The 130692-nt window shown below is 42.7% G+C and overlaps 4 protein-coding genes across 5 annotated transcripts; 3 read left to right on the top strand and 1 right to left on the bottom strand.

Annotated features, from left to right (window-relative positions):
- The first annotated feature begins 30426 nt into the window (after positions 1–30426).
- On the top strand, positions 30427–31267 carry LOC119817464 (60S ribosomal protein L7-like). Its single transcript, XM_038334708.1, has one exon. The coding sequence runs from the start codon at positions 30427–30429 to the stop codon at positions 31240–31242; it is 816 nt and encodes a 271-aa protein (XP_038190636.1). The 3' UTR covers positions 31243–31267.
- A 7087-nt stretch (positions 31268–38354) lies between these two features.
- Positions 38355–80175, top strand: Efcab14 (EF-hand calcium binding domain 14). Of its 2 annotated transcripts, XM_038333824.2 has the most exons (10): positions 38355–39454; positions 41195–41343; positions 48056–48201; positions 55644–55742; positions 59584–59694; positions 60793–60879; positions 61857–62048; positions 69616–69727; positions 71114–71224; positions 76713–80175. In XM_038333824.2, exons 1-10 carry the CDS (start codon positions 39270–39272, stop codon positions 76889–76891), a joined length of 1371 nt encoding a protein of 456 aa, XP_038189752.1. In that variant the 5' UTR covers positions 38355–39269; the 3' UTR covers positions 76892–80175. The 2 variants fall into 2 exon arrangements, with proteins under 2 accessions (XP_038189752.1, XP_038189753.1); XM_038333825.2 differs by lacking the exon at positions 61857–62048.
- A 2818-nt stretch (positions 80176–82993) lies between these two features.
- Positions 82994–84210, bottom strand: Tex38 (testis expressed 38). The gene is made up of 2 exons (XM_038335281.1): positions 83929–84210; positions 82994–83598 (listed from the first exon to the last, which is right to left on the bottom strand). The coding sequence occupies exons 1-2, from the start codon at positions 84050–84052 to the stop codon at positions 82994–82996; spliced, it is 729 nt and encodes a 242-aa protein (XP_038191209.1). The 5' UTR covers positions 84053–84210.
- Positions 84211–88031: 3821 nt separating this feature from the next.
- Atpaf1 (ATP synthase mitochondrial F1 complex assembly factor 1) lies at positions 88032–113347 on the top strand. The gene is made up of 9 exons (XM_038335150.2): positions 88032–88492; positions 90991–91099; positions 93154–93204; positions 93816–93878; positions 97929–97979; positions 99154–99201; positions 100620–100715; positions 107623–107730; positions 112488–113347. Exons 1-9 carry the CDS (start codon positions 88170–88172, stop codon positions 112680–112682), a joined length of 1044 nt encoding a protein of 347 aa, XP_038191078.1. The 5' UTR covers positions 88032–88169; the 3' UTR covers positions 112683–113347.
- The last annotated feature ends 17345 nt before the right edge of the window (positions 113348–130692 follow it).

Below are 130692 nucleotides of genomic sequence, written 5' to 3'. Positions count from 1 at the left end.
CTTGGTAATATGTAAGAACCTCCCACATGTTACTGTTTTGGTGGCAGGCACACACATATGTATAATTAAAATAATAAAAATATTTTAAAATATATTTTGGTGTGGGATACTTTTTATCTTTTGAGTTGAGGGAAAGTCCTGAAAAGTTTACTTTTTTATTTTTTATTTTACTTATTTATTTGTTTATTCCATTTTTATAAAACATAATTTTCTTTTTATAAGTGATTCTCATTCTTCTTTTTTTCTCTTTCTGAAATATTATTCTCTTTACATGCCCCATTTTTAAAATAAAATTTTTAAAGAAATGTCTTTATAATAAAATGTAGCTTTGCTAAAATTTCTGGTCTTGTACCTCCACTTCTGGTGAGGTTTCTTTGGTTATGGTGTTTGATAAATTCTGATAATCCCATCATAAATGTTGTTGTTATTAAAAGTTAGTCGTTTTCATACAATTTGTTTAAAAAGAGTCAACCCACAATACATGCAGAGACGGAACTGATACAGTCCAAGCTAAGGAATGCCTGGGGCCACTAGAAACTGAGAGAGGGGTATGGAGCCCATTGTCTCCTCCAAACTTCTAGAAGGACCCAGTCCTGCCTGTACCTTGATTTCAGATTCTTACCTCCAGAACTTCAAAGAAATAAGTGTCAAGAAGTGGGAAGGATGAAGGAAAAGGGAAAGAGAGGAGAGGAGGGGAGGGGAGGGGAGAGATTAAAGTCTTTGGAGATCTCAAGTTAATATTACAGGAGTTGTCATCAGAGCTCAGAGCCTGGAAGGTTAGCACTGCTAACACCAGGTTGGTAAAGTCTTCTAGCAAGCTTTGCATCTTAGGGGGCTTATGTACAAAAGGAATGAACACAAATTTTAAAAGGCAATAGTGAGTAGCATCATTGGACAGAACAACATAGAAGCCTACTAAGTAACAAGTAAAGAGATTTGCTGCACAAGCCTGTTGACCTAGGTTCTATCCCCAGAACCCAGGTAAGGGTGGCAGGAGAGGACCAACTCCACAGAGCTATCCACAGACCTTTACATGTACCCTGACACATCTGTGCACACATACACACACGTGCACACAAATATAACAACAATAAACTCAGCTTCTACTTCTTAAAAATCGTGTGTATGCGTGTATGTGTGTGCGCGTGTGTTGTGTACAGGCTACATGTGTGAAGGTGCCCATGGAGGCCAAAAACAGGCACTAGATACCCTGGAGCTAGAGTCACAGACAGCTGTAAGCTGTCCAAAGTAGGTGCTGGGAACCAAAACCAGGTACTCTGGAAGAGCAGCAAGCATTCTTAACAACCAAGTTACTCTCCAGTCTTCAGCTTCTACTTTCATTTCAATAGGATAAGAGCTCTGATGGGAACACAATGATAAGGGCACAGCAAATTACATAAGAACATGTTTGTATTTTATTCTATAAAAAGAGATCTATAAGGTCACACAGTTAATGGTTTGTTTGCTCTTCCTTAATCTAGATGGCATTCAAATGACTGACATGAGAAGAATTCAAGACTCAATGGCCTTGGCATTTGTGAACCTTCCCCTGCTCTGGGGAGATGATAAGGAAAAGTATCAACACAGATCTCAGAAATAAGACCAAGCACCTAACCACAGAGGTGACCAAACTCTGGGATGATTAATTAACTGTTTCTGCTTCCCCTTCCTTTAAAATTTGCTGGCTAAAGTTGACATGGGAGACAGATCTTTTGGACCATAACCCACTATCTTCTCAGATTCCTGGCTGTCTGGGTAAAATACCACTTAAAGATTCAACTTCTGATTTGTACGTGTGATGGGCAGAATGGGTTGCCATTACATATCTACACACTAACACAATCATGAGTTTAGACTTCTTACAAGGAATAGTACAATGATGTAGGATTACCCTCTGTATGCTGTGAATACCATTGGTTAATAAAGAACTGTCTGGGCCTATGATAGGGCAAAAGAGTAGAGCTAGACAGGGAAAACTAAACTGAATGCTGGGAGGAAGGAGGCAGAGTCAGGGAGAAGCCATGGAGCCACCGCCAGAGACAGGCACAATGAAACCTTGCTGGTAGGCCACAAGCCTCATAGTAATACGAATAATGCAGTTGGGTTAATTCTAGATGTAAGGGCCAGATAACAATATGCTTAAGTAATTGGCCAAGCAGTGATTTAATTAATACAGTTTCTGTGGGGTTATTTCAGGAGTTTGGGCAGCCAGGAAACAAACAAGCAGCCTCCCTACAACAGTACAAGTAACCACAAACTGACTTATTTTCTGATATACAAGTGTATCTCATATATACAATAACAAAATATTAATTTTCTCAAGGAAAAATTATATGGATGACAGTTTTAGATAGCAGGACTGATGTGGGATGTCCTTCCGTCTATGTGTTGTTTTTATTGGTTAATGAATAAAGCAGCTTTGGCCTATGGCAGTGCAGAATATAGCCAGGCTGGAAGAGATAGAGAGAGAGAATAGGCAGAGTCAGAGAGATACCATATAGTTGCCGAAGGAGAAGGACTCGCTGGAACATTAATGGTAGGCCACAGCCTCGTGGAGATGTACAGATTAATTGAAATGGGTTCATTTAAGATTAAGAGTTAGCTAATAAGAAGCCTGAGCTACACCAGGTGATGGTGGTACACACCTTTAATCCCAGTACTTGGGAGGCAGAGATACACAGATTAATAGAAATGGGTTAATTTAAGATATAAGAGTTAGTTAACAAGAAGCCTGAACTAAACGAGGCAGTGGTGGCAAGCACCTTTAATCCCAGCACTTGGGAGGTAGAGGCAGGCAGATCTCTGTGAGTTTGAGGCCAGCCTGGTCTAAAGGAGCTAGTTTCCATGACAGACTCCAAAGCTACAGAGAAACCATCTCAAAAAAAAAAAAAAAAAAAAAAAAAAAACAAGCAAACAAACAAAAAGGAAGCCTGAGCTAATAGGCCAAGCAGTCTTATAATTAATATAGTTTCTGTGTGATTATTTGGGTTGAGCAGCTGGGAAACAAACAAACAGTCTCTATTTACATGGGGCCACATAAGTGACAGAATGGTTATTTGTTTCCTTTATTTATTTTTGTCCCTTCATTTGCTTGTTTGTTTGTTTTTGACTGAGTGGTAGAGATTAAAATAGAAGAAATACCAAAAAAATTCAACAGCCATTTTAGATAGATGTAAACAGTCAAGATACAATCAGTAAAACAGTTGTCCATTTTATACGTATCAGAATTATGTGTCTTTAACTGCAAGCTTTTGCATACTACACAAAGTTCAGACACACAGCTATACATCTTTCTGTATGGGTACAAAAGGTATTAAATGTGCTAAAATAAATTTAAATGGTTTCTTATAAAGTTGTCATTTAAAAGAATTTAACATAAACTGAAATGAACTTTGACATTGTTAAGATAGGGTCATAAGTAGTCAAAAGCACCTAAACATAAGCAATTATCTTAGTAAGACATAAAATCTTGATAATTCTTTAGACTTTTTTTCCCTTTTTCATTCTTTGTTGGTTTTACATCATATATCCTGATCCCATTCATCTCCCTGTCCCTTCAAATTCATCCTCTACCCTTGCAACCTCTCCCCCCACAAAAAAATAAAACAAAATGTAAAAGAAAAGCCAGAAAAATAAAAACAAACATAATTCCCCTCTGTATGCTGTGAATATGTTTTATTACCATTGGTTAATAAAGAAGCTTCTTTCAGCCAGTGCCTTAACAGAATATAGCCAGGTTGGAAAAGACATATAGAGAAAGTAGGCAGAGTCAAACAAAAACCATGGAGCTGCCAGAGGAGAAAGATACGAGCTGCCAACTGGAACCTTGCCAGTAGGCCACAAGCCTTGTGGTAAAATATAAAATAATAGGAATGGGTTAATTTAACATATAAGAGCTAGCTAGCAATATGCTTAAGTGATTCAGCCAAACAGTGACTTAATTAATAAAGTTTATGAGTGATTATTTCTGGTCAGGGCAGCTGGTAAATGAACTAACAGCCTCCAACAACACAAACAAATGAAGAACAAAAACAAAGAACAGAAAAATCTTGGCACGGACTCTGTAGTATGGCCCGGTGAGACACACAGTATACCATTTAGTCCATAAACCTTTACTTTTAAGTGTTTGTTGCAATGAGTCATTGGTCTGATTTGAGGCCTCTGGCTTCCACTATCCTGTCAAAACTGGGCCCTTACTGGGGCTCCTATTGGATATCCTGTTGTTGCCTTGTGTCATAGAGATCCTGAAGCTTTGGATCTACAGGTCTGGCCCCTTCACATGCCCAGCAGATGAGGTGGATATTGGGGTGAGCCATTTCATAGCCCTGGTTCTGGGCCTGGGTGGTAGTCAGGATGGTCAGCCTGCCAGCTTTCTCTCATCAACATCACCAGGGTTTGCTCTCAAACATTGCCCCAGCTAACTTATCCACTGCAAAAGGCAGCAAGGAGAAGGGCCAGCTCACCCGCACCCATAACACCAGGGTCAGCTCTACTGTTTCGCCCAGGTGAATTCAGGGCCCACTCTCCTGAGTGCTGCAGTTGGTGAGGTAAAGGGCCAGCTCTCCCACTCTCATGCCCCCAAGGCCAACTTTCCCACCCATGCCACCCCACAGCAGACAAGGTGGGGGCCACAGGATCAGCTCTCCTGCTCTCATGCCCTCAGAATCAGCTCACCTGCCTTCTGCCCCCCCACACCAACAGGGTCAGCTCTAGTGTGTTGCCCAAGTGAGATGCAAGGTCTACTCTGTGTACTGCAACCAGTGACGGATAGGACCAGTTCTTCTACTCTCATGACCTCAAGGCCAGCTCTCCCACCAGCCACAGTAGGCAACGGGTTGGGAGCATCTTTCCCTCACCCATCAACCATATGGCAGATGAGGGGTGGGGCCAGATCTTGTAGTAAAATGAGTGGCAGGCCGTTTCCCACAGCCCAGCTCCCAGCTACCTGGCTAACTAGCTTATACACCAAAATAACAACACACAAATTGTATTCCTTTAAACACTGCATGGTCCATTATATCTAGCCTCCTCTTGGCTAACTCTCACATCTTAGTTAACCCATTTCTATTAAATCTGTGTGTCACCACATGACTGTGGCTTACTGGGATGAGTCTAACCTACATCTGTCTCAGAGAGGAGAGCCAAGGTGACTGCCAAACTGCCTTCTTCATCCCAGAATTCTGTGCTCTCTACTCCACCCACCTAAGGGCTGGCCTATCAAAAGGCCAAGGCAGCTTCTTTATTTAACCAATGAAAGTAACACATAGACAGAAGACTCTCCTACAAGATCTCTCCCACACGTTCCTGGAGCCAAATCACCTGAACCCCCATTAACAGGGTAAGATCAATGTGTTCTCCAGGCAAGGCGCAAGTTCCACTCTCCCAAGTGTGAAGAAGGACGCTTAAAAGAAATCCCACACTAGCTCGGAATTGGGAATAATAAAGGGTTATTTATTTAGGGGTAGACTCACAAGTCACAATCCTCTGCTGGAATGAAGAACAGCAATCGAATCCCACAGCCAGAAAAGAGGCCAGACAGGCATTTTACATCACCATAAATAGTATAAGAGACAATGCTGAAGTGGCAGGCATTGGCTACTGGCTACTTGCTGTAGGAATTCCTACAGCACCTCCCCCTTTTGTTTAAATAAAAGAGTTCTAAGCCTAATACAAAATTATAGACAACAAGAACAAAGATATAAAGCAAGAAACATGTGATAAATGTTCCAATAATTATCCTATCCTAATGAGTTTAAGTCTTGTATAATAAATAACTTGGACAAGTCATGAGAGGAAAGTAACTACAACTATCTAGTCTTCAACCCTATCGAAGATTCAAGAGAAATAATATTACTTGAGTAAACAGGAAGTACAATCAAGCAACTTCCAAAAACGTACAACAAATGACAGAGACAACTGGCTACCTAGACAATCATCCAAAGTCTCATTTGCGGTGTTGAAGCAACCCACTTTGGCTAAGGCCTAGTGTAACTGACAGACCATTTTCAGAGGCAGGAAATTTTTGAAAAACCATCTTACTCTGTCTTGGCAAGATTTAACAGTCTTTTTCCTTGTGTCCTGCTTACCTATTTTCTTTTCTCCAACTCATTATTTACTTCACTTTTTACTGCTACTTTTACCTTTGTTAATTTTTAACTTCATGGTTTATGTTATAATCACTTTTTTCATTGTTATTAGTAGTGTGGAAGTTGTCTTTAATTCATTTTAATTGTGTTTCTGTAGCTAATTTTTTTATGTTGCTGCTGTTATGGTAGTTTTCTACTCTTTTTGGTTTTTTGAGATGGAGTTTCTGTGTGTAGCTTTGGAACCTGTCTTGGGACTCAATATGTAGACCAGGCTAGTCTCAAACTCAAAGAGATCCACCTGCTTCCGCCTCCCCAGTGCTGCTGGGGTTAAAGGTGTGCGCCACCACCACCCACCTTAGTTTTCTACTTGAATTGAGCTCTGAAGGGTGGGCTGAAAACTAGGAATAACCTGCATAAAATGGAAGAGATTTACATCCCAATAGGTGTGCCAATTGCAACATAGAAATAAGAAAAAAGCCTGGACTGGTAGCATTTGCCTGTAATCCCAGCATTAAGGAGCTAAGGTAGGCAAATCACAAGTTTGGAGCCAGCCTCGGCTATATTGTAAAACTATATCTCAAAATAACTAAAAAAAAAAAAATCTGTAAGAAATGTAAAAAAGAAAGGAAACACGGATCCTTTCAAAAGTTCATAACTCTCTAATAGCTAAATATAGAGACATTAAAATGATTGGAATTCTAGATAGGGAATTAAAAGGTCTATGTTAAGATGATTAATAACATCAATGTGTATCCAAATAAACATGTGAAAGAAAAAGTCAAGTGAAAGTTTTGTCAAGAAAATCAACAACTTACACCAGAAATTAGGCAAAAAGATAGAGATTTTGAGACAAAAACAAAAAGCAGAAATCAAAAAGGGAGTAGAGTTGCCATTAGTTTCCTGGTCATTCATTGCCAGTATTTGGCTAATTTTCTATAAAATATAATTTAAATTTTCAGGTTGCATTGTTCCTCTAAGATCAAGTTAACTTCCTTCTATCTAAGCTTTAGGAATCAAGTTAGTCACACTTATGAAAGATATGTTTGAAAGAGTGTTACCTTCCAGAAGAGAGAGAATTCATCCTCCCGTTTGTTCACCTGCCATTCACACCTTCAGCCTCCTCCACACCTCACCTCTACAGCTTGCCTCAACTCTGCGCCTGCAACCTGGCTCAGTGACAGCAGCCACAGCGTCCCTACCTTGTGTTCATTAGCTTAGTCCCATATAGACTGTGCATTCCTGTGAGCTTCTGCTCTAGGTGTCTTGGAAACTAAATAGTCACGTGGTAGGGCATCCAAGCCCCGTGGACCCATCCAGAAGCTCCTCCAGCTCCTCCTTCTTGCTTTTTTTAGTTATCTCCTCAATAGGAACACCACCCACCTGAAACTGCCTGGAGCTTGGGTTGAGACTATCATGTTGATCAAGCGGTATAGCTGGATTTTGCTGTCGACAGATTCCCATCTTTATGAGGAACTGCCATGCTGATTTCCATAGTGGCTGTACAAGTTTGCATTCCCTCAAGCAATAGATGAATGTTCCCCCTACTCCATATCCTTGCCAGCATGAGTTACCAATTGTTTTGTTGATCTTATCCATTCTGATGGGTGTAAAATGAAATCTCAAAATAGTTTTGATTTTCATTTTTCTGACAGCTAAAAATGTTGAACATTTCTTAAAGTGTTTCTCAGCCATTTGAGTTCTCTTTTGAGAATTCTCTGTTTATATATGTACCCCATTTTTAATTGGATTTTTTTCTTCATATCTCATTTGTTGAGTTCCTTATATGTATTAGATATTAGCATTCTGTCAGATGTGTAGATAAAAATCTTTTCCCATTCTCAAGGCTTCTGCTGTGTCTGAATGATGGTGTCCTTTCTGTTCAGAAGCTTCTCAGTTTCATGAGGTCCCATTTATGAATTGTTCATCCTAATACCAGTGATAATGGTGTTCTGTTCAGAAATTCTTCTCCTGTGCCAATGAGTTCAAGGATATTCCCCACTTTCTCTTCTGTCAAGTTAAGTAATTTTATCTGGATTAAGGTAGACATCATTGATCCATTTGGAGTTAAGTTTGTGCAGGGTAATAAGTATGGATCTATTTGGATTCTTCTACATGCAGTATTGTATTAAATCAAGAGAAAAATGCCAACCAGGTAGTGGTGGTGAACACCTTTAATCCCAGCACTTTGGAGGCAGAGACAGGTAGATCTCTGTGAGTTCGAGGCCAGCCTGGCCTACAGAGTAAGCTCCAGGACATCCAGGACTGTTACACAGAGAAACCCTGTCTCAAAAAATCAAAGAGAGAAAGAAAAAAATACCTAGGAAATGTGTTATCAGAAGTGGTAGTGGTAGCCCATTGCTAATGAATCTTTATCTCAGGGATAAATGCTAGAAAAACTGATTGGCCTTAACCTGTCAAAATTGCAAAACATCTGCACATGATTGCAACTTAAGCCCTGTGGATTCTCAAAAATCCATTTGCTCCTTAAAGAAGGAAACCTAATTCTCATCTTTCCAGACACTGTGGTACAGACAGGTTAATACATGGAGAAATATGACAAGTCCCTAAGGAAATGTCTTGGTGTCGCAAAGACAGCATTTCTCCCTAAATAATCTATAATTTCAACTCCATTCCAACTAAATCCCAACAAGAAAATGGGACTCAATGAGTTGATCCCCAGCCTTCATAGAAGAATCAAGGGCTAAGTATAGACAGAAGAGGAGAAGGAGAAGAAGAAAAAGGAGAAGGAGGAAGAGGAGGAGGAGGAGGAGGAAGAGGAGGAGGAGGAGGAGAAAGAGAAGAAGGAGGAGGAGGAGGAGGAGGAGGAGGAGGAGGAGGAGAAGGAGAAGAAGAAGAAGAAGAAGAAGAAGAAGAAGAAGAAGAAGAAGAAGAAGAAGAAGAAGAAGAAGAAGAAGAAGAAGAAGAAGAAGAAGAAGAGAAGAAAAAGAAGAACCAATAACTACAAATAAATCAACATCTATTGATTGTCCACATAAAAACAGGGAAAGCTAGATCTTTGTCTCATATAATATACAAAATGCAAATAAATTTTTAAATCTTTAAAACTTGTAGAAGAATGTGAAACCATAAAGGGAAAAGCAGATGTTAAGAATTGCTTAGTATGATTGGGCATCTCTTGGGTATATTCCCAAGAGTGGTATTACTGATCCTGAGGTAGGTTGACTCCCAATTTTCTGAGAAACTGCCATACTGATTTCCAAAGTGGTTGCACAAGTTTGCATTCCCACCAGCAATGGATGAGTGTTCCCCTTACTCCACATCCTCTCCAGCATAGGTTAGCATTGGTGGTTTTTTTTTTTATTTTAGCCATTCTGACAGGTGTAAGATGGTATCTCAAAGTTGTTTTGATTTGCATTTCCCTAATAGCTAAGGAAGTTGAACATGTTCTTAAGCATCTTTTGGCCATTTGAAATTCTTCTATTGAGAATTCTCTGTTCAGTTCAGTGCCCCATTTTTAATTGGGTTATTTAGAATTTTAATGTCTAGTTTCTTGAGTTCTTTATATATTTTGGAGATCAGACCTTTGTCTGATGTGGGGTGGTGAAAACCTTCTCCCATTCAGTAGGTTGCCTTTTTGTCTTAATGATGGTGTCCTTTGCTTTACAGAAGTTTCTCAGTTTCAGGAGGTTCCATTTATTCATTGTTGCTCTTATTGTCTAAGCTACTAGGGTTGTACATAAGAAGTAGTCTCCTAGGCTGGGCAGTGGTGGCACATGCCTTTAATCCCAGCACTCGGGAGGCAGAGGCAGCAGATCTCTGAGTTCGAGGCCAGCCTGGTCTACAAGAGCTAGTTCCAGGACAGGCACCAAAGCTACAGAGAAACCCTGTCTTGAAAAATACCAAAAAAAAAAAAGAAGAAGTAGTCTCCTGTTTATAGCAGCATTATTTGTAATAGCCAGAACCTGGAAACGACCTAGATGCCCCTCAATGGAAGAATGGTTAAAGTAAATGTGGCACATCTACACATTAGAGTACTACTCAGTGGTTTAAAAAAATGGCATCTTAAATTTTTGCATGCAAATGGATAGAAATAGAAAACACTATCCTGAGTGAGATAACACAGACCCAAAAATATAAATATGGTATGTACTCACTCATTAGTGGATTCTAGCCATAACCAAAGGATATTGAGCCCATAATTCATAATCCTAGAGAAGCTAAATAATAAGGTGAACTCAAAGAAAAACATACATAGATCCTTCTGGAAATTGGCAGCAGACAAGATAGCCAGGCAAAAGTTGGGACCATGGGGGTGAGGGTGTGGGGAGAAGGGGAGATGGGGAGAGAGAAGGGAGAAGGGGAGGACTGGGGAGAGCTTGGGGGAATGGGATGGTTGAGATGGAGGAAGGACGGATATGAGAGCAGGGAAGAAGATATCTTAATTAAGGGAGCCATTTTTTGGGTTGGCAAGAGGCTTGACTCTAGAGGGGTTCCCAGGTGTCCACGGGGATGTCCCCAGCTAGGACCCTGGGCAGTGGAGGAAAGGGTGCCTGAACTGGCCTTGTTCAGTAGTCAGACTGATGACTATCTTGAATATCACCATAGAACTTTCGTCTGGTGACAGATGGAGATAGAGACAGAGACCCACATCGGAGCACTGGACTGAGCTCCCAAGGTCCAGTGGAAGAACAGAAGGAGGGAGAAGATGAGCAAGGAAGTCAGGACTGCAAGGGGTTGGTCCACCCACTGAGACGGTGTGCCTGAGCTAATGGGAGCTCACCAAATCCAGTTGGACTGTGACTGAACGAGCATGGGATCAAACTCTGAATGTGGCTGAAAATTGAGGCAAACTGAAAAGCCAATGATAATGGCACTGGGATTTGTCTCTACTGCATGTACTGGCTTTTTGGGATCCTATTCTATTTGGATGCACACCTTCCTAAGCCTGGATGGAGTGAAGAGGGCTTTGGACTTCCCACAGGGCAGAGTACCCTGCCCTCTCTTAGGACTGGAAGGGGAGAGGGAGGGTATGTGGGGGAGTGGGAGAGAAGTGGGAGGAGGGGAGGAAGTGGAAATTTTGAATGGTGTTATTTATAAAGTAATAAAAAATATTAGAAAAAAGAAAGAAAAATATATGCCTCACTAACACAGTAGGTAGTGAAACAGACTCATAAATTATATCAGTATCATTCCCTATCCTACCTCCAACTCCTAATGTTTCTGAATACCAACATATTTGAAACACCCAAATTTTGAAGGACACCCTATCTTTAGTTCATAGCTTGCTAGGATGGGGTTCTTCTGAATTCCACTGAGAATAAAAATCATCTACCTTCCATTCTCTCAATGGACCTCTGTCATCCTCAGAAGTATCCCAATAACAGTCCTGAGGACTTGCCTTAGTTACTTTTCTATTCTTGTGAAGAAACATCTTGACCAATACAACTTGTAAAAGAAAACCATTTAATTGGGGCCTTGCTCACAGTTTCTGGGAGTTGGTATATGTCCATCATTACAGGGAGCATGGTAGCACCATGGTGCTGGAGCAGTAGCTGAGACTTATATCCTAATCAGCAAGGAGCAGGCATAGAAACAGAGACAGAAAAACCTGTTGTGGATTTTTGAGATATTCAAATCCATCCCAATGACATACTGTAAGGGCTAAAGTTAGCTTGTATGCCACATTTGCCAAAGGACAGATACTTCCCAAGATGTCAGAGGTTCATATAACTAGCTACATGTTTCCACTTCCCTAAATAAATTTGTTTGGCCCAACTTCGCCAGATGTGCTCAGACATACTTAGGCAGGAAGTATGTCAGGATGTATGCATGCTCTCAACAGGAAGAAGGTAGGAAGTACAGAAGAAGGTAGGAAGTACATCACTGTCTCAATTTGGTCCTCATAGGCACCTTGCAAACATAGCTTGTAGCCATGTGCTGGGTATCCCAGGAATATACCTGTCCACTTTTCTGGCCAGTATTAAATAAAGCTTGCTCTAATTGGAAAAAAAAAGAATTGCTTAGTCAGGCAGTGGTGGTGCACACCTTTAATCCCAGCACTTGGAAGACAGAGGCAGGTGGATCTTTGTGGATTCAAGGACATCCTGGTTTACATAGCGAGTTCCAGAACAGTCAGAGCTACATAGTGAGAACCTTTCTCAAAAATAAAACAAAACAAAGACAAATGGGAATAGTTTATTTCAGATGTATTGCTGGTAAAGATTTCCTCACACTTTCTATTTGTTTGATGTTCACACTGTGATTCAATTTAATTCATAAGCAGTAATTCAAAGACCAAGAGAGGGGATGGTGCAGTTCCAGCCCCTCAACCAAGGCGCTCAAGAGCAGCTCAAAACCAAAGGCAGAGGGAAAGGCTCAATTCCTAGTCTGTTTTACTTCAACCAACTGACTCACCACCCTGCTTTATTGCGTCTCCTGATTCAAATGTTAATCTCACCTAGAAATACCCTCACTGACATACCCAAAATAAACTCTGGCCCAGTTTCTGGACTGCTCAAGCTCCTGTCAAGTTGATTTACAGTATTAACCATTATGTAACCTCTCCTCCAGAAGCAGCAGGCAGTCATCCTACCTCTCTTGCTATTCCTTTTAGTTTGCTCCCTGGTCTCTTTCTTGGAAGTAATCTGTGACTGTATAACACATTGTCCTCAAACCCAACAACTAGAAATAAACAAAAAAATGGACACAATTTCTGAGAGTCAGGATTAGGGCAGTTAAAGTGAAGTTTAGCTTGAGGTCTCTAACAAAGCTGTCAACGCGTCGTTGGCTGAGTGTACCACTCTCTGAAAGGACTGAAGGATCTACTTCCAATCTCTGTACAATGAAGCCATCAGCAGGAGACTTCATGAAGTTTCCTAACTTCTGGCATCCTCTTTAGGGATCTTCACAGCATAGTCGCAGACTAGAGATGGTCCAAGAGGGGGGGGATAAAAATCACAAGAAAGAACAACCAAGAGAAAGCCACGATGTCTTTGTTTGTCTCCGATGTGGCATATCACCATTTCTGATGTATTCTGTCAGACAGACACCTATGAACCTGGTACTGTGTTGCATAAACTAAACAAGTATATTGATTCCTAGAGACAATAATGATTGAGGGCCATCATAAAGAATAACCCTTTCCGGAAAAAAAAAGAGGATGACCCTTCAAGGTCATTAAATATTGGTAGTCTCAAGGTTTGATCTCATAATCCCTGCCCTTTCCCTCTGCCTTCTATCTAGAGGCAATTCCTCATTCCCATTAGTATTCCAGTAATTGTCAAGTTTATCTCTCCCACCTAAGCCACTCTTCCAAACTCTATGCATGCACACTCCCCAGCAATATCACAAAGTCCACTTGTCAACATACTTTCCCCCAACCAAATTTCATGTAAACTTGTCCACCACATCTCAGGAAATGTCCTGTCTTAGTTACAGTTTATGCTGCTGTGGTAAAACACCATGGCCATGAGCAACTTGGGGAGGAAAAGTGGTCTGTTTCCATTTCCAACCCTTGGATCATACCCTATCACTGAGTGAAGTCAGGGCAGGAACTTAAGCAGAGCAGGAACCTGGAGGCAGACGCTGATGAAGAGGCCATGGAAGAGTGCAGTTTACTGACTTGCTCAGCCTACATTCTTATAGTACCCAAGACCATCCTCCAACTGGTGGTACTGCCCAAAGTGAGCTATGCCCTCCCACAAAAATCATCAATCGAGAAAATGTGCCACCAGCTTTCCCACAGATTCCTGTGGGGCCATTTTGTCAACTGAGGTTTCTTCTGTAGAAGGAGAGGCCACTGGTTCTTCCCGGCTGCCCGGCTAGTTTAGACCCAAAATAATCACACAGAAACTGTATTAATTAAATCGCTGCTTGGCCTATTAGCTCTAGCTTCTTATTGGCTAACTCTTACATCTTAATTTAACCCATTTCTACATATATATATACATATACATACATACATATACATACATATATATATATATATATATATATATATATATATATATATAATCACCACGAGGTCATGGCCTACCAACAAAGTTTCAGCACATCTCCAGTGGCAGATCCATGGTATCTTTCTTAGTCTGCCCTTCTTTCTCCCAGCATTCAGTCCAGTCCTCCCCGCTTACCAAAGTTCTGCCCTATCAACAGGCCAAGGAAGTTTCTTTATTCATTAATGGTAATCACAGCACACAGAGGGGACTCCCGCATCACCTTCTTCTTCCAAAATAACTCTAGCTTGTGTCAAATTGACATAAAACTAGCCAGCACATGGTCCTGTTCTCCAATCGTTTCCTCGGAGTAGAGTGTAGATTTTCTCTAAATCCGGTGTTAACACAGTCCATACATTGGGCTTCCCATAGAGCTCGCAAAACCATTCCCTTCTTTCTAAGTGCACACATGTCCTATTTGCAGAACTCCTGCAGTGGTCTTTCTAATGGGTCCTTCCAAATCCATGGGTCCTTCCAAATCCACGCTTGCCTCCCTCAGAGACGTTGTCCATACTTTACCCAACAGTGTTTCCAGAAAGCTGGTTAATCGTATCACTTCTCTGTTTCTGAGCATTGAGGACAAGGAGTGGTAGCCTCATGCTCTGCTCCCCCTCAGCCTCATCTGCCCACTCCACTCTCCCAGCACATGTGAAGGGTTTTTCTCAAACAGGAACAGGGACACCTTGATCTGAAATTGGGGGGAAGGAGCTTAGAACAGGTTTGTGGTAATGCATAAAGGATTTTGAGAAAGTATATACTAAATATTAGGGGGAAAGAAACAGTTGGTTTTAATGATAAACTAAAAGCAAAATACAAAAAAGGATTAGGAGTGTTTTCAAAATTATTAATTTAAGGGCAGTTCACGTCTTTAATCCCAGCCCTCGGAAGACAGAAGCAAATGGATATCTATGAGTTTCAGACCAGTTTGGGCCAGCCAGGGCTACAAAGGGAAACCCTGCCTCAAAATAAAATTATTAACTAGAGCACCTGAGATTGCATCACAAAATATTCTTCTGTGAAGTTCTTCCCCAGCCCAGGGATGTGGTTTTGTCCGTTTCCCAAAATGCCAGGTGCCTTTCCATTTCTAGCAACTAATGAGCATCCCAGGGGACACAAGGTCCCCTTTGGGTACTTCACTCCCTTCACAGCTCTATCCACATGGGTGGCCAATCTTCAGATCACTTAAATCCACATGGCTTAGTCTAAATCACGCTAGTTGGGGAAAGCAGGCATATCCACTTGAGGAAGGCACAACTCTTACAGTCAGAGCTTTATGGAAAGATGAATCTCCCACTCTAGAGCTAAAGAAAGAGAAAGGGGATTCACTGGGAGACAGAATAACTTTGTCTCTTGACTGTTGTCATTTGTCACTTGCTTCTTCTTTTCTGCTCTCAAGTATTTCCCAAGATTAACAAATAAATTTGTGGTATCCACACCCAATACATTGCCCCTGTTTGAGATCTAGCAGGCAGCTAAGTTGCTATGTGTGTAATCACCTGTGAGTCCTGACCCTGTCCTCTGGCTTCCAGGTAAATGAGCAAGACTAAGGCTTAGCCAAGTTTCCAAAAGCTTCAAGAGCTTTCTGAGCAACTCTGTTTCCTTGCTTCATTTACAGTCCTGTCTCAGGAAATGTCACCTGACTCAGATCTGGTGAAACTTTTCAAAAGTAAAAGACAATAAATAAAATCTGTGGCTAGAGAGGTGGCCCAATGGTTAAGGTTACTTGCTGCTCTTGCAGAGGACCTGGCTTTAGTTCCCAGCATCCCCAGGCAGCTCTCAACCACCTGAAATTGCAGCATCAGGGAATCTGAAGCCTCTTCTGACCTCTGCGGGCTCCTGCACTCTGGTACACACACATACACACACACACACACACACACACACACACACAAAGTACATATTTAAACAATAATAATTAATAAAATAATTAATAAATATTAATTTAAAAATTAATGAAATAATAATTAATAAAACCCAAAGCAGAATGGGGGGTGAGATGAAAAGGATCCAAACATCCATGTGGTGTGTGAGCTACAGTGCAACGCTGGCTATGTCCAGGTGAAGTAGCGGTGTGAGAGCTCAGCAGAGGTGAAGCTTGTTCTGAGGGGACAGAGGGGACACTAGAACCTTCTCTGAGAAGGTGACAAGCCTTGGGCAGTGGGGAAGCTGTCCTGATGAGAGAGATGAAAGCAGGGTAACCTAGAAGCAGTCACAGAAAACACCAGGAACCAGGAACTGAGACAACAGTTTTGAGCAGATCAAAAGCCTCTGAGCTCTCCAGTAGAAAACCAGGGTTCAAAAGAAGAGGGGGAGCTTGTCAAAACCACACAGCATAGGATAGTTCTCAGGTCGTCTGACTCTGAGACAGAAACTATGCCTTTAGAAGTTAGAATGAAGCTTGCATCCCTCCCAGAGTCCATGCCTTCACTTGTAACTGTCTAATTATATACATGCTAATCTTATTACATTACGCATGTCCTGAACCTTGAGTTGGAAATCCACTTCAGGGCCCAGGGACTACCAACTCCACCCACCTGCTCACAGCAATCAAGCCAAGGAGCAGCTAAACCACCATCCCCGGCAGGTTTGGTTTAGGGAATTAAGCCTGCAATTCAAAGGTCTGTCTGGGGACACTAGAGACAGGATAGGGAAGCATGCATGGAAGCACAAAGAGAAAGAATGTTGTGGTTCAGCCTGTGGATTGATTTGGGGACAGGGCTACAGAATGGAAACCTGCAAAAGTAGTGAGAGATAGCCAGAAGGGGGAAGGCAGCAGGAAGATGCTCCCTCCCAAGAAAGGGGACAGACAGCAAGGATGAAGGCTCAGGGGTAAAAAAGAGAAAAAAAGTATTTGAGAGCCTGCAAGTTTGGGGTGGTCGTAGTGAAAATACAGAGCAATACATGGGTAGCAAGAGAGGAGACTGAGGGCTAGGCCCAGCAAAGCCAGAAATCCTTCCCATCTAAGGAAGAAAAGTAGGCACTTCATGTGAGGAGAATGGAATGAACAAATACCTGGAGAGGGAACCAGGCAAATTACCCAGCCTAGAATTTTCTGATGGGCTCACACCTCATGCCCTTGGGATAAGAGCCAAGCCCTTTGCTTCTCAGGCCTGCCACAGGCTGATTCCTGAGGGCCGACTTGGTGCCCTCCCTCTTCTCCTGTACCCTGTAAATCCTTTTCACCTGGAGAAGACCCAGGATAGCCTGAAACTAGAACACTCTCCCCACCTAAGACAGCTGTCCCATCAAGACGCCTTCTACTACCCATGCTCCTAACCAGCCTCTCTACAGTCCCTGTTCTAACATTCCTAAGGGTTTGTGTACACCATGGTTCTGATTGCATAGCTTAGTAAATACATAGCAGAAAGGAAAATGGTATTCTAATCTGCAATCTTATCCAGCTGGCTTAGGAAGACAATGGGCTTGTTCTTAAGATGAGAACATTCTTTCAGTTAGAGAACAAAATAAGAGAAAAAATTCAGAGATGAAATTACATTGGCCACAGATTAGCTGAGAACCAAGCAAACAATGAGCTGTGGTGTTTACTTCCCTCTTCTCCATCACAGCCCCTCCCTGGGGGCTCATCCTGCAGGTCTTTGCCATCAAAGTGGATGAAGTTCTTGATTTGAGGATTCAAAAGTCTACACCTGAAGATTTGGAGCATAAGCCCAAATATCAGATTTAGAGAAATACACGGAACAGTGAAAGCACTTTCCCACAGGAAAGACCAGGACAGAACTTAATACACGCAAGAAGAGAGGAAAAGGAAGGAAGACACAAAAACCATTAAGTTCAAAAGAAACATTCTTTACATCACCTTTACATTCTTTAGCAGAGAAGTCACAGTGTGCTCCGTGCTCCCACGTGGATTCTAGGGTAGCTGGGAGAGAGTCAGATTGGGAGGGTCCTCGTGCTTGGAACTGAGCAATGAAGAAACAGCCACCTCCATAAACTGACAGCTAAGGATGAAATAGAACCATGTACAGTTTGATGATCCCTGACAGACACTTGAATCCCAGTTTCAGTGCTGAGACTCTTAGAAGTTGACTCGAGTCATATAACTTACTGTTTGTGTTTTCCAAATTCATAGGTTGAAACCTTGTCAGCAATGTGATAGTATTCAGATTTGGGGCTTTGGGGGTGGGATAACGACACAGAAGCCTTTATGAAAGGAAGCTCAGAGAGCTCCCTCAACCTTCCCACCATGTAAGAACTCACCAGATGCTGAACTTGATAATGTCTCTATCTTGAGCTTCTAACCATCTGGAACTATGAAAAATAAATTTCTGTTTTTTAAAAATACCCTAGTCTGGGGGCTAAGGGTATAGCTCAGTTGGCAGGGTGCTTGCTTAGCAATCATGAAGCCCTGGGTTCCATCTCCAGAACTACACAAACCAGGGGTGATTGTGCACCTCCCTAGTCTCATCAAGAGTATCCTTGACTATATAATAAATTAGTGGCCAGCATGAGGTACAGGGTCAGACAGTGACCCAGTCTCAAAAAAAAAAAAGGAAAGAAAGTCGCTAAGTCTGTAATGTTGAACTCAAGCTTCTCTCATGGGTTACAACACCTGGCAAGAAGTATGGAGACCTTGGATAGTTTGCAGTTTGTTTCTGCTTCGAGTTATGAAGAGAAAGTCTGTTTGAATGTGGAGAAATCTCACTTTCTGACTTGTAGCCAGAGTTGATGGGTAAGAATCTAACCTTTTATGGCTCTATACATTAAAATTAAGAATAAATACAACTAAATGTAAGGCAGGGTAGGAAGAGAAGCCCAAGACACTACCCAAAGCACCCGAGACAAGACCTATAAGGAATTCCCCATGGTATGGCTTGTCTGTAAATTCTTATGCAGATGAGTTAAAGTTCCCATCTGTTCTGGTCTTTGCTGTAACCCTATTCCATGGTTCCAAATCCCCTACTGCTGACCACACACTTACCTAGTATTGGAAATGTTTTGTCAGACTAAAGGGGAACAATAACTCCTCTCTGTCTCTCTCTCTCTGTCTCTCTCTGTCTCTGTCTCTCTCTGTCTCTCTGTCTCTCTCTCTCATCTTTCCCTCTTTTCCTCTCTCTCTCTCTTCTCTCTCTCTCTCTCTCTCTCTCTCTCTCTCTCTCTCTCTCTCTCTCTCTCTCCATGTATGTGTTGTTGCTGTTATTGCTGCTGCTGCTGTTGTTGTTGTTGAGCAACAGAAGAAGACAGCAGTCCCAGGCCATAGAGAAATGGCAGTTAGAAGGTGGCTGGGAATAGAGTCCCCTGAAAGGTTTGCTCACTCATACATCACTGTATACATGTCCCCCTGAGACCTCTGCTGCAGGAGGACCTATACCTGTCTTCCTCATCACATGGCAACTAGACAAAAAAAAAAAAAAAAAAAAAAACAAGTATCCAATGAAAGAGACCTACTGCCCTTCATGGCAGCATAGTCTCCTAATCCAGCTGTGGCATTTGTGCTTTCTTTGTGTTTACTGCAAATTCCAAAGAGTATCTCAAACCCAAAGAGGTGCAGAACTGAATTCAGCACTTTTTAAAATCAAATTATTTCATATATGAGAGTTTTGCCTTTATGTATTTATGTGCACTGTGTGAATGCCTGGTGTCCTTGGAGGTCAGATTACAATGTCAGATCTCCTGGACCTGGAGTTCCAGATGGCTTGTGAGCCACCATGTGGATGCTGGAACTGAAACCAGGTCTCTGGAAGCATAGCCAGTGCTCTAAAGCTCTGGGCCATTGCTCTAGCCCTGGACCTCAACTCTTGGTAGAAGGAGTGCTGAAAAAGATAGAGGCGGAGAGATGGGTGCTGATTTTCCCCTACCGTACACTGGAACAGACCTCAGGTGACTGTCTTTGAGAACCAAAGGGCACAGTGACCTCAGAACAAGAAGCCTTGAAGAAACCCTGTCATGAATGTTGCTTTGCTTGCCTGACACCACTTAGACAGTGACTTTCTGCCCTGGTGCCATGAATGATGATCCCAGGGCATCAGACTCTGCAGGTTTTGGTTTCTACTGGTGCACAGATATTTACTCTAAATCTACAAATGTGTATGATGCCCCAGAGTTCATCCCTGCAGAAGCAGGCAGGCAACTTACAGACTTAGAATGTTCTCTAGAACTGACTTGAAAACTGGTTGGAGTTCTGCCAAACAGACCCAGGATGAATAATGGTTTCTCCAATGATCAAAACTCCTGAACCACTTTTTTGTAGTGCCTCCTAGGTGATCTGCTATGTCAAGATAAGCGGAATATCTCCTTCCCAGCCACCAGCCATCAGAAACACATTCAAGTGGATGACGAAGAGCAAACTTTGTACTTTCTATAAGTGCATGGCCACAGGAGTAGCTGCTGATTCTCTGGATGAAGGGTGATATGGCTGTGTGGTCTGAATCCATGGGAAGGACATACAAGGTTTTCCCATGAAGCAAGGTGAGCCTGCTGTTGTTTTTTGTTGCAGACCAAGAAAACTGGAGAGAGGACACCAAGTCTGTTCGTGGATGTATGGCTGATGCTGATTTTAGTGTTCTTAACTCTGTGTGTGTGTGTGTGTGTGTGTGTGTGTGTGCGTGCGTGTGTGTGCGTGCGTGTGTGTGCATGTGTGTGCATGCATGTGTGCGTGCGTGCATGTACGTGTGTGTGTGTGCGTGTGCGTGTGTGTGTGTGTGCGTGTGTGCATGAGTGTGCGTGCATGTGTGTGTGCGTGCGTGCGTGTGCATGTGTGTGCGTGCGTGTGTGTGCGTGTGTGTGCATGCATGTGTGCGTGCGTGTACGTGTATGTGTGTGTGCGTGTGTGTGTGTGCGTGCATGCGTGCGTGTGTGTGTGTGTGTGTGTGTGTGTGTAATATATGTGTATGGAGGATATTGCTAGACTGACAAATACTGCTCTATCTCAGCAGCTGGAGATCAGAAGAGCTAGAAGAATCCTAAATATTTTCAATCTCTCTAAAGAAAAAGATGTCTACCAATATATTTCAGAAAGCCTTAAAAAAAAAAGGTGAGAAGCCCAGGATCAAAGTCCCCAGGATCCAGCATCTTGTGATTCTACAGATTCTGCAACACAAATGCTAATGTGTTGCTCTGAAGAAATATACACTAAGAAAAACAAGAAGAAAGCCACTGAATATGTTAAACTTTTGGCAAAGGGAATGACGAAAGAAAGAAAAAATGCCAGGAACAGATTGTGGGGAGACATAGGCTGTCCTCCCTGGGAGCTTCTACTTCTAAGTCGGAGTCCAGTCAAGAAAAGTCTCTAAGAATGAGAGACTTTGGGAAACTCTGATGAATGGATATCTTCATTAAATCTCTCGTCTAAGGGCTGAAGAATCTATGCAGAAGAGGCAGAAAGATTGTAGGAGCCAGAGATGATGGATAACTCCTGGAAACATTGTCTTCCACACACAACACAACTGATACACATGAATCCATAGATCCTGCGGCAGCACACACAGGACCTGCACAGTTCAGGCCAGAGAAGGTCCCAGCACTGAGAGCGAGAAGCAGATTAGGATCCCAAGTCTAACCAAGTAGATATCTGCAACTGATACTCAAAGGCAAAGGGAAGATATCAGTTTTCCCCAGGGGAGTCTCCCTGGCTGTACTAACCGTACTTCACAGTAGGCCTCATGCCCAGCAGTGATGAGCAACATAAGACAAACTCAACAGTATCTTTGGAGACTTTGTCTCATTTTGTTTTCTTTGGGCATATTTTTATCTTACTGATTTTTGGTTCGTATATTTTTGTTTCTGTTTTTATATTTCTGCCATGGGGGGGGTTCTTATTTGTATTTGGTTGCTTTTGTTTGTTTTTTAGAGGGCGGCATGGAGTTGAGTAGGGAGGTAGGAAGGATCTGGGAGGAGTTGGGGAAGGGCAAAAGCATGGTCATAATATATTTTAAGAAAAATTTTTCAATAAAAAATACATTTTTAAAAGTAACTAATAAGCAGTCAGATCTAAAAACAAAGCTAAAACAAAACAAAATTCCTGAACTATGATGTCCTAAACTGGGCCAAAACCTCTTGGCTGAGGAAGTCATATGACCTACTGGGGAAGCAATAGCTGTCGTTTGGCTAAATGGACAGGATGTGCCTACCAGCTTCTAAGTAACTGTGTTATTCATGTCTGTGGAGGAATGCAGCTGTCAGCTTTTGTCAGAGAGCTTCTTCTTGCAGTCTTCGGGGTGATTGCAGAGACTCATAACAAAGTACAGAGAACAAATTCCTATTGAATGAATACTGAGCCATGAAGGAAACATCTATATCAACCTCCACCCGTCCAAGGATCAGGAAACAGCGCAGAAGAAAAATATAATAGGCAAAGAATCAATGTGGAACACTGAGTTCTGGTCCTGACCTCACAGCAGCTGTGACTGCATAAACAACAACTGCGTAAGACTGGGCCTATCAACACAGGGCTTGGAAGGGAAAGGAATTCACGGTGTCCTGTCCCTCCCTGGGGATTTGTATGTAATTAACGCTTGATGTGGGAAGAGATTTTCTTCAGCTGTTGGTAAGGTACCCATGCTCCTGTAAGCAATCTTTCAGCCTTGGTCCTGTTATCAACACTGATGAAACTCACTGGGTCATGAAATTTTTAAAAATTAAAGATATGAATGAATTACAATTTTTGTTCTAAGGAAGTGAAGGCTGCAGATCTCAGGCTAATCATATACTAACTTCAAAGTTACAGGCAACTGGTACTCTCTAAAACACCCTTCCAGGCAAAGCTGTTGAAGGTTTGAACTGATACATATAATTATGACTTGAATACACTGTGTTCAGTAAATGGGTTATTTATGACCTGCCTAAAACTCTGCTGAAGTTCTGCTCACATCCAGTAAGGAGGAACCTAAACCGGGCTATGTGTGATACGTGTGATTATGACTCAGATACACTGTGTTCAGTAAATGTGTCATTTGTTACCTGCCTTAAAACTCTGCTGGAGTTCTGCTCACATTCAGTAAGGAGGAATTTAAACAAGGCTACACTAGAAGTTTCTACATTTCAGTGCTTCCACCTGCTGACCGAAAGGAGTAGGAACCACTGGGGAAAGATTTGCAAGATGCTAAAGCCAGGCTTCTCTCTGCTGGCTACCCAAATCCCCCAATGAGGTAGATGTGGTGTAGCCCATGTAGCTCCAGCTACCCAGCAGCAGTATAAAGTTCCATGCAGCCCTTCGCCTCTCTGAGCCTGTCTGCTTAGCAGACAGATGGAATAACAATTCCAGAGATGTTGTGACTCCCAAATGACGATGCCTATGGGACACTTTAGAAATCCTAAGCTAACCTCAAATACTCGAGGTCAAGTACTTTTGATGCTCCTTCTCCCACCATTCTGAATACTGTATGTGAAAGTTCAGGAAGATCTGACAACTTGGCCCTGCACTTGAGTAGCTCCAATCCAGGGGAAGAGGAGAGTCACACTTCACGAAGGCACTAGGGCAGAATGGGGACTATGTGTGCCCAGAGAAGTCTAGGAAAGCTCTTCTGTTTTGTTGGGGAATGTTATTTTAAGGTGTGTTGCTTTTTAATGCGGCATTTGTTTAACTATGTGAAACTGTGATTCTTTGCCTGTCTAAAACACCTCATGGTCTCATAAAGAGCTGAATGGTCAAGAGCAAAGCAAGAGCAAGGATAGGTGGGGCTGCCAGACAGAGGGGATAAATAGATGGAGAAATGAGGAAGAGAAAATGAGCAAGAGAACAAGGAGAGGAGGCCATCAGGAGCCAGTCACCCAGCTACACAGAAAGTCATGAAGAAAGAAGTAAAGTAAATTAAGCAGAGATAGAGAAAGATAAAAGTCCAGAGGCAAAAGGTAGTCGGGATAATTTAAGAAAAACTGTCAAAAACAAAAAACAAGCCAAGCTAAGGCTGGACATTCATAACAACTAAAAATAAGCCTCTGTGTGGTTTATTTGGGAGCTGGGTGGTGGGCCCCTCTAAAGTCAAAAGAATAAAACATCAACCAGCACTGTTTACCATCCTGTTTCAGGGCTCCCAGGTTTTCAGCCCCTCAAAGGCAAAGGCCACATACAGGAAGACCTGCACTGCACCTCTTATCATAACCCTTCTCTCTGCTCTGCAAGCCCATCACTTCCAGCAAGGACACAGAGTTAAACCCAGGTCCAAATCCAAATCTGTAGCTGGGGTCTGTGGGAGAATAGATCCCTGGAGAATCAGAGCTGCCTGTCACTCCTGAAACCAGGAAATATCTTAACTCACACCTCCCAAGCTGCCTGAAATGGGAAGACTTTCCTAGGACTGACATCCCTGTGGTCATTAGCTGGACTCTGAATACCTAGCAGCATACTTACTGTTTTCAAAAACAGAATGCAAAATGGTACCTTAGTTTGCATGGCAACTAGGAGGACTTCCTGAGATATCCAGAACTGGTAACCTTGTGCTCAAATATCTCTGGAAATGAGAGACCCTAGGAGATCTTCCTAAAGGTCTTAGAGGTGGCCCGCACTTCCTCCCATCTGTCCACTCATTAACTCACTGCGGAAGCAGTGACAAATACTGCACTAGTTTAAATGAGACGGTCCCATGCAGGCCCTTGTGTTTGAATACTTGGTCCCCACTAGGTGGTGCTGTTTGAGAGGCTATGGAACCCTTAGGAGGCACAGCCTTGCTGGAGAAAGGCATCACAGCAAGAGAAAAGACATTAATACAGAGAAAAATATCTACTGAGTGACCCCTCCAGCCCCCAATAATATCTTTTTAAAAGCACAGGCTAGCTGTTTTTAAAAACAAGTCCTTCAATTTGAATTTCAGATGTTTGGGAGAGTGACGTCCTTCTAATGTAGATCACATCCTGGATTGTGTTGTGTGGTTTGATGTTCTCTGTTGATAGCAGGGAGTGGCAGTAAGCTCCAGCTCCTGTCAGTTATGAGATCACAAGTGTTAAGAACCAAGTCTGTGGTGTACTTTATTGCTAGACCAGGACACTCAGTAGGCTAGGTGTGTTGTGCATTTTAGACTGCTCACACTTTCTGCCTGTGACGGTTTTAGTTGTGGAGATGTAAGAACATTTTGAGTTGGGGGGTGACAGTAATTGACTTCCTGCTACAGATAGCCTCTTTTAGATATTATTCCCTGCTGCTTTCCCTATTTTTTCTTTTAATTTTAATATTTTATGAGTGTATTTTCATTTTACACCATGTTGAATTTTATACAGACAATTTCTTCCAAGTATATAACATACTTTGGCTGTATTCATCCCTTTCCCATTCTTCCCTTTAAATCTCCCTGCCCTATCTCTGATCGTCTCCTCCCTTCCCCTAATCTCCCTCTGCTTTCATTCCATATATATATATATATATATATATATATATATATATATGACAAATAGGATGCATGAAATTAAATAGATTTTGTATGGCAAAGGAAACAGTTGAGTGGAGAGACAGTACACAGAATGGGAGGAAATATGTCTTCCTTCTCTCCCTCCCATTCTCCCTTTCTTCCTATCACCTCTGTCCCTTCCTCCCTTCCTTTATTTTGACAGGATCTTACTACATAGCCAAGTCTGGTCTGGAGCTCATAATTTTTTTCCTTACTCTCCCTAGCACGGGGATTGTGGGCTTTGCCACAGTACCTGACTTAAATACTACTTTCGGTAGTAAGATTTTGTTGCTGATATATAGAAATACAATGATGTTTGTCTATTAACCTTATATCTACATTACACTGCTATACTCTGCTAATAATTTTAATAATCTTTATATAGGTTTTTGTTTTATTTCACTTTATGTAGGCAAAAATTGTGTGCACAAACTTACAACTTCTTTTTTCTCATTATAATAATCTATTTCTGAACATTTCTTCACCTATTGGGGCTAAAATCTCTCTTTTCTGCTCTCCAACCCTTACACTTCCCTCATAGCACTGCTGATACTGTACGGCTCTTGTCTGGCTACTGTCGGTCTTTTTTAGTAGCCCACGAGTTCTTTGAAAACACAGACTAACTTCCTCTAAGTCTATGGTATGCAGTAAATCTTGGCCCAGAGTGAACATCTGAGAATAATAAGAAGTACCTATTGAACACTGCTGTGCACTTTGCATGGGTTGTTTCACTTAGTTCTCTTCCTAACACAAGATAGATACAACCATTGTTTTCTTTGTAAATGAGATTAAGCAACTTACCAAATGTTACATAGCCAGGAAGAAAGGGAGCTTGGATTTGAACTCAGACTTAATCTTTTATATTTTTCTCTGTATTAAAGTCTTTTCTCTTGCTGTGATGAAATACCAGGACCAAAAGCAACGTATAAAAGATACAGTTTGTTTTGTCTTAAGGTTACAGAGGAAGAGTCCACAACGCTGGGGGAGTCACGGCAGCAGACAGCCAGAGCAGGAAGCTGAGAGATCACATCTTCCACTGCAGAAAGGAAGCAGTGACAGCAAGCAGGAAATGGGATGATGCTATAGCCCCCCAAAACCACCTCAGTGATGCCCTTTCTCCAGCAAGACTGTACCTCCTAAAGGTTCCATATCCTCTCAGAGTGGCACCGATCAGGAAGTTTCCTCACGGCTAGCTAGCATTCATAGTATCAGAAGTGCTATGTAGGCTACCAGGAGAGAAAAGTCGCCAGTATTTTCAGCCAGCTGTAATCCCTGTGTGCTACAGTAAGAACTGGCCTGGCAAGACATGCCCATAGGTGCAATAGTGGCATGAATGTAATAGGAATAACTCTCTGTTTGGATTTAAGACCCACTCTACAAGAGGGAATGAACGCCTGGTACTGTAAACATGTCCAAGAGTTGGAAGCTCATAGACACGAGGAGTGAACCTGCTACTGTTAATTGCTAAATGGACATTGTTTCATGCTCCGGTTTGTATCTCCATACTCATAGATTAGTGGAGTTCTCAGACATCACCAGAGAAGCTTCTGTAGTGGAGGCTGGTTAATGTAGGAATGCAACAAAAGGACAGGAGTACATACCTAGGGCATGCTCAGTCACAAGGAAGACAGCTGTACCACACTCTCTACCACCAAGGCTCAGGAAACATCATATTAAAGGGGGCAGAAAGATTGCAAAAGCCAGAGTTCAAGAATAACTAGGATGAAAGAGGATTTAGAGACATGACAGGACCAACGACCTCATTAACTCACAAAAGTTGTGGTTGCCTGTGTAAGGTCTGTACAAGATCAAGTCAGTCAGCATTCCAGCATGGAGGCAGGAGGGTTCATGAGCCCTGGCTCCTACTGAGGAACTATTGGTAGCTGATGGCTTTTAGGGGATGAAGGGTCTGTCTTTTTTAAAAAGTTTAAGGGATTCGTGAAGTTGAAAGGCAGGTGGATGGTAAGGGATAGATCCAAGAGGAGTTAGAGAAAGGAATACATTGTATGTATGCATAAAATTCTCAAAGAATTAATAAAATCATACATTCTTAAAGGATATGTATACCAGGGAGCATTACAATCATGCTTTAGCTGGTCTACTTATAGTAACAAAGTAGTGACGACAGCGTCATCAGTGTCCATTGACAAGAAAATAGTGATACGTTTACATAAAAGAATACTATCTACATTTCAGAAAAAGTGAATGAACATAACAACTTAATCAATATTGCTAACATTCTGAAATAAAAATGTGAGTCACAGAATACTGCATACAACAAGATGACCTTTTAATAAACATCAATAGCATCTAAAACTCAAAAAATACTAGGTATATATTTTTAAATGAAAGAAATTGCAGATGCAAACTTTAGGATGGTGTTCGCCATAGGGAAAGGTACTGAATACTCAAACATAAATTATGGTTGATAGTAATTGTTGGGTTGAAGTGGTGTGTGTGTGTGGTGTGTGTGTGTGTGTGTTTGGGGGTGAAGAGGAGGAAAAGGAAAGGAAAGGAAGAGACAGGAGAAAGGAAGGGGAACAGAGGGGAGGGAGGTCAAAGGAAGAGATCTATGTAAGGACCAGTGGAGACAACTTCAAGAGCCAAGACTAAAGATTAGCTAGTTTTGTTCATAGTGTCAATTAGAGGAAATAAGAAAAGACACCTAATCAACCTTGGAGGATCTAAGGAAGGCATTCCAAAAGCAAATGCTCACATACAATGACAAAATGTCAGTTTGAGCCTATGGGTGGCTGAGAATCACTGCTGATCTGAATGGGAACTAAGTATCATGAGAAATAAGACTAAGTAATCACCCATAGTGATAGTTGGAGCCTAGAAAAGTGACTACATCTGAGCCCTCCCTTCCCCACCCCCCGTCCCCTTTCTCAGTCCTTTGGACTAGCTGGACTCCATCCAAATAACTATGAGTGGGGAATATGCAAAGAAGTGAGGTCACTACAAACCTCCCAAGTCTCTAAACCATGTTACCAGGTCCTAAAGTCTCTGGGCAACTGGTCATCATCAGTAGGGAATGCAGGATTGTTGATTCTTTGCCAATCCTGAGATGGAAGACACAATTGCCGGTTTATACATCAGCACCAAGGACAGATCCCTCTGCTTTGCCTCTGGAGGAGCCCTGGGAATAGGGAACATTCCAGATCAGAAACACTTTTACCTTACCTAACCTACAATATGCTTTCTCTTGCTTCTTCCTTGACCTCCTGGCCTGTCTGCAGGCCCCCCCATACTCTAATCTATTGCTGTCTTGGGGGTCAGCCTCCAGCAGCACAGGGCTCAAACGGAATCCATGGTGTTGGTGTATACTAAGATTTTTCTATCTGAGGGGATTAGGGAAAAAGACACTCACACACTCTCTTGATGGTTTCCTTATTATTCTTTGATATCCTCCATTCTATATTCTTATCCCTATCCAGAAATATCCCTTGTGCCTTTCTTGATGTTTTCCTTCTAATCCATTTTAACTCCATCTTTATTTTTTCCTTTTCAGTTTATATACCCCAGGGAAATCTTTCAGGCAATATAAAAATCACAATGTGGTTACGTTCTGTTTTTCAAGTGAATAATTACTACTGATACAAAACAAACCATTAAAAAAACAGCATGTTTTCCATATCCCTTACATGAGCAACATATTATGTATTTCAGATGAAAAACAAATTATCGCAAAAACTCATGTACATTCATATGCAAGCAACTTGTTAAAGATCAACTGTGTGGGTAAACAAAGTATTCTTGGCCAGGTCTTTTACTAGCTGGCCGGACTTTGCAGTTACAAAGAAAAGGCCAGTTACTTTATTACTTATCTTGAAAGATAATCTCATAAGGAATTTTAAAGGAATCACAAACCTAAACTTTTATATATGAAAAAGAATCGGTCAGCTCTACTTTAAATCTTTAGGGTACATACCAGTCACTCATCAATAGCTTTTTTCTATCTGGAGATTGGGGGCAAAAATGGGTACAAGGAATTAATCATCACCTCTTGTCATCAACTAATCCTATCAAGAAAAGCATATCAGCTAGTAATAATTGAAAATCTGACCCCAATTCTGTCATTAGAAACTTGTTCACAATGTCACTAGCTTGATAGCTGTGGTGGTTTGAAAGAAAATGGCACCCAAGTGGAATGGCACTATTAGGAGGTGTGGCTTTGTTGGAGTAGGTGTGGCCTTGTTGGAGGAAGTGTGTCACTGTGGGGGTGGGCTTTGAGGTCTCCTTTGCTCAAGCTTCACTTGGTTTAACACTCAGACCACTTTCTGATGCCTGCAAGATATAGAACACTTGGCTACTTCTTCAGCACTACATCTGCCTGCACTGCCATGCTCCCCACCAAGATGATAATGGACTGAATCTATGAAACTGTAAGCTGCCGCCTCAATTAAATATTTTCTTTTATAAAAGTTGTCATGGTCTAACTAAGGCAGAAGTGAAGGCCCATTAGGACACCCCCTCCCTTATTTCCAACATTATAGATAGCTTCTGTTCATACATAGTTTTGTCCAGGGCAAAGCTTTCCCCAAGAGAGAAAAATCATGCTATCATGCCCAGCTATTTGCATGGATGCTGGGGATCTGAACTCAGTTCCTCCTCGTGTTTGCACGGTAAGCACTTTACCCTTGATCTCTATTTCTGTGGCATGATTTTTCTCTCTTGGGGAATATTGCTTTAAGGTGTATGACTTTTGTTTATGCTGCATTTGTTTAACTCTGTGAAGCTGTGATTGTCTGTCTAAAACATTGGATGGTCTTACTAAAGAGCTGAATGGCCAATAGCAAGACAGGAGAAAGGATAGGCAGGTCTTGGCAGGCAGAGAGAATATTTAGAAGGAGGAGTGAGGTAGGAGGAGGCACAAGAGAGCAAGAAGAGGAGGGCATCAGGGACCAGGCTTCCAGCTGCACAGCAAATCATGGAGAAAGAAGTAAAGAAAGGTGTATAGAAATGGAGAAAGATAAAAGCCCAGAGGCAAAAGGCAGGCTGGATAACTTAAGAAAAACTGGCAAGTTCCTCTTTTTTCTGCCTGGAACCATGGAGGCTGTGCCGGAGAAAAAAAAGGTTCCTGCTGCACCGGGAACCCAGAAGAAAAAGAAGGTTCCTGCTGCACCAGGAACCCTGAAGAAAAAGAAGGTTCCTTCTGTGCCAGAAACGCTGAAGAAAAAGCGAAGGAATTTCGCAGAGTTGAAGGTGAAGCGCCTTCGGAAGAAGATTGCCCTGAAGTCGCTGCGAAGGGTCCAGAAGAAGCTCATCTATGAGAAGGCAAAGCACTATCACAAGGAGTACAGGCAGATGTACCGGACGGAGATTCGCATGGCCAGGATGGCAAGGAAAGCTGGAAACTTCTACGTGCCCGCAGAACCGAAGCTGGCCTTCGTCATCAGAATCCGAGGTATCAATGGTGTGAGCCCAAAGGTGCGCAAGGTGTTGCAGCTTCTCCGTCTTCGGCAGATCTTCAACGGCACCTTTGTCAAGCTCAACAAGGCTTCAATTAACATGCTGAGGATTGTGGAACCATACATTGCATGGGGGTACCCCAATCTGAAGTCAGTAAATGAGCTCATCTACAAACGCGGCTATGGCAAAATTCATAAGAAGAGAATTGCCTTGACAGATAATTCCTTGATTGCTCGATCTCTTGGTAAATATGGCATCATCTACATGGAGGATCTAATTCATGAGATCTATACAGTTGGAAAACGCTTCAAGGAAGCGAATAACTTCCTGTGGCCCTTCAAATTATCTTCTCCACGAGGTGGAATGAAGAAGAAGACAACTCATTTTGTGGAAGGTGGAGATGCTGGCAATAGGGAAGACCAGATAAACAGGCTTATTAGACGGATGAACTAAGGTGTTGCCCATGGTATTTTTGTAATCTGGTTAATAAAACAGTCACAGCTTGGCAAAAAAAAAAAAGAAAAGAAAAGCTGGCAAGAAATAAGCCAAGCTAAGGCTGGACATTCATGACTAAGAATAAGCTTCTGTGTGTGACTTATTGGGGAGCTGGGTGGTGATCCCCTCAAAAGGCCAAAAAAGTAAAACATCACACAACATTTCTCAGAACTGTAGGTTATGTCTTCCATATTCCTTAGAGTTCACGTTACCGTTTTATTGGACACTGAGCATTGAATGAGCACACAGCTCTTACCATGTTTACTTCATTCTCCTCCCTTGGATACCACACTCCTATGCTAACTCTTATCCATTGTCTAGGTGGATGTTTGGTATGTTTTCCAGTTATTTCTACTTATTTTTGCAAGACTGAAAGCCCTGTACCTGTTGTTCAATAGTGTCAGAAGCTAAGCTTCCTCTCCCTTGGATCTTGATTCAAATGTTGCCTCAAGCTTTGCAGTCTCCCTAGCAATACTCACTGTCCTCCTTTTCTGCTTTGTTTCTCTCTACTTCTCATCATCTACCACTTACGTATTTATCCATCTCATTTAACAATTATTTTTCTTTGTTGGAATATATGCACCACATAGGCAAGGATCTTGTGTGACTTTTCTCTTTGTAGATCAGAAGATTAGAATTCAGAATATATAAAGTGATGAATAAAGATTAAAAGTTATCATTTGAAAATTTTTCTGACGCTATCCCTATCTTTCTGTATTTTATATCACAGTGTTGTTCATACCTCTGTTGTTGGTGAATGTGTCTCTTTCACACATGCGCGCGCGCACACACACACACACACACACACACACACACACGCCGCCGCCGCCGCCACCGCCATCACCACCACCACCCGACACTGTACCGCACCGCACCAGGAGCCTTAAGTAGCAGGAGCCTTTTCCCATGTGGTAGACCCACTGAGAGAGTTTTCACTGCATGTGGGTGGGAATTATTTCAATCGGAGATGTGCAGTTGCCTAGACGAGCAGCAGAGGGCAGCAGAGGACTGCATTCCTGCCTCCCTGACTCCAGTCTCCTCAAGTCAAGAGAGGATGTTATTTATGACAGAGAACTGGGGCTTAGACTCCCAGAATCAATGCAGTTCCCTCAGAAAAGAACACAGGAGCCCAGGTGGTCCCCCACCATTCACTGTCACACACGCACAAACATACACAGTGTCAGGACCTTCCTCAGTTAAAAGAGCCCTCCCTTTCTACCTACTCCCCTTTTCTCTAGCTGTGCCAAGTTCCCTGGTTCAAATGAGATTCCACAGAAGTCTGCCTCCCTCCTTCCCAGATCACTAACTGTAGCTAGCAAACCCCCCCTCAATGGGGGAGGGCTTTCATGCCTACCATTTCAATTAAATTCTTGCCACAGACACTACCAGGAAAGGAACTTTGCTTGTTCCAACTCACAGATGAGATAACAGGCTCTAAGCGGAAGATGAAAGTGCCTAAGGTCATTGAGATGAGCACCCAGTGCTGCTTGCCATCTGTAGTCCCAAGTCCCAAGTCCCAGGGAACAAGCCAGGTGTGAAGGCCAGGCAGGCTGGATGGATGCCTTGATACAGGTTATTTTCTCCCAGAACTATTATACTCATCCTAAAGTAAGCCTAGCTGTGACAGGTTTGCTATCCACAAACACACTCTCTAAACCTTCCTGCAGCATGCACCCTGAGGCTGTGAGGCTGGACCTTACGTGCTTCCTTAGAGCACATGCAGGGCACCAGTGTCTTCGGGGCAGCTCCTAAGACCATGCAAACAAGAAGCAGCTCACTCGGAGTAAGACGTTTGGGTCCACAGGACAATGGGACACCTGGACATTCTTTAGTCTTACCTACTCCAGTTTCTCACTTCAGCAAGGAGCCCCCTGGGCTCCACTCTAGATGCCAAAGACACAGTTCAGAGATGGGGAGACCCTAGCTAATGCTGAACAGAGGCCCGGAAGCTTGCAGCAATTCAAACAAAGCTGTACCTAGAATAGGGCAGTCCTCCTGCCAGCCCACAATAATGCTGGGAACCAGCTGCTGCTTCCAGCTGCCTGGGGTCCATGGGAGAAGCCTTTGTTTAGCTTGGTGCTTGGTCACTTTTCTGCCATTCAGCCCTTCCTCTTCCCATTGTCCTCAAGCCCATCTTCTGGGCAGAGGATGCAGCTGTTGGCACAGGAGGGGGAAAATGATGAGAGGGGGTTGAGGCCATCCTGGGGAGGTAAGAAGCTTCAGCTGCTGGTATATTTTTAGATGAGCTGCCAGGCAACAATCTCTGCTGTACCAGGTGCAAAAAGTCAGGCTTCAGAGGCAACCACTGATTTGTTGTGTGCCCCCCCCACACACACACAAGTCTTATTTGCATCGTAGATCAAAGATAAGATGCTTATCTATGGAAGATTCACTTACTGTGAGGACTAATACCTAAACTTAAACATGTTCCTCTCTATTGCTTCCTCCCACTACATCCATAGCAAAGCATCAGGAAAGATAATGCCAACAGGGATTCTGCAGCTATAGGCAGTTTCTCTTTATGTTAGGTAAACAGAGATGTATCCCCACAATGTAAGTGTCATCAAAATCACATTTGATGAATGGACAATATATTTAATAATTTATATTCACATTAATGGAGCAGCTGATGTTTGTGGACATTTATAATGTACCAGACACATGACTTTTGGCATAGCTACCCTGTGGGCTAGGCACAGTCAAGACCCGCTTGACGGGTGTGTGACCAGCACAGGCACACAGAGGACCTTACCTTTGGGACTTAGTGTTCTGTGTCACCATCTAGGAATTATTGTATCCCTGAGTGTGCTTTGTATGTGCACAGGGTTATTCAAAGCCTTGGCTCGCACAAAGAGCTGACTTTTATCACTTCTAAACTTCTACCCCTGAGGTAGACCTTCCCTGCTCCCCAGACACTCCTTCCTTCTACTCCTGTGGGGCCTCGGTGTAGGGAGAGGGAGAGAAAGGGAAGGTGTGTCTGCCGAGGTACAGGACAGAGTCCGATAACTGTCCACACTCTGCGCCCAAGTCACATCACCAGGGCGACAGCACTAAACAGAGAGCAATAAACAGCTTGACAGCGTGAGAAAAACTACAGGAAGAGGAAAGTTTGTCTCCATTTTTTTAAACTAAAACCTGGAAAAAAAAAACGCTTTATTCCTCATAACTTATGTTGCCAATAGTGAGCATTATTAATTAAAACCACTTGACAGAAATAGATACTGAAGCTCAGAGAGGCTTAGAGATTTGTCTAAGATCACACAGCTGCCAGTGGCAGCATTCGGACGAAGACTTTGGTCCTGGCAAGAGGATTCTAAGATCTTGAAGAGCTTCAGCCCAGAAATCAGGAGACCTGCATCCAACTTGTGGCCAGAATCCTGGGCATGCTGTTCACTCTCATCTTTCCCAAATGAAAAAGATTCCCTCTGAGGAGTCTTCCAAGGTAGCATGGCTCTCAGGTGTGGATGGATTCACCACTTGCACAGGCTGTGATTTTGGTCACAATGATCTTGCCCCTCGTCCCCCAGCCCAGAACTGCCAGAAACATGTGGCAGATAACAGTCACCCACCCTACATGACACATCATGGCATATAAAGCATTTTTATGCTGCTGCTTCATCAAGAGAGCACTAAGCTGAAGACTGGAAAAGAAATATTAGTGATCCCATTTTACAGACAAGAACGTTGAGGCCTCAGAACAGCAGTGGCACCATCGCCACCACCACACACATGGCTTTTCAGACAAGTTTTAAATCAGCCAACAGGGATCCAGAGGATTGGGGGGACAGAATGAGCATCCCTAAAGGAGAAACGGTCACTGCCTTTTAACTCCTAGTGTAGTGAAGCAGGGCAGCATGGGCCACTCAGGACAGGAGCCCTGGTTCTGAGGTTGTTGGTTTGATCCCTGGACATGAGGGTCCCATCTCTGAGGAAAGTGACCAAAGAAGTAGCCCAGTGCTCCAGAAAAAAAAAAAAGAACTATCAGGCATGCAGTTTTTAGATGGTGACTCAGGATCCTGGGGGATGTTTGCCCAACAGAGGCGTGGACTCCAGAACAGAGATAGACAAAAGAGCAAACAGGAAGAGAAACCAAAAGCAGACTCAGCAGAAGGACCGGCTCCACCGGAACATCCTTGGCTCTGTCCCATTGTCCTGAGATCCTCAGTCGCAGTTCCCTCAGTAAGGAGGTAACATCTTACATCTAAGGATGTAAGCCCCCCACCCTGAAGAGGTACCTCGCTTACCTCTGGTGACTATAGGTAGGATGTGTCTACGAAACGGTTCATGAAGTTGGTAAGCCCATCTGTCCATTTCCAGTCTATCAGGGAATCACCAGGGAAGAACTGGCCCATAAAACTATTTATGATGGTAGAATGAGATGAGCCTGTGCTTCCCTATAGCCAGTGGCCACATACGGCTACTAGACAGTGAGCCGGTGATGCCAAGGAACAAATGGAGCATTTCATTTCATTTTAAGAGGACTAAAGCATCCATTTGCCTGTACCTTTGGCATATATGGATACTAGCTGCTATATTTGGTCAGAGCAGCTCTAGAAACAAGAAGGAACAATAAAAATGGAGCGTCCGTGCCACAAAAGCATCACCACAGTTACGTCTCTTGCCAACTACCCTGTGAAGTCGATGCTTATTTTAGGTACAGAGTGCGGGTACAGCCCAGGAAAGCCAAGCAGCCGCCATCTGGACAGAGCTGGTATTACAGGCGGGATTTTACTCCAGATTGCATGATCACAAAGCTCTGGCCCCAGATCTGTGCAACCCTGTTCACTTATGTAAACTTGCCATCACATATCTATTGGGTGGTTTTAATTAGGTGCATATCGCTGTGTTAAACAATTAAAGACAAATCAAGACACACATCTAAGCTGTAGGCGAGAATCTTCAGGCAAGGGTAGTACGATTGCCATTTTCTTCCAGGTAGCTCAAAGCACTATGTCATAAATATCATTGATGTCTGATGAGTTTCTAGCTCATATTTCAGGCCACAGTTCCTGCCCAGAATTCCCTATGGAAAAATCAAGCAGTCTACTGGATTCCAAATGTGGATATCAGCTTGACTTCTTGAGTTTGTCCCAAACCTTCTCCCTCTCAACAAATGACAAGGCTCTTCCCATTGCACTATAGCAAGCTTCCAGAGTCACCCATGGCTCTTCCCATTGCACCATAGCAAGCTTCCAGAGTCACCCATGGCTCCTCCCACCCATTTTTTAATCCCTTTCATCTAATCCACCAAAAAATATCCTAGCTGTGTCTTCAAGAAGCATACAGAATACTAGCCATCCCCACTGCTGCCAACCTCCAAACCTCCCACCCTCCCCACTCCTCACCCTCCCCACTCCCCAGCCTCCCCACTCCCCCATCTCCCCCACCCCCATCTAATCTCTTCATCTCTAGCCAAGCTGGAGAAACTCTCTCCAGCTGGGTCCTTCTCTTTCTCCTCCTGCCCATCTGCTGCTGCTCTGCCTCCTCCTCCTCCTCCTCCTCCTCCTCCTCCTCCTCCTCCTCCTCCTCTTCCTCCTCCTCCTCCTCTTCCTCCTCCTCCTCCTCCCCCTCCTCCTCCCCCTCCTCCTCCTCTCCCTCCTCCTCCCCCTCCTCCTCCTCCTCTTCCTCCTCCTCCTCTTCCTCCTCCTCCATTTTTCCACACAGTAGCCAGAGCCATCTTTTATAAACTGAAAAATCAGAGTATGTTCCTCAATGGTTTCTCAAACTCCCGTAAGACCATGCAAGGTCTAACCCTGATGTCTCTCTAACTTCATTTCCTATCACTCTTTTTGCCAAACCATATCTTTCTGTTTGTTTGGTTTTTTGTTTTGTTTTGTTTTTGTTTTTTTCAAGACAGGGTTTCTCTGTAGCTTTGGAGCCTGTCCTGGAACTAGCTCTTGTAGACCAGGCTGGCCTCGAACCATATCTTTCTGATCGTGCCTTCCTGAAACCGCTGTTTTGCTCACTCTCTCACTTCCTAAGGACCTCTGCCCAAAGAGCCCTTCATTTAAAAAAATAAAAAGCACTCCTTTTCCGTTTCCCTCATCACACTCGTCGACTTCTAACATGTAATGTGCGTGCCCACTGTTGTTTCATGCTGGAATACAAGCTGGAGTGAATAGGCAGATAAAATATTGAACTTGAATTTCAGATAAATACATAAATAAATAAAAAAGAATTGCTTATTGATTTTTTTTTTCGAGACAGGGTTTCTCTATGTTAGTCCTGGCTGTCCCGGAACTCACTCTGTAGACCAGGCTAGCCTTGAACCCAGAGATCGGCCTTACTATGCCTCCCGAGTGCTGAGATTAAAGGATGTGTGTGCCACCACTGCCCAGATCAATTATTTTTTAATATGAGGTTGTCGTAGATATTGGAGGGCTCTTATAATTTAAAAATAGCTAATCCAGGCACGGCAAATGCACACCTTTAATCCCAGCCAGCACTCAAGAGGCGAAGGCAAACAGATTTCTGCAAATTTAAGGCTGTCCTGGACTATACAGCTAGTTCTAAAACAGCTCGGACTACGTGGAAAGCCTCTGTCAAAAAAAATCGCTGTTTATCTGGTATTCTAACTTTACTAGTGTCCTGTGTTTTATTTGCTAAAACAGGCAATTTTATACAGGGAATGCAAAGACGTTGGTTATTCTGTCTATTGCAGCATCCCCAGAACTAGAACTAGAACAGGCTTGAAATGTCACTCTCAATAAACATTTATTGATAGATGGATGAACGATGGATGAATTATACAGCTGGGCCATTAAAACTGCAAGCCTAGACAGCCTAAGAGGGGTGGAGCCTCTGAAGAACTTTTCAGCTGACGGGGCCTCTGGAGTCAGTCTCGGTCCCTGCCCCCCTCGGCAGGCAAAACTCCGCCTCCGCTGAGAGAGCTGCGGACTCCCGCGGTCCCCCGTCCAGGAGGCGGGATCTACCAAACCCAACCCGGGCCAGAGCCGCGGCCCCTTTAACTCTCCACCTCCCCAGCATCGCTCTCGCCCTCCTGATTGACGTCACCAGGAGCGCCCAATGGGGGTGCGGCTTACTGGGAGGCTGTGCCCGGGGCCGCTGCCAAAGGGGAAGTGAGCTAGGGCTGGAGCGATGGCCCGGGTCTGCAGCCTGCGGCCGCTGCCGCCACCACCGCCTGCACGTCCTGAGCAGCCGCGGCCGGAGCAGGGGCCGGAGGTGCGGCTGGGCTGGCCGCGGCGTGTGTGAGTTGCGAAGTCGCCGGCGAGGGAACACCTCACCCTCGGAGCACTCCAGGCTGGCCGAGCGGTGGTCTCCCCTCAACACCGCGCCCCCCAAGGCCCCGGCAGCAGGGCTGGAGTTTACCCAGGCTCCGGCTCCTCTCTCGCCGGTCTTTCAAACTCAGAACAGAAGTCACAGAAAGGTGATCGTCCCTAATCCCAGCCGGCTTCCTGGCCTGGGCGTTTTGTAGGCGCCCAGGCAGTGTCAGTGCCCTCTCCTGTCGCCACCTCTCCAGCCACGGATTAGCGAGTACCCACTGCCTGCTCTGCAAAGTCTCCTGTCCTCCCATTCGAGAACAAGTTTATTTTCCCTCTGCCTTGGAAATCTTGTCCCAGAGATCCAGAGTACCTTAGTTTTGTGTATCTTTTTCTCGGCTTCTGGAGCACTCCTAGAAATACTGGCTGCCTACAGGGCTAAGAGTCTTGTTCTTGACCCAGCGGGTTGTTTTGTTTTATTTTCCTTTTGTCAGGTCATAGTTTCAGGAATTTATCCATTTGACCACCAGTTCCTTGGCCATCTCTATGTAACTTCCCCCATCCATCTGCGTCCAGTTTCCTCTGGGCTCCATTCTCCAGTCCCTAGTAGATCTGATCAGTCCCACCTCTGGGTGGGAGTGATCAGGGGGCTCTGGCCCAGGATTTCCAACCCTGGAAGGCAGTTCCAAGGCAGCGAGAGAGTTGGGCGTCGGGTACGAACCTGGCAGCTCAGGAGTGGGAGCTCCACTCACCCCGCACAAAAAGATGAAAAAACGCAAAGAGCTCAATGCGTTGATCGGCCTGGCTGGTGACAGTCGGAGAAAGAAGCCCAAGAAAGGCCCAAGCAGCCACCGTCTGCTTCGCACGGAACCCCCTGACTCAGAGTCGGAGACCAGCTCAGAGGAAGAAGAGGAGTTCGAAGCAATTGGAAATCGCTCTCGTTTTGTCAAGTGAGTAAAAGGGTGGTTGGTGAAGACTGAGATGGGCAAAAGGCCTCCTGCACTAAGCTGGGCAAATGGATGAGGAGAGGAGCATCCTTGGGAAGCAAACAGAGGTAGGCCTTGGAAAACAGAGAGGGAGAAAAGGTGTTGGAGAAGGCAAGTTCAAATCTAACGTCTTGCAAGATCTCCAAATCCAGGGTGGAAGTGTGAACTTGGGGAATGGGCCCGTAGCCCAAGAAGGAGTAAAAGGTTACTCATGGACAGGGAAGAGAGGCCCTGGAGGTGAGGCACTTTTAAAAAATAGGTCAAGGGACCTTAAGACTGATAATTATTTTGTGTTTTCTTAATGAGCTTGGTATTGGTGATGGGAAAATATGGTGAGGGGCGTGCTGTAGAAAGTATGAACCTTACAAGTATGGAGGCGAGGGTACCAGAAAAACAAAAGGCAGTGTTTCCCCAAACCCACCACTAAACGAATGAGCTTTGAGGATTTGGGGTTTGTGAGCCTGCTGAAGGAAACCCCAGTGTTTGGGCTCCTGTCAGAGACCAGACTGAAAGAAAAGGGGGTTCTGTTGGGATATGGAAACAAATGTTAGGCAGAGGGCCTGGGTGCCAAAAGGGTCTGGTCTTTTAGTGTGTTCAGATCTCTGTGTCTTTTTGTTAAGACTTTGGTTTCCTTACCTGACTTTGTCAGAGAGTAGTTAAGAACCACGGGGTGTTGTGTTCTGAAGGTCATCTGATACTCCGCGGGGTTAGTTTAGGCCTGAAGGCTAGGAGAAGTTTGGTGTGAAATCTAGCATGTTTCTATTTCTGTCTTCCTGAGGCAGCAGGCTAAAGAATATCAGGTACCCACTTAACCCAACAGGTCTTGTTTCTTTCCTTCCATTTGCTGTAAAATTTGGTCAAAAGTTTATGAAGTTTTAATAAATGAAACAAGGTGTCCTGGGGGAAGTGAGCACATATTTGAGAAAGAGATAGGTGAATTACAGTGCAGGGATAGAATTACATAGGCACTTGTTTTTACCCTTCTTTCCATCCACTCCTTTTGTTTTGTTTTGTTTTGTTTTGTTTTTTCAAGGCAGGGTTTCTCTGTGTAACAGCCCTACAGCTCTTGCTGTCCTAGAACTAGCTCTGTGGACCAGGCTGGCCTTGAGCTCAGAGATCCGCCTGCCTCTGCCTCCCAAGTGCTAGGATTAAAAGCATGCGCCACCACCACCCAGCATCTTTTCTTTCCTTAGTACTAAGGACTGAGCTAGGTTCTCATGTGCAGTAGAAAAGCACATTCTCTACCACCAAGCAAACTCACCCCACTGTTTTGTAAAGCAGGATTTTACTAGCTTGCTCAAGTTCTCATAGAACTTGCAATCCTTCTGCCTCAACCTCCCGTAACAGGCATGTGCCACTATGCCTGCTTGTCTTTTCAGACTTTCCAAAGTGGGTTCAGTGCCAAAGACCTCCCTCCAGAATTGACAGCAGTGATCCAGAGCCCACGGATACTTCCCCTGAGCCATGGGAGCTCCTTGTTTCCTGTGTAGTTTGAAACCTTTGTACCCAATAAGACTTTCCATAGGTCATATTATTCAGTCATTTTCAACCTCCTGCTATTAGATATGAATGTATTATCCTGTGTCCCCTGGTAAATCTCCTGGTTACTCGTTAGAGAAGATAGTCGCATGGCAACACATACTGTCGCTAGTAAAGCTGGTCTCACCGGCCTTCTCGCTCACGCTGAGTGTATTCTGGTGACAGGGGAGACTACTTGCGATGCTGCAAGATCTGCTACCCCCTCTGTGCTTTTGTCATCCTCGCGGCCTGTGTCGTGGCCTGTGTCGGCTTGGTGTGGATGCAGGTGGCTCTCAAGGAGGATCTGGATGCCCTCAAGGAAAAATTTAGAACAAGTAAGTCGTCAAGTGGTTTTCAAGTTTTCCAAAAACTGGTCCATGCTGAATGAGGAATTTGCCCATTCTGGGAGGCAATTACACATTTTATTCTATAGACTTTCTGAACCATCAGCTCAACTGTAGTAACACTTACTTTCAATCTGTGAACAAATTCCATGCTATGTGCCATCTGGAGTCTGAAATTACGACATTGTAGTCAACTCAGTGCAAAGAGGAAGAAGACCTGAGACCAGGAGCCCAGAGCCTTGTTTAGACCCCACCTGTAGCCTGAGCTCCCATTATGGAGCGGCTGATGAAACACTGTGCTGTCTCCTTCCACCTCACAGGACCTGTTGACTGAAATGTGGAAGCATCTGTCAGGTGACTTCCTCTTTCGAAACACTGTGTAAGAACACAGGACTGGACAACAGTCACTGTGAGAGCCACCATTTGTGGACGGTCTGCTTGTGCCAGGTCACAAGTAAACCATCCCCCTAAACAGTTCTCTGATGTGGGCATTGTTTTTGCTCTCTCTCTCTCTCTCTCTCTCTCTCTCTCTCTCTCTCTCTCTCTCTCTCTCTCTCTCTCTCTCTCTCTCTCTCTCTCCGTACATATGCTGGTAAAGATGAGTATTTCTTCTAAAAGGAGAAAAGAGAGAAATAGAAGCTGGGTAGGCATGATGGCTCCACAGGTGTAGGCACTTGCTACCGAACCTAATCACCTGAGTTCAGTCTCAGGGATCATGTGTGCTGGAAGGAGAACACTGACTCTTGAGAGTTGTCCTCTGACTTCCGCAGACACACTATGGCATGTACTCATCCTCCCACCCACATACACACACTAAATGAATGAATGGCATGTACGCATCCACCCACCCACATATGCACACTAAATGAATGAATGAATGAATGAATATGTAATAAAAGTTAAAAACAAAAAAAGAACTGGGCATGGTGGTGCACACCTTTAATCCCAGAGCACTTGGAAGGCAGAGGCAGGCAGATCACTGTGAATTCAAGGCCAGCGTAGTCTACAAAACAAGTTCCAGGACAGCCAAGGCTACACAGAAAAACTCTGTCTTGGAAAACAAAACAAAACAAAAACAAGCTTAGAACAATTAAGTAGCTTGTTTAGCAATTTAGTGTTTACCTGGTCCTCTTGCCCTTGATGGATTGCCAAATCCATATGTGTAGCCTGCTGTACTACCTTACTGTTCCGGAGCCTATGAAAGCTTCACGAATGTCTACAAGGGCCCACAAATTCTTTCTGTACAGCTTGGATCAGTAGTCTATGAAAAGCTCAGTAGATGTTGGAAGGGCTGATTATTTGTGTGTGTGTGTGTGTGTGTGTGTGTGTGTGTGTGTGTGTGTGTGTGTGGTATTCAAGCACAAAGCAAAAACGAATAGTTAGCCAGTAGACTTCTTCCCATAGGATGCTTGTTTGTGGCATCTGTTGCAAAGGTAAAAAACTTCGGATACCATGCATGTCACCATTTTAAAGTTTTAGGAAACTCTTTTGATCCTTTGAAGTATATTACACGTTCGCAAAAAAGTACAGTAATTGTAACGGTCCTTACCTTGAATACAACACAACTAATAGAGATATTTGTCTCATGAATGAGGTTTTTGGTTAAGAGACTTCTCAAGTTAGAAAACATCCTGTGTTCTAATGATGAAGTCCAGTTTTATACATGCAAACTGCTTTTTCTGAAAGGTGTGCTTGCAGAGTGGTTTCAACCAGGTTTAACTTAACAAATTTTTTCCTTTTAACAACAGTCTAATTTTTGGTTCTAGATTTCAAGAGTTGATTTTCTAAGCTAAGGAACGAGTTTCAGCTTAATCACAGACCTCAATAGCAATAGCACACCAGGAAACTGACCACAAGCTCCTCAAAGAACTCTGGCTCCAGAACTGGAATTTGAGCCCTTACTTTGCCTCCTAAGCCTGCGAAAGCCATATTAAGCCTAGAAAATCACATCCTCCTGCTTTCCTTCACTCGGCTTCTCTTGACTGACAGCCATTCGAGCTTTGAACTTGACCTAGGGACAGCTACTCCTCAGAGTGTTGTTGGTATCTCTCATGATGATGCTTTTTTAAATGTTTTAATATCCACTCTGATTTTCTTCTGAATTTCTGGTTTAGGGATGCGATTGGCTAAGCCCACAGTCCTTTGCCAGAGTCATCCTGACCTATATGTACTTTGAATCAAAGTACAGCACAAAAAAAGGATGCACATCCTGTAGAGTTTCTCGGTGTGTTTTATTGTTTTTGCAATATTGCAAATATTTTAAGCCTGTATTTTCTTTGAATGTAAGTAATAATCATAACTTGGAGCTGTGTTGAACTGTACGTGACACTGACGCACCTTTCTGCCTCATCAGCTCTCAGTGATTAGTTGACCTAGGCGTGTGCCACACCTTGCTTTGATCACACAGTGATTATGTGTTAATATATTTCATACATTGCTCAGTTCTGCCCTCTAGAGATTCCTTTCTGCAGCTATTCTATATTTACAGGAAACCAAGGTAACTTATACCTTAGCTGGGCTTGCCATGGATCTCTTTGTAAAATGTGAGACATATAGTAGACTTGATAGTCATTTGATAAATATTTGCCAAGCATTTGTTAGTGCTAGCCCCTAAAAATGGTGCTTTCAGGCAATGCGACTCCATATGCCCGGACTGTTGGGGTTCAGCTTCCTATCATTGAGGAAGATTTTCCTGGAGCCCAAACTGCGTATAGTAGCCAGCCGAGAAAAGCAGTAAAACTGGAATTGTCAATCCAGTTGTTTTGTTGGCTTTGATTTACCACAGTGGAAATGCTAGTAGTTAGTGAGATTGTTTAGTGGGCAGGGGTGCTTACCACCAAGGCTGATGACCTGAGTTCATTCTCTGGCGATGGAAGGAGAGAACTACTCTCGTGAGGTATTCTTACCTCCACGTGCGTGCTATGGCGCAAGAACACCACCACCACACACACACACAAGAACCAGAAGGAAAGATAAGCAAGGGCCAGAGGTAGGGAAGACTGAGGTCTGGCATACTCATGTCATAAGCTGGGCTGCTATGGGCTGATTCCTCGCTAGGTGTGTATATGTGTGCGTGTGTTTTATTTCTTTTGTTTTTGTATTTTGGTTTTGGTTTTTATTTTTCAAGACAGGTTTTCTCTGTGTAACAGTCCACACTGTCCTGGAGCTCACTCTCTAGACCAGGCTGGCCTTGAACTCCAGAGATCCACCTGCCTCTGCCTCGTGAGTGCCTGGATTAAAGGTCTGTGCCACCACCACCCGACTGCTCACTAGTTTGTTTGTTTGTTTTAAAGAAAGAACAGTTATTTTAACTATATAGAATAATTTTACTACATTGAATAATCATTTTTAAAAGTATGCTTCTACTTTAAACACATCTCAGTAAGTTAATTCTTTTTTCTTCTTAATTCAACAAAACAGTGGAGCTCACTGACTCAGATAAGACCAGCTGTATGCTTAACTTTACTGTCTTTTGAGAAATCAGAGCCCCTTGTTTTTTATTCACGGAAGCTGCAAAGTGCAGGAGTGTTGAGAAAGTACCTGAACAGAAAGCAAAGCAGATGGCTTACCTTTTCTTTGCAGTCAAGGAATAGCTTGATCCTGGAGTCCTTGAAACACGTTTTTTCTTTAAGCCATGCATTTTTATGTGTGAATATTTTGCCTGCATGTGTCTGTATACCACGCATGCAGTGCCATAGAGGCCAGAAGACTGTCAGATCCCCTGGAGCCAGAGTTACAGGCTGTTGTGAGCTTGCTTGTAACTGAACTGAATGCGGGTCTTCTGGAAGAGCAGCCAGTGCTTTTAACCACTAAACTATCTCCCCAGCCCCGGCCTTGAAACTTAATTCAGTATTCCTTTTTCCAGAAACAGTTATTTCAAAAGACTTCCACAGTTATTCAAAGCAAAATTCTATCTCCAGGGCTTCCTCTTTGTCCGTGATGAAACATTAGAGAAAAGGGAAAGAACTTGGAAGAGAAGGAAAGTACCATGTGTCAGGCATCTCCTTTTTGGGTCGCTCAGGGAAAGTGGTGACTTGATCTTTTGTACAACATGTTAGATGCTTTTGTGTGACTGCAGGCACAAAGATGTGCCCCCGACATCTTGAGCATACTAAAGAGGACTGGTCCTGTGAGCGTGTGGTTTGACTGCTTCTTGTTTCTCACTGTAAAATTACAGCAATCACTGTCTATCTGAGCCTGTATTTTCTTACCCGTGACACACAGAAGTATTTCTGCCACCAAAGCACTTTGGTCATTCCTCTGTGATCCTATCCATCAATTTATAGTGATCCTCCCTTCACCTCTAGACTGAGAACTTTAAAGTCTTTTGTATTAGATAGTGTCAGGTACAGAGTCGCCACACAGTAGAGGCTCAGTAACATGTCATTTGATAACTACATAAAAATTTATTGCAAATTATAAGGGTATTGTATGAATACAAAACATTACTATCGACATTGTCTTTGTTGTGTTTGAAGAATATATGTAGAAATTTCCATTTCCTGATCATAAAAAAATGAAAAAATAAGAACTAGGTAAATTCTTTTGAGATTCGACATTAAATTTTAAATGAGTTGCTTTCCATGGTGGAAGAACATGAATAAGTAATCATAAGTTGTTTGTTTGCCATGTTTCCATTTATGTAACAGAAGTGCCTAACTTGGCTTGTCTCTCCTAAAAAGCCCACGTCAGATAATGATTATGATTCCCTCTTGGCTCATAGACTCTTCAGAATCCAAGATTCGGGCTTGGCAGCTTTATGTGTTCATTAGCTGATAGTTGTAACTCGGATTATTTATGTCTTTGTCTTACTTCTTCCACCTCTAAATTCTATTTATTGCATAGAGACTTTCGGAAAGAGAGACCCTCCCTCCTAAGGGCGTTTGACCACCTGAGCATGGGAGGCATTTGTGGGGTGGGCTCTTCTTTACAACCCAGCGGAAACCGAATAATCAATTCAGTGACACAGAGCTGCATTAGTTAGAATGAGCAATGAAACATTCTTACTGCCCGAGATGGATATGTTCTGCAAACGTGTAAATCAAATGCTACACCAAAAGCACTTAGGGAAGTCTGTTATTTAGAATGCAGTCCTTTGGCAGCTACTTCTAAAAAATAAATGAACATACCTAATTTCATTATTCTGAGTTGTTCCACAGGGGGCTTGCTTAAAGGGATATCACCACTGTCCTCAGTTTCCTTGGGGTTTTGTTGCTGTCACGTATGCTTGCTGTCTTGGTGTTTTACTTTTGAGTTTTCTTTTTTTTTTTTTTTTTTTTTTGGTTTTTCGAGACAGGGTTTCTTGAGTTTTCTTTATTGGACTGAACAGGAGGGTAAAGAACTGAGAGATGTGGTTGGGAGGCCAGCAAAGACCAGGCTAATTTGGGTAACAGGTGTTTACTGAGTGCCTAGGATGATATTCTGAACGCACAAACAGAAATGGACTCCACAAGTCATGGAGCTCTCGCTGTAATAAATGATTTTATATTGGCCCTGTATCCAGTGTTTGGTTTTAAAAATATATATATTGTAACTAATCAGGAAGTCTGTGACCTGAAGAAATATGATATAGGTTTTTTCTGGAGGAACAGCCATTATCAATATTTTATTTTCCATTAAGAGGAAAAATGCTTTTTAAAGAAAGACGAGAACGCACTTTTGCCTCTGCCTCAGGCTTCGAATCCCTTGTCGGTTCACGAGCCCTAATGTCCCCCTCTGCGTCATCTGACGTGTTTATCTTCCTTTCTTCTTGAGCTTTTGGGCTCGTTTATGAAAACACTGCTATTTATGAAAAAAATAAAAACCTTAGCCGTCATATTAGTTTCTGAATACCACCTCACAGTCAGCCAACTTAAAGTAGAAGAAAATAAACATTTAGAGATGTAGTTTCTAATGACCTTGCGCATCCATGGGTAGGAGTTGTAAGTCGGAATTGATTAATCTGGAAACTGGTCAGATTTAACATTCATTTATCACCTACCGTATGCCTGTCCAGTTGAGTTAATGCTTTCCAGCCATTCTCTCACGTCATTATGACTCTTGGAAAGTGGATCTTAAACACTACTCCAGATAAATTGAGCTCAAAAGAAATTGAATAATTTACTCAAAATAATAATGTTATAGAGTTGAAATCATCTAACTCTTTCTGCTCATGGCTTTTGTTACAGTTTTTAGACACCTGTCTTCGTTGCCCTTGTTGTTTTGTGGTCCTGGAGATAGAACCCAGCGCCTTGCACATGCCAAATAAGAGTTCTGTCATTGAGCCAAGTAACATAACTTAAGGTTTAGTATTACAAGTATTAAAAATACACATTTATGCCAGGCGGTGGTGGCGCACACCTTTAATCCCAGCACTCAGGAGGCAGAGGCAGGCAGATCTCTGTGAGCTCGAGGGCCTGGTCTACAGAGCTAGTTCCAGGACAGGCTTCAAAGCTACAGAGAAACCTTGTCTCAAAAAACCAAATAAATAAATAAAATTAAACACACACACACACACACATGTATGTAAATAACAGCGTAGCTCTGGCCTCCCCTTTCTTTTCCAGTGTAGTTAGGTAGCTGGGTTAAGTCATTATCATCCCAGAGTTTACATTTTCTAATTTCACTAATCCCTCTTCTTCCTGCCCTCTGATCCTTTTCTCTCTCCCACCTTGGGACCAGAGGATGTGATATTTATTTACAATTGTTCTTATTTTGCTTTCAGTGGAATCTAATCAGAAAAGCTCATTCCAGGAAATCCCCAAACTAAATGAGGAACTCCTCAGCAAACAAAAACAACTTGAGAAGATTGAATCTGGGGAGCTGGGCTTGAGCAGAGTCTGGATCAACATCACAGAAATGAACAAACAGGTAGCAAAAGTGTGACTTTATTCCTGTGTAAGCTGTGATTGGCATTTAGTATAAATTTATAAATTCAGGTTTTGTCTTCTTAAATTGAAGTTTGCCTGCTGTGAACAGAACATGTTAAAATAGTAATTATTTACCAAAATTTAAAATGCATTTACCAAGTATTTAAATGTTAATTCTTCTTACACATGCACGGAGTTCTACAGAGGTAGAGCATTATAGAGGGAGTTATAAGTACTTGAGCCAGTTTCTTCTACAGAGTAGCATAGGTATCAAATAAGAAGTACCATCTAATTACCAGGGAAGGGGATCAGCGACTGTTAGTAGATGCGTTTTGTTTCAGAGAGCTTACACACTTAGAGGTTTAGCACTGGATTGTAATGTTGTAGGTGGAAAGTCAGATCTACAACAGCTCATGATCAGCTAGACTAGCTCAGAAACAGCCATAGAGTCGGGTAAATGCCTTGGCCAGACAAGCAAGTCTAGACAAACTTGTTCAGCCTCTAAGTTGTGCATAGCTCGGTAGGCACTGTTCCAAAAGAAGGAAGCTACCAGAGAAGCAGTGTTGAGTCTAAGGATGCCGACCAAGATTCTCACAGGTAGTTAGAGTTACTCCACTGGGGTCTTAGTCCCATTCTCAGGGCTGGGTTTTGGGTTGACTTGTTTATTGCTGTTTTAGTTTGGCTTTTTGTTGTTGTTTTAGTTTTGTTGGGAAAAAATATGGTCATTGAGAAGAAAACGCAAGCACCAAATGAGTGATATACATGCAAATTACTTAAAATTAGGTTTGTCATCTTTGTTGGGATTAAGAGAACATTCTTTTAAGGATGGAGTCCACAGCGTACTAGAATGAGCCAGTAGGAAGCCCTGTTAGAATAAAAGAGCCTGTAAATATTTATCAAGTTACATCTTTCAGCCACATTTTGGGAGAAGGATAGTTAGTGTTGAAGACTGAAACTCAGTGGTCTAGGAAAGTGGCCTCTGCCTGGAGCCCACAGTAAGAATTTCTACCTTGTCCAGTAAACACGCATGACAAGATGCTGTGGTTTGAATGTGTCTCCCAGTTCACATGTCAAGTGTATATGGAAGTGGAGTAATTAGCAGTTACCACAAAACGGTCCTAGAAGAAAAAGAGAAGCCTGTACTGTCACACTTGTTTGTTCTTATCACATGCACGTGAAGCTCTCCGCTGTGCTGTGATGAAGCAAAACACCCTCATCAGATGCAGTCATGTGTTCTTAATTGAGCTACACAAGCCCGTTTGTAAGTCGCCCACTCTGTGGTATTTAACAGTGGCCACAGGAAGTAGACTAAGACACCATTAGTAGCTAAAATGAAATTTTCTGAAAGCAGTGGCTCACCTGGAAAATGTTCAATGCATTATGGCATTGTATTTTCTGCTCATTCCTATTTGGGGGTTTTGGTTTGGTTTGGTTCTGAGACAGAGTTTCATTGTGTACACCGTGCTGACCTGAGTGCTAAGATTATATGAGCCACTACCTCTGGCTCTATTTTATTTTATTCTTAATCACACAGGAAATAATCAATGGGTGGTAGCAACTGCTATTTACTAGTTATCATTTATTCTCAGCAATTCAGAAAAGCAGATATTCATTCCTTTCGTACACAAAGACTAGAGTCAGCTGTGGCCCTACTCACACAGCACCTGAGCAGTGCGGACAGAGATGACGTCAGGTGAGAGGCGCCCTGAGGCTCTGAGAGAATGAACATTTCTCCTGGGCATCTGTGGGTTCCACGTGGCAGAACAGAGTCAACCATCTTAGACAAGGATGAGCCTGCTTTGCATGGCAAGACCAACATCAGCTGTCTATTTCCCATCCCCTCCTCACACACTGGCGTTCTAGGACTGCTCAGGAAGAAAATCGGTGCGTGGCTGGTGTAAGAAGCCCTAGGGCTTTGTGTGTGGAACTGGGGAAGGTCAGACTGAAATGCTTTGCAGGTGGGGAGCCCCATGCTTTGCAAGATGCTAGGTTGATTTATAAAACCAACCTAGTGCCGAGGAGTCCACTGCTAGCCTAGACCCAGAGGATGGATGCGGGTGGAGCAGAGCTGAAGGTTGTTTAGCCTAGCACTCTGAGTGCTTCTCTAAAGTTACCGCTGTACATGCAGTGCTCTAGTCAAGTAAGCAGCATTTGTCCTGCAGCAAAGTAGGAATAAAAGTAAAAATAATATTCAATCATGGTTCTATAGCTAATGGTAATTGTCAATTCAGATGCTTCTAGTGGCATTTTTAAACAATTGAAAGTTACTTAAACAACCAGAAAATCTATTCTTTCGCTTAACAAGAACTATTCCTAACACCAAGTAAGCTGAGGTTAATTTGGGCTGGGAAAAGAAGGCCATCTGGTTGGGAAAGTTAAAGTCCAACTTTACCTTGAAAGTCTTTAAGCTAGTACGTGAAACTTTATTTATACTTCTGTTTGATTCATGAAGCCTCTGCTATCATGCCCACTCCTCCTGGCGGTATAAGGGCCTCCCATGCTGTGGAGAACAAATGTTCACAGAGCTGCTTTGATGGAGTCAGGCCTTTGGCTCCGTCTTGGTCTGCTCAGACTGCTCTAGCGAAGTGCTTTAGACTAGGCAACTTATAAACAATAGGAATTTATTACTCAAGGTTCTGGAGGTCCAAGAGTCCAGGATCAGGATGTCAGCAGATTTGGTCTCTGGTGAAGGCTCTTTGTCTGCTTCATGCATGGTGTCTTCTTGTTACATCTTCATTAGCAGAAGGGCAAAGAAGCATCACTGGGCTCTTCGTGAGGGTAGAGCCCTCCCCTATTGTACCTGGAGGGCCCCACCTCTTACTGCCACCGCCTTGGAGATTTTAAACATGAAACTATTAAGAGAGCAACAACATTCAGACTGTAATAGATTTAGAATCAAAAAAGATACAATTCCTTACCCCAGTGATCTTACAGACAAACAGAAGATAGGAAAGTAAACAGTTTGACACGAATCATATGGTTCAGATGCTGAGGGCATACTTAAATGAATGTCCAGCCCAGACTGGATCAGCTTTCCCAGAAACACTAGGCTAAGCCCTGAAGGGAACCAGGTGGAGAAAGAGAGACACAGTTACACTCAGTAGGACAGAACAGCTCATTCTTATAATTTTATCTACATGTTAAAATCTATTTGTAACCTCAAAAATCTGTTCGAATAAGGCTTTTTCAGTCATCCGCTGATGTATGCACAGCAGCAACAACTTTGAGTCACCCCCAGACACTGACAGCTGGAGGGGAGCAAGGCAGTGCCCTGCTTTCTTGTTCTGTTCTTGTGCTGTAAGCAGGTTGGGTTCTGTGGTATATTTCTTGTCACTTGTCACATTTTTTGTGCCCTTTGTTGTTGATTTCACCGTTAGGTAGGCTTCTTTCAGGCATCACTTTCAGTGCTGTTAGCTGTGTGTTCAGTGTTAATAAGGCAGCAGTATCGTTAATTAAGATGTTTAAACAGGAACACGTGTAAAACAAGGTTATATATTACATTGATAAGTTACTAAAAACGTGACCGAGGAGCTCACAGGAACCAAGCCCCCACACCTAGGAACAGTGGCTTAGCATTCACTAATTGAGCATTGCTGTAGCTTTTCAGAAGATAAGTACCCACTAACAAGAATGGGCTGCATTTATAAAAGGACAGATAAGTGAAAAGACTGCGTATGGAGGAAATTTTAGTCCTTCCTTATAGCCCTAGTTGGGCACAGAAAGAAGCCAGAGATAACGTAAATCAACAGGCATTGTCGAGAACCTTAGGTGCCCTTCTTAGTTCCTGCTGCTCTCTTTTAAGCACTTGTGTGCTGGTCGACTGCATATGCATCTAATTGCATTAGGTATTGTAACTCTGTGAGGTAACCCAGGCCCAGAAAGACAATTATCACATGTACTCACTCATAAGTGGTTTTTAAATATGAAGCAAAGGAAACCAGCCCACAAATCACAATCCCAGAGAACCTAGACAACAATGAGGACCCTAAGAGAGACTTACATAGATCTAATCTACATGGGAAGTAGAAAAAGACAAGGTCTGAGTAAATTGGGAGCATGGGGACCTTGGGAGAGGGTTGAAAGGGAGGGGAGAGGCAGGGAGGGAAGCAGAGAAAAATGTAGAGCTCAATAAAAATCAATAAAATTAAAAAAAAAAGAAATTGCACTCTGTAGTCAGCCTCAGGCATAGTGATGAAAATCTGGGTGATAATGGTAATAACTGTTATACATTAAATGTTTTCTTTGTGCAGGCCACTCTGTTGGCTGTACTGCATGTATGAGCTCCTTTCTCTATGTCCTAAGTCACATGATGTAAAAAGTGTTAACACCAGTTTGCAAATAAGAAAATTGAAACTTGCTGGATAGTTGTGATTCATGCCTTTGATCCCAGAACTCAGGAAGCAGAGGTAGGCACATCTCTGAGTTTGAGGCCAGCCTGGTCTACAGAGTGAGTTCCAGGACAGCCAGGGCTATTTCACAGAAAAAAATGTGTGTATCAGGGTGGGAGGTTGGTGGGAAGAAAACAAAAATTGAGACTCAGAAGAGGTAAAAGAGCTTACCCAAGGTCACAGCTGTGTAGCAGTCTAGCACTGAAATACTTAACTCTTAGAATCTGTTTTCCTCCCATTTTTATAGGAATTAGTAGGGCTAGGGGCACATCTTATTGCAGCAGTTTGGAGACAGAGGCAAGAGGATCTCTTGAGTTTAAGGCCAACTTAGTCTACACAGTGAATTCTAGGACAGAACTCATTGTAAGGAGTTCTTACTCATAATCATTTATCATTTGTAATCTGTTTTCTCAACTTTTTTCTCTCTATTTAAAGAACATTAAGTTAAACCCTAAAGAAAAAATAGCATTTCTGCTTTTGAAGCATAAAATTTATGTTAAGCAAATAGTCTACTATGGCTATTTTTATTTTTGCTGATTTAAAAAATCATATAATATGCATAGAAGTCATAACTCATTTTTTTGTTAGAATGTGATTTTTTTTTTCCTGTAACCCAGTTTTTAGGTCTTCAGATCGTAAAATGTGATGTTTGTTGTTCTATAATGCTTGAATCCAATCTCACAGTCTCGAATGTACCTGTTTGAGGTCAGAGACAATGGGAGAGTACCCCTTGTCTCTCCAGTCCCATTGTACATGTATGTTTACTGTAGTTTCCCACACAGTTTGGCTCAGCTGTAGGGGGGAGGGTCTGAGATGTATAACTGAGCCAGTGATCCAGTCCTTTAAATGAGAAAAACACTGTTTATATGACCAGCAACTGCAGAGTTGACAGTAAGCTCTCAAAGAGCACACTCCCTCGGGGATGCAGCTGGCGCTCTAGAGCCTAGACCTACAGTGTTTGTGATGCAGAGAGAAGACGACCCAACCTAGTCCTCCTGGGTTGGCTTTCATTAGTTCCCTGGTGTTAAGTGAAATGGCAGCTTTCAACAGCCACACTCGCCTTCTCTGAGACCATTATGTTCCTAAGAGACTTGTGACTAGCTCTGCCCAGATCACCTAGAGCGCAGTGTGTCATTATCCCTTTGGGATCTGGCCAGTTGTCACTAGTGTCTGAAAGATATTACATAATAGGGCATGTAGAATAATTGTAAAACATACCTAGGAGAGGAGTCCCTTCCCTTCACATTTGTACATAGTTGTCTCGTGTCAGTAATAGTGTCTGCACCTCATGTGTACTTGTAAAACTATCATAGCTTTGAATATGAATCAGCTTATGGGTTATGTACCAAGTACGTATGTGAATAAATGGAGACATGCGGTATGTGCTGTACTACAGCATTCTTTATTCATGGATATATCTACACATCCTCTGGTTCAAATAAAGACGTGCATATTTCTTTGTGGCTGTACACAAGTAATCTTCAGAATGGGTTCTATAAATGAAGGTACTGAACAAAATATGTAAACATTTCAGGTTTTGAGGGCTATTCCTCCAGAGCAATCCCTTTCTGGTTCACATTCCCATGAATGATGCATGAGAATGCCTGTTTCCTTATGTTCTTTGATGACTCAGTATTGTCCATAGCTTCTTAAAGGAATGGCAAAAACAAACAAACAAACAAAAAAAAACCACCTTCCTGATGCAGTTGCCACTCTATGAGGTTTATAGCTTTCTAAAAGTATTTCTCATGTGGGCTGAGGTGTCTCACCTTTCTGTTTTAGAATGAATAGAGTTAGAACATTAGTGAGTGATCGTGTGTTTGAGAACTCTTAGGGAGGATAGCGTGTGTAAGCACTCAATTTCCCTCCTAAAGAAATGCCGCTGGCTTGATCATTTGTGCCAGGTAGCTGTGCTGAGCTCTAGTCACGTGTCATTTAACTCTTGTGACCTATGTTGATCATCTGTTGCTGGGTTACATTTAGTCTTCAAACTTAGTGGCCTAATACAGTAACCCTTCATTATCTCAGTCTCTCTGTGTGCCAGGAATTGTGATGCAGCTTAGCAGAATGTTCTGGCTGAATCCCTAGGCTTGCAGCTAAGGTGTCAGCACAAAGCAAATGCCAAGAACTTGTTGAAGGAATGAAAAGGAATCTGGCCCTGCTATGACATCCTCCGGTGCCACCACAGCTTGGCCTGTCGCGAGTACCCAGAAAGATGGGTGTTTATGAAGCCACTCTTTGTTACAGTTATTGGTAGACCTTTATTCTCATCCTAAAATTTAGAATAAGAAAGCAATCTGGCACCAAGACTCTTTGAAGAGTGTTTTGAGTCACACTGCAGGACTTATTAGAATGCGAACTCAAGAGTCTGAAATTGCATGTTACACAGGTTCCCCCAGTCCCCATTCAGATAGGAGTCCAGATACTTAAATCCTACCAGTAGAAAGGAAGCCACATTTTATTTTGATTCAATTCCTGTTTTAATACATTCATTGCATCCTTCAGTGAGTCAGTGGGTATTTATTGAGCTCCTTCAGGGTACAAAGTAATGCTTTGGTTGAGCTATTGAGTTTGAAATATTAATCACATTATTAAACCAAAACCAAGTCCCTGAGTAGTTAAAAGTGCTATTCAAGTTGTCAGGATACAGTTCCTGTGGACTATATTTTGTGATGATGGGCTTTTACTTTATAATATATGTTCCCACCCGGACAGGAACAAAAGTTCAGTTAAATAGGTGTTCTCTTTTACCAAAGTGAAGTTTTGAAGTAGTCCTTGATCATCAGTTTTTTCCTGCTCAACTACTGAAGGATTGTATGGTAATCACTGCCTCTTTTGAGTTATTTAAGAGTTTGTGCACTGCAGCTGCTAGGACCAAGGTAAAGAATGGCACATGGCTCTGCCTCTTGCTTCCTGATTCTCAGCTCTTCCCAAAACACTATAGTTCCTCTGCTCCTGAGAGCGGACAGGTACCTTGACATTGTAAGCTGTGGAGCTTGTGAAGGAAGCGCATACTCTACAAATTCTGTTTTCTTTGTTTATTAATCCTTTTCAGATTTCCCTGTTGAGTTCTGCGGTAAACCACCTGAAAGCCAATGTCAAGTCAGCTGCAGACTTACTTAGCCTACCTAGCATTGTAGAGGGACTTCAGAAGGTAAGTGCTGTGTTTGGACACTACCTAAGCTGGAATTAAGAGTTCACTTTGAAAACCTGGCATTTGACATCAGCTGCTCCAAAAGAGCAGTGTGAAATATACCATTGTGTCCTGTGGAGTTCAAATCAACTTTGCTAGTTGGGACTTTAATTTTCAACAGGTTACTTTATAGTTTATAGTTTATCACCCTTTTCTGTGTGTGTTCTCGAGTTGCTCTGCTGGGGCCACCATGTTAGCAGGGAGCCGTTTACTTTCCAGTTTGTCGTTACACTGGCTTCAGGAGCCCAGACCAGTCGTGGATGAGAGTTGCTCTAAACATCAACTTTTCCATGATTGGGAAGGAGTGTAGTTGTTTGTTTTGGTTTGCTGTTTAAAGATGGTCTAAGATGAAATGGAGAAATTAGAAATCAAGGAGCAGTTGTGTGGCAAAGGGTACTTTTAAACACTGTTGGGTATAATTTGAGAAAAAAATACTTTGGAAACAGTTTGGTATTATTTTCTAAAGGTGTCTATATATGTCCTAAACAATCACTTGTTTGTACACTATAGACCTCAGTGCCTGTGCAAACAGCAGTTCATAATTTCTGTTTGTTTAAGACCCCTGGTGTGTAGAGTTAACAGCAGACAAGTGGAATCCAGAAGGATGAGACGCAGGAATGCCTGGGGCTGAATGGGGAGAGTGGAGAGAGGTTGGAAGGGAGAACATGGTTTCCAATTGAACACAAGAGCATCCCCCCATAACAAAAAACGAAAGAAGGGTTTTAGAAATAAGAGCCCTTGCGCTGTGGGCTCTTTTAAATCTAGGGTCCTTGGCTTTTAGAAGTTGGCCTGTGATGTTTGATTCAATCATATGCCAGGCTCGTTCCATAAAAACCTAGATTGTTACACAAAGTGAAAAATTGCTAAACCACAAACAGAAATAAAACTTGATGTTTTACAGCGCAGCATTGTGTGCTCGGTCCCTGTAATTTGCTACTCATTAGTATGGCCATCTGCTCTCAACATTTAAATTAAAAAGATTGAGGCAACTCTAATGAAGCAGATTCTTGCCATCATTCCCAAGGACCAAGAAGGAAAAAGCAGGCGTCTGTAGCCTTACAGAAGCAACTTGGCAGACTTACATCAGAAAAGGAAACTGGCTTGTTCTTGCTCTCGTTAATTCAATAAGCACTTGTGGAGCTTTCTCCAGTGTGTACCAGGCACTTTGCAGTTTGTAGGAATACTAGTTTCAGAGTTTTATTCTAGGAATTGCATGATCTGTCAGCTGCTTTCCTAAAAAACAACCCCCAAACAAGAGCTCACTATCTTCCTGTGTCCTGACAGGCTCAGCCAGCCAGCCAGTGAGGATTCTCTAACAGTAGGTGTCTTTGAGTGTCTGGCAGCTTTTGGCAACAACAGTGTTTATGTAGTGTAGTAACTTAGAGACTACCCCAAATGTTATCTCTTTGCAAATCCTGCTGGGTTCTGCTTTTATTTTAAACTATATTTCAGTTTTGAAATTGTAGTTCATCTCCAAAACCTACCTAGCAAAAAAAAACAAAACAAAACAACAAAACAATAACAACAAAAACCTAGCTAGCTTTCATTTATGCTATGTGATTTTTTAAATATTGAAAATGTTACCAACTCCTATTTCCTTGAATTCTTGTTTCAGTGTAATTTTAAAATGTTACCTTGGAGGCTGGGTGTGCAGTTCTTTTGGGTGAGTGCTTGCCTAGCATGCACAAAGCCCTAGATTTGATCCTCAGTGCCTCATAAAACCAGTGGTGGTGATATAGGCCTATAATCCCAGCATGTGGAAGGTAAAGGCAGGAAGATCATAAATTCAAAGTCATCCTTTGCTATATGACAAGCCTGGGCTATATGAGACCACCTCAAAACAATAAAATAACTTTGGTTAAAAGTACTGTCACATTGTAAATCATCAGTATGTCTTAATAAATGGATAAAACCCACCAAATAATAACATTCTTTTGGATTTTTTTATAAAGTAACGCATGACAAATGAAGAGATAGATCATCGGTTAAGAGCATATACTGCTCTTGCCAAGGACCAGAGTTTGGTTCCTGTACCTCTAGCTCCAGAGGATGCAATAACATCTTTTGACCTCCAAGAGTACTTGCATTCACATGCATATACCTACACATACACTCATACAAATGTGCATAATTTCTTAATTTATTTTAAAGATGACTTCTGAATCATGCCCTCTGAGTACTTGGATTCTTTAGGACTAATATGAGCAAAATAAGTGTTTGGTCAAAAGCATTACCCCAGCTCCCTAACACCCCTTTGTATGGAGTCTGGAATATTATAGTTGGAACCTCATCCCAGCCCCTGGCACCCATCTTTGGAATACTGGACAGGAACTCCATTTCAAGCCCCTCCCCTGGGAGTTGCCTTAGTACAAACTCCACCTCCAAGAAAGCCCACCAAATGGTGACTTCCTCCCCAGGGAAGGTCAAGACCACTCCCACAGGCTACTTAAACTGCCCCGCAGAGAATGTGCACGTGGTCTCCGAGTTTTGTGTGGTCTGCCCTTCTCTCTCTTCCCCTCGCCAGGCTTTCCTGGTGCCACCCAGGAGCACTGCATTAAATATGGGCATCTTTTATTCGGTCTGATTTGGTCTGATTGGAATTATTTGCATCGGCAGAGAGGCTCGTCTTAAGAAATATTCTTAACAACAAGTAGTTGCCTAAGTACATACATTGCTGACAGAATTCTACTGCCAGGTGGGTTTCCTAGAGCCAGAAATCATACCACCCAATTTTGCTCAAAAGTCATCACTTAATACTTCTGACTGTTGACAGTCAGCAGCATTGGCTGGTTATCTGCTTGCCTGCAGGGGGTTTATCACACATAGTTTAGGGGTAGGCATATTGTCTGTGAGTCCCAGATTATTCTTTTAGTGTTCCTTTTCCAGTATTTGACTGTTACAAATAATTTTTTAGGAAAATGTACTTTATTTAGGGAAGATTGTAGATTTTTTTTAATTGAGAAAATGGCTTGATTTTTATATATGGGAAACTATTCATAGAAAGAATGAATGTTTCTGTCTTTGCTAATTGTTTCAGTATAAATTACATGGAATTCATAGTTTGACTATAATTGAAAGAATTAAAATACTGATTTATATTTAATTAGTGCTTTAGTGTAAATTAAAATCACAGCATACCACTACACTGCCATTAGAATGGGAAATATTTAAAATTCACATCACCTGTATTTGTGGATGTGTGGAGCAGTAGGGACCCTTTTAAGTCATTAATGAGACTGTAAAGTGACACAACCATCTTAAAAGATAGTTTGTGAGTTAAGACAGATCTGCACAGCTGTGGATTGTGAGAACGAGAAAGTATGAAGGGAAATGAGGGCACAAGTCTGCGTGTAGACTTCCACATGAATGTTTATCACAGCTTTATTTGTAATAGTCGAATCCTGAAAATAGCTAAACATCCATTAATTGGTTGATAAACAAGTTGATAAAACCATACAATGGCATGTAACATGCTGAGCAGCTTAGACATAAATGAATCTCAGTTGCACTTAGTAAAAGAAGACAAACTAAGAAAGTTTTTTAAAGTATATATTCATTTATGTAAAGTTCTAGAAAATGCAAACTGATATATAGTAACAGAAAGTGAATAAATGGTTGTCTTGGGAAGTTACAGAGAGGCATGAAGAAATTGAGGTGGGGTAATGTCTATTGCTTCTATTATGGAAATAGTTTCACAGATTTATTATGCATTTTGAATATGTGAATGTATTGCGTGTCTGTTATACTTACTAGTAAAGCTCTTAAAAGGGAAAACTGATATTCCTACATTGTTTCTATTCAGAGCGTAGCTTCCATTGGCAATACTTTAAACAGTGTCCATCTTGCTGTGGAGGCGATACAGAAAACTGTGGATGAACACAAGAAAACCTTGGAATCACTGCAAAGCAGTATGGTAAGATCTGTAAACATGAGAGAAAGGCAGCATGCGCCTGCTCACTGTTTCCAGTGTCAGAGTCATGATCCCAGTGAACTAAGCAGATCCTATTCTGCCTGCTTTAAAACAACAACAACAACAACAACAAAAAATCTCCAACAAGCAATGTGTACTCATTGGTCTGCCATCTGTACATCAAACCGTGAGGGTAAATAGGATTGAAAACTAGGTCTTTGGTAAATATGGTAACCGAGGACCTCTGTGACCATGGTAATAAAGACATAACTCACTATTTCCTTTATCTTGCACGTGCTCTCAAGTAATGACCCATTTCCTAAAATACTTTTTCCTAATTGTATATCTTCTGCTTCCTAGAACCATGGGTGTTACATCTTTTTCTTTTTAATTTTACCTTCAATTTGTATGAAAGCAGGGTTAATAAATACCTAGGAGTTCAGATTTTAAGGAACACTGTTTTGCCAATTACATCGTTGTGATTGGATCAGCATCTTTTAACTTCCCATGACTGCCAATAGTGATCTTCCTACTAGCACACTGTACTAAACCATAGCTGTGGGCTGCAAAAGAATCAGCTTTGCAGTTTTTCCCCAGTAAAGGGTGAACATGTATCTAAGCGTGTTATACTTAAGTGTCTGCAAAGAGAGACGAGAGCAGCAGGGAAGAGAGGGACGAGTCAACCTCTGATGTAGACGTCAGCTTGTATTAAAGGAAACCAGTTGTGAGCACAGTCACTGGCTGTGCTTTGATTCTGCAGTTATCCTGCAGTACAGGTAATGGGGAGAGGAGAGAGGAGTTTCAAAAGAATTCATCCCAGTAGGAAACTGAGAGGCGTACTAGGAGGAGCTCAGGTTCCTGGAGTAATCTGGGTGCTGCTATCCAGCCTCTGCTTCAGGCTGAACACTCTCAGAAGTCCACGATAGCCATGACACCTTTCATATGGCTCATAATATAAGCTTTGGGGAACTACTGTAGATTAATCCATGGCTACATCCTAGGGAGGTAAGACTGTTCCGGGACCAGCTGAGATGGTTAAGTAACCTAGTAGTTAATCGTTACCTATGTACTAACTTCCATTTGTGTTAACATTTCTTAAAGGAGACCAATGGAAGCAACCAAATCATGCCATCATCTTCAGCTACATCAGAACTTGACAATAAAACCCACAGTGAAAGTTCAAAACAGGTACTTTTGTTTGGGTAGGCTATAGAGGCAGTCTGAAGAATGTGGGCTTAGCATACAGTGCCCCAGTAGGTGCCTCCGCAAGTGCCTCATACATCACCGTCCTGTCTGAGAACTGAGCAGAAAAGATAAATGCAGGTACTTGGGAGCCCTGCTTCTTCTGTGGCACTCTGCTTTCTGCCTTGTATGTCAACCAGTGAAGGAAATTCCTCTTCACATTTTCAAAGACATAAAATGATCAGGTTGTCCTGAAACTCTATGGCAAATAGCAATCTCGGCAAAATCCAAAGTGATGGCTGGTTTGAGCCGTAGAAAACTCTGGTAAGAATGTTGAGAAACATATCCTTGAAACTGGTGTTTTCTAAAGTCTAAAGAGAAAAGACTGGAGAGGAAGAGGCAGGGATACTGCGTTCAGAATCACATTAAAGAGAATAAAGGAAAGCTTCTCTAAGAAGAATTTCTGTCCTGAGTTTAATGTCCTTCAAAACCTATAGTCATCATTCCTTTTTAAGTAGCAATCAGTACTAGACAATGTCAATAAAAATAATTGAATCTTGTACTAAATAATGCACTACTTGCTGTGCTTTTGTTACATGAGCCAATTCAGTAATTGGTATTATTCCTAAGGTAGTTTTGTTCTGACCAATTAAGTTAATGGGACTTCAGTTAATAACCCACTATGCTCTCCTGCCAGCAAGTGAGGTAAACATCAGGAAATTAATTCCCAAACTCGCCGCTTTGAGGGATTGGACTGGGAGTTTGCAGTCACTTCTCTTCTTCCCCCTTCCTGCCTAGCTGAGGCCAAGCAATGCAGGAGAGGGCAGACTGTTGATAGAAGAAAGAGCAAAGCAGTTTCAGGCAGTTCCACAGCCAGGAAAAGTACCTTACTCCTTGATGCAAATAACGGTTGCTGCATTGCTCCTGTCCTGCTTGTCTAGCTGCAGTATTTAGGATCCCAAATCCATTTATTTCCACCCTAGGATATCCTGTACCTTCAAAACTCCTTAGAAGAGATCAACAGTACTGTAGTGGGATACCAGAGACAGAGTGACCTTAAATTTGAGGGGATGAACGAGACACTCAGTAACCTGACACAGAGACTCAGCCTGGTAGAAAGTGATGTGGTTGCACTGAGCAAGGCAGAACAAAGAGCAAACCTGACCTCCAGCGTGGTAAGCCTTTTCAGATCTGCTGTGGCATGCTCTGTGTTGGTGTGTGTTGTCTGTACATAGATGATATTCCCCCTCCTTGTGTGAGCAGTGTCTGGCATACTTAAGAGGCTATACATTTGTTTTGTGCTTATGTCTGCTTAAATCCATATGATAGCTCTCTGAAGTGCACAGGGTGTGTGTGTCCGAAAGGGGTGAGATCAAGGGTCAGTGTAATCATTCAACTTACTACAACTTGTTGGCAGTAATGAAGTCTTTTACAATGTTGCCAATGACCCATCAGGTAGGGAAACTTGATGTTTTTCCAAAGGAAGTCTTTTTTTCCTTCCTTACCTTTCCTTTTTCTTTTCTTTTCTCTTCAGGTGTTAGAAGTAGTAAAAGTGGTAGATACAACAATCTTGTGCCATTTTTTTTTAACCTTGAACTTGGCTTTCAGATTCATCCTGCTCCTGTCAGCATATTAGAGGAGACCTTTTGCATATAATATTAGGAAAATCATTTAAAACAGATGAATTTGCTTCTATAAACAAACCCTAATGAAACCCATTGGGTCACATAGAAAAAACATGAAAGGAGAAGGGGGATTAGATGGGAGGAGGAGATTAGCAGGCATGGGAGGAACACAGAAGGGCTAATGGGGGAGTGGATGGAGGTGATGCTGATAATATTCTGTGTATGGGTAAAAATATAATGAAACTCATCATGATGTAGAACTAATATTTGCTAATTAAAACATTTTTTAAGAGGTGGAGTCTGGCTAGGTGGTGGTGGTGCATACTTGCTGGCCCTGAGGGTGACTGCTTTTCATGACTCATGAACAGAGTCTGTTTGTTTCTCATGTGTATGTCATGCTGGGATTCATGTGGATCGTTTCGTTAACAGTGATAGGTCTCACTTTTAAAAGTACAATAGAGCAAAGACATGATACTTTTTTTGATGGAAACCAAATACAGGAAACTATAGTGTAAATTCAAGTAACCGCCAAAGCTGAAAGCTAACCCGCACGTAAAGTCGAGCCCTGGCACATGGTAAGGAATGCTTGAGCTGGCTCTGCCACAGCGAGCTTTGGCAAGCTGCCCGAGTATGGCTTTGAAAGGTGGCATAGGGAGACCTGTCCCCCTCCGCCTGGCCAGGCTGCTTTACAAGAGTGTGTAATTTACTACAAAGCTGTGAAGATTAAAGGAGTCCTAGTTCTTAAAGCCCTTTTGAACTCAGCTAAGTTAAGTAGGAGCTGAGAACTTTGAATGATTTGATGAATAATGTACCTTGCAGGGTTTTCAAGGCTTACTGTGAAAACTTATCACCCCAACCCCCTTCTTATTTTTAATTCAGCAAAGATAGTTGGTAATAGTAGCCATCTGTCCTGCTATTTCTTCCAATAGCATCAGACCAAGCCTGGATCTGGGTAGAAGTTCTGTTGCCTTTTATACTTCAGTTTTAAAGTTTGTGACTAAAACATTTGGCAGCCTCTCTTTCCACTCTGTCTTCTTGTGCCGTCTCCACCCTCTCTGTTCTCCTACTCCTTTGCCAACGGTGTTTGAAGTGGTTCCGATCTTTTCAATACACTTGAACGATTTGTTTAAGAAGTATTGTCAGGTTGGAGAGATGGCTCACTTGATAAAGTGCCTGCCACACAAGCATGAAGACCTGAGTTCAGACCCCCAGCACCCACATAAAAGCTGGCACAGTGGCATGAATCTGAAACCCATTAGTTCTGGGGGAACGGAGACAGACGATTCCTGGAGCTCATTGGCCACCCTACTCAAAATGGCAAGCTCCAGGTTCAGTGACTGATGATTGTCAGCCTCTGCCTGTGCACACACACGCGTGCACGCACACACTCATATGAACACATATATACACCATACAAACACACAAAAGTATTTCATGTCATTCAAGTTTTCATGTTTCTCCTTAACCTTTTCTTCTCTTTTCTTTACCCTCTAAGATGAGTAGTAGGGCTGCCACTCTGAAAAGGGAGTCTTTGGTGAGCAACACAACTGATACTGTAAAGGCCCAGAGCATAACAGCAGACAGGAAGCTCCCATAAAGTAAAACAAATGCATCAGAATCTGTATGCTGTTCCTTCTAAGAGGAGCATTTGATCTCTTGTGATAAATTCCAAGGCAGAGCGGTTAGTACATTAGGATATTAGTGAGTGAATGAATAGGACATCAGGCACCTACCTTGTGCTCAGCACTTTACTGGGAGCTGGGATGGCCACAGTGAGTAAGGCAGATATGTGGCCCCTTTCGTGGGACAGCCCACAAAACTGAACAGATTCTTAATCACAAGTCTGGTAAGTACTACAGCGGGAAAGCGTAGGGATCAGATGGGCTTTCCTAAGGAAATGGCTTTTAAGCTAAGACAGTTATTATCCTAGTCTGCTTTATTACTGTGACCATGATCGAAAACAACACGGGGAGGAAGGTGTATTACGTCATATGGGTTACAGTCCATTATCAAGGGAAGCCAAAGCAAGAGCTTGAAGCAGAAACTACAGAGGAACACCACTTACTGGCTTGTTTCCTCTGGCTTGCTCAGCTCCTTTTCTATACAGTTCAGGCCCACCTGCCTAGGGATTTCACCACCTTCAGTGGGTTGGGCTCTCCTTCCTCAACTAGCAATTAAGAAAATGCCCCATATACTGTTCACAGGCCAGTATAACGGCAGCAGTTCCTCAGCTGAGGTTCCCTCTTCCCAGGAAACTCTAATTTATATCTACTTGACAAAAATTAATTAGCACAGTTATCTAAACTAATGATAAGGGACAGAGGCATAGATAATCTAAAAATGGTGTCCAGCTTAAAACTCATTTCACATTTAGATGGCATTCCCAGCACTTTGGTAGGCCTTTTGAGACCTGCTGAGATGAAGGGAAAGCCAGGAAGAGCAACAGTGACTTCAGCGTCATCTGAGATGCACACAGTATTTGAGTTCAGAGGATAGGAAGTTCATAGGAGACAAACTTGGCTGAAGTCATATTATGGAAGCTTTTCCATCCTTAGTGATTTTAGCTAGTGTTTTATCCTTAGCAATTATCTAGATAAAGTTGTATATATTTAAGATTTTGATTTTGATGCATTATAAGCTGGGCTTTTATTAAGTTCTTAAACTGTTTCTGTGCATTTTTCAAACCGCACTTAGAGAATGACAAGAAGATTGTACGAGCCAGATTTAAAGGTTGAACACACACACAAAATAGCAGATGGTTACTATTAGAAATTAGTAGTGATTTCCATAGTAAGTCACATTTTAACAGTCAGGTCAGAACACAGTACCGCATTTCTGCCTAAATCTCTTGGCTTTTACTTTTAGATCCTTTGCATCTTATAACTTTATGCTATTTGATCAGTCTCTTCATATTAGTTCATCAAAGCATTTAGCATCTAGTTTCATGCATATGTCCATATTGTATCTCCCTAGATAAACTAAGTATCCACTGCACAGTAGCTAGTAGGGTAGGAGTAAAGATAGGGATGTGTAAACTCTGGGTGTAGATGGAGACTGCTAGCTCATTTCCCGACTGCTCAATCACACAGAAACTATGTTAATTACAACACTATTTGGCCTTTTAGCCCAGGCTTCTTATTAATTAACTCTTACATCTTAAATTAACCCATTTATTAATCTATGTATCACCCCGAGGCTGTAGCCTACCAGTAAGGTTCCAGCATCTGTCTCCTTCAGCAGCTACGTGGCGTCTCCATGACTCCGCCTACTCTTTGTATATATATTTCTGTTCAGATTTCCCGCCTAACTTGCTCTGCTAAACCATTGGCCAAAACAGCTTTATTCATCAACTAATAAAAGCAACACATACAGAAGGACATCCCACATCATCTCCCCTTTTCTATCTAAATAAAAAGGAAGGTTTTAACTTTAACATAGTAAAATTACATATAACAAAACAGGTATCAAGCAAGAATTACAGTTATAATATTTAGTCCATTTATATTTGTCAAATTAAGGAAAATAATATCCTATCTTTGTGAGTCTAAAGTTCCATATCTAATTTATCTTTTATCATAACTAAGGAAAACTATAACTATCTATTTTTCAACTCCATCAAAGACCCTAGGAGGATATAATATTACCTAAGTAAACAGGAAGTGCATTGTAAGCAACTTCCAAAGTTCTAGAATTGACAAAGACATCTTTCTGCATGGGTGGTCACTCAAATTTTTCAACCTACAGGCCCATAGTACTTGGCAAACTTTTTTCATGAAACAGGAAATTTGAAAGGCTGTTTTGCGTATCTTGGCAGTTTGTCAGTCACTTTCTTCTCTGTCCTGCAGAAGAGTGTCTAGCAGTTTCTTCTGTGAGTCTGAAACCCTGAAGGACCATCTCATTTTTTGTAAGGTTTAGCAAACACTTTTCTTCGGGTCCTGCATGTCCAGTTTATACAGCATACCATAAATAAGTCCAGGCAAGAGCAGTTTCTTGCCCAAATAACTAGCCTTGTCACATTGAAGGCAAATTCCATAACGAGTTTCTTCAGTGCCCATCAACCTCTCTGAAGTAATTGATGCTGCCAGAAGCAGACATGTCTCACTGTTGAAAAAAAGTCTAAATTCTTAAAACATTTTAAATGCCATATTATATAGATATTTGAAAGATATGAAGAATGCCTATCCATTTGAAATATGTCTCTGTACATCTAGAGAACCTGACTAACATGACTACCATTTTGATTATTACAGATAACTATCTATTAATCTGCATTTCTTAAATATACATTACATTTTAAATGAGCTACACAAACAAAATACCTTAAACAAGAGCAAAAATACATAAACACAGTGTAACAAAATCAACCTTAAATTTGTATCAATAGACCAAGATCCATACCAATGCAAAGTATTCATCTCTATATCATATCTCCCCACTTTTTTTAAAAAATTGACTCTGAACATTAATCACTTATAATCAAACCCATTTAAATGAAAACAAACATTTATAAACCGTCATTTTGGGAATTTGGGAGTTGTTCTCTCCAAACTGCTTCCTGTTCTTTGTTGGGCAAAGTATTTTTAGGGTTCATGGAGACCTGTCAGGATGATCTTGTTCCATCAAACCACATTAGTTGGATGGAATCCACAGGTTCCCATCCTTTGTAGAAACAAAAGAAGAACCTCTTTTCCAAAGCAACATATTCTTAAACCCAAATTTCCAAGTCAAGATACCTTTAAAATATATATGTTGGTTTAATTTAGCAGCCCCCACAATCATATAAATTTCTGCAGCCAAAAAATTCAAAGAAAACACAATAATATACATAATCCAGACTGTATATATTCCATCTTTGTGTGGCTTATTTTTTTACTCCTTTAATCTATGACTGTCTATACTCTTTTTATATTACTTTTGCTGTCACTGTAAAGCTTTGTTTTTTTAAACTATTTACTTCTTTTTATAACTATCTATGTACTTTTTCCTCTCTCTCAAACCTACGCACATTTTTAAAACACACTGTGTCTCGTTTAGAGGTCTTTTATGTCTGAATTTGTCCTGTTATGTATCTGAAATCCTTTTCTGACAAGTAACATTTTAAAATGGTAAGCAGTGTGATCACGGCAGCCCTGGATGCTGCTTCTGCCTCCCCTGGCCTTTTAATATGGTGGAGGCACGTTCACTGCCTCTGCCTGCGAGCTGTGCTCATTGCCACAGCACGTCTATGTTATCATTAAGCAAGTTGTAGCATGCTGCTTACAAACCCCATTTAAGTGCAGGACCTCATTAAGGAGCCAGAGTTCACGCTACAAGCGGGAAGCTGCCATTTCTTAAAGAAGCCATGCAGTTTTTACTGCTAATATTGAGTCAGGAAGCCTTCTCTTAGAGGAGCTGCACCTCTGCTTGCTGCCAGCAAACAGAGCCTATCTGAAAAAAATTTGCGGCTACCAAGAAGCTGTTCTTAACTCTGTTTTTTTTTTTAATTTATTATGTATACAATACTCTGTCTACATGTATGCCTGTGGGCCAGAAGAAGAAGGCACCAGACCTCATTAGAGATGGTTGTGAGCCACCATGTGGTTGCTGGGAATTGAACTCAGGACCTTTGGAAGAGCAACCACAGAGCCATCTCCCCAGTCCCTTAACTCTGTTCTTTTGTGTCTAGAATTTCCATCCCAAGCTCTCTCAGTTTTTATGTGGATGTAGTTGCCTCACAGTTGGCATGCAATTTGTAGGCAGAGACTACTCACTTGTTTCCCAATAATCACACAGAAAGTATATTAATTACGACACTGCTTGGCCTATTAGTTTAGGCTTCTTATTAAATAACTCTTACTTCTTAAATTAACCCATTTTTATTAATCTGTGTATCGGCATGAGGTTGTGGCTTACTAGTAAGGATCCAGTGTCTGTCTCCTTCAGCAGCTACATGGCGTCTCTTTGGCTTCACCTACTTTCTCTCTATATCTCTGTTCGGATTTCCCACCTGACTTTGCTCTACTAAGCCATTGGCCAAAACAGCTTTATTCATCAACCAATAAAAGCAACACATATACAGAAGGACATCCCACATTATGATTTCCATAGTAAGTCACATTTTAACAGTCAGGTTAGAACACAGTACTGCATTTCTGCCTAAATCTCTTGGCTTTACTTTTAGATCCTTTGTGTCTTATAACTTCATGCCAGTTGATCAGTCTCTTCATGTTAGTTCATCAAAGCATCCTAGCCAGATTCGTTTTCTCCTGTGAGTAAGCATTTAGCATCTAGTTTCATTCATATGTCCATATTGTGTCTCCCTAAATAAACTAAGTATCCACTGCACAGTAGCTAGTAGGGTAGGAGTAAAGATAGGGATGTGTAAACTGTGGGTGTGAGAAATGAGATGCAGTGGTACTCCTAAACAGAGGACCAGGCCTTTTCATGCAGTAAGCAGACACTAGCCACAGGAAAAGCAGGCTTCCCTCTTTGCAATTAAATCTATTTTTTATATGCCATTCTAGATTTAGTTGGAAAGAAGGGAAACTCGGGTAACAGTTTAAATTAGAAATATCCCAATTCCTTTTTCTTGTCTCTGACAGTTCCTGCCACCAGTTGGATCTTTGCAGTAGAGGCATTGACTGGATCCTGTAAAAGCCTGTAGTTTGATTGAGTTCCTCTGCCTTTTTTTTTTAAGTTTTGCTTCAGATGATGTGGTCCTAAGGTGATATCTGAGACCATTTTTTAGTTAGTGTAAAATAGCTCCAGGAAACAGTGCCCCCCATCATCTAGGAAGCGGGTGCGGCACAGGCACCTGAGAAAGGGCACATTTTCTTTACTGAAAGAAGAAAATCTTCTTTTCTGCTGACATGTGCATGCCTTCCCCTATCAATGGGATGTTCATAGTGAAACAGATCATGGAGAACATAATGTGTCCTTAATGGTCTAGCATAAATCCAGCTACACACTCATCAGTGCTGCCCCAAAGACAGCCCAGTAGTTGCCCGTCCATTATTGACTTTGGAGGGACCCTGGTAAAGGTCAGACTCTCCATGCGAAATGTGTTCTGGGAATATAGCGGAGTCTCCAGTTAGGAGTCACTTCTACCTTAAACCTCTCTGATCTTTGTTTTGGGCAGAAAGAAGATAATTCAAATTCTCAGGTGTCCAAGCTGCGAGAAAAACTGCAGCTGATCAGTGCTCTCACAAACAAACCTGGAAGCAACAGGCCTCCAGAGACCGCAGAGGAAGGTGAGCAGCCAGCTGGCTTCTGAATATTTCACGCAGGCTTGGGCAGCCTGCCTGCCTCCCGCACAGGGAGTAGGGACGGTGTCCGCCAGCACCGATGAAAGCGAGTGAGTGATGCCTGAGCGCGCAGAGATGAGGCTGATGCACTTCACTTTCATTTAGCAAAAGCCCATTTTGTACTTGATTTGTACTCCAGTCTATTAAGGGGAGAACGGGTAATGTTTATCTGGAAATAGACTTCTCCATGCTGTCTGCATCCAATTATAGGCAAAAATGTTACTGTCATAGCTTATATTAAACCAGCCCTAAATGTTATATTTCTGTCATTGTGAGTGCATAAAATTTACTTAAAAATAAATATTAGTCCTCCTGAAAGTCATTAACATGTAATGATGGAATTATTCCATTTGCAGGCCTCTTGGCTGTAGGTAAGGACACAATCAATATTATCAGATGCATTAATTAACCATCTACTGATTTAGGCCTTGTGAGGACAGAACACGGTATTAGACAGTATTGGCTTTAAACCTCCTGCCTCAAGCATTCTTCAGCTATGGAGACGTCGGATAGATTCCCTTGGATTCTCTCCTGTGAGAGACAAAAATACTTTGAAGACCTTCCCCTAACATTATCTTATGGTAACATGGCTCAGGCCCCCAGGTCAGACTTAACAGCCTGTTTCCCAAGAAGTCAAAAGACTTAGCCAACGAAAGTCTTAGCATCTAGCATAAATGATGGCAGCTGTGTAGCTTGAGTATTCCTTACCCAGTAATATCCTTATCATTACTTATGAGGCTTATAGTATTATCAATTTGGGGTTCTTTCCTTTTTGGGGGTATTAGCAGGTTTTCTTTGAGTTAGTATTCAAGTCTAAATACAAAAATCATTCATGCTCGGCAGTGGTGGTGCACGCCTTTATTCCCAGCACTCAAGAGACAGAAGCAAGCAGATCTCTGTTAGTTCTGGTCTTCAGAGTGAGTTCCAGGACAGCCAAGGCTACACAGAAAAACAATCTTGAAAAAAAAATTCATTCATATTTCATATATGCATTGTCCATATACATATGGCCTAGTGTTAATTTTATTTGTATTTTTAGGTCACCTTTAATTGACTGTGACCATCACGTGAAGTTGTGTGGAATTTCCCCCTGTGTCTGTACTCTGAAAGCTTTAAATGGGGGCTCCTCAACCTGTGCAGGGGTTCTGTTTCAGACCTCAGTGTAATACTGATTCCTCCCGACTTGTCCACAAACATCCCTCAGTCCACGCCTTTAACTCTCAGCTACTCTGAAGTTGAATATGTGTACTGTTGTCCTAAAAGGTGACCTTCAATACTAGTTTAATTTGGTGTTAGAATTGATTGTAATAAAAGTGTATATGTTTGTTACAGAGCAAGTACAGAACTTCACATCAGATCCGTCAAAATTTTCACACTTTCTTGGAGATCAAATTGAGACCCAGCTAAAACCTATCTCCCTACCAGGGATTTCTAGCATCAAAGGTAACGTTAATGATGGGAATGTTCAAAACTGAAACTGTTATAGCTTTTTAATGTTTTCTTGTTTAAAAACAAAAGCCTATCTAATGGACTGGAGAGATGGCTCCGAGAGTGGTAAAGACTGAGTTCAGTTCCCAGAACATGTGTAAAAAAACAAAGAAAAAACAGGTGTGGTGCACACACCCTTCCAATGCCATCACTGGGGGTGTGGAGACAGCGGGTCCTAGGGGCTCAGTGTCCAGCCAGCCTAACCTACTTGTTGAGTTCCAAGCTAGTGAGAAATGCTTTCTCGAAAACAAAAAGGTGAACAGGGACCAGAGAGAGGGCTCAGTGGGTAACAGCGTTTATAGCCTGGTGACCTAAGTGCAAGCCCCAGAACCAACTAAGGTGGAGAAGATATATGGCTCCGGAGTTGTCCTCTGACCCTCACACGTGACATGTATACACCCACACACAATACCAATTTTTAAAAGGTGCACTGTGCCTGAGGAGTGACAGCGGAAGTTGTCCTCTGGCCTCCACGTGCCTGCAAACAGACAGGAACACATTACACACACATTTTATATCCAACATTATTGGGCCAGCTACAGAAGTCTGAGCAGCAGCTAATTGGTTGAGACAGAATTCAAACTGAGGCTGTCTCCAAAGCCTCCATAGTGTCTTTCAATATGTTTTAAGGTGTTCAGTCAAAAATGGGGATACACTGTAAGATACAGTCTGAACCAGACACAGTGGCACATGCCTCTAATCCCAGCACTCAGGAGGCTGAGGCACAAAGATAAAGAAATTGAGGCCAGCCTGTGCTATGTATAGTAAGAGTGTGTCTCCAAAGAAAGTCTTTTCTCTCCTCGTGGTTATGTTGTCTAATGCAGAGAACAGAAAAAAGCCAAAACAATTCTGTGAGATTAGCAAACAAGCCAGAGTTGACTGTTTTCAGGGTCCTCTAGAAGGGCAGTGAGCAAAATAAATACCCATAAAAGGCTGAGTTTCACAGGATGACGTTTGCCTTGTTCCAGTAAGGCCTTCTACTCTTCATTGTAAGGTTGAGGCCTCCTGCGGTTCTTGGGCTGTCTGGAAAATCACCCAGTTCTGGTCACATACCTTCCCCTGGCTCTTCACTTTACCTTAGATGCCCTTGTGCGTTGTGTCCCAGGTCTGGGGTAGGCACTTCCTATATATTACAATTTGTTTTGTTTGTTCCTACTTTGCATATGCTGCTCTATTGAAATTCCCTGGGAAGAAACAAAATTTAGCTTCCATGAGTAAAGTAACTGTCCTCTTCACTCCCTAACCTGCAGCTCAGAGCCTGGTAGACATGATTGTCATTCTTCCTCAGTACCAAATGGCAAGAGGCCTGTGGGGTCCAAGTGTGATCTTGAATAACTCAAGGAAAATATTCAGGAAGGCTTTTAAAGAAACACAGCCTAGAAACCTTCACTTCTTCAGTATTATGAATCTTTTCAGTAAGCATAAGAACTCAGTCGAGTCCTTTTTCTTTTTTATTTCTTCTAAATTTTTCCATTGTTTATTTTTACACAATTCTTAATGGTGTGTACTCTCTCCAAGTCCAGAGGCATCAGATCTTACTCATAAGAGTGTTTTAGTTTTTATCGTTTTTATTGAGCTATATATTTTTCTCTACTCCCCTCCCCTTCTGCCCTCTCCCATGGTCCCCATGGTCCCAATTTACTCAAGAGATCTTGTCTTTTCCTATGTCCCATGTAGTTTAGATCTGTGTATGTCTCTCTTAGGGTTCTCTTTGTTGTCTAGGTTCTCTGGGATTGCATTGAATCTATAGATTGCTTTTGGTAAGATTGCCATTTTTACTATGTTAATTCTACCTACCCAAGAGCATGGGAGATCTTAAAGTGTATCTTCTTCAATTTCTTTCTTTAAATATTTAAAGTTCTCATCATACAGGTCTTCCACTTGTTTGGTTAGAGTTACTCCAAGATATTTTATGCTATTAGTGAAGGGTGATGTTTCTCTGATTTTTTTCTCAGCCCATTTATCATCTATGTACAGGAGGGCTACTGATTTTTTCGAGTTAATCTTGTATCCTGCTACATTACTGAAGGTGTTTATGAGTTGTAGAAGTTCCTTGGTAGAATTTTTAGGGTCGCTTATGTAAACTATCATATCATCAGCAAATAGTGAGAGTTTGACTTCTTTTCTGATTTGTGTCCCCTTGATCTCCTTTTGGTGTCTTATTGCTCTAGCTAGGACCTCAAGTACTATATTGAATAGATATGGAGAGAGTGGAAAACCTTGTCTTGTTCCTGATTTCAGTGGGATCTCTGGGAGTTTCTCTCCACTTAGTTTGATGTTGGCTGTTGGCTTGCTGTATATCGCCATTATTATGTTTAGGTATGTCCCTTGTATCCCTGCTCTCTCCAAGTCTTTTATCATGAAGGGATGTTGTATTTTGTCGAAGACTTTTTCAGCATCTAGGTTACATAATTCTTGAGCTGCCAAACCATTGTTCAGAATGTGTCTACCAGTAGCCATGTATAATGAATCAATCCACTTTTCCTACATTTCTTGATGGTGGCTGTGCTAGTGGTCATAAAGTAGTTTGTGATCTTGAGTTCTTCCTTTTTTAAATTTCTTTTATTTTTGGATTATAATTACATCAACTCCTCCCTTTCTTTCTTTCCTCCCTCCAAAACCTCCCATATTCCCCTCCTTGCTCTCTCTCTTTCAACTTTATGGCCTCTTTTTTTCATTAATTGTTGCGTGTGTGTGTGTGTGTGTGTGTGTGTGTGTGTGTCTAAATATAACCTGCTCAGTGTGTATAATGTTACTCGTGTGTGTTTTCAGGAGTGACCATTTGGTCTTAGATAACCAATTGGTGTGCACTTCCCTGGAAAGTCTATTTCTCCTACTCTCTGCACTCCTTAGTTGCCTGGAGTTCTTTTGTATGGTTGAAGCTTCGTGGGCTTTCCCCATCCACTTTGGCATGTCTATTGTTGTTATCCTTGTTCAGTTCATGTTTAAGCATGTCTATTGGTAAGACTTTATAAAGCCGGGCAGTGGTTCACACCTTTAATCCCAGCACTCAGGAGGCAGAGGCAGGAGGATCTCTGTAATTTCAAGGCCAGCCTGGTCTATAACAGCTAGTTCCAGGACAGGTTCCAAGGTTCCAAAGCTACAGAGAAACCCTGTCTCGAAAAACCAAAAGAAAAAAAAAAGGCTTTATGGGTGTGTCTTCTGCAGTGTTCCCTGAGCCTTAGATATGGGAGTTGTTTTGTACCCATTGGGACTGGGCTCCACAACTCTGCATTTTTATTGGTTGTAGTTTTCACTAAAGCTTTCTGCTTGTTGCCAAGAGAACTATCCTTGATAAAGGACATTTCTACTACCCTTACCTGTGGATATAAGGACAAACATTTTTAGAGTATTGCTAGGAATTATGCTGGTTAGAGGTTCTCCTCCAAAGTCCGTGACTTCACTAGGCCTAGGTAGTTGACTAAGTTTCCAATACTAGGCATAATTTCCCTCCTAACTTAAGCAGGTATTATTAAGTCGAGTTAGAGAGCTGATGGTTACTGCCAAGGCATCCATGCCACTACTACACTCGTGAGGTTCTTGTGCCATGCTGGTCATCATTGTGTTTCCTAGGCATCATAGCAGGGTAGCATTCTTGGTTGCTTCCTTCCTTTGGAAGCTTAATTGGCACCTCTGGTACCAAAAAAGCTAATCCTTAGGAAGGAGGCTTTTGGGTCAGTTCCACCTCAAGGGCCTCTGGACTCTGCATCTGAAGTGCACAGTGTTTTCAGCAATATGGACTACCGTCCACCTCTGGTGGGGGAGGGCAGCCAAGGGCAGTGGCAGTAGCCTGTATGTTTTGGGGAGTCCTTGAACAAAACCGACCAACCAAAAGAGAACTTCTTATGCCTGATGTTGAGGTTTTTCTAGGTGGTCTTTGGCTTTTGGAAAGAGCATTATCAGCCCAGATGAGAATATTTCATTCAAACTATATTGTATATTTACACAAGACATATGTATATTATAAGGTTTGTTTATGTAAGTAGTTAATAGTATGATTCCTTTTGACTTTTTCAGATATACTTACCAATTTTACCCTCCTCCCTCCTGTGTTTATTTTCCTCTCAAGTCCCTGATTCTTGAGCTACTCAATTTCTGGATCCAGAAAGACAATGCTACATAGTAGAAAGAGCCCTACTAGGTAATATGAAAATTTGTACCCAACCATATTTGATACACTTCAGTGTTTTTCAAAGTTGGTTGATCTTTGTATTTTATAATCAGCAGTACTGAGAATGCAGCTCACATAAATATGTAGTACAATATAGCAAAAGTATCTTTAGGACCATTTCAGAAATTGGAAACTCAAGTCAGCAACTCAAATAGCAATTTTAAAAATCAAACATTCTAACACAACACAATCAAAAGATGTACTGATTTGATACATGCTAAAGAATAACGGCAAGAAAACATTAAAAAGCCTTTGTTTTCTACAAACCATTATGTTTCTATAAGAAGAGAAAACTTGGTATATACAATAAAAACACTGCAGTTCACAGCATACAATAGTCTCAAATCCAAAGCAAAGTGCAGCATTTGGTGGTGTGTGGCACAAGGACACATGCACTGCAAAGTGTACATGTTATGTGTCAGTCCAATTGTGTCCTGCAGATAACACCCCCAGAAGCACATCCACACAAAGTGTACATGTTATGTGCCAGTAAAATTGTGTCCTGCAAACTAACACTCCCCGAAACACCTCAGACTTGTTAAGCATATGACTCTTATTTAACATTTGGTCACTAAATGTTTAAAAATCATTTATTGTTGCCAAACCCAGAGCTGGTCGGTAGTGCCAGTCTCCATAACCAGCTTGCTCTGGGGATCCTGTCACCATTTTTTGAGGCTGGATTACAGAAAGGCCATCACGCCCTCGTGGCACTTGCCTCTCTTCTGGGTATCCAAACTCTGCTCTTCTCGCATGATGCCAAGCACTTTAGCCGCTGAGCCATCTTCCCGCCTGGTCATTCTGACTTAATGAGATCTTAAATCTTATCTTTTGTAGTCAAAATCTGCAACTAGTTCTGGTGTGTATGTATGAGAGAGAGAAAGAGAGGGGTGGGGAGAAGAGGAAGGAAAATGGCTGTTAGTTATTGGAGGCTAAAAGAGGGCATTTGACTCTGATCCATCTCTCCAGCCCCAAAGAACATTTTTTGAAGCAAAGTTGGGAGAGCTGTTTTGTTTTGTAGGGGAAAGGTTTGTTTGCATGGTGATAAGATCTCACCACGTAGCCTCTGCTGGCCTGGAACTTATTATGTAGGCTATTCTCAAATCCAAAGAGATCTGCCTGCCTCTACCCACCCACTCCCAAATGCTACCATTAAATGTATTTGACACCACACCTGGCAAAGTAGTTTTTCTTTTAATGCTTTGGAGATAGCTGAAGCTACTTTTAACTGTGTGCACAAACATCTAATGTCTGCTTTTTATTCCTGTTTAACAGACCTTCAGGACTTATTCCACAAGGCTGGTCAGGATGCGGTGGATGGGATGCTGACCTATCAGGAAATCTGGAATTCCCTAGGTTCTGGCATGCCAAGACCAGAGAGCTTGAGAGCCTTTGATTCCAATGGAGATGGAAGATACTCCTTCCAAGAGCTAAGAGTAGCTTTAGGTATCTAGTATCGACAGGCATATTTTGAAATGGATGTGTACCCTGGACTTCCTAAAATCTGCTTACCTAAAAGAAAAACCTCTTGACTTATCCATCAGCCTTCCAGCCCTTCACACTATTGTAGCAGACACATTGCCACCTTTTAACTTGTTTGAAAATGCTATTTAAAAAAGTTATTTTTTTAAAAAAAATTACTTATAATATGATGTTTGGAAATCTATGATTTCCTGAAGCCAGAAATATCTTGTAACTTAAAAGTTGCCAGGAGAAAAATAATAAAGCCCTCTATCTCTTTCCTGTTTTTGAGGGGAAGAGACTTTATCTTTTAAAGCTGGAAAGTGTATATATAGAGATAATAAGTCACTGTTTATATTTCATATGAATTTGCCTTAAATTAGCTGCACTTTATAGAGCCTCAGAATATGTCTTTTCTTTGAAAGATGAGTCTTTTCTGTTTATAAATACACAAATGAAAGGTTGTGCATATTGTATAGAGAGTCAGAAGAAGGGCTTTGAACAGGATGAACAAATGATTTGTGTGTGATTGACAGTCTGCTCTGGGTGGTAGCTGAAACTGTTCACATCTCTTTTAGGTAACCCTCAAGGGCCTTGGTGCCACCATCGGGTTTGTTTGGTCTGGGAGCTGGGGCATCAGTTCACTGAGTGGACGCTGTGCACAGGATGCCTGCTCCAGGTGCAGGAAAATCAGATTCTAGTCATTGCTCCTAGTCCTAACATAAAAACCAGAGAAGTCTTGTTGAGATTTCCCTCATTTTTAATTATCTCTCAAGGTTTATGAGCATAAAGGTTATTCAGTGGGGAATTATGTTTTCTCCTCAAGCAAGCTAGATTTTGTCTTCTCTACCAATACACTCAAGACTACCTTAAAGTTGTAACTGCCTACCTGTGGCACCATCTCCAGTCTGGAAGGCCAAGGCTCATGTCCTTGGTCACTATGTCAGATTAGTTGTCCAGGGCATTAGAGAACAGCTCTGAGTTTTGACTCGGGAAACAACACCCTCTGGAATTTGACCTCTGAGCTAACCAAGAACTTGCTTTAGTTCTTGGCAGGACACTGAAAGGCAAATGCAGTCAAATGAAATGTGAAATCCTGTGCTCTGATCACGGTTGTGCACTCAGAAGTAGCTGTAGGTTTTCTGTCCAAAGGACACCTCAGCGCCAAGCAGGCTTGGAGCAGGGGCCTTCCGGTGATGTTGGCAGTTTTTCCAGATCTAAAAAACAAGTACAGTGCTTCCCCCTTTGCATACTTTGTGGGCAAGTCACGAAAGGTCTGACTAGAAGGAAATCACCAATGTCACTATATGTTGAGAGCACTTCCAGTGTTGTTCTTAGGTGTCTCTGGGCACCATGAGAGGAAGACCACACAGAACCTTGCTTCACTGTAGCCAGTCAGGGAAACTGCAGGCTTCTTTCGTATTGATCATTCCTGTGTAATTGTGTTCCAGTTGCCCTGTCAGCTGTGGATCGTCCAGTACCCTTAAACCTTTAAAGATGTTGGAGTTTGGTTTGGTTTGGTTTTGTATTTTATTTCCTTTACATGCTATTCATCTTAGTGTTGGCTTTTTTCCCCTAGACATATTAAAACTCAGTGAAGGCAAGATAAAGTTTTCCTGTGCGTTTGTCTTCTTATCTCACGTTTCTTCCTCTTTAAAGTTTTTGCCTTAACGTTTGCCTTGCCCATCTATGCTGTCACTTTCTTGGAAAGGTTGAAAATACACTTCAACATTAACCTGGCACTTTAGTAACTCGAAGGTCACTCTTGCTCTTCTGGCTGCCTTCTGTACTCCCCTCTTTTTAATAAATAGGTATATACCCTTACAGATTTTGTAATAACCAAATAAAGTTCTAGCAATAAATTGAATTATTCTGCTATATTTGTATATATTGTAACATAAATAGTATGTCTGTACCTGGAAGGTATTTTTTTTGAGAACTGATTTATATGATATATACTGAGGGTAATGTAGCTTGTCCTTTTTAGTTTTAAGTTTTTATTTGTAGGCAGATACTTTCAAGACACCTTAACTCTTTGTGGTATATGCATTCGGGGGGAAGCAGGGTTTGTTTCTTGGTCTTTCTTCTGTTCTTCTTCCTTCAAGCTTGTCTGTCAGCATTACCCCTGAGCCATGCATTGTATCCTCCACTCCCCTACCAAGTTGGCCAGAGGTATCCATAACTGTCCTGGCCTATGATAACTCATCCTGCCTGAGGCATTACCAGATCTCCTGGGTAGAGGTAGGTATCTTATCCTCCTTTGCTAAAACTTGGAGATACTCACTGGCTTAGGAGCCCCAGACGCCTATCGCTCAGTGCAGACTGGGGTTTTCATTTGTTTACTGTTAACTTGTGCATTGGTGCCTTGTGTTAGTCAGGCTTCACCAGCCACAGATCACCTCTGAGAGAAGAACCAGATGGTGGTGGTGAGTTTGGCTTTGGGTTTAAATCCTGTGGCCTTGCCAATCAGCAGCTCTTGAGTGCTTACCACCTTAGTTTCTTAAAGCATTGCTCCTTGGCCCTTCGCTTCATTGCTGTGAACCTTCTAGCATTATATTTGCGGAATAATCTTCCTCAAGCTATTCATGGTAGTACATGCCTGTAACTCCAGCCCTTGGGAGGCTGAGGCAGGAAACTAATGAGTTCTAGTCCAGTCTTGGTTACACAGTGAGATCTTGTCTCAGAAAAAGGCCTAGCTTAGAGATGACTGCAGTGGCACTTAAGGAGCAGAACGATGCTTGGCACTTGAGGATGAGTCTGGTGCAAATGAGCTGAGGAGTGGACGTCGCATTCCACTGCCAGCTCCTTCCCCTTCCGTGTAGCCTTCTCTTTGTCGTTTCTCGACACGGCCCCATCAGCCTCCCTCTCTGGTCCCAGTGGTCACAGTTGAAGATTTTGACTGTGATAGGCTCACACTCATAATGGCCTGTTGAGTTGTTTTTAGTGACAGCTTTTGTTTGCTACACACCTCATTGGCTTGCTTACCAGCCATCTAGATGTGGTCCCTTCTCTCATAGTCAAGCCAGAATACATTTGGGTATTCCTGAGACTTGAGAGAGCATGTATTGTTTGTTATATGAACCTAACCTACCTTGTTGTTTTCTCATATTAAGAAATGTAAATCTACTTTATATTATTGGAGCTATTTTGGTAATGTATAAGCAATTTTGGTTCTGTTTAGGGAGTGGATTCAAGGTTTCCATGACTTCATTGGAGCTTTACTGACTTCCTATCAGTATAGCCATTTTAATTTAAATAAAACATTTCCTTTCTCTCACTGTGTCTGACTAAAATCTTCCCTGCTTCCCTAATCCCTGTTTTTATGAACTGCTTTCTGCCTCCTCTTGAAATCAAAAGCTATTAGTATCACAAGACAGTATTCAAGACTCTGCCTTAGGAATTACCATGTTTTGTCAAGAAGGCTCCTGAGGCCAAAAAAAAAAAAAAAAAACCCTGCAAGAATTGTCTCTGCTGTTGGCTACCTGCCAGACCCCTTTGTGGGACCCGCCTACATTACTCCTTTGCTGAAGACACCACATACTCTGTTCACAGGACAGAAATCAAGTTGGAACTGGGCAGGAAGCTTCCTTCCTAATGGATAGGTAGCCCTCATAATGCATGGAGGTCTCTCCAGGCTGCAGGGAGAGAAAAGCCATCAACAGTCAGCTGTGGATCCTGTGTATCATGCTACCGACCACCAGACAAGATGTGCCCACTTGACAACAGGGAACTCATGACTAGTATCATAAGACCAACTAAAAGCCTGTATCTGGGAATGTCATAGGCCGTACTATAGAGACTCATAACCACCCAAAGTGAGGGTTGAATGTCCATCCATAATTGAGGCATATGTCCTCTCCAGGCTCAGGGTCCCTTGTAGAAGGGGTAGACGGAATACACAAGCTGGAGGAAGTAGGGGAGGGGATAGAATACTAACATTGAACTTGTGGCTTTGGGCTCTCAGACCCACTGTAGTTGTGATCACCTACACAAGACAGGACCTGCCAACATCCAGTCATGGGTCAGGAAAGGAGCTCATGAGGCCCCACCCCTCCCTGAGGACTTAAATGCAGTTCATGGTTGTCCTGGATGGGACATTTATTTTTGTAAGTAAGTAGTGTAGCCACTGGTAAGCAACCTTAATGAAATTCATTGTTGGTGTTTTTTGTTTGCTTGTTTTGTTTTTCAGAGAAGACATGAAAGGATTACAGTGTTTGACTTGAGTAGTGAAGGCTGCAGAGCTCAGGCTTTGGGCAGATTCAGGATGAGAGGGAGCAAGGTGGGGCAAGGACTGAGGCTGCGCTGGTGTTCATCAGAAGCTCCACGTGGACCTGTTTATGTTTTCAGATTCTATTTAAAGAACGTGGTTTTTTTTTTTTTTAAAGTTCCATTGGATTGGAGGAAGAAAAAAGAAAGATAAGGGCCTAAAACCCATTGCTAGAGAGTTTGTATAGACAGGACTGGGACTTTTGTATACACACAAAAAAATTAACTACATATTTACCAAGTTCTGGGAATCCTCTTCTCTCCCTTACCATATATACACAAAATCTGAGGCCCTTCCACTCACCATTTACAGACATGGGTTTGGCTCATTTCCCTAGTGAAAGGATGTCTGGAAATACATAGTTCAGTAACAGAGCTCTTGCCAGGCATGCACAAATCCATGTTCAATCCCCAGTGCTGGGGTCGGGGGGGAGCAGGAGATAAAAAGGAGAAATTCCTATTCTGTGGCTGGGCCACTCCTAATCTTAGAACTGGTAGTGTTATAGGTAGTGTTAATCGTCAGTCCTTTCAGGGCTGTTTGCAGAAGATAGTAACATTCCCATGTAATGGATCTTAACTTCTGAGGAGCCATGTTTATCTTTAGGAAGAATATAAATGGTGCTATAGAAGTGGCTCAGTGGTTAAGAGCACTGGGTGGTTTTCCAGAGGACCCAGGTTCAATTCCCAGCGCCCACATAGAGGTCCACAATTGTCTGTAACTCCAGTTCTAGGAGATCTAATGCCCTCTTCTGGCTTCCATGCGCACAGACATACATGAAGGCAAAACATCCATACACATAGAATTAAAGAAAAATTTAAAGAAAGATATAAACGATAAAGCCAAGTATGAGGATGCAAACCTGAAATCCAGCACTCAGAAGACTGAGGCAGGAGGATCAGGAGTTTAAAGGTAGCCTACATACGCAAGCCAGCCTGGAATATTGTGAGCCCCCATCTCAAAAAAAGAAGATGGGAGAAGAGGAGGAAAGAAAGGATAAGATACAAACTAGGTGTAATTCTAGAAGATGTGCTGACCAACCAGTCTGTCAATTAATGACAACCTCCACACACTAATGCTTTTAATCAGTGTTCTAACAAGACATGGCTAAGCAAATACACCATGGGGTATGTATGGTAGAGTTACTAGGAAGTTAGATGCCAGAAAAATGTGAACTGGAGAGCTAGCCATGCAACAGTGAAGGCATATGCATTGAGAACCCCGAGCCTGCATCTCCTGACAGGAGGATCTGAATAGCAGCTGTCACCGTTCTTGGGGATATTAGAAATAAAGGACAAAGACAGCCAGCTAAGAATCAATACATGGCAAATAACAGTCCAGCTATACTGTAATGGCATTTGTTAGGCCTATGACATAGCCAGTGTGGGTCATCACAGCCTTCACCAACTGTCCTTTTATGGCCCCTGTGCTTCCCACCCTGCTGAACAGCAGTATCTGGAGGCCTACCTAGGTCAGAGCCTAGCACTTATTTGGGCTTGAATACTGGATGGAGGAATATTGAGTCCAGCCATAAGTATTGGTTCAGCATGTCTCCCAAATGCTAACCTTCATTCAGTCCCCGGAACATGCAACAGTGAAACTCGTGACCAGATTGATTTGCAAAGTGCTATAGTCACATGCTAAAGACATTGCCCTTCTAGAAACTAATGAGAGGGGAGAGACGTAGACTTTTTTAAAAAAAAAAAAATTTATTGATGTGATGTCCAGATGGTTCTAACCTCTTTGCCAATACCAATTCCTTGAGGTTATTTCTGTTTTCTACCAAAAGGAGACTTTGGTACCTGCAGCTCCCACCCTCAATGAGAGGAGACTACAGTTCTGAAGCAAAGGGCTTGACATTAAAACAGTTTGTCCCATGGGCCAGTATGGGGAGGGAACAGAAATGAACTTTCTTTTCAGAGTAGTTGGCCAAAGGGTAGGAGACAGAGTGGTTCATCATGGGAGGCAGGTTGCCGAGGGACAGGGCAAAGGGCACCTCTTGAAAAATGGGTAATGGGATTGGGGAGTCAGTCGGAGGCTGTGGCATTGTTGAAGACTGGGGCTGCTTTGGAACCACCAAAGCATGTTGCAAGGGAACAGAGGCTTCACCCCTAGGACTGCTGTCTTGCACAATACAGTTCCCACCTTCAGAGATATCCAGCTCCCATAAAGAATCTGAATTCTGAACTTCGGTCTCAGTCTTGGTGCCAGCAAAAGGAGGGCCAGTATTAATGGCTGTATCCATGCCATGGTGACGCCGCTTGTTTATCCAGTACAACAGTGGGCTGTAGGTGAACATGGCAGCTCTCATCACTTCCACCCACTGCTGGGCGTGTTCTTCTCTCTGCAAGTTCTTCTTCCAATGCAGAAAGAGTATGCAGCTGCCTATTAGCGAGGAACACAGCCCCAGGAATCCAACGCACAAGGAGACCCACACTAAGGCAGTAAGAAAGAAAACTGATGTGCTCAGGTAAGGCCTCATCAACATTACTCTCTCAATTCCTTCCCTCCCTCCTCATTCTCTTGCTAGACTTCCAAGTTACTTAAAGGACCATTTTAGCTATTTACAGATAAGAAACACTAGGTCTAGAAATCGTAAGAGCTAAGTCGGCATCTCAGGAGTCCTGTGTCTAGGAAGGATTATCATCTAATTGCTAAGCACTCCAAGCAGCCACTACTCGTTTGACCATGCAAAATATTTTCCCTATTTGTCCCCCGTGTTAAGGGCACAAAGTGAGGGGCAGGGACTAGAGGTCCCTTACTTACTGCCAGGGAGGCTCAGGTCCTCCTTTTGGGAATCCATAAAGGTCAGCCTTAGCGTCCAGCCTAACGCTCTGGGGAGAAGAAATTCTCTCCACCAATAGGAGTCCTCAGAAGGCCCAGGCCTCATTGTTCTCTAAAGGAAAGGTCATCAGGTTCTGTTCACCGGGCATTCCAAGGGCCATGTTTGTGGAGTAGTCCTGTTAATGGACGGGAGGAACCCATCCAGTGGCATCTCATAAACAACATTACCTACTGCTTCTACCAATGACTGAGCCACCAGGAGAGTTGTCTGCCCTCACCCTTGCAGTGAACCAGTAGAACTAGCCCCCAGGAAAGGGCCCTGGCACTCTCAAGGAGCTAACCACGTGGTTGGTGATTAAGGAAACATCTCTGGATACCTTCCCCGATGCTGATTGGGACAGAGAGCACACAGAACATTGGGCACACCTGCCCTCAACAAATCTTGGGCCAAGTTGTCAGAAGAAAACTGGCTCAAGGGAGCCAAGTAGTCAGCACCTCCTTTGGCTCCTACAATCTCTTTTATTTATGTTTCATTTCTTCAACAAGTGCTGGCAAGTGTCTTGGGCCCTGCGGGAATCTCCGCTGTCTAATCCTCCATCCTTCTCCAGCCTAACCTCCCTCCTTGTCCTTCACACTCCATTCCCCCTGGCCAGCCAAACAGAGACCCTCCCCCTACACACACACACACACACACACACACACACACACACACACACACCACCTTGGGAGTTTTGCTCATGCTGCTTCCTCCCTTGGGAGTGCTGCTTCTCATTTTCCCACTGAGTATCCCCCTAACCCCCCACAGTATAACAAATAGCCCTTTCAGTTTTCTTCCCAGAAGAGCATTAGAGTTGTCTAGTCCAACTCCCTTCAGGTTGCCTGAGCCCTGAGGGGGCCAGGTCTCACCTACCCAGCAACCAATCTCCCAGGATTTATTGAAGCCAGGGCCTTGCTTATCACTTCGTAAGGCAACTTGATCTATTTATAGGCAGCTCAGTTAGAAAGTCCTTGCGAGTTAAGCCTAAATCAACTCACAGAAGGACATACCAACCTGTCCTAACTTGAATTCTTACCATTTAGTTTTTCTCAATATAGCCCCCATTGTGCCTTGAGACACTCTTGGTTGCTTTTATATTTCCCTGACCTAAATACCAGACAGAAACCATGTAAAGAGGAAAGGTTTCATTTAGCTCCTGGTTCAGAGGGTTCATTCCATAGTTGCTTGGTCCCATGTGGATGGGCAGAACATCCCCGCCTCAGAGGAACGTGTGGCAGAAGACCCAGCCGCGGAGGAACGTGTGGCAGAAGACCCAGCCGCCAAGGAACGTGTGGCAGAAGAGCGCTGCTCACATGGCGCTCACATCGCAGCAACCAGGAAGCTCAGTGCAGGGCCAGAGCCCAGGTCTGAGCCATAACCTTCAAAGTCCTGCCCTTTGTGACCTTCCTCTGACCAGACTTTTCACAGTTTCCACAGCCTCCCAAAACAGTGCCACCAGGTGGGAATATTTTGAGCTCGTTGCCGTCATTTCAGATTCCAACCAGAGCAGCGCTGTTTACGGAGTTCTGGTTCCACCTATTGCCCCCGCTTTTCCTCCTCCTGGTTGGTGCTTTCCTTTTCTCCTGGTCTCTAAGTGTTAGCATGCTCCAGGGCTCAACCTTTAGCATTCTATCTGCATTCCCTCCTCAGGGAACTTATCCACAGTTCTAACATTAAAGAACACAAATACCACGATAATTCACAACTTCATACCTCCAGCCTGGAACACACCCCAGAACTCTAGAGTCACATCCCCAACAGTCTGGTTGCCCTCCTTTCTTGCCTTTCAATTAAGTTATACTTACTCTTGGTTTTAGAGTAGGAAAATTACTCACCCTTGGAAGTTTCCATATTTGCTCCACATACTGGGTGACCCTTTGAAAGTAGGCCGTGTTATTCATCTGCTCAAAGCCTATGGCAATTTCCCATCTCACTCGGATAAAAGCCAATTCTTAGCCACAGCCTCCAAAGCCACCCATCGGCATCATCTCTGCCTCTGTCTCCTCACTCACTGGGATAACCTCTTGTCTTTTCACAACAGTATAATCATGCTTTGCATTATCTGTTTCTTAGCTAGTCTGCTCCTGCAAGTCTCCATATAAATCGGTCCTTCACTCACTCAGATCTCGTGCCTGGGCAATCCCCCTGTTTGCGTCTCTCACCGCCCTTTGTTTTTTCTACATACAAGCACTGTCACTTCTCCTTCCCCACTAAAACGTAAACTCCATGGATTTATGTAAGCATCGTGCTTGCATCAGTTACTTTTCTGTTGCTCTAATAAAAAAATTACCCTCTCTGAGGAGTGGATGGGATGGGGGTGGGGAGGAAGGTGAAGGGAATGGGAAGTGGGGAAGGAGTGGGAACTGGGATTGGTATGCAAAATGAAAAAAGATAGTTTGTTTTCTTTTAATAAAAAAATAAAAAAAGACAAAGGAAAGAAATTTCCTTCGGGTCACAGCCAGCATGAAAAAAATTAGTAAAGAGAGATTCTGCAAATATGTAAATGTGTGCAACAATGTACTGTATTAGGAGTCAAAATCAGAACCTATTTTAGTGCTAACATCAAGCCCATAGGAGAAATTAAAAACAAAAATTAAAAAGATACCATGACTGAGGCAATTTATAGAACAAGGGTCTTTTTGGCTTAGAGTTCCAGAAAGAGGGTCTGTAATGACAGAGGCAGCATGCCAGCAGGAGGATGGGACAAGGGGCTGAAAGATCACATCCTTATCCAAATGCAGGAAGCAGAATGCAATAACTGGAAGTGGGGCAAGCCTACAAACTCTCAAAGCCTGCCCCCTGTGATACACTTCCACCAGCAAGGCTCTGCCTCCTAAAGGTTCACAGCCTCCCCAACAGGGGAACAAGTGTTCAGAAACCCGAGTCTATGGGGTAGTCCTCCCTCAGACCACCACAGGTCTAAAGTTTTAGATAATGATAACTTCTGTACAAAGGAGAGGGTGGTAACAGGGTGAAGTTGAGTAAAAATACTCTAAAGGGAGGGGGGGGTGATATGGCTCAGCAGTTAAAAGGCACTTGCCATGTGAGCCTGGTGACCTGTGCTGGATCCCTGGAAACCATGGAAAGGAGGGAGGAGAGAAAATTGTCCTCAAAATTGTCTTCTGCCTGCCACACAATTGTCTCCCCCAACCCCGACGCACATACTTTTTCAGTGGTGGAGAGGTTCATCAAGAGAGGTCTCTCTGCGGTGCTGAGATGTGAATGGAGTTCTAGATGATGAGGAGGAAGGAAGTGGATGCCTATTTGAGCACAGGAATCCTGAGCCAGATGCAGACCAGCAAAGTGAGACTTTCATAATCACACTGCGGTGTCCCAGCATTGGGTGTCTCATGTCTAAAGGCAGGCTGCATTGAAGTTTGGAGGCTCTGTTCCTGCCACAGGAAGAGTTCCTATCAACTGAGACCCAGATAAGGACTTCCATGTGACTGCCCTCACATAGGGTACACTCGTGCTGGCAGCAGGTGAAACAGAAATGATGTCATTGTCCCCAACCTTACATCTGGTTCAACAGGTGAAGAATATGGTGGCATTTTAGTTCGGTGGAAGTGGGAGAACCAACACATTCTAAGGATGAAAACACAGCCTGAATAAAGATTTGTCAAGGACAATTCCTAGCGTCTCTGAGAGTAGTTTAAACACATGCCAGAAACAGGGAATCAGACTTCAGAGACACTGCGTTTTAAAAAGAGTTCAGCTCTTAGGTGGAATTCGTGCTTTAATGAGTTACAGCCAATTTAGCATCCCCGTCTGTAAAATGAGGGTAGTGCCTACTTCATAGGGTATGAGGCCAATGGGACCTTCTGCAAATAGAAACCAATAAAGAGAAGCTTCAGCTGTGATGTTCAAACATCCTCTGCTGCTAAAGGAACTGTTAACAGCTAGAGTCAAGTAAATTTAGAAAAGGGGCAAATCCAGCGAGAACCCGAAGATCCAAGCCAGTTTTCTAGAAGAAGCTTGGCCCGCAGAGGCTGCTGGTCCTGGGAGGAAGGACGTGAATCCCGGCAGACTCCTAGAAGGAGACGCACCACTACACCCACAGAGCCGGTGGGCAGAGAGGAGAGCCACCAGCCCCTAGCGTCGCTGTCCCTTCTCCACTCCGGCACCCGGAACCTTGCGCGCACGGAACCTCGGTGGCGGAACACGGGCGTCACGGACCTTGAAGACGATGGAGCAGGCGCGCGGGCCGGGGGCCGAGGCTGACGCCCCGGAGGAGGAGGGGGAGGCGCGGGCGGCCATGGCGGCCGTGGTGTCTGCTGCGGGTGGAGCGTGCCCCGCAGTCCTGCAGGTGGCCGGCCTCTACCGGGGTCTGTGTGCAGTGCGCAGCCGCGCCCTGGGGTTGGGGCTCGTGTCACCAGCGCAGCTGCGCGTGTTCCCGGTACGCCGGGGCTCCGGCCTGCCCTCTGGGGGAGCAGACGGCAGCGGGGTCAGCGAGTTGGAAGCTAACCCCTTCTACGACCGCTACCGGGACAAAATTCAGCAGCTGCGCAGGTGCGGTACTGACCGGCGGGGCGATGGGGGTGGGCACTCGCGGCGCGCGGACAGAGCTTCCGGAACATAGTATTTAACTACCCTGCTTGGTGGGCTTGTACTGTCCCCACTGTACCAATAGTTTGTTTCCAAGTTCAGAGAGGCCAGGTCCCTTGCCTAAGGTCACATCGCTGGTCTCTGCTTCGCCTTTGGATCTTCCCACAGTTGTCCTTGTGCTTGGTTCTCAGAACGCTCCGGTGAACTCTTTAATTAAAGCCCTTTGAGGAAGACAGAAAGCTCCGAGAGAGTTGTCCCCTCTGTAGAAATGTGAAAATGAAGCCCTCAGAAAAGGCACTTGGTTTGCTCAAGGTCACATGTTGAATCAGGCCATGTTGGACACCTGGCCAAGAGATCAGATTCCCAGGCTCCAAGCTGATGTCCCTGGCTGAGCGGAGAGGAGACTAGGAGTGGGAAAAGTGCTGCAAAGACTAGTAGAATTACTTTTGGATCGCCCATTGAACCCGTTCACTAAGGAAATGAGGGGGTCTGGAGAGAGGTGGAGGCTTGCTGGAGGTCGCACAGTTGCTTATGGTTTGCCTGACGGAAGCCAGGGTTCCTAATGCTTCAGCTTCCTGAAGATAAAACCTAGAGCCGAAGAGCACTTACTTAGGATGCACAGGACCTTGAGTCGCATCCCCAGCACTGAGGGGGGAAAATGGGGTAGGGCCATGGCTGTTAAGATAGGTATAGTGGGTGCATAGTTCCACGGGGATGAGTTGAAGGTTGAAAATAGAAAGGGGCTTTGAGAGAGAGTTTGGTGGTGTAGGAAGGCAATTTGAAAGGACTGTAAACTCTCTGCGTTTTGTCTCATTTTAGTTCCACTCCCTTAATTTTTTCTTCTTCACGTGTACAACATCATCCTCTAACTAACTAGCATTCACCCCTTCTAGTCTTGGAACCCTCCACCCGTCCCCTTTTCACGAGCATCGTGATCTATCACACTTTTTGAAGCAATGATGAAACAAATGAATGGGTACTTTTACTGTCCTTCAAACATTAGATATTCTCAAATATTTGTTATTTTAAAATAGTTTTTGACCCACAGTTCTCCCCACCCGTTTCTCTCTGATCTTTCACCCACCGGCATCTTCAAAGAGATGTCTACTCGCACTCTGAATACTTAGCGGTTCCATTCACACTTACTCAAGAGCCCATAATGATTTCTTTCCTTTCTCTAGGTCATTCCCTACTTTTATACCTATTGATAATCCAGAACATGTCCCATTGAATTCTGTACTGTGTCCAAACAGCTTAGTGTTCCACATAAAGCTTTCACACCCTAGCTTCTGCTAGTCTCTCTCGCCTGATGTAGTACCAAAACTTCGAATAGTATGGTCCAGGTCTAGCTCGAAAATAACTGGAGGGAGGGTGGAATGTGCTCCAAATATGGGAACAACACAGTTGAAAGTACAGTCATGAAAACACCTCAGTCATTTAGCGATGTTTGTGCACTTTTTTGTTTTAATGATCAGTAGCACTCATGTACATATTTACGTATCTGCAACTAGATAGTAAGTTTCAAGTAAGGACAGTGTCTTAGTTATTTTCTATGTCCCTGGAGCCTAGGAAGAGCTCTGCTGCCCAGGGTGCCCCACTGTGGCAAGCTCAAGTACATCTGTAGCTGATAGCCACGCTTACCTAGTCCTTCCAGGCAGAAAGAAAAAGATCAGCCCATGTACATACTAATGAAAAGAGTGACATTTGGTGTCACATCCAAATGGAATAGAGGGCACCCTATAATGTCTTGACTGTGAAGGTCTACCAAAGGATTAAACAAGATGACTTTGTCTCCTCACCCATGGTGTTGTGTGTCTCCCAGCCAAGTAGCTGGGATGATGTTTTCATCTTAGCATATAAAGCCAAGCATCCCGTGGTCAGCTACACATTCTGAAGTATTCCTGGCAGCCCCAGCCTGGCCTTCAAGCCAGAAGAGCGTCCCCATTTTAAGATAAAAGACGAATTCTGATGTTCTGTCCGCAGGTTCTCTGGAGGATAGGTCAGGGAGATACTGGGTACTAACTCTTCTCCCAAAGCACCTACTTGGAGCCTAGGATCTGAGGATGGGGATAGAGGAAGACGCCAAAAATTAGATATATTCAGGTAAAAGCTTAACACCTAGTAGGAGTGCTACAGGATTCCTCTCTGCAGAGCTGACCCAGCAATATGACTTAAAGTATTCTTTCCATCTTGAGTAGTCTAAGTATCTATAGTGTTTAAGTATCTGAAACTAACCCATGCATCACCTGGGAATAATCTGCAAGAGATAAAACATGTTGAGGCTTAATAGTTGATGAGCTGGCTTTGCTTTCCATTTTCTTGACTTCCAGGTTTATGCCCAATTCTTAACAACTGAAAGCAAACTTTCATAATGCCTGTGTCCTGTCTTTGTGGATGTGAACTATGATGCTTTGTTATTTCAAAATCTTATGTGCTTTACCCTTTGACTTCCCTTTGGGCAGGTCCGACCCAGCTGCCTTTGAGTCCCGCCTGGAGAAGCGCAGTGAGTTTCGGAAGCAACCAGTGGGGCACTCCAAACAAAGTGATTTTATCAGATGTGTGGAGCAGAAGGTAAGGCCTGCAAGGTCCTTTTGTGTGTTATAAGTTTACTAGCATTCCTCTCAGCCCTTACCCTTGAAGTGATCTCATTGATGGGTGAGATGGTAGTAACCTGAACATCTGATCTTCAACATATTCTGTTCTTTCTGGGCAAGATTCTGTAGTCATGATTGAATGCAGAGGAATGAAAGGATGGCCTCTGTTCACAAGAAATACAATCTAGTGATCAAATCAAGGTACACATGACACTGGGCTATAGGGAGCAGGGAAGTGTTTACAGTGAAGGTCTGAAGTTTAAAGACAGGGTCTCACTGTCAATCTGGCCTGGAACTTGCCATGTAGACAAGGCTGACTTTGAACTCTGTAGATTCTCTTGTCTCTGCTTTCTGGTAGCTGGGAATAAAGTCGTATACCACCACACCCATCAAGATTTTTTTTTTTTGCTATATGTAGGTGTGTGTGCATGTGAATATGTACACATGACTGCAGAGGCAATTGAGTGTGAGAAGTGAGGTAGGTGACTTCCCTGCTGAGAAGACAGGTCTGATAGCACATGCCAGGGGCTGAATCACAGCCTTCAACTACCAGCTCGGTAATTATGCACAGATTGTGTGACTTCTCTCTGCCTCGGTTCTGCCTATTTGTGAATTAGAAATAACATTATTAATACCTGTCTCATGCTAAAGACTGAATGAACTAGTATCATCAGAACTTAATGTATTATTAGACATTGGGACCCTTGAGCAGTCAAAGCTGGAGAAAGCACGTGGAAAGCTGTGTGTATAATTGCCCAGGACAAGGCTTTCCTTTATGGTTTTCTTTGACCATAACCCGCAGTAGGAAATACATTTACACTGCTACTTAGAATACACATGTATAACATACACATTTTTTATGGGACAGCGCTCTTGTGATATGTAATACATTCCTATTCTATTTTTAGGCTGGCTCTCACCCTGTAGACCAGTCTCATCTGGGCCCTCCCCCACCTCGGCCTCCCATGTGTTCAGATTGCAGGTGTTGCAGGTGTAAGCAATCATGCTTGGGGAGCGCATTCTTATTTTTCATTTTCTAAATAATTCTGATGACAATCCACCGAATTGATTTTACAACCTATAATTTGAAAACTTCCAAACTGGGAGATGCATGGAACAAATTCAAGAGCTACTTCAGCCAGGTTGGGCCACTTTCAGTCATTTCCGGCCCTTTAGTGAGGAAGTGTGTTAGTTGTTACCACGTTTCTGTGGCAGAATGATGGATGGCTTAATGAGGACGAATTGGTTCTGGCACATGGTTTCAAACATGTCAGCACATCATGTCAGCTAGGGTGTGGGCTCAGGAATCAGAGAAAAGGGACTATGAGAAGAGACCAGGATAAGGTAGAGCCCCTATGGACATGCCCCTAGTGACATACTTCCTCAGGTAAGCCATCCTTCATCACTTCCCAATTTCATAATACAATGAATCCAACAGATTAATCCATTCATCAGGTCAGAGCCCTCATCATCTCAGGAAGTGCCATCACACACTGACCAGAGGTGTACTCTACTGAAAGGTCCCTGGGCACCTTTCAGTCCAATCAGAGTAACTAGGACTATTAGCCATCACCAGAAGTTGAATTAATAGAGAGAGTGAGAACTCAGCAGGACTCTAGAATGTTGAGGACACCTACCACAAGAAATGCTATCAGAAATAATTAGTTTTAGAAAATACATCTCTCTATTTCCCACCTGGTGTGGAATAGGTCAGAGGGCCAAGCACAGAAAGCCCAAAAAGAAATGGGAAGGAACCCGCAGATTAGAATGAACTTTCATACTGGGATTCAGTGATTACTAACAACCCCTTTCTCATCTTTGCATCTCAGGATCTTAGTGGAAGGAAAATTGTCCATAAACAATAACTCTTAGAATAGTATGCACGGTGTTATAGAGAGTGGATAGAAGTGAATTCTTAGGCACAGAATTACTTAATGAGATTGAGTACTTCTGTGACTTGGTTTTCTTTTCTTTTTTTTCTTTTTTTATGAGGAAAGATAGTTTAATAGCCTGTCTCATCATGTATTTCAGACAGATGCCTCAGGGAAACAGCCTGTGAGCAAAGGATTCACTAAGGACAAGGTAGGTTTCTAATTAAATACCGAAATCCAAGTCTGAAGTCATATGGGACATCTATAATAAGAGACTGCAAATTTGAACATATTTATTGTGCTCAGTGATTTTTTTTGTATAAGGTGATTTTTTTTTCCAACAGTAGAGATGAGAAATACTTCTAGATTTTTGTGTCCTTGACATGACCCCTAGCTTCAGTGTGAGTCCAAGGAAGCTACAAGAAAGGGAAGGAAATGAGTGCTCTCCTCTCTATAGAAAGGAGCTTTCAAAATCAAAACACCATTTGTAGCCTGTCCTTTATCGTGCAAATAAGGAGCTTCCTGGTAGAGCAGCAGCCAGGGTTTCTTCTTTCTCACCAGCTGCAAAGTGCTGCAGGACTCGCTGGTGAGACAAGCATTTGGGGAGCACTTGATGACCTAATAGCTACTCCCCAGGAATAGAACTGTGAAGGTCTGTGTGGGAGCAGAGATTCACATTCTCGGAGCATGTGACTGTCGAATACTTATTCTGTACCTATTAAATCTGCTTCGCTGCTGACATTCTTTTCTACAAGGCTTTAGACAGAATTAAGCTGGGGTTGTTGTTAATTGTAAATATTAATTGCTGTTTTTTCTTTCAAGACTCTCAGTTCAATCTTTAACATTGAGATGGTGAAAGACAAAGCTGCAGAGGAAATAAAGCAGGTAATGAGTGAAAATGAGTAGGCATACCCCTGGAAGTGTGTGCTCTGTGAGCAAGTCTGAGGACAGAAAAGGTCGCATGTTTTTCTGACACCATTTTCTATCCCAGATGCTTTCATATGTCTAGTCAACTTGGGCTTACCCTTTCTTTTGTATTCCTGTTGCCCATCTACTATTTAAGTCATCAGAGCTCTGTACCTGGATCACTGTACTGCCTTTCCAAACAGGCTGCCTGGGGCAGTGCTGATGGGTAGTGGTGAGCAGAGCTGCCCTGCAAGTCGCCTTCCCCGCCTGCGCCCTCTTCACCTTCTTGTAGCTGAGTGCACTTAAGGTTCTGGTTGCCTTGCAGAGAAGATAGTGTACTGGTTAAAGCGGAGACTTTCCAAACGAGCTGCCACTTTTAAGTCCTAGCTTTATCACTTATTTGACTAGACAAGATATTTTGGGGGGCCTCAGTTTCCCCACTGTAAAGTGAGAGCTACTGTACACCTACTTCTTGAGCCATTTGAAAATTAAATGAGTTAGCCTTCGTGAAGCGCTCAGAACAAATCCTGGCACAGAGTAAGTGCTGTAGCTATGTTTTAAAATAAATGAAAGATTACTGTGTTGGGAGCTTGCTTGCAGGTGTCCAGTGACAACCACTCCCCTAAGCCTGTGTTCACTTCCTTTGCATTGTGTCCTAATGACCTTCTCTAGAAGCTTCCTGAACCTTCCCCTAGAATGCACTCATGATCTCTCCTGCCTCTTGGTCATTCTGTGTACCTTGATTTGCATGGCTTGTTTTGTTGTTGTTTGTTTGTTTGTTTGTTTGTTGGGGTTTTTTTCTACTTGAGACAGGGTTTCTCTGTGTAGCCCTGGCTGTCCTGGAACTCACTCTGTAGATCAGGCTGGCCTCAAACTCAGAGATCCACATGCCTCTGCCTCCCAAATGCTGGGATTAAAGGCGTGCGCCACCACTGCTTGGTGTTCGTTAAATTTTTCATACCTATAGGTTTTTTTCTCTCTAGCCTGTATGAAACTATTTGAGCATTCTTTATACTTCCAAGAGTCATATTTTAAGTGTATGTGCTAATTAACAGCATAGTAATAAAAGAATAATAAAAATAGGCAGTCATATGCTTATTGCTTCATTGGTATGTCTTCGTTAAATTCTAATGTCCACCCTAGGAAATAAGTGCTCATATTCTCAATTTAAAGACATGGAGTTAAAAGATGAATATTTATGCAAAGCAGTGTTCTCAACACTGGCAATTTTAAATTTAAAAAAATAACCGGAAACTTACTGAGGATTCTTTATATCCTATAATATCAAATTCCAGCCAAGATTCAGTTATTTGTTTAAAATTAAGCATACCACTCTCAATAGTATGCAATTATATGTATGTGAGAAAATTATTTTGAATGTTTCTTTATGATTTATTGTCAGTAAATGTTTGATTTATATGCCTATTTTCTATTATATATACCAATATTCAAATTTCTCAGTCAAAAAGGAAGTAACAAGTGGAAAAATGCTAAAAGTCAAATTCCCTCCCCTTGCAACCCCTGCTTCAATCCTCCAGCAGTTCTGGGAATTGAACCAAGACCTCATGCATGCTAACCAAGTTCTCTGCTACCAAGCTATACCCCAGCATCACAGTCATCTAATGCTGTTGGATAGCTTACTTCCTTGCTTACACTGTTTTTTGTCGTTGGGGTTTTGTTTTGGGGTTTGTTTTTTTTTTGATCTCAGGACCACTTACTGAGGGATGGCAAAATCCACAATAGGCTGGATCCTTCCACATCAATCACTAATTAAGAAAATGCTGGGGGGGGGGGGAGGTTGGCTCAGCAGTTAAGAGCACTTACTGCTCTTGTAGAAGACCCAGGTTTGATTTCCAGCATCCACATGGTGTCTCACAGCCATCTGTAACTCCAGTTCCAGAGGATCCAACATTCTTCTGACTTCTTAGGAACCTGGCACAAATGCAGTCACATCCATATATGCAGGCACAAGAGTCATATATATAAAAGCACCACAGGTTTGTCCACAGGCCAATCTGGTGGGAGCATTTTCTCAACTGAGGCTCCCTCTCCCAAATGACTTTCTTCTGTCAAGTTGACACAGAACTAGTCAGCACAATCATTAGAGAGATATGAGGTGCAAATATTTCATAGGAAAACTCCTGACTGAAGCAATGAAGGAAAATTACATGGCGGGGAGCATATAAACCTAGCCTTGAATGTTAGGAAGAATTGGTGGAGAAGGAAATCAGAGATGGGAAAATGAAAGCTTTCCAGTAAAAACCAGTAATGTGAAAAGGCATGAGGGGTAATAAAATCAGTAGAAGTGAAAATTACAGGCAGAATGTGCCTATGATGTGCTAACGGGTAATACTGCACGTGTACGATGTCTGTATAATGCATTGTAAAAGCATACTTCTTAGACACCAGAATAACCCACTTAGGTTTATAAAACTGGATTTATTTTTTTCCTTTTCTCTTTTCTAATTTTACACTATGTAACCTATTCACTACTTTTAGGTATTTGAAAGTCAGCTATACCCTCTGCCTTCTTTGATGCCAGGCAGAGGGGTAGGACTTTTGGCTGCTCTGTATTCTAGTCAGACCCAGCAGGCTCTATCTGTTCCCGATATGTAAGACTTTCTGAAAGCAAAATTTTAAGAGCTGCCTAAAATATAGCAATAAGAGCTATATTGGTTTCGTCTTCATAGCAGCCCGAGACGTTGGCATCGCTGCTGTTTTATTGATACTATTTAAGAAGTTTCAGTGATTTGCCCAAGATAGAACAGCTAGTGAATTATCATGCTACCATTTGCCTGCCAGGCCATTGACTATAGACCCCAAACTCTGAAAGGGCCCTATCCTTGCTCCCTGTGAGAAGGCCCACAGTTGACTGGGGAGGTGTGGGTTTGGGAAGGGATAAAGAACCTGCTAAAAACCTATCACCCGCCGGGCGGTGGTGGCGCACGCCTTTAATCCCAGCACTCGGGAGGCAGAGGCAGGCGGATCTCTGTGAGTTCGAGACCAGCCTGGTCTACAAGAGCTAGTTCCAGGACAGGCTCCAAAAGCCACAGAGAAACCCTGTCTCGAAAAACCAAAAAAAAAAAAAAAAAAAAAAACCTATCACCAACAAGATCTATCCTGAGAACAATTATTTCAGAAATCTAGATGCAATTTCTTTGACAGAGTTTGTTATTTTTTTTAATCTTATTACTATTTTTTTATGTGTATAAGTGTTTTGCCTGTATGTATGTCTGTGCACCATCTGCATGCAGTACCTGGAGGCCAGAAGAGTGTCAGATCCCTGGAACTGAGGTTACAGATGGTTTTGAGCTGCCATAAAAGCAGTAGGAATTGAACCCGGGTTTCCTGCGAGAGCAACCAGTGCTCTTAACTGCTGAGCCGTCTTTCCAGGCCCTTTTGTTGTTTTCAGCTGTCTGCTTGTCTGGGGTTTATACACATGAGTGCAGAGGCCTGCAGGGGCTGGAGGGTTGGGATCCCACTGGTCTCCTGACACTGGAATTACAGGTAGTCATAAGTTGCCTGATGGATGCTAAGAACCAAACTCAGGTTCTCTTCAAGAGCAGTAGATGCTGTTAACTGGGCCATCTCTCCAGCCCCCAGAGTTATTAAGAGGTACAGTTTGGGGCTTGGAAAGATGACTCACAAGTGAAGAGCACTTTCTGCTCTTCCAGAGGACCTGAGTTCAGCTTCCAGCACCCACATCAGCTGGCTCACAACTGCCTTTAACTCCAGCTTCAGGGAACCCAAGGGCATCTAAATAGTTCTGTATACACAAACATATACATTTTTAAAAACTGAATCTTAGACAGTTTTAAAGAATTACAGTTTAATCATTCAGAAGAGCATATGTTATTAAATTTGTTATAATCATGTACTAGTTGTAAAAACATTACAGTGTGTTTTCCTCCCTGTTATCAGATAGAATAATACTCACCCAATGAAAGCTATCACTACCCCTTGGCATACAAGAAGAGATTACCCATATGTCACAGATTATCTATTTATTTATTTATTTATTTATTTCAGATTTGGCAGCAGTATTTCTCAGCAAAAGACACGGTCTACGCAGTTATTCCTGTAAGTAATTTGAAGGGGAAACAGAAGTATTACAGCAGGAAGGTCAGCGCTCTAGCCCTCTTGGGCAGTTGCCTGTACTTTTCCTGTGTTTATGACATCTTGAGAACTTACACTTTACGGCTCTAAGAGTTTTTATTATGCCCTGAGCACCAGAGATTGGATGTTCCATGTGGTGTATTTATGACATTTGCTTTCCCTTCTTCTGGTTCAGAAATGTTTCCAAGTCTCTGACCAGGGATGCTAGTGTAAGTTCATGTTTCTGAGTCTCTGACCAGGGAGGCTAGTGTAAGTTCATGTTTCTGAGTGGTTTCCAGATGCATTTTATTTCCTTCTCATTTTCCAACCAAACTGCTGGGATTCACAACACTGCCTCCAGCATCCTTGTCTGTAAATGGCAGATGCTGAGCTGACCTGGAGCTCTCTCCTGGCCTTTCTCCAGTTTTTCCCCTTAGCAAGTGGCATTTTCTTGCTTTTACCTTGTTGAAATTGTCTTAGAGATGATCACTGGCCATTGCCTTACCCTTAAGGTCTACGACTAAGAAAGGATACAGCTGTCTTCTCCAGTTAAAATTAAATCTTACTCTACACCAGGCATGGTGGTGCATACCTTTAATCCCAGTGCTTGAGAGATAGGAGCAGAGGCAGATAGGTCTCTGTGAGTTCGAGGCTAGCCTTAAAGTACACTGAAGAACAGTTACATTTTCAACTTGCATATGTGTAAGATTAAGGAGGAAAATGCATACAGAAGGAAAAGCCAGACCTTTTGGTTATGAAGAAATCCCTATCCTTTGTTTTTTAACCTCCTACTCATATATACTCTTGCCTTCATGAACTCCATAGTCTAAAGTCTGTACTTGTCATTATGTTTTAGATCATTCACTCCAACTCATTGTTTGAACAGGCTTTCTCAAGTCTCTCTCGGATTCAGCCGGTTCCGTGGAGACTTTGAAGCATGAAGCACTTCATCTTCACACGGAATTTGTAGCAATGAGCAGCAAAGCATGCATCTGGTTTTTCCTGCTTTTTGTCATAAGGATGATTTGTAAATGATAGAACTTAAAAGCCTTTTTCAGCCATAATAGAGTTCTAGAATTCAATCTTGGAAGACTCAGTTGATCGCGACTTTTCATGTTTTCCTATTTGTGAGTTAATTTTATTCTTTTCTAATTTGCAGAAAGAGAAGTTTGATTTGATCTGGAACCGGGCTCAGTCCTGCCCAACAGTAAGTCTGTGGTAACCATGTAGAATTGTTTATAAATGCTACCAAATAGTTGGTTTCAAACCAATCCTGCTCATGATATAATGCTCTATTAACAAAGGTCCTCACATGTCATTTGTTTGATAAATGATATTTTCATCCTTTAAATGGCGTTTTAGCTCTCTACCACATTAGGCCTTTCTGATTTGGATCTTAATCTCTCAGTGTACATCCATAGGAAAAGGCACCTAAGAGCCCAGTGCAATAATGCACACGTTTAATTCCATCCAGCCTGGTCTATATAGCAAATTCCAGGCCAGCTAGGGATACATAGAGAGACTCTGCCTCAATAAATGAATGAATGAGCCACGCAAGGGTGGTACACACCTTTAATCCCAACACTCGGGAGGCAGAGGCAAGTGGATCTCTGTGGGTTCGAGGCCAGCCTGGTTTACAGAATGAGTTCCAGGACAGGCAGCAAAGCTACAGAGAAACCTTATCTTGAAAAACAAAACAACAACAAAAATGAATGAATGAATGATACTAGAAGACACCTAAGACCTTAATCTCTTTGCTGCCTCCTTCAGGTTCCTGTATTAGAATTTCTCTTTGCAGTTTTGCCCATGCTATTCTGATAGTATGTGCCAAAACCAAATGATTATTTTGTTGCTGAAGTAGTGAACCACCAGAAGGCTCCAGGGAAAGGGAATGGATAGCTGATGTGACAGCCAGCTTGTCAGCAATGGTTGCTACGGTTCTTCCCAAACATTGCTTGCAGAAAATAAAAAATACCTAAGTAAACTGGAGACATATATCATTTTTGTGTGTTGGACAACAATATTGCTTAATGTCAGCTCTCCTCAAATTTCATCTCTGATGCTTTCCTTCTTAGATAGGTTTGAAAAATGTAGGTTGAGAAATGTGTATGTTTGTTATGCTATCACATAATTAATTTCATAATTTAAAAAATGTTTTTAAAACTAAGCATTATGGGATGGGGATATAAGTCAGTTGGCAGGTGACTTCACCTAGCATGCACAGAACTCCAGGTTCAATCCCCAGCATCTTATAGACTGGATGTGATAGTACATGCTTAATCTAAGTACTTGAGAGATAGAGGCAGGAGAATTAGGAATCAGGTCTTGCTTGGCTGTATGGAAGTTTGAGGCCAGCCTGGGATATTTGAAACATTGTCTTTTACCAAAAAAAAAAAAAAAAAAAAAAAAAAAAGGGAGGAGGCAGAGAAAAGAAGGAATGAAGGAGGAGGGGAAGGAAGGAAGGAAGGAAGGAAGGAAGGAAGGAAGGAAGGAAGGAAGGAAGGAAGGAAGGAAGGAAGGAAAATTAAAAAGCCAGACATTGAAGAAATAGAGTGGCACAAGTGATTAGACATTGAAAATGACTTCATTTCTCCATCTGTCTGCTTGTTCTTCTGTTCCCCACAGTTCCTTTGTGCACTACCAAGAAGAGATGGTTATGAGTTCTTTGTAGGACAGTGGACAGGTACTGAACTCCACTTCACTGCTCTTATAAATATTCAGGTAGGTCACGTATGCCCTACACAACACAGGGGGCACTAGAAGCCTTCCCAGGGCTGGGGTACAGTATCTTCTGACTTCTGCAGTACTTGCTGTGCACCGATGAGCTGTTATATGTTGACAACTTAGGCTAGTTTTCTAGGCCTCACTTAATACCAGAAATTTGAAGTCCGTATACTTTTCTCCCACTTCACTGCTGTCTTCTTTTGTCTTCTCCCTAGAACTCTATGGCATCTCTTGCATGTGCATACTGAATAGACATGGATAAGTCAAAATGTTATCTTCTTAACCCAGCTGTAAACCATTGAGGAAGGCTCCATGTCTTACCTGTGTTTTATTAACTACACTGTTAGGTGAATAGTTTTCATTTCATAAATACTAGTTTATTTGCTTTCTTTTCTTTCTTTGTTTTATTCCCAAATTACTTATTACAGTAAAAAAAAAAACATAAGCTCAAAATATACTTGAAGCTCTTTTAAAAAGAAGTCAGTATTTTAGTTTACAATAACTAGGATTGGCATTCTATATTTGGAGTTCACAGCTGGTAAAAAAAAATCATATGCTGTTTTGACTTTAACATTGAGGCAGATGGCACAAAATAGAATAAGGAGAATTTTTTACATATTTGTCTGAAAGTTGTTGAGTATATACTGTGTTAACATTTAATAGATATTATACAGTTCGTTTCCCGGCTGCTCACAACTCAGACCCGTAATAATCACATGGAAACTGTATTGATTAAATCACTGCTTGGCCCATTAGCTCTAGCTTTGCATTGACTAATACTTAAATATCAATTTAACCCATTTCTATTCATCTGTATATCGCCATGAGGCTGGGGCTTACCAGGTAAAGTTCCAGCATCTGTGTCCAGTGGGGCTACATAGCTTCTCTCTGACTCTGCCTCTTTTCTCCCAGCATTCAGTTTAGTTTCCCCGCCTACCTTAGTTCTGCTCTATCAACAGTTTCTTTTTTCACTGATGGTATTCACAGCATACAGAGGAGAATCCCATATCACCTCCCCTTTTCTGTTTAAATGTAAAAAGGAAGGTTTTAACTTTAACATAGTAAAAATACATATAACAACAGGTATCAAGCAAGAATTATAGTTACAATATTTATTTCTACTTATCTTTTATCATAACTAAGAAAAATTATAACTATCAATTCTTCAACTTTATCAAAGACTGAAGAAGGATATAATATTACCTAAATAAACAGGACGTGCATTGTAAGCAACTTCCAAAACTCTAGAAATGACAGAGACATTTCACTGCCTGGACAGTCACCCAAAGTTCTTCTGTACTGTTCGGACATCCACCTTCAGTCTACAGGCCCATAGTATCCATCAGACTTTTCCACAAAGCAGGAAATTTCAAAGATAGTTCTGCCTATATTGGCAGTTTGTCAGTCATTTTCTTCTGTATCCTGCAGAATGTCTAGCAGACTCTTTCATGAAGCAGGAACTCTGAAGGATGGTCTCACCTTTAGGCAAGTTGAGCAATCATTTCTCTGCAGGTCCTGCATGTCCAGTTCATAAAGCAGTTCAGGCAAGAGCAGTTTCTTGCCCAAATGGCTAACCAACTCCATAAGAAGCCTCTTTGATGCCCATCTTCCTCTTGAAGTAGATTGGTGTTGCCAGGAGCAGATGTGTCTCATTGTCATAAAAAGTCCTAAATTCTTAAACATTTTAAATGCCATATTCTGTAGTCTTTGAAAGGGTTGAAGAATGCCTATCCATCAGCAATACATCTCTGTACATCTAGAAAATCTAACTAGCACGACTACAAGCTTGACTATTATAGATGACTATCTATTAACCTATATTTCTTAATTATACATTACCTTTTTATTTTTTTTTCTTTTTTTTTTCTTTTTCTCATGGTTTATTTTTTTTATATTTAAAAATTTCCATCTCCTTCCCTCCTCCTCCCCCCCTCCCTCCCCTCCTCCTCCCCCTTCCCTCCCCTCCTTCTCCCCCTTCCCTCCCCTCCCCTCCACCCATACCTCCCCTCCCTCCCTCTCAAGGCCAAGGAGCCATCAGGGTTCCCCACTCTATGCTAAGACCAAGGCCCTCCCAACTCCCCCCAGGTCCAGGAAGGTGATCGACCAAGCTGAGAAGGCTCCCACAGAGCCCGTCCATGCAGAAGAATCAGAGCCCAGAGCCATTGTCCTTTGCTTCTCAGTCAGCCCCCGCTGTTGGCCACATTCAGAGAGACGGGTTTGGTCGCATGATCCATCAGTCCCATTCCAACTGGAGTTGGTGATCTCCCATTAGTTCTGTCCCACCGTCTCCATGAGTGAACGCACCCCTCACATTCCTGACTTTCTCCCTAATGTTCTCGCTCCTTCTGCTCCTCATCAGGACCTTGGGAGCTCAGTCCAGTGCTCCAATGTGGGGCTCAGTCACCTTCCCCATCTGTCGCCAGCTGGAGGTTCCCTCACGGTCCTGACTTTCTTTCTCATGTTCTCTCTCCTTCTGCTCCTCATCAGGACCTTGGGAGCTCAGTCTGGTGCTCCAATGTGGGGCTCTGTCATTTTTTTCATCTATCGTCAGGTGGAGGTTCAGTTCAGATGGAATGTCAGGGCACAGGATCAGAGATTCCAGGCAGCCCAGGGTCGCAGCCCAGACAAAAGGGCCAAGGTGGGGGCAGGGCGTGATGGAATACCACACAGCGAACCTGGCAGCACAATCTGAAGAAGCCTGCACTCCCCTGCAGGAATCCTCAGACCTGCCTGGAGGCCAGAGTCTGACCCATTTTTATGTTTGAAATAATAACTTATTGTGAGAAGTTAGAATCACCCGTCTTGCAAAACAAAGGATTCGACAATTTCTCATGAGGTCTCGTGATGGAATTGCATAATCCATAGGAGTTCTGTAGAAGAGTGTCATCCTTTTATGTGGCCACGGAGTCCATTCTGATGGTAAAATAGACTTTCTGTTCCATGACACAGTGTCCTCCACATTCAGGGTGGTTTTCTCTCCTCAATTAATTCTCACTGGAAGCACCCTTGCAGGTATCTTAGTGGAATGTATCCTAGGTGATCCTAAGCCACTATGGCGACTACCTGAAGCGTCTCTCCAACTCTCCCAGAATTCTGTTCTGTCTACTCCGCCTACCTAATTTTCTGTTCTCTTAAAAGGCCAAGGCAGTTTTCTTTATTAATAATGAAAGTAACACATAAACACTCCTCCATCATTTCCCCTTTTTCAGGAGAGATCTTAACCTGCGTCCATCTTGGAGAGGAGAAACATGGAGACTCACCTACATTACCTTTTTAAATGAGCTGTACAAACAATACCTTAATCAAGAGCAGAAATATATATATATGTATGTATATATATATATATATAGTATAACAAAATTTATCTTAAATTTGTATCAATAAACCAAGATCCATACTAATGCAAATCTTTATTACATATTAAACATGTAGCAAATATTGTTTAAATATTTATAAACAATATTTGGGAATTTGGGCATAGTTCTCTAGACTACTTCCTGCTGATTGGGGGTGCTGTTAATCAGGTCTTTTATGGTATATCCTGTGTGCTAGTTTCATCTCAGTCAGCAGTTAGGCAAAGTAATTTTTGGGGGGTGTTCACGGAAACTTTTTAGGGAGTCTTGGTCCATCAAACCATATTAGTCTAGAAGCAATCCACAGGTTCTCGTCTTCTGTAGAAACAAAATAAGAACCTCTTTTCCCAAGCAACATATCCTTAGAACTAAATTTTGAAGACAAGATACCTTTAAAGTATATATGTTGGGGGGCTGGAGAGATGGCTCAGAGGTTAAGAGCATTGCCTGCTCTTCCAAAGGTTCTGAGTTCAATTCCCAGCAACCACATGGTGGCTCACAACCATCTGTAATGGGGTATGGTGCCCTCTTCTGGCCTGCAGGCATACACACAGACAGAATATTGTATACATAATAAATAAATAAATGTTTTAAAAAAAAAGTATATATGTTGGTTACTTAGCTTCTTCACAGTCAAAAAATTGAAAGAAAACACAATAATATACATAACCCAGACTCTCTGTGTATTCTCCATCTTTACATGGCTTGTTTTAAATCTATTACTTTTTAATATTTATTTTATTATATTTACTTCTTTAATCTATGACTGTCTGTACTCTTTCTCTTTAAAGACTACCTTTTTTTAAAACCATTTACTTCTTTTTATAACTGTCTATATGCTTTTTCTTTTCTCTCCCAAGCCCTCATACATCCAACATTTTGATAATTTAGAGGTCTTTTCCATCTGAATTTGTCTTTATTGTCTTTATTGTATATTTATAATTATTTTCTGACCAGGTCTGCTTCTTCAAATGGTAAGTGCTTCTTAAGACTCTAAGCAGTGTCATTGCTAGGGTAAATATGGCACTGCCTGCTTGCCCCACCCAGTCAAGCTTGGTGGAGTTGTTTGCTGCCTTTGAGAGCCATGCTTACGGCCCCATTTTTAAGCACATAGCGAGTCTTTGTTGCCATTAATCAACTTGTAGCACTCTGTTCACAAACCCCATTTAAATGTTCCATAGTCAGACCTCCAGAAAGAATCAGAGTTCGCACTGGCAGCACAGCCTAGAAAGCGGGCATTTCAAAATGATGCGGCTTTTTTTCTGCTATCACTGAGTCAGGAAAATCTCTTTTAAAGGAGCTGCGGACGCCACCAGCAAAATGTTGGCTACCAAGAAGCCTTGTTTAACTCTGTTCTTTTGTGTCTAAAATTACTTTTTAAGCTTTCTCAGGTTTTACGTGGATTTAGTTGGCCACGTTGGGTGCCAATTTGTAGGAGGAGGCCATTTGTTTGGTTCCTGGCTGCTCAGCAGCTCAGACCCAAAATAATCACACAGAAAACTTGGCCCATTAGCTTCTCATTGGCTAACTCTTAATTATGATATGTAACTGTAATTCTTGCTTGATACCTGTCTTGTTATATGTAATTTTTCTATGTTAAAGTTAAAAACCTTCCTTTTTATTTAAACAGAAAAGGGGAGGTGGCGTGGGATTTCCCCTCTGCATGCTATGAATACCATCAGTGAATAAAGAAACTGCTTTGGCCTGTTGCTAGGGCAGAACTTAGGTAGGTGGGGAAAACTAAACTGAATGTTGGCAGAGTCAGAAAGAAGCCATGTAGCACTGCCAGAGACAGACACACCAGGCAGAACCTTGCTGGTAGGCCATGAACCTTGAGGTAAAATATAAAATACTAGAAATGGGTTAGTTAAGATGTAAGAATTAGCCAGTAAGAAACTAGAGCTAATGGGCCAAGCAGTGATTTAATTAATACAGTTTCTGTGTGATTATTTTGGGGTTGAGTAGCCGGGAACAAACTAGCAGCCTCTTGCAACAAATATGGGTATTTTTACTTGTCATTTAATATCCTCGAATGAATTGGTTACTGTTATTATTTTTATTTATAGAGAAGAGAGTGAACTTAGGGAAGTTAATAAAGCTACGTTGAGTCCAGGTTGTCTGACTCCAAAGTCTATAAACTTACATATTTACCATTGTCTTGAAAACTCTGCTAGGTCCTGTAGATCTATGAAAAAAGGAAGAGGGGGGAGGGAGGGAGGGAGGAATATATATAAGAGAAAGCCAAATACAGAGTAGATGTTAACTCTAAAATGGGATTAGAAAGGGATACAGAAGGATCCTTGAATTGTATTTCTGTCCTTTGCTTTCTGTTGCTGTGATAAAATACCATTCTAGAAACAACTTATGGAAGAGAGGGTTTATTTAGGCTTATAGTTCCAGAGGGAGACTCCACAGTGGATGGGGAGGCATGATAGCAAGTGGCCAGAGCCAAAAGCTGAAAGATCACTCTTCATCCACAGACATAAAGCACAGAGCAAACTGGAAATAGGTGAAGCTATAAACTCTCATGGCCTCCCTCTGCCCCCAAGATGTTCTTTCTCCAGCAAGGCTCTACCTCCTAAAGGTTCCATGACTTTCCCCAAATAGTGCCACAAACTGGAGAGCAAGCCTTGAGGGGACATTTTCATTTAAACTACCAGTCTCTAATGCTTGCTTTCTTACATGGATTGAGAAGTGTATGTCTGTCTGTGATATTATCATATGTATTTCATAATAAACTATTAGTATATTGTATAGTATACTATAGTATATTGTATATTAGAATGTTGTGTAGTATCCTAATATCTTGTGGGCAGAATTATTGGTATATTAGAAGTGTGTATGAGGGAACCAAGAGAATGAACTGTTAAGATTGCCTTAGCAATAGTTAGGTACAATAATTAAAGGATGCTTGCTGAAGCTTCAGAGATGAAGCCCTGGGAGCTGTTTTCTGTCATTCTGCATGAAGGCGTCAGCTTCTCTTCCTAGACTAGACTTAAAATCTGGTGACCTCACTGATCATTCTTCATGAAGTTACACAATTCCTATTTTTTGTCTCCTTCCTGCCACAACCAGATAATATTTTGAAGCCACACAGCAGAAATCTGGCTCATACACAGACTCTACAGTGCTTTGCTATAGCGTAGAAGAGCTCAGTTTTCAGAGCCACCACAGGGAGTAGATGAAATGCACTAGTCCATAGAAGTGGCAATTACACAGGCACATCGCTTTCTTTAGAACTTGACTTGGTAGCTGCCTGTACCATTTTGTTTTTAAATGTATGACCACAATGAAGGATTCACTGCCTTCGTAAACATTCTCTGGGAAAAAAGCCAGATCTTTTCCAATTGAAGACACAAATAACACCGTGAAAACTGTCAGTTCACCAGGCCTTTGCAGGCCTGACCTTGCCCATACGTACCAGTCGTCTAACTCACTAGCTACCCAGAGGGCTATTAAGAGCTAGAATTTCCTCCAGACTCTGTTGCTTTGAAATTGCAGTTTGTTGTGGTGGTACCTTATTGAGCTTTGATAAGTGTTTCTCCGTGCAGACCCGAGGGGATGCAGCAGCCAGCCAGCTGATTTTATATCACTATCCTGAACTTAAAGAAGAAAAGGGCATAGTGCTGATGACAGCTGAAATGGATTCCACATTTCTGGTAAGAATCTACATTTGTCTCTTTGGGTTTACCTCATAGTTCTGCAGGTGTTAATTCTTGTCAATGCCTCAGGTCTAGATTAGGGAAAGATACCTTTGTGTATTTTGTTTCTCATGGTTGAAAATAATTTTGTCTTGCTTGTATACATTTAAGTTGAAGTATAGTTAGCTACAGATAAACGGATGATTTCCTTTGTTGGTGCTAGTTTGTTTCATTTTATTTTTTAAGTGTGTGTGTGTGTGTGTGTGCATGCGTAAACTGTGGGTATGGGGCAAATGCCAAGTGCATGTATGAAAGTCAAAAAATAATTTCTGGAAGCCCGTTTACTCCTTCCACCATCTAGGTTCCAGGGGTCAAGCTCAGGTCATCAAACTTGCAGCAAGCACCTTAACCCACTGAGCTACCTCACCGGCCCTGGAGATAGGTTGTTTTATTTTATTTGAGACAGGGACTCACTATGTAGCCTCGGCTGTCCTGGATCTCACTAAGCAGATGAGCTGGCCTCAGACTCACAGAGACCTGCCTGCCTCTGCCTGCTGAGTGCTGGGCTAGAGGCTGATGGTGAAAATAGTTTCACATCCTCATTTGATCACAAATTTTCCCTGCATTAAATTCTTTTGAAGCTAAATTTTCATTTAAACTGATATGAGGTCATTGATAGTCATTATTCTCATGTAATACAGAATACTATATATTTTATTAAGGAAGTATGAATGTGTTTGATTATGGGGTATAATGTAGTTACATATTATCTTCACCTATGGCTTTTTTAAATTCAGTAATGCCAAAACCAAGACACATCTGGCCCTGGAGATTTCAAACAAGATTATGGACACATGGGTGACTTCTGGAATGTAAGATGAGTTCAAAATCTAGAGTAAAAGTTGTGTCTTTTTCTTCCTCTACCTTGTTCATGGGAACATTCACCATTGGATTTCCTTTTCTCCATTTCCATTCCCAGTTGTGTTGCTAGGGAGACCATCAACCACATACCCATAACTAATGATGCCCATTATGTTTCCCCAGAGACATTTGTGTGACAGAGACTGTTTAGAATGCCCTCAGAAGACTGGGCATTTCAAAGCCTCTTCCTCCATTCCAACACCCACTTATGTTTCCTCTTCATCTTTACCAGATACATAGCGAGAAAGAAGTGATTCGGCCAGCTACTGTCTCGCAGTAACAGCAGACTCCAGACCTGGAGCACAGTGGGGACTCTGCCTCCCTGACTGTTATTCCTAAACTACTCAGTTTTATTTCTCCCATTTTTCCTTCCTCCTAAACTGTTTTTGTATTACACTCAGCTGGAAGTCACTGATCCAGAATCTTATTTATAAATATGTATTTACCGTTAATTGAGGTAAGGCTGCAGAAAAAACTAGTTTTGAGAAGACTTCACTTTTAGACTGTTACGTCTGAGATGCCCATTAGTTATCTATGTAGTGTAGACAGTTAGATACCTGAGCCTGGTGTTCAGAAAAGTGACCCAGGCCTAGTATGTGGGTTGTATTTAAAGCTGTGGATTGAATGAAATACCAAGAAAATAAATGAGGATGTAGAAGAAAAAGATCTAAGAACTAAGTCCTTGACAGGTGAGGAAGCATCGGGAAATTAAACAACAGCTGTGACGCAGGTGAGACTGAGACGTGGACGCCTGAGGATGAGCAGTGCTCGAGAGCAGGGGGTGTCTGGGTGGCCAATGAAATAAGGACTGAAAATGTACTAGAGTTTATAAACATGAAACTATTTGGTGACCTTTATAAAAACAGTTTCAGAGGAATGGTATCACTATAAATAAACATAATTAAATTTAAGAATGATGGAATAATTAAATTAAATTAAATTTAAGAATAATTTAAAAATTAGGAAGGGCATGCATTAGTGCTTTCAGGGGAAAGATGGGGAAAGAAGTGGGAGCAAGGATGCCTTTTATTTTAAATATCGAATAAATATATGGAAAATATTGGTCATATAGGAAAAGGAGTAATAGTCTGGATAGACAAGTCTGGAAATGAGGGTTTAATCTTTGCCCAGAATATATTAACTGAGAGAAGTTAGGATATGAGGACATAGGTATGGAAAGTTAGATGAATGGTTAGTGGCAGCTTGTGGAAGTTCTTGCCAGATTATGTATATAGAAAGAAATGCCATCAGCTTGGAATAAACATGTAAAAACAGAGTTAGATATTTGAGTCAAAAAGAGATAGATAGTATGCCAGCCATGGTGATACACACCTTTAATCCCAGCACTTGGGAGGCAGAAGCAGGTGGATCTAAATATCAAGATCCAGGACAGCCAAGAACTACATAAAGAATCCCTGTCTCAAGCCAGAAAGAAAAAGGAAGCTTTACTTACATATCACTTAAGATTGCATTAGTTGTGAGGCAGGCGGATCTCCGAGGCCAGCCTGGTCTACAAGAGCTAGATCCAGGATAGGCTCTAGAAACTACAGGGAAACCCTGTCTCGAAAAACCAAAAAAAAAAAAAAAAGATTGCATTAGTTGTGTACAGAGTTGAGTAGTTTGACTTTATGACCCCAGAGCCTAAAATGTTTACTGTTTACAGAAAGTGTTTATAAACCATAGTCTAGGGAGATGGAAAAGAGATTTGTGTAAATACATGCACGGAGAGGATGTCGGAATTAACTGGGCCAGCCATGTAATGATGTAATTGAGGAGCAAAGAAGCTTAGAATGAATACAAAAAGATGCTTGCTTACACTTGTTGACCAGAGAATAAGGCTGGATAAAGGAGAAGTGAGAAGACAGACACCCTAAGAATTGTGGACTTCAGCTGCAGGCTGTTAGAGTTTGCAATGAACTAGGAAGGGAAAAAATAATAGTGCAAATGTTTCAGCCTGAGATTTAGGGAGGATATCATTATTGATGGCAAAAAACAGAAATAGGACATACAGACTGTTCTATATTTTTTGTTCTTTAGCAAAACACAGTGTCTGACCATGTTTCAGTGAACTCTAGAGGTCAGAGGAAAGAAACTTTTTCTTGGTTCTGTTTCTACCACTTCACTCTGGTAGGCTCAAACTGATGCAGTTTTAGCATCATTAACGTTTTGGAGGGTGGGATTTTTGTTTTTTAGCCTTTTTTTTCTGGCCTCATAACATTTGACAACATATCAGACAATATTCATTTGCCTTGTATAAACCACATTGACTGTGAGATCCCCATGCATTTGGCTCAGCAGATAAAGGCACCCATCACCAAGCCTAATGACCTGAGTTCAGTCCCCCAGGACCCACATGGTAGAAGAAAAGAACTAACTCTTGGAACTTGTTCCTGACCTTCATTGGATAAACCATGGCATACATGCTAATATATACACATAATAAAATGCAATTTTATTATTTTTTAATTATGTGTATATATGTAGGTCTGAGTGTGAGTATGTGCATGTGAGTTACCACTCAGCATGGATACTAGAAATTGAACTCAAGTCCTCTGCAAAAGTAATACATGCTCTTAGCCACCATCCAGCTCCAATTTAAAACATAAAGGTTTAACTGAATGCTTTATAGGAAGAAGCACAGCCTCTGGTATTTATAAATTCATCTGCATCGTTGTTATGTGAATCCACAAGAGTCCGTTAAAGATCTCAATAATAGCATTATCCCATAGCACATCATTCTACAGCTTGGCATAGCATACTTTTCTTCTTCCAGTGCTAAGCTAAGAGTTGAACTTAGACCTTGCATTTGTTAAGGCAAGTGTCCTACCACTGAGTTAAGTAAGTCCACATTCACATAGCATACTTTAGGCAGTCATTTTTCAAATGATTGTTTTTCATGTTTGAGTAATAATAGATAAGTATTTCTGGCCAACTAGAGCTACAGAATATGTAGAAAACAATAGTTATTTCAATTAATTGTTTTCCTTTCATTTTATTTACTGTTATTGTACGTGTATACATGTGTGTGAGAGAGGTTACAACCACATCACATGTGTGTGGAGATCAGAGGGCAGCTCTTATTATTGCACGTGTATGTACATGTATGATGGAGAGAGGTTACAACTACACCGCATGTGGAGATCAGAGGACAGCTCTTCTTATTGCACATGTATATACATGTATGATGGAGAGAGGTTACAACTACACCGTGTGTGGAGATCAGAGGACAGCTCTTCTTATTGCACATGTATATACATGTATGATGGAGAGGTTACAACTACACCACATGTGTGGAGATCAGAGGGCAGCTCTTATTATTTCACGTGTATATACATGTATGATGGAGAGAGGTTACAACTACACCACATGTGTGAAGATTGGAGGGCAGCTCCTATTACTGTACATGTATACGCATGTATGATGGAGAGAAGTTACAACCACATCACATGTGTGGAGATCGGAGGACAGCTCTGTGGAGTCAGTTTCTTTCCTCCATCTTTATTTGTGCTCCAGGGATCGAGCTCAGGTCCTGTAAACTGTAAACATATGAACTAACTTACCTAGCAAACATCATGTCACTATGTATAGGAAATCACTATGTATAGGAAAATACAAACAAGCCTTGATATCTGTATTTTTGAGGAATTTAAATTAGAGAGTACAGACCAAAAGTGACAAATAAGAGAAAGTGATGACAGGTGTACAAATGCCTTGCTCCCATAAGGAAGGAACGTCTAGCCAAGACTTGAGAAGTCAGGGAGTCCGAGGAGCTAAGAATAGGGTCTCCACCACGAACTCAGGCTCAGAGCTCTGGTCCTCTGCGGGAAGCCCTCACTCCTCTCATTGCCTTGCAGAATGTTGCTGAGGCACAGTGCATCGCCAATCAGGTTCAACTCTTCTATGCCACTGATCGGAAGGAGATCTTCGGGCTAGTAGAAACCTTTAACTTCAGACCAAATGAGTTCAAATATATGTCTGTCATTGCTGAATTGGAGCAAAGTGGACTTGGAGTAGAACTGAAATGTGCCCAGAACCAGGATAAGACTTAGAGATATCTGGATTGACCCTTCGCAGAATTGACTCAGTCCTGGATAGCCTAAAGTCCACCCAAACCCTTGACCTCCAGAGTTCAACGCAACAAGCAGTCTGTAAAGAGTTACCATGTATGCTACTACAAGAAGTGATTATGGGCATGAGCTAATACTTGATATTCAGAACGAAGGTATACAAATACTTTGATAATTACCTCTCACTCTAAGGGTTCCTTTTATGTGTTTCTGGGCATTTAGACAAGAAATATTCAGGGATCTGCAAGACTGGGTTTTATTCAGTGTAACAGTGAAGTTACATTCTGGCCATTTTGACTTCACAGCTCCCAGTTCTGTCTTCCTAAACCTGTAGCAATAAGCTTGAGGATCTTAGAGATGTCGGCTTTATGCATTCTTTCCATACACCAGTGAACTGGCTAAAAACAACCCAAGAATCCTAGCCAGATTCAACACAACTTGCTATTCTTCTTAAAATAAAGACTTCTAGCTGCCCCTCCAGAGTTGCCTTCCGTGTAACTCAGCGATTGCAGGTACCAGTACCTGCAATAATAAACAAATACATTGCCTGCACACTGTTAAACCGTCGCTTTGACCTACTCCCTGAACTCTGCCTGTGAGAAACTAATGAATCAGTTCAGTGTAAATAAAACCTTTTTATATGATCATTCCAGATTTGCATGATTTTAAAAAAATATTATGAAAATGTGGGTAGAAGCACATGTTCCCAGGCTGAGTGTGGGGAATGCAGCAGTAGAGTCTGGTTTTCAGTCTTTGCTACACAAAATAGTGGAAACTCAGCTGTGTGCTGTTGGTGGCATCAGAGCTGTGGGTTAATTTTATCAGAACTCATCTTGGGGCTCAGTGATTTCTTGAAATGCCACAAATAAGCAAGTTATTCTCCACCAGAAGTACATGTATCACTCTAGCTCCAGGTTCATTGGTGAAAAAGAAAGGTGGGTCCGTACCAGCCTTATGAACGCGAAGCCTCAGGTGTCTCCCAGTGTTATTGCCGGTCCCTGTACCACACCTCTCATCTTATCTAATGTGCTCCACCTGAATCTGCCACCCCAGTCTGATGTTGTTAGACTGGCGAATAGAAAGTAGTATTTTCAGTTTATGTCTATATATTCTTCACTACAGATTTTTTTAGGGTGGGCTTCTCAAAGCTTTTTAAGTAGGTATGGTGGTTTGAATAAGAATGGCTCCCATAGGCTCATATATTTGAATGCTTAGTCACCAAGGAGTAGAACCATTTGAAAGGATTAGAAAGATTAAGAGGTGTGGCCTTGGAGGAAGTGGGGGGGGGGGGGCTTGAGGTTTTAAAAGCCTGTGCCAGGCCCAGAGTTTGTCTCTCCCTCTCCCTCTCCCTCTCTCTCTCCCTCTCCCTCTCCCTCCCAGCATACAGGTCAGGATGTAGCTCTCAGCTACTTCTCAAACCATTCCTGCCTGCTACCATGCTCTCTGCTGTGATGATAATGGACTGAGCCTCTGAAACTGTAAGCAAGCCCCAATTAAATGCTTTCTTTTATGAAATTTGCCTTGTCATGGTGTCTCTTCACAACAGTAGAATGGTAACTAAGACAGTAGGGTTGACCATCCCATTATTTTCTGGATGGAGAAACAGTGTTTCTTTAACCTGGAGAAGCTGTGCTGTGCTTTCAGTTTCTCTGAAGGTTGAGTGTTTTCTGATGCAGCTTCTAGACCTGCCATGGTCCCAATAGTCCACATTTTAAGAACTTGAGTGCTATCAACTCTGTAGTTTTCCTTAAATGCCTTCCACGCTTCTGGGTAATATAAGTCTGGAGACTTGGCCTTGGGTGGGGCTGCTTTTGTGGGTATCCAGCTATGACTGTTTTTCTCCAGACAGGCCCAGTTCTTAGTCATAGAACATTTTCGTGACACCACTACTAGCGGGTTAAAAAAAAAAGATGAAAAAAGTAAAGAACTAGCTGTTCATGTTATAGCTGCTCCCAGCTTTACCCTCAGTCCCATCTTGCCAAAGAAGGATGCCATCTGACTGTTGTTAATACTTATTTTACCAAAGAGATCTAACAGATAAATGAAAACCGTAGCAGTTAGTCTGTAAATGTATTCCCTGATTCCAGCATACTGTTTCTAAGGTGGGCTTGGAGCTCATTGAATTGGGTTCACATAGCAGCGTTACTTTTCTTAGCTTGTTAATGACAAATTACTTAAACTCTAATTCTTACCTTTCTTCTGAACATGAGGATGATATCTACCTCACTGGATTATTTTGAGACTTCGGTAAGCTTCTATATAGACTACAGTAGAATTCAGTACATGCTGGATCCCTTCTTCTTCCTTAGTTCTTCATTAAAGACCAACACAGGGGCTCGGAATAGCTCAGTGGTGGAACTATGTTTCTAGCATGTATCAGGCCCTGCGTTTGGTTCCCAGCACCAGACAGGAAGAAAGTTAAGCATTTCAAATGCAGAGATCACAACAAATTCTATCTCACTGGTTCCCAACTTGAGATGCAGTGGAATCACTTAAGAGCACTTTAAGATGCAGTTTTCCTGGGTGCTGGCCAGCTGACTCGAAGTATGCAGAAAGCCCTGACAACCTACATCTTAGTATGTATGTATTCTAGGTTAATTCTGATGTGGGTAATTAGTGAGCTTTTGTGAGCCATTGCCTTATCTCTTATGAAAATGTCCACTAGATGGTCTTTTCTCACCTACAGACATTCACAAAGGATTTAGATTCCTCTGCTCGCTGTCTTTCTAGTAGTCCCTTTGTGTACTCTAGTTACATTGCATTATATTTATTTTTGTGTGTTTACCCCACTAGACTGTGAGCTCCTTGAGGGCCAGGATTTATCTTTATTCTCAGTGCCAAGGACATGACGTGAACTACAAAAGAAACTCAACTGTTGAACAAATAAATGATACAGATTTTAGCCATAAACTCTTATTGATGTATGTGTTTCTCTATTTGAATCATGTAATGTTGTGGTACCCCACAGGTTCCTGTGTTTGAACACTTGGTCCATGGCTGGTGGCACTACTTTGGGAGGTTGTGGGACCCAGCTGGCAAAGGTAGGTCAGCAAGCAAGGCCTTAAACATTATGCCAGCTTCTAGTTCAAGATTACTCTGTTTCCTGATCCATGGCCTCAGTGTGAACAAACCTCAGCTACCACCGTCCAGCTGCTGGGAACTCTGCCAGGCCTTCCCAGCCCTAATGGGCTGACTACACCTGCTGAAAGCACAAACCCAAGTAAATCCTTATTTTAAGCTGTCTTTCTGGGGTGCGGTCACAGAGACACAAAGTAACTAGTGATACTCTTGAACTTAAGACTATCTATCAGGACGATAAGCGAGCAGCGAGCGCGCGAGCAGCGAGCAGGAGCGAGCGAGAGCGAGCGAGAGCGAGAGCGAGCGAGGAGCGAGCGAGCAAGCGAGCGAGCAGCGAGCGGGCAGCGAGCGAGCGAGCAGCGAGCGAGCAAGCGAGCGAGCAGCGAGCGGGCAGCGAGCGAGCAGCTAGCGAGAGCGACTAGCAAGCGAGCGATATCATCTGCAGCGAGCGAGATCGAGCGACAGCAGCGAGGAGCAATCTATCATCATCTATCTTCATCTATCATCTATATCTATCATCTATCTATCAATTATCTATCATCTATCTTTCATCTATCTATCATCTATCTATCTATCAATCTATCTCTCTTTCACTCTCACACTCATTCTCACTCTCTCCCACCTGCCCTCCCGGGTCTTCTTTTATTATTATTTAAAAATTTTATGCCAGGGAGTGGTGGCGCGTGCCTTTAATTCTAGGATTCAGGAGGCAGAGACAGGCAGATCTCTTGAGTTCAGGGCCCGCCTGGTCTACAGAGTGAGCTGTAGGAAACCAGGGTGGTTACATAAAGAAAAACCTTGTCTCAAAAAACAAAAGTATATGTATGGGTATTTTGCTGGTGTGTATGTTCGCATACCATGCATGTCTGGTGCCTGTGAAGGCCAGAAAAGGATGTCAGATCCCCTGGAAGTAGAGTTCTAGGTGGTTATGAACCACCGTGTGGATGCTAGGAATCAAACCCAGGTCCTTTATAAGAGAGGCCAGAACCCTTAAGAACTGAGCCATCTCTCCAGCCTCCATCTCCCAATGCTTCTCAGACGTTTAAGACAAGATCGATCTCATATAGCCCATTATATGAGCTATTATATCATTATATGGCTAAAGCTAGTCCTGATCTGCCTGCCTCCAACTCCTAAGTGCTGGAATTATAGGCATGCACTAGTATCCCTGGCTTCTCTCTCTTTTTAGTGCTAGGAATTAAACCTTCACACATGCTAAGCAAACAGTGAGTTATAGCCCCAGCTGTAGCAAATCAGCATCTGCCCACAGAGCACTTAGTACTGGGTTCGGTGCTGCACATAGAAAGTTGAGGGAGGATACGACCACTGCTCTCGGGCTGTGTATCCGCCACCTGTATCTTGCCTCTGATTCTGAGCCTTATCTAGAACCTGCTTTGCTTTGTTCTCAGAATAGTCATACTCCTCTTCCAACATTTAGAAGGTAGAGCTATTCTATACAAGAGTGACCTTTTTTTCAGTCTGGGAGAAGAGGCACAGATGCCGACTCCCCCGGGCACTTGATAAACCAAGCACCTGTTTACATACTGAGCACTTAAAGTGAGAATACAGCAGTGGACAGGACACATAGCACCTCTGCTCTCAGTAGCTTATATTCCCATAACAAAGACAAGTAAACTAGCAAAATTACCCTCCACCCAGCTCCCAAATCACACACAGAGTCTTATTCTTACTGATGAATGCCCGGCCTTAGCTTGGCTTGTTTTGTTTGTTTTGTTTTTTAAATATTTATTTATTATGAATACAATATCCTGTCTGTGTGTATGCCTGCAGGCCAGAAGAGGGCACCAGACCTCATTACAGATGGTTGTGAGCCACCATGTGGTTGCTGGGAATTGAACTCAGGACCTTTGGAAGAGCAGGCAAGGCTCTTAACGGCTGAGCCATCTCTCCAGCCCAGCTTGGCTGGTTTTTAACCAGCTTTTCTTAACTTAAATTATCCTGTCTACCTTTTGCCTCTGGGCTTTTACTTTTCTCTATTTCTTTTCTTTTCTTCTTCTTCCGTGTCTGTCTGTGTAGCTGGGTGGCTGACTCCTTTCTTCGTTCCTTGATCCTTTCTTCCCAGATTTTCCCTATTTATTCTCTCTGCCTGCCAGCCCTACCTATCCTTTCTTCTGCCTTGCTATTGACCTTTCAGCTCTTTATTTGACAAATGCAACATAAAGAATGCAACACATCTTTGCATCATTAAACAAATGTTCCACAGCATAAACAAATGTAATACATCTTAAAATAATATTCTACAACACAACTCAAATACCAGCAACTATAAAACATAATATAATGTAACTGTTGAGTGAAGGCAATGACTTACTAGCCAGGAGAGCCATCTTTGCAGATGGGAAAGAGAGTTCCAGGTAAAGTGAAGCAGGTATAAAGATTTTGAAACACGAACATGCTTGTTTCTGGGCATAGGTTGAGCCCCTGCCCTTGAGCATAGTTCAGGCAAGACACTGACTGCACAATTGACAACACAAGGTGCTAACCAATGCCATTTCAGATATTGGCAGGAGGGCTTGTCCCCCTCTGTCGTGGCAGGAGATACAAAGCCTGCCAGAGCATGGGATCTGCTAAGGTGGTAGTTTATAGCCCTATAGAAAATAACAGGTAAAGATTGTTCAAGCCTCAGAAGGTGTGTTTTATGTGTGTGCACATATGCGTATATACTTACAGTACAAAGGAAAGAGGGAGGGAGGAGATCTTTCCATGAAAAATATAGAAGATCCTATGAGCCCACAACTGGCTTCAGCTTCACAATGTGTACATGTTAACAGTAGCCACTAGCATTTTCTGGGGCCTCACCATATGCCAGACACTACATGAGTTATCTTAATCCCACCTGGAGATCAGTAGGAACCTGCTGAATTGGGAGAGAGATCCACTGCCCACTCTCCTTGTACTCTCCTGCCCTCCCCCACCTCCAGCTCAGAAGAGAGCAACCTCCAATCACCTCACACCCCAGCCACAGCTGTGTAAGCTCAGGTCTCCAGAAGGCAGGGGTAGTAGCAGAGCCAGTCCAGAGAAACTTTGCCAACTCTCCTGGGGATGAGAGAACAACGTGAGCGTTTTGAAGGACACCCTGATCTAACACCACGGAGAACCCTTCTGGTGCGCTGCTTTATGCTCATGGAGCATTTGGTCCTCTCCGTTCTGCTCGTATAACAGGGTGGGGGCATTTTTATTCCTGTCTGCTAACAAAGAGACTTCAGGCAAAGGGGAGAGTTGACTTAAGGCACCTGTCTGCATCAGGAGCCATGCCCAGAAAAGAAGTGATTGTCCATGTTCTAGACGTACGGCTTCCCTTTGTCACAGCCATTCACACAGGGTTACTTCAGGCTGTTTGGGCCTGAATAACTGGGATATAGAGGCCCATCTATCCTTGAGTCAAAAAGAAAAAGAAAGGAAAGGAAAAAAAGAGAGAACCAGGATATCTGTAAGAAAAAAGGCTCCCATACAAACAAGCCTCCTAGGATTCAATGAGCATTCAGGACAAAGTTCCTTTCTTTGGATCATCTCACAGGGACTCTGAGATCTGGTGCTTCCTGACTCTCATCTCTTGCTGGGCTCCTTAGCTTCAGCCATTTTATTGACAGTGCTCCAACTTCCTACCTCTGTTCTGGTGTTTTTGACTATTTTTGTCTAGCTGAAATGCCTATACCCATTTCATGAAGTTATTTCCTATCTTCCAAACTTCCATTAATGCATCTCAGCCTTCTTTTCCCAAGTCCTGCTGTCCCCACATTACCCCTGCCTGGGTTATATGCTCTGCTTCCTCAACTTTCCATGCTCAGCCTTTACAACGATGACGCCCTTTAGCAACAGAATTATATTCCTGTGTTCTAGCATGAAAGCTTACCGAAAGATAGGAGGTCCTGAGGAGTCTGAATAAATTCCCCAGTGGCCACTACACTCAAACCTGCCAGAGTCTATAAGCATCCCCGAGGTCCAGCCCTGGCAAACATGGTGTTTGTGTCCAGTCTCAGTCAATGGCTATTTTGCTTACTCTAGAAGCTTCATGTAGAAAACAAAGGCAAGGCGCTGCCATGAGAAGCAGCCAAGTCAGCTGGGCAGTGGTGGCGCACACCTTTAATCCCAGCACTTGGGAAACAGACGGATCTAGCCTGGTCTACAAGAACTAGTTCCAGGACAGGCTCCAAAGCTACAGAGAAACCCTGTCTCGAAAAACAAACAAACAAAAAGCATGTTGAGAATTTTGGGAGTCTTGACTGGACTCCGAAACCGGAGGCTAGGAAGAAAGAAAAGAAAGCAGGTTAAACTCAGGCCAGATCATGCAGGTTGGGGTAATGATTTAGCACTCACTAGTCACAGTCTGCTGAACCCAGTGCCCACACATAGGCAAAGACAGCAAGAGAGTAGGGAGTAAGATGCAGGAAGGCCTACAGCCAGCTAGCTAACATCTGGATCAGGAGCTAGTTAAGACCTGGAACTTGGGGCCAAAGTATTTAAGTTTGTATCATTATTTTTACATGGCTTATCTGAGAATCATTTTTGTTTGCAAAATAAATATTTATTTTATGTGTAGGTATGTGCACCCCCCCGCCCTCAAAAGTTATAGCTTTTAGAGTAACCTGTTTGTATGTCAAGTTGATGGTTGCTTTTTTGTTTTGTTTTGTTTTCTGAGACGGTCTCTCACCATGTACCCCAGGCTGGCCTTGTACTCACAGAGATCCTCCTGCCTTTGCCTTAGTGCTGGGATTAAAGGTGTGTGCTACCACACCTAGCTTTTTGGTGGTTGCTTTTAATGTCACCTTGCTACAAATTAGAATCAGCTGAGAAGCTTCACCAGAAGAATTGTCCTGACTGCCTCCATTAATAGGGGAAGACCACATCAGCTGTGTAAGCTGCCTTCCGATAGCAGGCCAGATTTTGAAGGGGGGACATGGGCAGAAGGAAGAGGCTGTTGTGTGCTTGGCCCACAACAATTTGTAATCAATTTGTCACTGTCAAATTGATTAGCTCTTTTGCTGCTGCTGCTGCTGCTGCTGCTGCTGCTGCTGCTTCCTTTGCTGAAATCTTCAAGAATCACCATTCCCAGGCTCATCATTAACTAAGATCCATTGGCTTTCCAGGACCCTCCAGGTTCTCTGTGCTAGACTGTGGCTGCTGAGGCACCCAGCCCCATGAGACTGAGCAATGCTGGGTTGTTGAAAAGACACTATGGGACCCAACCTCTGGGTCCAAACAACAGCCAGGTTCTCAGCCTCTATGATGGGGCACTATTAGGAGTTATTTGGGCAGCACAAACTGGATTTGATGGGTTAAGAAAAGGAGGCCACAATGCGGAGTGAGTAGGAAAGGAGAGGTGGATCTGGGAGGAGCTGAAGGAGGGCTGGAATATGGTCAAAATACGCAGTACACATTTTTCAAAGAACTAATGAAAAGGAAATAAAACAAAGGTTCACCAATCATCTTCCTTTAGGAACGTTTTCCAGAGACTGAAACACCATTGCCAGGATGTCTTCAGTGAGGACCTCAGTGTGGCATGAGAGGAAGGCAGAGGCACCCCCTGGCTCACAATCCCTGGAGCCAAACGTTGGATTAGCTGTAGCTCCTGATGATTTGGCTCTGACCCCTGTGGCTGTGTGAATCAGTGCTGCCGCTACAGGCTGCAGCTCTCCATCTGTCCAGCAGGCATCTGTTCTGGCCCATGGTGAGCAAGCAGAGGGGGATGAAATATGTGGAGCCAGGCAGGCAGCTATGGAAGAAGTCAGGGGATTGATGGGAACTCAGCTTCAGAGCTCATTGGGAAAACTCACACCCCATTGGAGCTAGGATGGATTGGCTGAAATCTCTCATTTTCGGTTTGACTCAGAGCAGCCGCCTGCTGTGTTCTCTGGAAGCTCCTACGGAGAGGAAATTGCTTGCAAGGTCAGAGAAGATCTAAATTTCTTTGTGGGTCACTTCAGGCCTTCTTTCCAGAAGTAAACAGCCTGTGTCTAGAAAGCGAGTGGCCCTCAGGTGGCCTTCTATAGCCTACTCCATTTTTCTTCTTTCTCTGTATGCCCTCCTCCCTACCTCTCTCTTCTTTTTACTCTCAGCTAAATGGCTTTCTCCTTTGGTGCCATTTGTGCATTGTGTCGAATATGATCGGACCCAGAAGATTTTATGCTGTCAAAAGAATAGGGAATCTCAGTGGGGTCAAGGTTCCTGAGGATAGCTAAGATAATTAATTCTGTTAATTGCTTTAACAAGCACCTAGGCACACATGACTGTGCTATCTCCTTTCCCAGGAAAACATTTCTGGAGTGCCTAGCCCCCGTTCCAACCTCCTGGTGTGTCATATGAGATAGCTCTCTAAGCAAGGCATTTGCTAAGTGCTTGGGCGGGAAGGAGCCCAAGTGCAGGCCCTGTGACTGGGCCTAAGCTTGAGTCCCAGCCACGCCATTTGGGGCTGCGCTTCTTGGCCAAGTCATTTCCTCTTTTGAAGTCGGTACTCACTTCTCTAGGTTGTAGACAGATTCAGAAGCAACCAGAGTCTTGAAAGCGCTCCCTAAGACAGAAAGTTCCTTACAACTCTTCGTGTTGCTACAGGGTCCCGTGAGAAGTAAAATAAACAAGACTCCACTTTAGGGGTTCACAGAACAAAAGGGAAGACAACAGAAGCATGTCTGCAAGGCAGCAGGAACCCTGCAGCAACGCTCCAACAGAAGAGGCTCTTTCTGGGTAGTTGAGACAATTCAGGAAAACTCTTGGAAGAGAACACACACACTTGGACTGTAGTGGTACTTCAGTTGTATTTTAATAAATGAAGACTGCATGAAGAACTGAGAGTAAAATAGTCCCATTGGTCAGCCTTATAGACCAGTGCATGATAACACACACCTTTAATCCCAGTAGCCACAATGACACATACCTTTAATCACAGGAGCCACAATGACATGCACCTTTAATCCCAGTAGCCACACTAATTGCCATAGAAATCTGGTGGTGCTTGCCTTTAATCCCAGCCCTAGAGTGGAATATAAGATGGGGTCAAGACAGCTCTCAGGGACAGTCTCCTTCTGAGATACTGAGAGGCAGGGTCGCCATTTCAGACTAAGGCCAAGGTAAGAGCCAATGACTGTCTGTTTTGTTTTTTGGATCTTCAGACTGAACCCCAGTTTCTGACCCTGAGTTTTTATAATCGTGCTTCATTGGACCAACTTCAGGCTGTTTCTCAGTAGAGTCTCACATGCCACCCCATGACAAGCCAGATAACAACTTCAGGAAGTCACAGGCTACACTTGGCATGAAACCCAAACTTCATGGGGTACAGTTGGGTCTCCACCAAGAAGTGAACCCTACCGCTGTCTGAATTGCTGCCAGCCAGCCGCAACTAACACAGTCTTTCCATCTTCTAGAAGTGACAGCAGGAGGGGGCACAGAGGGAACTGCAGAGCAGAATTTGGGATCTTATCCAAGCGTCCAGGCCCTGCTGGTGGAGCCGTATCTTTCCCACTCTTCCCTCCCTCCCTCTGACATGAAGACATCTTTAAAGCTCTAAAGACAAACTCCCCAGGTTGCTGAAAGGAAGAAATGAGAAAACATATCTCAGTCTCTAGAAGTTTTACTGAAGGAATTTTTTTAAATTCTATTTATTTATTTATTTATTTATTTATTTATAAATTTCTGCCTCCTCCCCGCCTCCCATTTACCTCCCCCTCCCCACCTCTACTTCCCCTCCCTCTCCTGTCCAAAGAGCAGTAAGGGTTCCTTGCCCTGTGGGAAGTCCAAGGTCCGTCCTTGAATCAGGAATTTTTTATGATTCAGCATTGGAACAGTCCATATTTCCCTGTGCCTCAGTTTTCTCAAGTACTTCAAGGATATGGGACTAAGTGATATCCAGAGATCGTCTGTGAGAGCCAACCACTTCCCAGACAGCATTCATTAGCGTTCCACTCCCGCGTCAGTCTTTTGAACTAGGCGCTGGGATGAGTAGACCACTTAGAAGTTCCTTGGAAGACGTGAGTCGCACCAGGTAAGGACAAGGTCTGCTTCGAGTCCATTACAAGTTATGACCCTTACTAGGTCATTGGTAAATACTTGTTGAATGAATAAATGAATGAGTGACAGGTGAAAAGTGGATTGTGGTTTGCATCCCCATCGTATTCTGTTATAACTGCAACTAATTTCCTAGCATAACTAAAAGATACTACTCGAGCCCCAAAAGGACTCCCACCATGTCCCCACTGGTGATTCTAAGGTGGGTATTATTGAACACACTTGGAGAAAGGAAGCTGTGGAAGAAAAAAGAGTGTGGGGTGAGGAGTGGGGAAGATTAATGAGGCTTCCTATGGAAGGGTTTGGACTCAGTGCTTTAGGAAGGTGGCCCTAGGAGTTGAAATTGAAGGACCACAGCAACGTAGGAGGGGATAGGACTGGACTTTTTAATGTAGCTTTCCTGGTAGGTACCATGGAAAGCTTAACCTGGGACACTGGTGAAAGCTCTTTCCCAACTGTCACCTCCAATCCTAGGGTGCCCCTGGCTGTGAACTAGCCCAAGGGATTGGAAGAGAAAATGTCTACCAGAGCCATGCTGAGGTCCAGGTCCAGGCTGTTGTGGGATATTTGACACTATGTGCAGATGTATTGCTGTGATTGGTGTAATAGCCAGGCAGGAGGTATAGGCTGGGGTTCTGGGGAGAGAAAGGAAGAAGAGGAGGAATCTAGGCGTGCAGGGGAAACCAGGAGACACATAGAAGAAACAGGAAGTACAAGATGGACTACAGAGTCCTCATGACTTATTATTACATGCCAACCTTTCATATAACATGGATGGAAATCTGTATTACAGTTTGGTTATACAGTCCAAATGGGCTTATAAAATTGACAAATGCCTTTTACCTGCTCAAAAATAAAGCAGAAAATCATCTTTAGCTGACTTGTGCACAATGCACTTTCCATACTTATGTTAATACAGATATGTGTGTTATCTTTAAAAGTTTGTATGTTTTCAGAACTAAAGGACTAGACACCAATAAAGACAAGACAAATAGCCCAGGTGACCCAGCCTCACAGACTATTCCAGCCAGACTTTAAGTAAGCCCTACATTTCCCTATCACACCAAGACTAGATAACAGCTAACTCTCCCAGAACTTGACCATTATCCCAATTTTCTCAGGGTCCCCTAAAGATGCCATAACCCCAAGTCAACAGGAAGCAGTCTAGAAAACATGTTGCCCAGATTCCCAAGAGGCAGAATGAGTGGTTTTTGATCATTCAGTGGATTATGGATGTTTGACATTTTGGGGGGAAGGTGGTTACAAATTATTATTGGTCATAATCAGGAAGAAAGCTGAACAAAGGAGATTAGATTCAGGGATCTCTTTCTAAAGGGAAAAGGGGGGATATAGTATAGAAATGATGGGATAAAAGGGTGGATTGTTGAGTCTACTTTTGAACAATCACTATTCTCAAATATTTTACATTGGTATGAATTTTTGTATATTGATAGAGTTTTAAGGTTATCTTTGCTATAGTGTATGTAAGTTCTACTCTTGTTTAAGGTATTGTACCTATGCAGCTCATTTTAAAATGTTATATAAAGTTGTAGTCCTTGAAAGCTATTATTACAAACTATTTAGGATAATTTAAAAATTCAGATCAGTAGTTATCATCTATAACAATCAAACTTGTAGTCATGGTAGGTAGGTTTTCAAGGTTAAACAAATATAATTTAGATAAGTGGTCTTCAAAAACTTCAGAGACCTACAAAATATGGCATTCAAGATGCTTTAATAAGGAAAGCTTTCCATGACCATGAAACACATCTATTCCTGACAGTGCCAATCTACTTCAAAAAATTATATTGGGCATCAACCAACCTCCATATGGAATTTGTTTTCTTCTGGCAAAGCTAGCCACTGGGCAAGAAACTGCCCTTGCCTTGACTGCTGACAGTATGTTGTCTAAATTTGGACAAGCAAGACACAAAAGAAAGCAATTGTGGAACTTTGCCAAGACAAGGTAGGACAGTCCTTCAAAATTCCTTCTTCACAGAAAAGTCTCTCAGATATTCTAGGTCTGTAGACCAAAGATAGTTGCCCCCAATGCTGCAGAAGAACTTTGGGTGACTGTCCAGGCAGCCAGCTATTTCTGTCATTTCTATAGTTTTGAAAATTGTCTGTTTTACACTTCCTGTTTATTCAGGTAATATATCTTCAGGTATTTGTTGTTGTTGAAGACTAGATAGTTATAGTTACAATTTTCCTTGTTACCAAATTCAAAACAAAACTCACAAAAGAGGTATAAGGTGTATAAGATTAAGAAACATAAAAGCTTAAGTTGCTTTTCTAAAAAACTGTTTTGAGATCTAAAAAGATACTTTTGGGTTGGTAATACAAGTTAGAGTAGAAAGTAAATTAGGTATAAAACTTCAGATTTATCAAGATAGGATAGATAATAGAGTATTTTTGCCAAAATTGCCAAATACAAATGGACTGGACATTATAAATGTAATTCATACCTGATTATTGTTCTCATTGTATATGTTCTTATTTACTATGTTAGAGTTAAAACTTTTCCTTTTTATTTAGACAAAAAGGGGGAAATGTTATGGGGTATTTGTACACTGTGAAAATTTGTATTGTTATTGGTATAGTAAAAAGCTGACTGACAAACAGCTAGGCAGGAGATATAGGTGGGATTTCCAGGGAGAGAAAGGAAGAGGAGAAGAATTTAGGTACACAGGGAAAGCCAGAAGACATGGAGAGGAAACAGGAGGTGCAAGATGGAAGAGAGGTAATGCCACATGGCAGGATGTAGATTAATAGAAATTGGTTGATTTAAGTCATAAGAACTAGTTAGAAACAAGTCTAAGCTCTAGGCCAAGCTTTCATAACTAATAAGAAGTCCCCATGCCATTATTTGGGGGCTGGCTGGCAGAATAGAGTCTTGTTACACCAGGGGACTATGAATTTACCTCATTTATGCAAACTGGATTCCTATAAATAAAAAAAAATAAAAAAAACTACAGACATCTTCCCAAGACAGAAGACCCTAAACCTGGAGATGTGAATGTCTCCAGCTCAAGGGGTGAGTGAGGAGTTAGAAGGGAGGAAGACTTTGGGCCAAAGGACATGGCAGTCTGAAGTTCTCCAAGAAGCAAGACCCTGAATATGACATCACAAGGGGCCGGTTCACTTCTGCTTGCACATCTCCCTCCCAAAAATAAGCACAACCATGAAGATTCATGACTGGCCATCTCTAATGTGCTAGTGTCTTCTCATATTGTCCCGAGCCTTTGCTTTGGTGGTTACTGTCCCCTGGGGCTCCAGAACAAGCTCAGCTCTTCTACACAAACACTTTGAAGGCAGCACCCCTCAAACATACTGGCCATTGTCTTCTGCTGTTTGCAAGAGCTGTCACATTTAATCTTAACAGCTCTTCAGAGGAGCAGATGGTGTTTCTATTTTAGAGAAGGGGAAATAGGCTCAAGAAGAATGTGTGCCTTGTTCAAGGTCACACTAAATCTTAATGTATATCCTTGTCAATCCTGTCTTCTCTGGTCATATTCCACTGAACTTTCTCCTCTTTGAGCTCAAGGAAACCTCACCTCAATTCCTTTGATTGCCAGGTTTCCACTAATAGGCTAGGATGTGAGCTCCTGCCTCCTGGGAAGGGCAGAGGCTGACTGAGAAACCTCAGTGAATGAGGAGAGGGTAGGCCCTTAAAAGGCTTTCTTAGGTGCCAGATGCTTGGTAAAGTGAAGTGGGTGTGTGGCAGCTCACTTCAGGAAGGAGATGGGGGTCTGTCCTGGCATGGGAAGGGCAGGGATTCCCCAGGAAGAGGCCACTCTCTACCTGGGTACCTGCTGAGAGGGATACAGCTGAGAGCTAGTTCTGATAAGGCACTTGGAGAACACTTGGTGTGGCTACAAGATGCTTTGGTGGTACAAGTGGGTCCCAAAAAGGGGCTAAGGGCTTTCCCAGGACACCAGAGGGTGTGGTTAAGGGAGTAAGGAGTCCAGATCTCCTGATCTCCTGAACACCAGAGGTTGTGGTTAAGGGAGTATGGAGTCCAGATCTCCTGAACACACACTTGTACCTGCCATCGTGGAGGTAGGTGTCAGGGCTGTGCAATAGAAGAGGGCAATACTCTCCTAGATCCTCCCATCAGCCTGAAGAAATGGGCCCTGTTTGAGCCCTCTGGCTCACATTTAAGACACAGGGGGAGGGAACAGTATCTTACCTGTAGAGGTGTATAGTGAGTGCTGGATGGTTGTAGTATTCTGTAGGGAAGAGCTGCAGGCAGGCCTGCTTTTCACCCCGCCCGGCTCCCAGCCACCTGGCTAGTTTATGCCCCGAAATAATTACATGGAAACTGTATTCTTTTAAACACTGCCTGGCCCATTAGTTTCAGCCTCTTATTAGCTAATTCTCACATATCTTACTTTAACCCATATCTAATAATCTATGTAGCACCACAAGGTGGTGGCTTACCAAGAAGATTCTAGCGTACGTCCATCTTGGGCCGGAGTTTCATCACATCTGGCTCAGAGAGGAGAGGTATGCCATCTGTCTGAGCCATCTACCTCACTTCCTTCTTCCTGTTCTGTCTACTCCACCCACCTAAGGGCTGGCCTATTAAATGGGCCAAGGCAGTTTCTTTATTAACGAATGAAATCAACACAAACAGAAGATTCTCCCACATCAGTAGTATACCACCAGAGAGGGTGAGAATAACCCACGGTCACACAGTAAATGCACAGTGAAGCAGAAACTTGTCTGCACAGTCTGGGTCTTCTCGGCCTCAGAAGGGTCTCCTGGAAGAATGCAGTCCTTCCAGCCCAGATGAGAGCAGCAGGAAGGGGTACAGGCTTTAAGAAATCTGGACCATTCCTGTGCTACCTCCACCCCAACTCTTCCTACGTTCTGCCCTGAAGACATCCAAGACTGCAGATGAACCCGGAACTTCTAGAATTCCTTCAGGATGGGTCACCTCCATTTCCCACAGAGTGAGAGCCTGTGCTTTTCATCCTTCACTAAACCCTGCCTTTCCTATAAACCTAGCTCAGAGGCACAGAAAATGACCATGTGCAAAGCCACAGAGGAAGTCGTATCAAATTCCAAAGACTCCCATAGACCAAGTTCTCTGACCACAAGGCAGTGTAATGAGAAGTGAAAAGAAAAACACAAGCCTTCCTAGGCTGAGAAACTAAAAGCCCACTCCCAACTCATCCTAGAGTTCAAGAGAGGAAATTATAAGTGGCATTTGTAAAATATTGAGAGTGGAATGATAAGCACAAGCAGTCTCTAAGTCATTTCCTCTGTGAAGTCATCCCTGACCCAACACTGTTCCTCCAGATAACTTTCTACCCTCCCAGCTCTGTGTCCCGGGGGCTGACCTCTGGGCTGTGGCAACAGGTTCCCCTATCCTTGGCTTTTCTGGGACTCGGCTATAGGGAACTTGGCCAAAGATGAGAGGAAAACAGGGAAATGAGGGCTTGTTTGGCCAGTAAATTTCCCTTGATTGCTGTGAGCTGGGTACGGCCTCTGCTTAGGCCACAGAGCCTTCCCATAGCTTCCATTCCCACTGTACCTCAGCCTAGGTTTGCTGATGGCTCTCTGCGGCCCTACTACCTCATTGGTAATAGTCTCTACATGGCTCCCCTACAACTAACTACACCCATAGACAGAGCCACTATTAAATGCTCCTGAAAACACTCAGGATGGTCTGTGTGTTTCCTGTGGATTCCCCCACTCTTGCCAGTGTTTGACCATCAATGCATTATGTTACCCCATGTCCACTTCTGACCCTGTTACCTGTGTATGTCGTGTCCCAACTGTTGAGCTATCAGCACCGGAGATCAGAGACTGATTCATCATCTGGATCTCGGTGTGCTGTCATGCTCAACAAAATGCATTGGTTGTTATATCAAATTAAGAGGAGCAAATGTGAAACCTATGCATATGTATTTATGAAATTTGGGACAGATTAAGACTTGGGCACAAAGCAGTAGAGAATTTTATGCTGGAACAGAAATAAGCTCTTGGTCAAAGAATGGGTCCTCAGTTCTGACCAAAATTCTCAAGGAGCTGTGTGTTGTCATGCAATTGAGAAAGCAGGCCCAGGCTCAGACCCAGGGAATCCCAATAAGGCATCTGTGCCATGGTATAAAACCACCTGTAGCTCTCACAGGTCCCCTGTCAACCTGCTCACCATTCACTTCCTCCAGGGTGACTTCAGCAGCCCAGATGCCTGCCTTGACCTGTATAGTTTTTCACGCTGTGACTAAATGCTCAGGGAAAGTGTTTTGCATCAGCTCACACTTTGGGAGTGCAGACCACCACGGTGGGGAAAGGATGGCAGGAAGAGGCAGGAAGGGCATGAGGTGGCTGGTCACACTCCCAGAGATGTGTCTCCTTGACAGTTCTGAAGCCAGTGATGCTGACTATGAAGATTAACCATAATGCCTAGTCTAGAAAGTCTTCAATTTCCTCACCCCTGGGCAGAGCCTGCAGTCTGGCTTCTGGGAGCAAGCCATGGTATGCGTTGAGCCCTGTTGTGGGATATCGGCCTGTTCTCAGGGAACAAATCTACGTAGAAGAGTGGGCAATACAGATCAAATATGTAAAGGTTTGAAACCGGTTGGAAAGGGCTGGGGGAGGAGCCACTCTGCAGAACAACAGAGACAAAGGTTGGAGATAGGAAATGGTGACTTTGGTTGGTGTGAGAATCTGCCCAGCCAGACAAGGTCTCCAGTTGGTGTGGGGAAGGTGACAAATTCTTTGAACCATCTTTGGGAAGGAGGGTGGAGGAATCAGTCTTTCCTCTCAGGAGTGACCTAGTCCACGGCTCCCACTGCCTTTTCATTCCCTCACTCACGCACGCGCGCGTGTGCGTGTGCGCGTGGGTGTGCATGTGCGTGTGTTGAGAAGGTCTCGCTAGGCAGCC

Source organism: Arvicola amphibius, chromosome 6, assembly GCF_903992535.2.
Source record: "Arvicola amphibius chromosome 6, mArvAmp1.2, whole genome shotgun sequence".
Taxonomy (NCBI): domain Eukaryota; kingdom Metazoa; phylum Chordata; class Mammalia; order Rodentia; family Cricetidae; genus Arvicola; species Arvicola amphibius.
This window is presented reverse-complemented; position numbering and strand designations above follow the sequence as displayed.

Coding starts and splice junctions, on each gene's coding strand:
- LOC119817464 (XM_038334708.1), top strand. CDS start 30,427: ATGGAGGCTGTGCCGGAGAAAAAAAAGGTTCCTGCTGCACCGGGAACC.
- Efcab14 (XM_038333824.2), top strand. CDS start 39,270: ATGAAAAAACGCAAAGAGCTCAATGCGTTGATCGGCCTGGCTGGTGAC. Junction 39,455..41,194: donor AATCGCTCTCGTTTTGTCAA/GTGAGTAAAAGG, acceptor TTCTGGTGACAG/GGGAGACTACTTGCGATGCT. Junction 41,344..48,055: donor CAAGGAAAAATTTAGAACAA/GTAAGTCGTCAA, acceptor TTTTGCTTTCAG/TGGAATCTAATCAGAAAAGC.
- Tex38 (XM_038335281.1), bottom strand. CDS start 84,052: ATGAGGCCTGGGCCTTCTGAGGACTCCTATTGGTGGAGAGAATTTCTT. Junction 83,599..83,928: donor GGACCTGAGCCTCCCTGGCA/GTAAGTAAGGGA, acceptor TTACTGCCTTAG/TGTGGGTCTCCTTGTGCGTT.
- Atpaf1 (XM_038335150.2), top strand. CDS start 88,170: ATGGAGCAGGCGCGCGGGCCGGGGGCCGAGGCTGACGCCCCGGAGGAG. Junction 99,202..100,619: donor GGGCTCAGTCCTGCCCAACA/GTAAGTCTGTGG, acceptor TGTTCCCCACAG/TTCCTTTGTGCACTACCAAG. Junction 100,716..107,622: donor CTGCTCTTATAAATATTCAG/GTAGGTCACGTA, acceptor TTCTCCGTGCAG/ACCCGAGGGGATGCAGCAGC.